The 144179-nt window shown below is 37.2% G+C and overlaps 1 long non-coding RNA gene across 1 annotated transcript; it reads right to left on the bottom strand.

The window, feature by feature from the left end:
* Window positions 1–95634: 95634 nt before the first annotated feature.
* On the bottom strand, window positions 95635–137543 carry LOC119866828. The gene is made up of 6 exons (XR_005381343.1): window positions 137427–137543; window positions 136090–136307; window positions 132759–132937; window positions 113543–113610; window positions 112776–112980; window positions 95635–95736 (listed from the first exon to the last, which is right to left on the bottom strand). It is a non-coding gene; the product is annotated as an uncharacterized LOC119866828 (long non-coding RNA).
* Between the last annotated feature and the right edge of the window lie 6636 nt (window positions 137544–144179).

The raw sequence follows: 144179 nt of genomic DNA, 5'->3' as shown, positions 1-144179 counted from the left end.
GTTTTATCAATTTTGTTAATCTTTCAAAAGAACCACCTTTGGTTTCATTGATCTGTTGTAGTTTTGTTTTTTTTTTTCTGGTCTCTATTTCATTAATTTCTGGTCCAATTTTTATTATGTCCTTCCTTCTACTGGACTTAGCCTATTTTTTTCTAGCTCCTTAAGGCATAAGATTAAGATGTTTATTTGAGATTTTTCTTGTTTTTTGAGGTAGGCCTGCATTGCTATAATCTTCCCTCTTGTAACGGCTCTTACTGCATTCCAAAGATTTTGGACCATTGAGTTGTTATTTTCATGTATTTTTTAAAATTTTCCTCTTTGATTTCTTTGGTGACTCATTCATTGTTTTGTACCTTGCAATTTATCCTGCATGTATTTGTTCTTTCCAGATTTTTTCTTGTGATTTATTTCCAGTTTCATACCATTGTGGTTGGAGATGTATGGTATGGTTTAAACATTTTTGGATTTGGTGAGACTTGCTTGTGGTCTAATATGTGATCAGTTCTAGAGAATGTCCATGTGCACTTGAAAAGAATGTGTATTATGTTTGGAGATAGAATTTTCTTTTTTTTTTTTTAATTTTATTTATTTATGATAGAGAGAGAGAGGCAGAGACACAGGCAGAGGGAGAAGCAGGCTCCATGCACCGGAAGCCCAACGTGGGACTCGATCCCGAGTCTCCAGGATCGCGCCCTGGGCCAAAGGCAGGCACCAAACCGCTGCACCACCCAGGGATCCCAGAATTTTCTTAATATATCTGTTAATATTTCTTGCAGGGCAGGTCTACTGGCAGTGAATTTGCTCAATATTTATTTGATAAAATCTTTCTCCTTCACTTTCAAAAGATAATTTTGATGGATATAAAAATATAGATTGGTCTACTTCTCTCTCAGCACTTTAAATATTTTTCTCTTTTTGTATTATTTCTGAGAAGTCTGACTTAATGCTCATCCTTGTTCTTCTATACTTAAGGTGGATCCCCTGGATGCTTTCAAGATTTTTTTTTCTTTATTTTTCTGCTATTTGAAGATAATATGCCAAGGGGAAGAATTTTCAGTTTTTATCCTGCTTGGTGTTTTCTGTGCTAAAGTTTCTACTGCCGTACCTTCAAGCTCACTGATTCTTTTTTTTTTTCTTTTCTTTCTTTTCTTTCTTTTCTTTTCTTTCTTTTCTTTCTTTTCTTTTCTTTCTTTTCTTTTTTCTTTCTTTTCTTTCTCTTTCTTTTTTTTGTTGTTGTTGCCATGTCCAGTCTACTGATGATCCTATTGAAAGCACAATTAATTAGTGTTTTTTAAATTATTTCTAGCATTACTCTTTGATTCTTTCTTAGTATTTTCATTTCTATGCTTATATTATCCGTTTCTTGCATGCTGTCTATTTTATCCACTGAGGTTCTTAACATTTATAGTTATTTTAAATGTCTGATACTTCTAAATTCTGTGCAATACCTGAGCTAATGATACTTGTCTTCCCACACTGTTTTTGCTTGCCTTTTTACACACCCTGTTAATTTTTTGTTAAAACTCACATACTGGGATGCCTGAATGGCTCAACAGTTGAGTGTCTGCCTTCGGCTCAGGTCCTGATCCAGGGATCTGGGATGGAGTCCCGCATTGGGCTCTTTGCAGGGAGCCTGCTTCTCCCTCTATGTCTCTGCCTCTCTCTCTCTCATAAATAATTTTTTTAAATTAATAAAACTCATATACTGTGTATCATGTAACAAGATCTGAAGTAAATAGGCATTTAGTGTTTTGTTTTGTTGACTGTTTCCTTCACTATGCAGAAACTTTTTATGGTGATGAAGTCCCAAAGTTTATTTTTGCTTTTGTTTCCCTTGCCTCAGGAGACAGATCTAGTAAGTACTTGTTATGGCCCATGTCAAAGAGGTTACCTATTATACTTTCATCTAGGATTTTGATGTTTTCCTATCTCATGCTTAGATCTTTCATCTACTCTGAATTTTTTTGTTTTGTTTATGGTATAAAAAATTGGTCCAGTTGCACTTGTTTTGCATGTTGCTGTCCAGTTTTCTCAGCACCATGTGCTGAAGAGACTTTTTTTTTTCCTTTGGATATTCTTTCCTGCTTTGTCAAAGATTAATAGACCATATTGTTGTGGGTCCACTTCTGGATTTTCTATTATGTTCCATTGATCTGTATGTCTGTTTTTGTGCCAGCACCATAGTGTCTTAATGACTACAGCTTTGTAATATAACATGAAATCCATAATTGTGATGCCCCCAGCTTTGCTTTGCTTTTTCAAGCTTGTTTTGGCTATTCGGGGTCTTTTGTGGTTCCATACAAATTTTAGGATTGTTTGCTGTAGTTCAGTGAAAAACATTGATGGTATTTTGATGGGGATTGCAATAAATGTAGATTGCTTTGGGCAATATAGATATTTTAACAATATTTGTTTTTCCAACCCATAAGCATGGACTATCTCTGTATTTCCTTATATCTTAAATTTCTTTTATTAGTGCTTTACAGTTTTAAGAGTTAAGGTTTTTCATATCTTTGGTTAGTTGGTTTCCTAGGTATTTTATGGTTTATGGTGCAATTTTAAATGGGATCAATTCTTTGATTTCTCTTGATTTTACTTTTGGTCTTTCTTTCTCCCTCAGAGTTCCCTTTAATATTTCTTGCAGGCCTGGGTTAGTGTCATGAACTCCTTTAGTTTTTGTCTAAGAAACTCTTCATCTCTACTTCTATTCATCCAGCAAGGCTATCGTTTGGGAGTATTCTTGACTGTATACACTTTCCATTCAGCACGTTGAATATATCATGCCACTTTCTTCTGGCCTGCAAAGTTTCTGTGGATAGATCTATTGCTAACCTTATTTGCCTTCCCTTGTGTGTTAGGGACTTTCATTTTACCGATTTTAAGATTTTTTTTTTCTTTATCTCTATATTTTGCAAAATTAACTACAACATCTCTTTGTGTTGGTATGCTTTTGTTGATTTTGATGAGTTTTCTGTGCCTTCTGGATTTGGATTTGTTTCCTTCCCCAGGTTAGGGAACTTTTCAGCCATAATTTATTCAAATAAACCTGTTCCCTTTTCCCTCACTCCTTCTTCTGGGACTATGATGATACGAGTAATATGGAGTCACTGAGTATTCTAAGTCTACTTTTGTGATTGAGGATTTTTCTTTCCCTCTCCTGTGCAGCTATATTATTTTCATAATTCTTCTTCTGTATCACTTATTTATTCCTCTGCTTCTTCCATCCTTGTGTTCATTACACCCAGTCAATTTTGAATTTTGGTTATTGCATTTTTCATTTCAGCCTGAGTAGTTTTGAACTCTTTTATCTCTGTGGTAAGGGATTGCCTGTTGTCTTCCATGCTTTTCTCAAGCCCAGCTAGTATCCTTATGATTGTTGCTTTAAATTCTGAATCAGGTGTATTTTTCATAACCATTTTGATGAGACCCCTGGCCATGACCTTTTCTTGTTCTTTCTTTTGGGATGAATTCCTCCATATTAGCACTTTATTTAGGTCTCTGTCTTCTGTGTGTTAGGAAAGCTCCTGTTCCTGAGAAAAATGGCTTTATGAAGAAGAGATTATACATTGTCCAGAGCCAGGCATTTCAGAAATTATCTCTAGTGTTTGCTGCCTGAACTCTGCTGCTATGTTTTGCCTACTCTATCCCACAGGTCAGTCTTCTGTCGTTTCTCCTACAGAGAGGAGTGATTAGACCATGGCCAGTGTTGGTGAGTTTTAACTAGATGTACTCTGTTCTGCTTGTTAAGAGACCTGATGCTATTTCCACTAGAGCTTAAGCTTTGCAGAACTCTATGGTCAGTAGATATGGTATGTAGTGGGGGGAGAGTTTGTGCTGATCTTCTGGTAAGGGGGCCCACTACACTGGTTCTCAGGCACATGTGCCCTGCATGAGAAAAACAGTACCAGAAGAGTTAGAGGGAGCCACTTGATGTAAGCAGTTTAGATAGGCAGTGTTGGTGCTGTGCTATTTACTGAAATTACTTTATGCTGAAGGTTGGGGAAGGGAGATGGCACCAACCAACTCCTTTGTCCCCAGAGAGGGAAGTTCTTTCCTGCTGCTCTTAGAGGAATCCTCCCAGAAGAGCAAATAATTTCCCCCCATGCATTCTAGGCATTTTTGAGATCACTGCTTTCACATTGTTTCCAGCTTGCTTGCCTGCCTGGAGCAGTGCAGTGTACTTTAGGCTCTATCCCAGCCAGGCCTTGGACCGCTAAACCTCCAGTCTTTGGGCCCTGTTGATTGCAAAAACTCATGAAAACCAGACTCTCTCATTTTCCCAGTCAGTGCCTTTTGGGAAGTGTTTTTCTTGGAAGTGTTTTTCTTGTGCAACCCACTGTGCATTCCCCTCCCCTCTTTCTCTTTGTATCTCACATTTCCCTCCTTCACCTGTCTCTCTTTGTGACCAAGATTCCCTCTCCTCCACAGCATTGGCAATCTGTTTCTTCACTAAACCATGTCTCTACAACTCCTACCTTCCACGAAGTGGCCTCTTCTCTCTCTCTAGTTATGTAGTTTGTTCTTTTAGTTCTCAGATCAATCTCTTGTGTATTCAAAATGATTTGATATTTATCTAGGTGTATTCAAGGGGTGAGGTAAACCTAGGGTCCTTCTAATACTCTACCATTTTAGCTCTCCACAGAATCTAAATGGAATTGATAACTGCAGAGTAGCAGTACCCCTAGTCCCTACATTGCTCAAGGGTCAACTCTGCATATTTTTCATAAGGTATAACATGAAAACTCTCTCCAAGAGAGTTAGGGACAATTTTAGGACTTATGTTGTTTCTCTTCTCAATGATCACTATCCTGGGCTGCTTAAAGTCCAGTGTCCATTTTGACCCAGCATACTTCTCTTTATTCATAAAGTTAAGTAAGGGTCAGACTGTTATAACATTAATTCATCTATTTTTGTCTTATAAAAGCATTCAACAAAGGCACAGTAAAAATACCTCCTTTTTTTATTCCTGCCATATCAAATATTATCTCTCCAGCATGGTAATGATAATATCAGAACTAGGCTTAGGGAAGCATTTTCCCTTTCCACTTTCATTCTATAGACTCCTACCATCATTCTTTGATATGGACAATTAATCTATTCTTAACTTATTTATGGAGCTAAAAGTTAAATCTTATTCCTAGCACTGCCCTACTCTTACTTTTCTTCCTGCTTCAAACAAGAGGATTATTCATAAGATCATCTCAAATAATTCCAGTGCTTTCTCCACCATGTTTGGCAGAAAATTTCCTTTAATCCTGGACTAGCTACCTAGATAATCTGTGACTTACATTTAAAGATGTAAACCAGAGCAGCCTGGGTGGTTCAGTGGTTTAGTGCCGCCTTCAGCCCAGGGCCTGATCCTGGAGACCCAGGATCCAGTCCCACATAAGGCTCCCTGCATGGAACCTGCTTCTCCCTCTGCCTGTGTCTCTGCCTCTCTCTGTGTCTCTCATGAATAAATAAATAAAATCTTAAAAAAAAAAAAAATAAAGATGTAAACCAGTGCCAATAGGTTACCCATTGGTCTTGGATGGTGAATGGTGCTAAGGAGGATAATGGTTTAATTAACACCTCTCTTAGATGCTTTGGGACAACAGATTGAATGTGAGTTAATGTTTTATAGTAGTGTAAATATACGTGTTTAATGTAGTGCTGTGATTAAATGCGTTTGTTTTGAGAAGAGGTTACTTTGTTTTCCTTAGTATTCAGTAACAAAAAATTTAGAACCTACAGGCTGACAGTATTTTTCACTTTAAGGTGGACTTCCAAGCAAAGTATAATGACAGCTTTTACCCTGAAGTTTTATTTCATGTGATGTCATGAAAAAATTAACACAGATTTGAAGAAATGTTGGAAACCCAAGAACTACTGGGTTGTTGTTTTTTTTTTTTTTCTAATTTGTGAGGAGGATAAATGTGGGGGGAAGAAAGGACTAAGGATGAGCAAGATTATTCCACAGAAACCACAAGTCCTCCAAGTGGTGACCATGCACAGTTCGAGTTGACTTCGCATTTACTCTGAATGTACCACCATGACAACTTGACTTTCTAGGAGGGAAAGTGGAGCAGACTGTTCTTCATACCAAATTTTGTTGGGGATTTTAGTGAAATCCATAGAACTTGTTGAAGAACATTGCCTAACATTAAATATACTATGCAAAGACTTGAAGAAGATTAATCTACATTTTGTGCTTATACTTTGTACTTGTATACCCTGGAGATTTTTTCCATTATAAATCAAGTGAAAGTTTTTTTGTGTGACTTAGAGATCTTATAACAAGATTCATGGAAACTCGAAAGAGTATATATAATAACAAATAATAAAAATATTGAAGTCAAGAAAGATCATACAAACAATTAAAAACAAAACAAGAAAACCAGCCTAAGTTAATTCAAGGATTCTCTTCTATAAGGTAAATCAGAAATGGAAAAGGAGCAGGAGCAATCAGAAACAAGTTTCATGAAAATAGCAAAAAAGGAATAAGTGAGGGTTTTATGAATTGGCTGTGGTCCCTTAATCAGGAGTCTCTCATAAGGCAGGAAAAAGTATTGAAATAATTTGTATCCTCTTCCCAATTACTTAGTAACATTCTATACACATTAGGTGGCCAATAAATGTTTGTTAAAAGTAAAAACTGCTAAATTTTCCTGAGGTACAAGTGCTCAGTGCCTGGGAGGAGAATGAGCCATCCAGTGGCAATCTCTCTTGAGGAGTTCTGAGCCTCTGCCAGTTTTAGGTGACAATGTGTATTATTCAGATATAGATGGACCACAGAACCTAGTGAGTTTTTCAGTCTGCCAAGAACCAAGCAAACTAGTTCTGCATATTGAGGACTTGGATATCCCTCATTGCCTATCACTTAAAACTTCTTCTGTCATGCTGTAAAACCAGGAATAAACACACATTTTCCTCCAAAGTCTCCATTCCCAGTGGGCTGAGATCAAAGAGAAAAGTGAATAGCAGTGTGAAAGAATGATACTTATGACAGAAATCAGGATGTAATGGAAGAGGAGAAATCAGCTCATCCTGATTTAAAGATTTCTTTAACATGTAATTTCCTCTTCTTACCTGCAGGCAGTTTTCTGAAGGTGCACATTTAACTTCTAGGGTAAATATAAAGCTTGAAAATGCAGCTCTGTACTGAAGCTGTTGGTACTGTGGCAAAAATTAAATAAGAGGAAAATGTTAAGTGACTTGTTTATCCCCTGGATTAAGACCCCAGTACTCCTCCAAGGTTGTGTGAAAGGCTGAGGAATCTGTGGTACAAATATTTTAATTAGTTGACAGCGTGTGGGATGAATTACATTTGATCTCTGTTCAAGATGCTTGTATAATAAAGGTTTTAATTGCTTCATTTTTTAAGAATATAGTGGATGGATGGAAGAGTATGATATCTTAAGAATGTGTTCATTTAAAGGACTGATTGCAATATTGTTCTGAAAAGTGGAATACAAAATTAAGACTGTAGAGAAAGTGTGTAGGAGTGTTTAGTCTCTGGGTATTCTTTGTACCTTTGCCCTTCTAGCTAGCTGGTTGTGATGCTGACATCTCAGCTCTGTAACTTTTGGCTGTCTTCACCTTTTGCCAGCAAGAATGTAATAGCCTCTTAATTGGTCTCTTTGCTTTGGTTTTTATCTTCCCATATCCTTCTTCCATCTCCACTCTGCAGCCAGAGTGTTCCACCAATAATAATAATCTGACTGGCTTTTCCTTATAAAAAAATCCTTTTAATGCCAACCTACAATATAAACTACAAGATTTTTTACATGGACCTGAAATACCATGGCTGGCTCTCTAGCCCCAACTGCCTCCATTCTTTGTCTTGCACAGTATGCTTCAATAACCTTTAACTACTGGAAAGTCTCCAGTGAAATTGCACTGTTTTTTTCTCTGAATTTCTGCTTATGCTATCTCATCTCCAAGACATGGTTTCTTTTTTTTTTTCCTTTCTCTTCCCCCAAGCAATTTTTATATTCATCCTTTAAGAAAACTTGGTCATTACCTCTTGCACTTTCTCACCTTCCTCTTAATATGGATGAGCTGCCCTTCATTTGATGCCTCCAATATGATCCTAGAAGTGTTCTATGAAAGGATTTCTTTGACTTCATTAGATTTGTCAATTTATGTGTTCATTCCTGATTAAATGGTGAGTTCCTTGAAAACAAGTCTCATGGTTTGTTCACCTTTGTGTCTCTAGCCTCTAGTATAAGATGGAACAAGTGCTTATTAAATGCTTGTCCAATGGTGAATAAATGACAATATGTTCTATTGCTTCAACAATACTATAGTAAAAGTAATGTTTTACCAAATATTCCAGTGAGGTGAATGTAAATAAATCACATATTCACACATGGCTAACATTTGTGGATAATATGTCACAAAGAATTAAATTTCTGAGAAACACACTTGGATGCATGCATTATTTCATGTAATGGCATACATTTAACATTTCATTTAATGGTACCTATCACTGCCTCTTTGTCCTACCTATATTATGGTTTATGGAACCTGACCATTTATCTAGATGAGGAGGAAGGTGCCTTGCATGAACGGATCAGACTGTAGCTCTGAGCTTCTCAAATACTATTATGCATAGAAATAGCCTGGGGATCCTATTAAAATGGTGATACTGATTGAGCATTCAGGGAATGATATTTGAGACTTTGTGAATCTAGCAAACTCCCAGGTAATGCTAATGCTACTGGCCCTTGGCCATCACTTTGAGTGGCAAAGACAGAGAGCACCTCAACTCCATGTAGAGTAAGATATCTTGCAGAGAATGGAGTGTCAAAGTATTTTATTACTGTGCACACAATTGTACTGAAAGTTTCTACCACCTTATATTAATATCTAAGTGGGTTTCAGCTATTGTTGACCTATAGTTTCAGGATTGAATGTTTTTATGATGGAATTATTGTAAGTCATTTCCAAATAACTTCAAAATTTTTATTTTCTTATTTGTATTATTTTATGTCACCTTGCCCTAATTTTTTAGCACCAAGCCCAGATTTTTGACCTGTGAGTCATGGATAAAGCCTCTCTAGATTTACAAACAATATAAGTAAGTCAAACAGCAAAATTTTAAGAAAGGTCCTTGGGAGGAAATGACCAAAATATAATATTTGAGCTCATAAAGGAAAAGAGAATTCAACAAGATTAAAAATAAATGAACTTTAGGAAATCTAAATTAGATCCAGATTAGTCAAAAGGAAAAAATAAACTATTGGAAAAGAAGTCTAAGAACCAGATAAAATCTAAGTGTTTAGAAAGTTGGTGCTTCAAGATGAAAATACTGAAATATATGAGGAGAAAAGAGCCAAGGAAAAGAATATAAAACAAATTAGGCTAACCCTCAAATGTCAGTGTTTAAAACCAAGGAGACTTATATAAAATAGAAAAAAATAATAGTGGTTGTTCATGTTGTGCCATCACCATTGACACAGAAACCTTTATAAGTGCATCCTCTGTCTTATTTCACCTAATTCTCTCAACAACCCAACAGGGTAGGTTCTATTATTAAGTCCAGATGACTAAAAAGAAATAAAAGTAAAATGCTACTTAACAATCTGAAGAACTAAAAGGTACTATAATCTTTAAAATAGTCCTTTTCTGAGATGCTAATGAAAAAAATTATTCATTTTACTAACATTGAGCAAGGAACAAAGCACATTTGTTAAGGACATTGCATGTATTAGTTAATTTTAATAGTAAGCTTCTGAGTTAGGATCTAGTATTGTTTTCATTTTACTGATGAAAGAATTCAGGCTTAGTAAGGTTAAGTAGCTGTCCAATATCACCCAACTAGTAGGAAACCGAACCAAGACTCAAAGTTCCCCTGGCAAGAGTTGATTTATTTCTGGTTTTGTAGTAGTTCTTTTGAAGGCTATATCCTTGTGCATATACTGTTATGTGAAAGTTTCTTTAGGTATATATCTGTAAGTGATATTGCTAGATTGTAGGAAATACACATGTTCAATTCTCTGCTCTGAAATGCCAATTCACATTTCACAGAAATTACACAATTAGCGCTCCCATCAAAACTAATGAGAGTTCTATATTTTTGTCAGCACCTGGCCATTCTGACAGTTTTATTTTTGCTAATTTTGTGGCTTTAATTTTCTCTCCCCTGGTTAATAAAATCAAACATTTTCAGATGTTTCTAGATCATTTTGCTTCATCAATCTTTGAAATTCCTGATTATTGATTCCCCCTGCCCCCAAATTTTTCTTTTGGGTTTTCCTTTTCATTCTGGTTCACAGTATTTACATATACTATATATACTCTTTGTTTATATGTATGGAAAATATCTTTTCCAAGTTTGTAGCATTTTTAAATTTACTCTTTATAGTTTCAGTAGAGAAATTATTGAATATTTTTCTTCATGATTTGTGTTTTTTTGCATCTTTTTATAGAAAGCTTTACCAACTAGTTCTAACAAGCACAAAATTGTCTTCTAATAGTTTTATAGTTTTTTCTTTCACATTTAAGCCTTTATTCTTCTGGGTTTGACTTTTGTGTGAATGTGAGGATGGATCTGTGACAGATATAATCAGAACCCATCCTTATTTCTTCACCCAACTCAGAGCTCACTCAGACCTTCAGTGAAGAAGAATCCTACACTTGGTTTTGTACCTCAAGTATCTGCTTGTCAAGAGAGGCTTTGGAGGGCCAATTTCTTTGAGGCTCCAGTGGCTCTGGCTGCTGGAGCTGGTGGGCCCTATATAGTGCTTGTTGAAAGAGAGTCAATTCCTTAGGAATGATCTTCAACCAATGAGAGAAAAGAATGAGTAGAAAAATAACTTCTTCACCCCCACAAGTAACAAATGTGAAGTATACTTCACACAGTCTCAGGGAGTTCACAATAGATTTGAACCCTAGTTGCAAGCAGTGATGACCACTTATTAAAATATACTTCATTGGCTTTTTCCCCTTTCCTGTAAATTCTCCCATTCACTGACTTCCTGAGACCACCTCCCAAACAAATACTTTTTCCCAAATTATAGGTTCAGGTTTGGTTTTGGCTGTAACCCAAACTCTCCTATGAAGCAAATCCTCAGGATAAGATTCTAGAAGTAGATCATTTGCTAGTCAAAGGTAAAGTGTCTCCATTACTGGTATGCTGAAGCATCATATTTACTAAGACTTTCATCTACACTTAGTTGGGAGAAAGCACAAACAAAAGAAGAAATACATATATATATAGTTATAACATTTAAAATATATGAGGGTAGTGATAATCGGGAGAATGAAGTTGGCCGAGTTTTAACTGTGTTGGAAGGATGAGAAAAGAGAAACAGGTTCATGACACTTGAATATTAGGAATGTTGTGAAAGACAAAGCTATTTAAAGAGACCCTCATCTCCTACAGCCAGAAGGCAGAATGCACTAAAAATCAGATTTAATATTTGATTGTATAGATGGCAAGAGTTAAGAAGAAGCTGAAATAATAGTCATGGCATGTCTCTTATGCTAAAAATGGGGATTAGAAAGATAATAGGTCCAGAGTGGAGATATTTGAAAACCCTGAGCTCTTAGTTTAAACCCTGTGGGCCACCAAAAGTCCCCCACCTCTTTGTGGCTTACATGGCTTAGAGACCATGAAAACATGAAGATTCACAAGATGAATTTGTTCTCCATACAAAACAATTAAATAAAATCTAATATGATACAATAAGATCAATATCTCCATTGATTGTTAATGTGCTTGGAACCAATCCTGATATACTGCTAAGATAGTAGGCTGAAGCTTGGAAATCATACCTCCATAGCAGCAGCTCTCAAAGTTTGGTCTACAAACCCTTAGGGATCATAGAGACCATTTCACGGAGTCCACAATGTCAAATAATTTTCCTACTAATACTATGATTATTTTTGCATATTCTGTTTTGTTGACATTTCCACTGATCATGCCAAAACAATGATGTATCAAATTGCTGGTGTCTTAATAAAGTCAAGGTAGTAGCACTTAGCTGTACTAACATTCTCCACTGCCAATTTTTAAAGTCAGTTTTCCAAGAGATGCTCTTGATAAAGCAGTCAAAATTACTAATTTAAAAAAATCTTGATACTTGAGTACATGTCTTTTTAATATTCTATGTGACAAAATAGGAAGCATGAATAAAGCTTCTGCATACCAAAGTATGATCATTATATCAATGAAAAGCACTTATGCAATTATTTCACTTGAAAGCTGAGCAAGACTCTTCAAGAGAACTGCATTTTGCCTTGAAATAACAACTGACAGGCAAAAGATAGTTATCCAGACTTGGCTATTTGGCAGACATTTTCTTACAAATTAACAAAGCAAGACTGCCATTTCAAGGAAAAAAAAAACTGATAGTATTTGTTGCCAGTTATAAAGTTTGAAGTTTTATTTGAAAATCAGAATTGTAGGAAATTGTATATTACATCTTGAGTTTGACCATTTCCTAAAACCTGAAGACTTTGATTAGATCAGTGATTTTATTACAGATTGTGACTTTTTTTTTTCCTAGTATAGTTGACACACAATGTTACATTAGTTTCAGGTATACAACTTAGTCATTTGACAAATTTACACATTATACTACAGGTATAGCTGCCATATGTCCCATTACATCATCATTACAGTATCACTGACTAAATTTCTTATGCTCTTCTTTGTATTCCCATGACTTATTCTGTAACTGGAGGCCTATATTTCCCCCTCCACTCATTTTGCTTAACCTTCCACCCTTCTTCCTTCTAGCAACCATTAATTTGTTCTATATTTATAGTTCTAAATCTTTTTTTCTAAATCTTTTTTGAGATTATATCTATGAATGGAATCATATGGTATTTGTCTTTTTCAGTCTGACTTCTGAAATGGCATGATCACATCCTTTTTTATGACTGTCTAGTATTTCATTGTGTATATATACACCACATTTTCCTTATCCATTCATCTATTGACAGATACTTAGATTGTCTCCATATTTTGGCCATTGTAAATAATGCTGCAATAAATATAGAGGTGCATATATCTTTTTGAATTAGTGTTTTCATTTTCTCTGGGTAAATATTCAATATTAAAACTATTGGATCATCTGGTTTTCCTGTTTTTAATTTTTTGAAGAACCTCCATACTGCCTTCCACAGTGGCTGTACCAGTTTGCATTCCCACCAATAGTGCATAAATGTTACATTTTCTCCATATCCTCACCAAATTTGTTGCTTCTTGTCTTCTTGATTTTAGTCATTCTGGGCATGATGTGATCTCATTGTGGTTTTGATTTGCACTTTCCTTATGATTAGTAATGTTGAGCATCTTTTTCTTATGTCTCTTGGTCATTTGTATGTCCTCTTTGGAAAATATCTATTTAGGTTATCTGCTCTTTTTAAAATTAGGTTGTTTTTTGGCATTGGGTTATATTAGTTCTTTATATATTTTGGACATCACCTCAATGGCAAAAAACTGAGAGTTTCCCTTCTAAGGAACAAGACAAGAATGTCCATTCTTGCCACTTTTTTTTTCAACATAGTACTAGAAGTCCTAGCCACAGTAACCAGACAAGAAAAAGAAATTAGAGGCATCTATATTGATAAATAATAAGTTAAACTGTCACTATTCAAAGGCATGATATTGTACATTGAAAAATCCTAAAGATTTCACCAAAAAACAAGTAATAAATGAATTCAGTAAAGTGACAGGGTACAAAATTAATACCCAGAAATTGATGGCATTTCTAAACACTAATGAAGTCTCACAGAGGAGAAGTCAAGAAATGTGACATTTTTAGTATTGTATAATGAAATCAACATTTGAAGATCTGCTTAACTCATTGAACTAATATTTTCCAATTAGTTAATGCATTATTCGAGATCAATGCATGGATAAAATATTTATTTAAAGTGCACAGTAACACAGTGGATTTTAATGTACCAAAGGAGGGAAAAGTTCACCAAAATTATTTCAGATTTCACGTCATAGCTTAAACTACTATAAGGTAGTTTAAGAAGCTACATATAAGTTTTAGTGAAGCATTAAGTGATATTCACAACTATCTGAAAAGGCTATTACTCCTTCCTTTTTTTTTTTTTTTTTTGTCTGTTTATTTATGATAGGCACACAGTGAGAGAGAGAGAGAGGCAGAGACATAGGCAGAGGGAGAAGCAGGCTCCACGCACTGGGAGCCCGACGTGGGATTCGATCCCGGATCTCCAGGATCGCGCCCTGGGCCAAAGGCAGGCGCCAAACCGCTGCGCCACCCAGGGATCCCCCTACTCCTTCCTTTTCAAACTGCATTTTGTGAGGCTGGATTTTCTGCACATGACTCAAATAGCCTAATACTACAGATTGAATCCAAAAACAGAAAGTCTAGCTATCTTGTATTGAATCAGATCTCAAAAAAACTTGAAAATATAAAATACCATTATTCTCACTACTTTTAAGCTATTTTTCATAAAAATATTGTGTATTTACCCATGTTCATTTTTATTTTTAAATATGTGCACATTTTAATATGCCTCAGTTAAACTTCTAATATGATAAAGGTAGAGAAAGCCCACATAAGCAAAAGTTCTTTATTTAAAAAAAAATTAAAATATAATTGATCTACAATATTGTTAGTTTCAATGTACAACATAATTTGACATTTTGTGTACATTACAAAATGATCACAATAAGTCTAGTTATCATTTCTCACCATACACAATTTCAATTTATTTTTCTTATAGTAATAACTTTCAAAATTCATTTATTACTATTTCTCAAATTTACAATACAATATTATTGACTATAGCCACTGTGCTATATATTACATCCTCATGATTTATTTACTTTACAACTGGAAGTTTGTATCTTTTGATCCCTTTCACTCATTTCACTCCTTTCATACCATCAACCCCTTCTAACCCTTCCCCTGGACAACAATAAATATTTTGTCTGAGTTTTGTTTTGTCTTGTAGATTCCACATATAAATGAAATCAAACAATATTTGTCTTTTTCTGTGTGACTTATTTCACTTAGTATTAATACCCTCAAGGTCCACTCATGATGTTTTGCTGCAAATGGCAAGATTTCATTCTCTTTTATGGCTCTATAGTATTATATTGTACATATATTCCAAATTGTCTTTATTCATTCATCAGTGAATGCTTAGGTTGTTTTCACATCTTGGTTATTGTAAATAATGTTACAATGAAAACAGGGTGCATATATCTTTTCGAATTAGTATTTTTGCTTTCTTCAGATAAATACTCAGAAGTGAAATTTCTGCATCATGTAGTAGTTCTGTTTTTAATTTTTGGGAATATCCATACTGTTTTCCTTAGTGGTTGCTCTAGTTTACATTCCCATGAACAGTGTATGAGGGGTCTCTTTTTTTCTGCAACCTTGTCAACACTTATTTCTTGCTTCTTTTGATACTAGCCATTCTTTTAGGTGTGAGGGGATATCTCACTGTAGTTTTGACTTCTATTTGTGATATTGAACATCTTTTCACATGCCTTTTGGCCGTATGAATGTCCTTTATGGAGAAACATCAATTCAGATATTTTGGCTATTTTTTTCTTTGTTTCAAGTTTTCATTTAAATTCTAGTTAGTTAATAATTTATAGTATAATATTGGTTTCACAAGTAGAATACAGTTATTCATCACTTAAATATAATACCCAGTGCTCATCATATAAAGTACCCTCCTTAATACCTGTTACCCATTTAACCCATACCCCTGCCCACCTTTTCTCTAGCAACCCTCAGTTTGTTTTCTATAGTTAAGAATCTCTTATGGTTCGCCTCCCTTCTTTCTTGCCCCTATGTTCATCTGTTTTGTTTCTTAAATTCCACAGATGACTGAAATCATATAGTTTTTGTCTATGACTTATTTTGCTTATAATATCTCTAGCACCATCCACATCATTTTGAATGGTAAAATTTCATTTTTTATGGATGAGTAATATTCCTGTGTGTGTGTACCACTTCTTCTTTATCCATTCATCAATTGGTGGGCATTTGGGCACTTCCATAACTTGGCTATTGTTGATAATGCTGCTATAAACATTGAAGTGCATGTGCCCCTTTGAATCAGTATTTTTGTATCTTTTGGCTGAATACCTAGCAGTGCAATTGCTGGGTCATAGGGTAGTACTATTTTTAACTTTTCGAGGAACCTCCATACTGTTTTCCAGAGTGCACCATTTGGTATTTCCTCCAACAGTGCATGAGGATTCCTTTTTATCCACATCCTCACCTGTTATTTCTTGTGTTGTTGATTTTAGCCATTCTGACGGGTGTGAGGTGGTATCTCATTGTAGTTTTTATTTGTATTTACCTGAGGGATGAGTGATATTGGGCATCTTTTCATATGTCTATTAGCCATTTGGATGTCTCTTCTTTGGAAAAATGTCTATAGTAGTTTTTATTTGTATTTACCTGAGGGATGAGTGATATTGGGCATCTTTTCATATGTCTATTAGCCATTTGGATGTCTCTTCTTTGGAAAAATGTCTATTCATGTATTCTACCCATTTCTTAACCGGATTATTTGTTTTTTGGATGTTGAGTTTGGTAAGTTCTTTATAGATTTTGGATATTAATCCCTTATCAGGTATGTCATTTGAAAATATCTTCTCCCATTTTTTTTTTTATGATAGTTACACAGGCAGAGGGAGAAGCAGGCTCCATGCATCGGGAGCCCGACGTGGGATTCGATCCCCGGTCTCCAGGATTGCGCCCTGGGCCAAAGGCAGGCCCTAAACCGCTGCGCCACCCAGGGACCCCTCTTCTCCCATTTTTTAATTGGACTGTATGTTATAGAGCTGTATAAGTTCTTTATATATTGTGGATATTAACCCCTTATCAGATATAAGATTTAAAAATATCTTCTCCCATTCAGTTGACTGCCTTTATTTTGTGGATGGTTTCCTTTGTGGATGCAGGACCTTTTCAGTTTGGAATACTAGACAAGTAGTCCCACTTGTTTATTTTTGCATTTGTTGACATTGCTATCAGAGTCAGATCTAAAACATCCCCAAGACTAATGTCAAGAAGCTCACCACCTATGTTTTCTTCTAGGAGTTTTATGGTTTCTAGTCTTACATTCAAGTTTTTCATATAATTCAATTTTTGTGTATGTTATAGTAGTCTAGTTTTATTCTCTTCCATATGGCTTTCCAGTTTTCTCAACATCATTTATTGAAGAGACTATCCTTTCCCCCCTGTATATTCTTGGCTCCTTTGCCATAAATTGAACACATATGTATGGATTTATTTCTTTGTATTCTGTTCCATCGGGGTGTGTGTGTGTGTGTGTTTATGCCAAATACTACTGATTTCATTACTATAGCTTTGCAATATAGTTTGAAATCAGGGAGTATGATACCTCCTGCTTTGTTCTCAAGATTGCATTGCTATCCAGGATATTTTTTGGTCCCATGCAAATTTTAATATTCTAATTATGTGAAACTGCCATTAGAATTTTTTTAAAAGATTTTATTTATTTATTCATGAGAGACACACAGAGGCAGAGACACAGGCAGAGGGAGAAGCAGGTGCCATGTAGGGAGCCTGATGTGGGACTCAACGCTGGGACTACAGGATCACGCCCCGGACTGAAGGCAGGCGCTTAACCACTGAGCAACCCAGGCATCCCTGCCATTAGAATTTTGATAGGGATGGCATAGAATATGTAGATTGCTTTGGGTAATTTAGACATCTTAACTATATTCTTCCAATTCACAAGTACAGAGTATCTTTCCTTTTTTTTTTTTTTTTTTTTTAAAGATTTTATTTATTTGTTCATGATAGACGGGGAGAGAGAGAGAGAGAGAGAGGGAGAGGGAGAGAGGGAGGGAGAGAGACAGGGAGACAGGGAGGGGGGAAGCAGGCTTCATGACCGGAGCCCGACGCGGGACTGGATTCCGGGACTCCAGGATCACGCCTTGGGCCAAAGGCAGGCGCTGAACCACTGAGCCACCCAGGGATCCCCCAGAGTATCTCTCCATTTATTTTTGTCTTCTTTAATTTATTTCACCAATATCTTATAGTATCAATATACAAGTTTTTAATTACTTGGTAAAATTTATTCCTATGTATTTTATTATGTTTTATGCAATTGTAAATAGGACTGTTTTCTTATTTTCTCTTTCTGATAGTTTATTGCAACAGATTTTTTATGTTGATTTTGTATCCTGCAACTTTAATGAATTTATTAGTTCTAACAGATTTTTGGTAAAATCTTTAGAATTTTCTGCATATACAATCCTGTCATGCAATAGTGGCAATCTTACTTCTACCTTTCCAATTTATATGTTTTTCTTCTTCCTGTCCAATTTCTCTATCTAGGATTTCCAATGCTATGTTGAATAAAAGTAAGCAACAGTGGTCATCTTTGTCTTTTTCTTGATCTTAAAAGCTTTTAGCTTTTTGCGATTGAGTATGATTGCTGTGGGTTTGTCAGATAAGGCCTTTATATATTAAAGTACATTCCCTCTATACTCACTTGTTGAGAATTTTTTATCATAAAAGAAGGTTGAGTTTTGTCAAATCATTTTATTAATAATTTATTTTTTATTGGTGTTCAATTTGCCAACATACAGGATAACACCCAGTGCTCATTCCGTCAAGTGCCCCCCTCAGTGTCCGCCACCCAGTCACCCCCATGCCCCACCCTCCTCCCCGTCCACCACCCCTAGTTCATTTCCCAGAGTTAGGAGTCTCTCATATTCTGTCTCCCTTTCTGATATTTCCCACCCATTTCTTCTCCCTTCCCCTCTATTCCCTTTCACTATTATTTATATTCCCCAAATGAATGAGACCATATAATGTTTGTCCTTCTCTGATTGACTTACTTCACTCAGCATAATACCCTCCAGGTCCATCCACGTTGAAGCAAATGGTGGGTATTTGTTGTTTCTAATGGCTCAGTAATAGTCCATTGTATACATAAACCACATCTTCTTTATCCATTCATCTTTCGATGGACACCGGGGCTCCTTCCACAGTTTGGCTATTGTGGCCATTGCTGCTATAAACATCGGGGTGCAGGTGTCCCGGCGTTTCATTGCATCTGTATCTTTGGGGTAAATCCCCAACAGTGCAATTGCTGGGTCATAGGGCAGGTCTATTTTTAACTCTTTGAGGAACCTCCACACAGTTTTCCAGAGTGGCTGCACCAGTTCACATTCCCACCAACAGTGTAAGAGGGTTCCCTTTTCTCTGCATCCTCTCCAACATTTGTGGTTTCCTGCCTTCTTAATTTTCTCCATTCTCACAGGTGTGAGGTGGTATCTCATTGTGGTTTTGACTTGTATTTCTCTGATGGCAAGTGATGCAGAGCATTTTCTCATGTGCTTGTTGGCCGTGTCTATGTCTTCCTCTGTGAGATTTCTGTTCATGTCTTTTGCCCATTTCATGATTGGATTGTTTCTTGGCTGTTGAGATTAATAAGTTCTTTGTAGATCTTGGAAACTAGCCTTTTATCTGATACGTCATTTGCAAATATCTTCTCCCATTCTGTAGGTTGTCTTTGAGTTTTGTTGACTGTATCCTTTGCTGTGCAAAAGCTTCTTATCTTGATGAAGTCCCGATAGTTCATTTTTGCTTTTGTTTCTTTTGCCTTCGTGGATATATCTTGCAAGAAGTTACTGTGGCCGAGTTCAAAAAGGGTGTTGCCTGTGTTCTCCTCTAGGATTTTGATGGAATCTTGTCTCACATTTAGATCTTTCATCCATTTTGAGTTTATCTTTGTGTATGGTGAAAGAGAGTGGTCTAGTTTCATTCTTCTGCATGTGGATGTCCAATTTTCCCAGCACCATTTATTGAAGAGACTGTCTTTCTTCCAGTGGATAGTCTTTCCTCCTTTATCGAATATTAGTTGACCATAAAGTTGAGGGTCTGCTTCTGGGTTCTCTATTCTGTTCCATTGATCTATGTGTCTGTTTTTGTGCCAGTACCACACTGTCTTGATGACCACGGCTTTGTCAAATCATTTTTCTGTTTTCTTTTTTTTTTTTTAACATTTTATTTATTCATGAGAGACAGAGAGAGAGAGAGGCAGAGACACAGGCAGAGGGAGAAGCAGGCTCCATGCAGGGAGCCTGACGTGGGACTCGATCCTGGGTCTCCAGGATCACACCCCAGGCTGTAGGCGGCACTAAACCGCTCTGCCACCAGGGCTGCCCGTCAAATCATTTTTCTGTGTCTATTGAGATGATAGGATTTTTATCTTTCATTTTTTTAAATCTTTTTTATCTTTCATTTTTTTTAATGTGGTGTATCATGTTGATTAGTTTGTGGATGTTGAACCATCTTTACATTTCTGGAACAAAACCCAGTTGATTATGCTGTTATTATCTTTTTAATGTATTGTTGAATTAAGTTTGCTAATATTCTGTTGAAGATTTTTGTATCTATATCAAAGATAGTGGGTTTTTTTTTTTTTTTTTTTGTTCGTTTTTTGTGGTATCCTTGTCTAGTTTGGGCATCCGAATAATTCTGCCCTTATAAAATGAGCTTGGGGGCATTCCCTCCCTTTCAGTTTTTTTGAAAGAGTTTGAGAAAGACATGTATTAAATCTTCTCTGAATGTTTGGTAGAATTCACCAGTGAAACTGTCTGGTCCTGGAACTTTGGCAACTTTTAAATTATGATTCAATCTCCTTACTACTAATTCATCTATTTAGATGTCTATTTATTTATGATTTAGTCTTGGAAGCGTATATGTTTCTAGGAATTTATTCATTTCCAGGTGTCCCATCTGTTGGTGAAGATTGCTCATAGTAATCTCTTATGATTCTTTGTATTTTTTTGGTATCAGTTGTAACTTCCTTTTTATTTCTGATTTTATTTATTTGAGCCTTCTCATTTTTTCTTAATTTTGTCAATTTTGTTCTTTTCAAGGAACAAGTTCTTAATTCTACTGATCTTTTCTACTGTTTTTAAGTCTCTAGTTCATTTATTTCCACATCTTTATTATTTCCTTTTTCTCCTAACTTTGGGCTTAATTTGTACTTCTTTTTCAAGCTTCTTTAAATGCAGTTATATCGTTTTGTTGAGATTTTTCTTTTATTAAGATAGGCCTATGTCACCATAAACTTCCCTCTTGGAACTGCTTTTGCTGCATCCCATAGATTGTGTATGTTGTATTTCCATTTTCATTTGCTTTAGTGTTTTTTTTTTTTAAATTTCTGCTTTGATTTCTTCATTGAAGAAATCCCCATTAAGTAGCATGTTTGTATCTGCATAATTGCATTTTTTTTTTCAGTTTTCTTTCTGTAATTGATTTCTAGTTCCATACCATTGTGGTCAGAAAAGATGCTTCCTATGATTTCAGTTTTATTAAATTTATTGAGGCTTGCTTTGTTGTTTAACATGATTGATCTATCCTGGAGAATATTATGTATGCCTTTGCACAAATGTATATCTTGCTGTTTTTTGATGAAATGTTCTGTATTTATCTATTAAGTCCATTCCATCTAGTGTGTCACTTAAGGCCGTTGTTCCCTTATTTTCTGTCTGACTTTTCCATTGATATAAATGGCATATTATATTCCCCATATTATTGTATTGATATAAATTTCTACCTTTAGATTTGTAAATATTTGCTTTATATACTTTCATGCTCCTATGTTGAACGGATACATATTTATAAATGTTATATCTTCTTGATGGATTAGCCCCTTTATCATTACATAACATCCATCTTTGTCTTTTATTACAGTGTTTGCTTTAAAGTCTATTTTGTCCAGTATGAGTATAGATAACCTTTCTTTTGATTTCCATTTTATGAAACCTCTATTTCCATTCCTTCACCTCCAGTTTCTTTTTTTTTTTTTTTTTAAATACAATGTTTATTTTTAAGATAGTCACACAGAGAGAGAGAGGCAGAGACACAGGCAGAGGGAGGAGCAGGCTCCATGCACCGGGAGCCCGATGTGGGATTCGATCCCGGGTCTCCAGGATCGCGCCCTGGGCCAAAGACAGGCGCTAAACCGCGGCGCCACCCAGGGATCCCACCTCCAGTTTCTTTGTGTGTCCTTTCATCTGAATGGAGTCTCTTGTAGGCATACAGATGAATCGTCTTGTTTTATCTGCTGGTCCATTTACATTTAAAGTAACTATTGACATGTGTATACTTATTGCCATTTTGTTAATTGTTTTCTAGTTTTTTCTATAGTTCTTGGTTTCCTTTTTTCTTCTCATGCTCTTTTCCCCACTGGTCTAATGGCTTTCTTTTAGTGTTATGTTTGGATTTCTTTCTCTATTTTTTGTATATCTATTATTGGTTTTGTCTTGTGATTACCATGGGATTCATATATAACATCCTATGTATAAAAAAAAATGTGTATAGCAGGCATTGTCAAGTTGATGGTTGCCAAAGACATAACACATTATAAAATCTTTACATTTTTACTCTTTCCTCCATATTTTATGTATATGATGTCATACTTTACACCTTTTTATTTTTTGACTAATTTTTGTAGATATAATTGATTTTGCTCCCTTTGTATTTTAACTTCCTTACTAGGTGTGTAAGTGATTGATCTACTACCTTTCCTATATGGTTACTTTTACCAGTAAATTTTTTTTTTCATTATTTTTGTACTTCTGATTATCGCATTTCTTTCCACATAAAGACTTCCCTTTAATATGTCTTGTAAGGTTGGTTCAGTGGTGATGAATTCCTTTAACTTTTGTTTGCCTGCAAACTATCTGTTCTTCAAATCTAAATGATAATCTTGGGTAGTATACTCTTGGTTATAGGCTCTTCTCTTTCAGCACTTTGAATATACATGTCACTTTCTTCAGAGTTTTTGCTGAAAAATCAGCTGATAGCCTTTTGGGGTTTCCTCTGTATGTAATGGTTTCCTTTCCTCCATCTGTTTTTGAAATTCTCTTTATCTTTAATATTTGTCATTTTTATGAAATGTGTCTTGATGTGGACTTCTTTGGGCTCATATTGTTAGTTTTTCTGTGCTTCCTGAACCTGGACATCTGTTTCCCCAAGTTGGGAAGTTTTCAGCTATTATGTCTTCAAATAAGCTTTCTGGTCTTTTGTCTCTTCTCATACTAAGACTCCTATAATATGAGTGTTATTACACTTGATGATGATATAAACGTCCCTATCTTCATATTTTAATTCGTTTTTTCTTTTGCTGTTCAACGTGGTTGCTTTTCACTCCCTGTTGTCTAGATGGCTAATCTATTCTGCATCTTCTAATATGCTATTGATTCTCTTTAGTGTATTTTTCGCTTCAGTTATTGTATTCTTCAGCTCTAATTGGTTCTTTTAAATATTTCCTATCTCTCTGTTGAAGTTCTCATTAAATTCGTCCATGCTTTTCTCAAGTCTAATGAGTATCTTTATGACCAGTACCTTATACCCTTTATTGGGCATATTGCTTATCTCCATTATCTTTAGGTCTTTTTCTGTAATTTTGTCATTCTTTTATTTGAAATATATTCTTCTGTCTACTCACTTTGTCTAACTTTTTGTTTGTTTCTTATTAGGTATACATCTTTTGGTCTTCAAAAGAAGACCTTGTGTAATAGGGGTGCTGCAGTGCCCTGTAATGAAATCCACCCTGATCACTAGAATGAGGTGCTCCCTTATGTGGGCTGCATGTGCTTTTCTGTTGTAGCTGAGCCATGAATGCTGCAGGCTTGCTTTCTGTGCAACTAGTTATGAGATCTGGTTACAGGTACTGTGCACAGGCAGGTGGGGTTTGCTCCACATGCTTTTAACAGAAAGGCCTAGCTGCAGCCCCCATGTGCTCACTGCTGAATGTGACTGGAACTCAGACCAGCTGTCTGCAGTGAACCACTGTAACTGCTACAGGTGTTTGGGTAGTTATGGTTTGCTTCCCATCCTTAGGAAAGGAGTCACATTAGAAGGGAGCCAGTCCTAACTGGGACTGCCCCCTAGCTGTGGCAGTATAAGATTCCCTTTGGAGGGGCACCTGCTAGTGCAGGCAGTTTGGATAGGGTGGGTCCACAGGGGAACACTGGTGCAGGGCTCCCAGTGCTAAAAGGTAGATATAGAGTGTGAACTGGCTTTAGAAAGCCTCTGGCTATCTGTGGGGGAGGGCAGAAAAATGGCACTCACCAGTGCTTCTGTTCCCAGAGAGCTCTTGCAGATCTCTGCCCATCCAACACACATCTTAAAATTATTCATTAAATCTCTTTCATCTATATCCCAGATGCTTTTCAAACTGCTACTTCTATGCTGTGTTATTTAGCATTATGGTTCTTTAAGGACACTCAGTTTCCAATAGCCCTCTAGCTCTCCTGAAGTTAAACCCCAATGATTTTCAGAGCTAGATGTGGTGGGAATTCACCCTCTCAGTGCAGATCCATAGAGCCGAAGTTTGCCCAGTGTGCAGTCTGATTCCCTTACTCCTCTGTGCTTATAATGTTTCATTTGTGGGTAGTTGTACCAGAGGTTTGAATCCTGATCATGTCTCTTTTCCTCATACCCCTTTTTGTTATGGGTTTCTTTCTATGACTACCTGTGGAAGATCTGTAATTCCAGTCTTCAGGTCATTTTCAGGGTGAGTTACATGAAGTTGTTCCCTTGGTATCTATAGAAAAAGGTGAGGTCAGGATCCTCCTATTTTGTCATCTTCCACCCTCCTTATTCTCATACTAGCTTTTTAAGTGGTTAATTCACTACCTTTACTATATATTTACATTTGCTAGTGAGATTTTCATTCTCATATGCTTTTTCTTTTCTGCTGAAAGGAGTCCCTTTAATATTTCTTGTAGAGCCAGTTTGGTGGTGATGAATTCCTTTAGCTTGTTTGCTAAAAAGTGCTTTACCTCTCTTTTAATTCTGAATGATAATTTTGCTGGATAGATTATTCCTGGTTGGAAGTTTATCCCCTCAGCACTTTGCAGGTCATATGAGAGTGGCATGATATATTCAGTGTTTCTGCTGAGAAATCTAATAATCTTATAGATAGGGTTCCTGTGTATGTGACAAGTTTTTTTTCTCTCACTGCTTTTAAGATTCTCTCTTTATCTCTTGGTATTTCAAATATATGTCTTGGTATGGGGCTCTTTCAATTCATCATATTGAAATTCTCTAGGCTTTTTGAATTTAGATACTTATTTCCCTGGTTAGTAAAGTTTACAGCTCTTATTTCTTCAAATAAGTTTTCTGCCTCTTTCTTCACCTTCTGGGACCCCTACAATGTGAATGTTATTGAGGTTGTCATGTAGATCCATTAAGATACTTTTACTTCTTAAAATTCTTCTTTAATTTTTTTTTTTCCCCGTGCTGCTCCACTTGGGTGTGAGTTCTATTGCCTTATCTTTAAGATAACTGATTCTTTCTTCATCATCCAGTCTACTGTGAAACACATCTAGTGTATTTTTTCAGTTCAGTTACTGGATTCTTCAGTTCTGTGACTTCAGTTTGGTCATTTCTTACATTTTCCTTCTCTTTGTTAAAATTCTCACTGTATTCATCCATTCTTCTCTCAGGTTCAGTTAGCTTCTTTTTGACCATCACTTTGGATTTTTTTATCAGATAAATTATCTCCATTTAATTAGGAGATTATTCTGGGATTTTTACCTTGTTCTTTCTTTTGCAACATATTCCTCTGTTTCCTCATCTTGCTTGACTCTCTTTGTTTTTATGTATTAAGTGAAAGAGCTATCTTTCAAATCTTGAAGAAGTATCCTTGTATAGGAAATGAAACTTATCATTCAACCTTCCCTAGTTCTTGCTTATCTTTCAAGCCTTCGGAATTGCCTGAGCAGCCTGTAATATTCTTGATGGATTTCAGTTGAGGGCATACCAAGTTCTGTGTGTCTCGGAGAGATCTCAGCCCCAAGTTTCAGGCTGATTAGAAGCTAGACGCTTAGGCGGTGACTTTTAAGGTATGCAAACATATATAGTCCTGTAGGACCACGATCATAAAACTTGTTGGCCTCTAGAGGTGTCCCTTTGGGAACAGTTACAAAAGTAGGGCTCCAGATGAGTATATGAGCTCCTTTTTGGGAGATACCAGCAGGCTGTTGAGTCGAGGAAGAGAACAATGATGACCTTCCCGAGCCTATGTGCCCTGAGAGAAATTTCATAGCCTCTAGATGTGTGGTAATCCTAAAATACATCCCTCAGGCTAAAGCTCCAAGGCAAGTAAACAGACCTTTTTTCATAGAAAGACTAGGGGTGTGTTTGGTCTGTTACCTGTGTAGTATGCTAGGGGTAGTAGACTTCCAAGAATTGTTTCAAACCTGAAGGGCCCAGAAACACATTCCTCGGGACTTCTAGGTGGCTCAGCGGTTGAGCATCTGCCTTTGGCTCAGGATGTGATCTTGGTATCTGGGATCGAATCCCACATTGGGCTCCCTGTGGGGAGCCTGCTTCTTCCTCTGCCTATATCTATGCCTCCCTCTCTCTGTGTGTTTCTCATGAATAAATAAATAAATCTGTAAAAGAAAAAAAGAACCACATTCCTCCATGGCCATCAGAGCCAGGCACTAAAGGGTTCTGTGTAGGCTACAGGCACTTACCACCTTTGACAGGACTGCAGGGGGTGGCACAGGGCTGGGGCAGTTGACTGCCCGGCTCTTGCTGGTCTGTGGAATCCAGTTGCTCAGTCGCCCAATCTGATGGGTCCACATGGGCAGCACAGAAATAGGTCACTTCTGCCAGTGTTGTTAGCACGTTAGTGGGAGAGTACCAAAATGGCGCCTGCCAGTGCCAATGCTAGCAAGATAGAGGTAGAATGCAAAAATGGCACCCACCAGTGCCTCCCTCCCAGAACAAATCCTAACAGGCTCCTTCCCTCTAACAAGGCACTTTAAGATTAGCAAATGTATCTACTTCATAGATGGTCTAGGCACTTTTTTTAAAAAAAGATTTTATTTATTCATAAGAGACACAGGCAGAGGGAGAAGCAGGCTCCATGCAGGGAACCCGATGTGGGACTCAATCCTGGGTCTCCAGGATCATGCCCTGGGCCAAAGGCACACTCTCAACCACTGAGCCACCCAGGCATCCCCGTCTAGGTACTTTTAAAACCACTGCTTTTGTATTGGGTCCCCAGGTAAGTGGGTCTGCATTCAAATCCTTTAAGTGTGAGTTTCTATCTGCTACGGTTCTATAGTCCTTCTGGACATAAACCCCATTGGTTTCCAGAGTGGGATGTTTAGGGGCTTATCTCTCTGGCACAAGTCCCAAGAATTGAAGTGCCTGATGTGGGGTCCAAATTCCTCACTCCTCTGGGAGACATTCTGTATTTGTGATGTCTTTCTCAGTTGTGGGTCACCACACCAGGGGTGGAGTTTTTGGTGAGATAGCATCTCTGTCTCTCCTACCCATCTTGATTGACCTGGCCATTTTATCCTTCATTGTGAAGGAGCTATTCAGCAGTTTTCTGGTTTTGTGTTTTGTTGTTGGGTTTTTGTTGTTGTTGTTGTTTTAGAGAGAATTATTTAATATGTAGCTGTAGATTTGTTGTGTCCATAAGAGGTGAGTTCAGGATCTTTCTAAGCTGCCATCTTGAAGCAGCTCCAGCAAAAGGTCTTTAGGGTTCTCACAGGCTGTCCAAAGTATAAGCGGGTCTTGAGGGCAAAAGGGTGAGAAATTTTCACCTATAGTAAATGAATTGTGGATGCTTTGTATTGCCTTGTCAGAGACAGGAGGAAGGAGTTAGAAAAGTCAGAGAAATATGCCTATTAAAATGTATTTGTTATAGAAAAACCAGAAAATCACTTTATGTGTCCAGAGAATGTACAGAGGACACTTTAATTACTAAAGCAATGACGAATGCATAAGTGAAGGAGAACAGTCTATCCTCTGTAGCCAAGAATAGATGACAGAAGACACCATTATTGAACTGGGCTCCCTACTGTCAGTTGGGATAACAGAATCCCACAGTAGCAGAGTCCAAATAATTGTACTTAATAATCAAAGGAAAAGTAGAGATAATTACATAATCGTCAGCATGAACAAAACAGCAACCAGTGGCCTTGATTCACTGGGATCTTCATTGTGGCTAAGAGACCATGGTATTCACAAACAGAAAGCATATAGGAAGCCAGTGAAAGTATTTCTTAGGTAAAATTTATGTTAAAAAGATTTAAAGATCAGCAGGCCACTGTCAATCATTGCAATGTAAACTTACAAACCCTCACTCAGTTTCCAGACTTGAGCCAGTTCTGAGTCCATCAGTTGAAAGATAGGCCAGATACTTGGGTCAAAATTGAAGCAATGGTAACTTCATCCCCTTAGGCAAGATGCTAAATTGTAAGCAGTATTTTAAACAAAACCCAGTTTGAATTACAGAAAATTGAAGATTTAAAGGCTATAAGGATGATAGTTTTCAACATTTCTCTGTTTAATTCACTAGCATGGCCCTGCAAAAAAAAAAAAAAAAAAAACAAAAACAAAACAAAACAAAAAACAGATGGATTTGGCAGATGGTGATAGACTATAGTTAGTATCTTTACTAGAGCAGATAAACCTCTGGTTTATCATAGCTATTGATTTGCTTAAGGTGTTCTTCATTTAAAAAACTTAATTCCAATATAGTTAACATACAGTGTTAGTTTCTGCTGTACAATATGGTGATTCAAGAATTCTATATACTACTCAGTGCTTATGAAGAGAAGTGTACTCTTAATCCCCTTCACCTATTTCACCCATCCCCTAACCTACCTCCCCTCTTGTAACTGCCCATTTGTTCTCTATAGTTAAGAGTATGTTTTTTGGTTTATCCCTTTTCTTCCCTTTGTTCATTTGCTTTGTTTCTTAAATTCCACATGAGTGAAATCATATGGTATTTGTCTTTCTCTGACTGATTTATTTCGCTCACCATTATATTCTCTAGATCTATCCATGTCACACAAGGCAAGCTTTCAGGGGCACCTAGGTGGTTCAGTTGGTTAAGCGTCTGATTTGGTTTTAACTCAGCTCACTGTCACAGCTCGGGTCACAGTCTCAGTATGACTACTCTCAGTGGAGAGTCTGCTTAAGATTCTCTCCCTCTGCCCTACCTCCCTAATAAATAAATAAAATATGTTTTTAAATGGCAAGATTTCATTTTTGTTATGGCTAAATATTCCTAAAGTTTTTTTGTTGTTTAAATATATTTGATATACAATGTTACACTAGTTTCAGGTATAGAACATAGTGATGCAGCTTCTCTGTGTTATTCTATGCTCACTACAAGTGTAGTTACCATCTGTCATCATACAACACTATTCAATATCATTGACTGCATTCCCAAAGCTGTGACTTTTATTCTCATGAATTGTTCTATAACTGGAAGCCTGTATCTCCCAGTACCCTTTACCCCTTTTGTATATCTCACCATTTCCCTCTCCTATGGCAACCACCAATTCTCTATATTTATAGGTCTGATTCTGCTTTTTGTTTTGTTTTGTTTTATAGATTCCATATATAAGTGGAATCATATGGTATTTGTCTTTCTCTGACATTTCACTTAGCATAATATTGTCTAGGTCTATCTATGATGTAGCAAATGACACAATCTAATCCAGTCTTAAGGCTGTTTGTGTATACATACACACTAAATCTTATCCATTTATCTATCAAAGGATGCTTAGGTTGCTTCTGTATATTGGCTGTTGCAAACAATGCTACAATAAACATAGGGGTGCATATGTCTTTTCAAATTAGTATTCTTGGGACACCTGGGTGGCTCAGCAGTTGAGCACTTGCCTTTGGCTCAGGGTGTGATCCTGTGGTCCCAGGACTGAGTCCCACATGGCTCCCTGCATGGAGCCTGCTTCTCCCTCTGCCTATGTCTCTGCATCTTTCTGTGTGTCTCTCATGAATAAATAAATAAAATCTTAAAAAAATTAGTATTCTTATTTTCTTCAGGGAAAATACCCAGTAGTGGAATTACTGGATCATATGGTATTTCCATTTTTAGTTTTTTGAGGAACCTCTCTACTGTTTTCCATAGTGGCCATAAAAGTTTGGTTTGCCATCAACAGTATAAAAAGATTCCTTTTTCTCCACAATCTCACCAACACTTATTATTCTGTTTTTAACTTTAGCCATTCTGACAGGTGTAAGGTAATACTTCATTGTGGTTTTGATTTGCATTTCCCTGATTATTAGTAGTATTGAGTATCTTTTAATGTATCTATCTGTTGGCCATCTGTATATCTTCTTTGAAAAAGTGTCTATTCAGATGCTCTGTCCATTTTTTTGGTTGGATTATTTGTTTGCTATTGTTATAGAAGTTCTCATATATTTTGGAAATTAACCCCTTATCAGGTATATCATTTGCAAATATCCTCCTTTGTACATTGCCTTTTTGTTCTATTGACTTCCTTTGCTCTACAAAACTTTATTTTGATGTAGTCTTAATAGATTTTTGCTTTAATGTTTCCCTTGCCTTAGGAGACACAGATTTTAAAAATGGAAATGTTCTATGCCCAATATCAGAGAAATTACACCTTGTGTTTTCTTCTAAAACTTTTGTGGTTTCAGTGCTTATTTTAGATCTTCAATCCATTTTTAGTTTATTTTTGTGTATGGTGTTAGGAAGTGGTCTAGCTTCATTCTCGCTAGTATTGCTGCCCAGTTGCTGCCCAGTATTCCCGGCACCATTTGTTGAAGAGACAGTCTTTTTCCCAACGTATGTTCTTGCTTCCTTTGTCATAGATTAACTGATCATACAAGTGGCTTTATTTCTGGGCTCTCTAGTCTATTGATCTATGTGTTCGTCTTTATGCCAGTATCATACTGTTTTGATTCATTGAACTTTGTAGTACATCTTGAAACCTGGGATCATGACACCTCTAGCTTTGTTTTTCCTTATCAATATTGCTTTGTCTATCTTTTGTGGTTCCATGCAAATTTTAGGATTATTTGTTTTGGTTATGTGAACAATTTTAGTTGGCATTTTGATAGGGATTGCATTAAATCTGTACATTGGTTTGGGTAGTATGGGCATTTTAACCATATTGGTCCTCCAATCCATGAGGATGGAATATTTTCCCATTTGTTTATGCCATCTTCAGTTTCTTTCATTAATATTTTATAGTTTTAAGAGTACAGGTCTTTCATTGTCCTTGGTTATATTTATTCCTAGGTTTTATTCTTTTTGTGCAATTGTAACTGGAATTCTTAATTTCTCTTTCTGTACCTCATTATTAGTGTATAGAAATGCTACTGATTTCTGGGTATTAATTTTGTATCCTGTGACTTTACTGAATTCATTTATTACTTCTAATTGCTTTTTGGTGGAGTCTTCAAGATGTTTTATGTATGCACCATGTCTTCTGCAATAGTGACTTTTTTTTTTTTTTTTTTTTAGATTTTTATTTATTAGAGAGAGAGAGTATACAAGCTGGGGTGAGTAGCAGAGGGAGAGGGAGAAGCAGACTCTCCACTGAGCAGGGAGCCTGATGCTGGGCTGGATCCCAGGACCCTAAGATCATGACCCAAGCTGAAAGCAGACATTTAACCCATAAGCCACCCATGTGCCCCAAAGGTGACATTTTAACTTATTTCTTTTTTGATTGCTGAAGCTAGAAGTTTCAGTATGATGTGAATAGAAGTGGCAAGAGGGGATATCCTTGTGGTGTTCTCAATCTTAAAGGAAAAACTCAAGTTTTCACTTTTAAGTATGATGTTAGCTTCAGATTTTTCATGTATGGTCTTTATTATATTGAGGTATGTTCCCTCTAAACCCACTGTATTGAGACTTTTTATTGAGAATGGATGCCAAATTTTGTCAAATGCTTTTTCTGTATCAAGAAATAACCTAATTTTTATCCTTTGTTTTGTGGTGTACATGATGACTGGTTGGTGAATATTGAAACTTCCTTACAACCCTGGAATAAAATCCACTTGATTGTGATGAATGATATTTGTAATGTGTTATTGCATGTGGTTTGCTAACCTCTTATTGAGGATTTTTGTATCTATGTTCATCAGAGATTAGTCTGTAGTTTTCTTTTTTTGTAGTGTCTTTGTCTGGTGTTGGTATCAGAGTAATGCTGGCCTCACTGGATATATTTGACAGCTTTGTTCCTGTTCCATTATTTGGAATAGTTTGAGGAGAATAAGTATTGGCTCTTCTTTAAATGTTTGGTGAAATTCACTTATGAATCCATCTGGTCCTGGACTTTTCTCCTTTGGTATTTTGTGATTACCAGTTTAATTTTATTACTAGTGATGAGTCTGTTCAGATTTTGTTTATCCTGATTTAGTTTTGGAATATTATATGTTTTTAGACATTTATCTATTTCTTTTAGGTTGTTCACTTTGTTTGCATATAATTTTTCATAGAATTTTCTTATAATTCTTTGTACTTCTGTATCAGTTGTTTCTCTATCATGTCTAATTTCATTTTATTTGGCTTCTTATTTTTTCTTAAAGAGTTATCATTTTTTTCTTTTCAAAGATCCTACTCCTGGTTTCATTGATCCTTCCTTCCTTCCTTCCTTCCTTCCTTCCTTCCTTCCTTCCTTCCTTCCTTCCTTCCTTCCTATGTCATTTATTTCTGCTCTGATCTCTATTATTTCCTTCTATCTGCTCACCATGGGCTTTATTCTTTTTCTAGTCCCTTTAGGTGTTTGAGCTTTTGTTTCTTGAGGCAGACTGGTATTGCTATTTATTTCCCTTTTAGAACAGATTTCACTGCATCCCAAAGATTTTGGACCATTGTGTTTACATTTTCATTTGTCTCCATGTATTTTTTAAATTTCTTCTTTGATTGCTCCATTGACTTATTTGTTGTGTGGTATCATGTTTAGTTTCCACATGTTTGTTTGTTTTTTTTCTAGTTTTTACCTTGTGATCAATTCTAGTTTCATACTGTTGAGGTCATGAAAGATTCATGGTATTTCAGTTTCTTAGATTTATGGAGGCTTATTTTATGATCTAAAATGTGACCTATTTTGGAGAATGTTTCATGTACACTTGAAAAGAATGTGTATTGTGTTTTGGATGTAATGTTCTGTATATATCTGTCCATGAGGTCTAATGTGCTATTCAAAGACAGTGTTTCATTATTGATTTTTATTTTGCCTGGATGATCTATCCATTATGTAAATGGGGTATTAAAGTCCCCTACTATTATTGCATTCCATTTCATTAATATTTGCTTTACGTATTTAGGTTCTCCAATGTTGAGGTGTAGATATTTACAATTGTTATATCCTTTGTTGGACTGTTCTCTTTATCGTTATATAATCCCCTACTTTGGCTCTTATTATAGTCTTTGCTTTAAAGTCTATTTTGTCTTATAGAAGTATTGCTACCCTGGCTTTTTGTTTTCACTTCTATTTGCATGATAAATGTTTTCCCATCCCCTTACTTTTAGCCTATATGTGTCCTCACATATAGGTCTGAGGTGAGTCACTTGTAGGCAATATATAGATGTTTTTGTTGTTATTTTTAATCCATTCCACCATCTTTGTCTTTTCATTTGAGTATGTAGGCCATTTACATTTAAAGTATGATAGGCATATTATTGTTTACATCTTATTTCTTTTATAGTTCTGTTTTCTTGTGTTACTCTCTTTTATGTGATTTTCTATAATATCATGTTTGACTTTCTTTTATTGTGTATCCATTATAGGTTTTGGGTTTGTGGTTAACATGAGGTTCATATATAACATCCTACATACATAACAGTCTATATTAAGTTAATGGTCATTTAAGTTCAAAGGCATTCATTCATTCATTTGCTCATTCATTTTTGTATATTTTTTTCTTGGAGTTCGATTTGCCAACATATAGCTTAATAACCAAGGCTCATTCCATCAAGTGCCCCCCTTGGTGCCCATCACCCAGTCACCCCATTCCCTTACCCACCTCTCTTTCCACTACTCCTTGTTCATTTCCCAGAGTTAGGTGTCTCTCATGTTCTGTCACCCTCACTAATATTTCCCCACTCATTTTCTCTCCTTTCCCCTTTATTCCCTTTCACTATTTTTTATATTCCCCAAATGAATGAGACCATAGTGTTTGTCCTTCTCTGATTGACTTATTTCACTCAGCATAATACCCTCCAGGTCCATCCACATTTGAAGCAAACGGTGGGTATTCGTCATTTCTAATGGCTGAGTAAAACTCCATTATATATATAGACCACATCTTCTTTATTCATTCATCTTTCGATGGACACTGAGGCTCATTCCACAGTTTGGCTATTGTGAACATTGCTGCTATAAACATTGGGGTGCAGGTGTCCGCTGTTTCACTGCATCTGTATCTTTGGGAAAATCCCCAGCAGTGCAATTGCTGGGTCATAGGGTAGTTCTATTTTTAACTTTTTGAGGAACCTCCACAGTTTTCCAGAGTGGCTATACCAGTACATATTCCCACCAATAGTGTAAGAGGGTTCCCCTTTCTCCACATCCTCTCCAACATTTGTTTCCTGTCTTTTTCATTTTCACCATTCTCACTGATGTGAGGTGATTTCTCATTGTGGTTTTGATTTGTATTTCCCTGATGGGAAGTGATACAGAGCATTTTCTCATGTGCTTGTTGGCCATGTCTATGTCTTCTTTGGTGAAATTTCTGTTCATGTCTTTTGCCCATTTCATGATTGGATTGTTTGTTTCTTTGGTGTTGAGTTTAATAAGTTCTTTATAGATCTTGGATACTAGCACTTTATCTGATAGGTCATTTGCAAGTGTCTTCTCCCATTTTGTAGGCTTTTAGTTTTGTTGACGGTTTCTTCTGTGCAGAAGCTTTTTATCCTGATTAAGTCCCAATTGTTCATTTTTGCTTTTGTTTTGCTTGCTTTCATAGATGTATCTTGCAAGAAGTTGCTGTGGCCAAGTTCAAAAAGGGTGCTGCCTGTGTTCTTCTCTAGGATTTTGATGGATTCTTGTCTCACATTTAGATCTTTCATCCATTCTGAGTTTATCTTTGTGTCTGCGGTAAGAGAATGGCCTAGTTTTATTCTTCTGCATGTGGCTGTCCAATTTTCCCAACACCATTTATTGAAGAGACTGTCCTTTTTCCAGTGGATAGTCTTCCCTGCTTTGTCGAATATTAGTTGACCATAGAGTTGAGGGCCCATTTCTGTGTTCTCTATTGTGTTCCATTAACCTATGGGTCTGTTTTTGTGCCAGTACCACACTGTCTTGATGATCACAGCTTTCTAATACAGCTTGACATCTGGCATTGTGATGCCCCCAGCTCCTGTCTGCTTTTTAAATATTCCCCTGGCTATTTGGGGCCTTTTCTGATTCCACACAAATCGTAAGATGATTTGTTCCAACTCTCTGAAGAAAGTCTATGGTATTTTGATAGGGATTGCATTAAACGTGTAAATTGCCCTGGGTAACATTGACATTTTCACAATATTAATTCTGCCAATCCATGAACATGGAATATTTTTCCATCTCTTTGTGTCTTCCTCAATTTCTTTCAGAAGTGTTCTATAGTTTTTAGGGTATAGATCCTTTACCTCTTTGGTTAGGTTTATTCCTAGGTATCTTATATTTTGGGGTGCAATTGTAAATGGGATTGACTCCTTAATTTCTTTCTTCAGTTTCATTGTTAGTGTATAGAAATGCCACTGATTTCTGTGCATTGATTTTTTGTATCCTGCCACATTGTTTAATTGCTGTATGAGTTCTAGCAATCTTGGGGTGGAGTCTTTTGGGTTTTCTGTATGCAGTATCATGTCATCTGTGAAAAGGGATAGTTTGACTTCTTCTTTGCCAATTTGAATGCCTTTAATGTCTTTTTGTTGTCTGATTGCTGAGGCTAGGACTTCTAGTACTATGTTGAATAGCAGTGGTGAGAGTGGACATCCCTGTTGTGTTCCTGATCTTAGGGGGAAAGGCTCCCAGTGTTTCCCCATTGGGAATTATATTTGCTGTGGGCTTTTGTAGATGGCTTTTAAGATGCTGAGGAATGTTCCCTAGCCTGGCTCCTGGAGGGGCCCCTCCCCCACTAGATTCTTTTTTATTTTTTTCCCTTCCTACCTTGTTAGAAGTGCAAGCTCTTCTCTCTATAGCGTTCCAGCTGTTCTCTTTAAATCTCAGGTAAAATTCATAGGTTTTCAGGATGATTTGAAAGTTATCTAGGAAAGTTGGTGGGGACAGGTGACTTGGGGACCCTACTCCTCTGCCACCTTGCCCCCCACCCTCAAATACATTCTTAGAGATTTTTTTTTTACTCTCTCCTCCATGTTTTATATATGCTATCATATTTTACATCTTACTATTCATAATATTCTTACGTCTATTTATGGCCATCTTTCACAAAGAAGTTTCTTTAACATTTCCTGCAAGTCTGGTTTAATGATGATAAAGTCCTTCAACTTTTGTTTTTCTGGAAACTCTTTAAGTGTCTTTCAAATCTGAATAATAACCTTAATGAGTATTCTTGGTTATAGGGTAGTTTTTTGTTCATTTGTTTTCCTTTCAGCACTTTGAATATATCATGTCACTCTCTTTTGGCCTGCAAGGTTTCTGCTGAAAAACCAGCTGATAGCATAATAAGGCTTTCACTGTAGGTAACAGTTTGAGTCTCTCTGGCTGCTGTTATAATTCTCTTTAACCTGTGATATTTTAATTATTATGTGTTGTGTTGTGGACTTCCTTAGGTTTATCTTACTTGGAACTCTGTGCTTCTTGAACCTGGATATCTATTTTCTTCCCTAGATTTGGGAAATTTTCAGTTACTATGTGTTCAACTAAGTTTTTTGCCCCTTTCTTCTTCTGGGGCCCCTATTCAAATGTTTGTTCACTTGATGTTCTACACAAGATCCCTTAACCCATGTTCATTTTTATTTTTTTTTTTTAGTTTTTTTTTTTTTCTCTTTTTGCTGTTCAGCTTGGATGCTTTCCTTTCTCTGTCTTCCAGATCACTGATACATTCCTCTGCATCTGCTAATCTCCTGTTGATTCCATCTAGTGTGTTTTTAAGTTATCGTATCCTTCAACTCTGATTGGTTCTTTTGAATATTTCCTTTCTCTTAATTGAAGGTCACACTGAGTTATTCCACTCATCTTTCCAGCCCAGTGAGCATCTTTACAATCCTTACTTTAAATTCTTTATAAGGCATATTGCTTATCTCCATTTCATTTAGTTCTTCCGAGGTTTTTGTTTTATTCTTTCTTTTGAAGTACATTCTTCTGTCTCTCCATTTTGCTTGGTTTTGGTATTCCTATAGATTAGGTGGAAGAGCTACTTCTTTTAACCTTGAAGGTATGGTGTTATGTATGGTCTTTCCTTATGTAGACTGTGTGGGTTTGGTGACTTTTGCGGGCTGGCTGGAGCTGTGACTGATGTGATCTTAGGGCCTTATGCACAGCAGATATCCTGGCATGACAACTAAATCTGAAGTTGGTGCAGTCTGAGGTGTATTGAGGTTTTGTGCCAAGGGCACCCTAGCAGGACTGCTAAATCTGAAGTGCCCTGAAAAGACAACTGAAGTTGAAGTGGTTGCAAGCTGGATTATCCTATGGCTTTCCACATGCACGGTGACCTGATGGGACAGCTAAAGCTGAACTGGGTGTCAACAAAGATGTCCCATGGTTCTCAGTCCAGGGAGTACCCCGGCCAGGTTACTGGAGCAGAGGCTCATGTGGACAAGTATGTTCTAGTGTGCTCCATGCAGAGGGTGCTTTGGGGTAGCTGGAACTGATGCAGGAATAGGCTGACATTCCTGTGGCACTCTTCTGGAGCACTCTGTGCTGGCTGTGCCCTAGCCAGTCATCTGAATCTGAAGTGATGTGGGCCTGGGGTGTTCTAGGGTGTTTTGCACCTGTATCACCTTTGCACAAAGGCTGGAGCTGTCACGTACCCTAGCAGGTATGTCTCAGTGTGCATTACCCTATGGCCACCTTGGTGGGATGGGTGGGGCTAGTGTGGACTAAGTGCCTGGGGTCACTGAGGCAGCAGACTAGATAGGGCCTAGACTATACACTGGCCTATGATTTGATTTCATAATGTAGAAGGAGTACAAACTATGTCCATAAGCCCCTCACACACATACACACCTAGAGAGAGTTTCAGCAAATCCCCCACTGTTAGCAGGGTTCTAGGGCTGCCTCTTGTATACACTAGCTGCTCTTTTAAACTGTAGCTCCTTGTCAATACCCAAGGACAGAGGAATCTGTTCCTGGTCCTTCAGTACTATCCCTCTTCACTGTAGTTCACAGCATCGGTTGGGGGGGGGGGGTTCCTTTTGTTACCATGTCCCCACATCTCCTGTTCTCTTTTGCCTCTCTTTCTATCTTTTGTCATGCAGAAGCTGTTCAGTTGACCCTCAGTCCTCTTTCAGGAGGAATTGTTCTACATCATCAGGATTAACTAAACAAGTGTAACTGTGCCTGGTCTTACTAGACTCCTGTATTGGGATTGGGTTTGTTTGTTTAAGATCATGACAGGCCTTTAGGAAACCATGTACTCTGAGTGGGCACAAGAAGAGCTGAGTGATACAGATGATGGACTAGAATGTTATTGGGGCCCTTCTCATACCAATTGTTTTTGATAGTCCTCACATCAAGAGGTGGAGTTTTCCTCCCTTGTAACTGGTCTGATTTTGGCAACTTGCTTGAAATAGAACTGATGCCACATGACTTCTGAGGCTAGGCTAGAATTTGCAATGGAGATTCTACCTTTCTTCTCAGCTTGGAGTTTAAGTTACAGTATAGGAAACCCAGCTCCCTTTAGACTCTCAGGATATGAGGAAGCTGAAGCCATTCAGTGAGACCTCAAGTAGTGTTCTAGATGCTAGCATCAGCTGATGCCAGCCTTTGATTCATCCCAGACCAAGTGCCAAATATGATGCAAGAAGCTTCCAGATGATTCTGGCACCTTATGTGTGAAACACTTCTAGTAATTTGAGTCATCTTAGTTAGGTCTCCAGGTATCATGGCTTCAAACTTGTTTTGTGAATATTCTGCACACAGAACTCATGACCGTCATAAAGTGTTTTTTTTTTTTTTTCCAGTGACATTAATTGTTAGGGTCGTTTATTTCAAGTAATCAACAACCAGAACCTGGCCCTAGGATTAACATTCAACCAATGAGAGGAGTTGGTCAATAAATACTACATACTACATCTTCTTTGTTCTTGAAATTCCAAGGTATCTTCTACAGAGTGTCTCTGTGATTTCCCAGCAAGATTGAATCCTCCTTGTCTATAGAGGTGATTGATTCATAAACACAGACTTATTCACTTTCATCTATTCCCTGCCTTACTTTCCCAATCTCTGACTCTACTTCATGGGATTCATCTCTCAAATTCCTTGTACCCAAATCCTGTCTCAGTCTCTGCTTTTACAGAAACTCAACCAAGAGTAGATTCAATTTTGTTTTTCTGTTTTATGGTTTTGTTTCTATATGGACGGTAACCAGCCCCCTTGCCATTTATTGCAAACACACTCTCCTTTGACCAGTAGTACCACCTCTGTTGTAGATCAGTATTTACTTAAAATTATTTTTCTGGGATAATTATTCCATTGATCTATTTTTCTATCCCTATGCCAATATTAAGCATTTCTATCATTTAGGGCCATTCTCCTCATTTCTGTTATCCTATTTAGGAGAAAAAGTGAATATTTAGTAGCTTAAAATAGTAACCATGATTATATATTATTTCACATAAGTTCTGAAGGTCAGTAATTTATTTGGAAGCAGATTAGCTGAGTGGTTCTAGCATAAGGCTACTCATGAGCTTTCAATCCAGGTGTCATCCAGGACGCCAGCCCTCTGAAGACTTGCTGCAGCTGAAGGATATGCTTCTAAGATGACACACTCCCATAGATATTGATCAGAGGCCTCTGTTTCTCACTTTGTAGGCCCCTGCATAGGGTAGCTTCAGTGCTTTCATGACATGACTGCTGATTTCCTTCAGAATAATCAAGAGAAAGAGTAAGGAGAAAGCTGCAATGCACCTTTCATGACCTAGTGATACACTATCACTTTTATCACTTTTTATGTCTTAAAAGCAAGTCACTGAGTCCAGCCCACACTCAAGGAGAGGGAAATTAGTTTCTATCTTTTGAAGGGAGAAGTATCAAAAAATTTATAGACACACTTTAAAACCATCACGTTGTGTCCAGCCAATCCATGAATGTAATATATCTCTACATATTTAGACTTTTCTAAAATGTTAATTTTTTTCCATTAAGTTTTGGAAAAACTTAGATTCATTCTGAGTTACATTAAATTTATATATTTTTGCTAATTACCTCTTTTAAACACTTTCATTTTCTATTTCTCACTTTGGTGTATAAATACAACTTATTTTTTTTTGCATAGCAAACATATGACAACCTTACTCAGTTCTGTCTCAGTGGATTTTCTAAGTATATGAACATGTCATTTGACATTAATCAAAGTCCCCATGGTAAGTAGATGGCATCTTAACACTGGATAATTGAGGAGGACTTAACAAAATGGTCACTTTTACAAAATGAGTAGTATTTAGGGAAAGCAATAATTCATGATGTAAACACCAATGTTTTTGTGTGAAAACAAAAGTGATTACCTAAACCTCAAGAAATAACTGTATGGGGAAGACAATTAGGCAGGATTCACAGCCTTTGTTAAAAGGACAAAGAGAGGGAGCCAGGGAAATACATACCTCAATCTTTCTCCTCTCAATATTCTACTAGTGTCTATTATTGGCCAAATTCAAATGCCAGAAAATAAAGCCATTGATGCTTTTCATTCAGGTAAGTCTCCTGGAGCACAAAGAACAGAGGAAGTGGAATGAAGATCCAAAAAGAAAATAGAAGGTATCTAGCACAATCTGTTAAAGAAAAATTTTATTTCTTCATTCCTAATTGTTATTCCCTCAGAAATGAATTGTTAGTTAATATACCTAAGTTTTGGTGGGAGGAAAAAAAAAGAGAGAGAGAGAGAGAGAGAGAGACTGACTTCCCAAACAACAGTCAACAGTATCTGATACCATGTAACCTCAGGTACTAAGAGAACTAGCAAGTAAACCTGCAGGCCCCCTAGAAATCATAGGTGAATTTCTATGGAAGTTAACTCAGGAAGTTAAGAACTGGTTGATTTAATATTAAAAATTGAAAGATACTACTACAACTTCTCACACAGTGTCCTAACCCTGAGAAGATTGAAAGATCATAGGTGGCAGTAATTTGGCTGTGTGATAATTAAATCATGCCACTAACAATTGAGTTTCCCTTTTTTAGATATTTGTAGACCACATTAAAGATGTACAAGTTTTAGTTTTGTGTGTGTGAAATTTCAACCCTCTATGACATCATTACAGGAGGATTTGATATATACAGTCCTCATTCCAGTACTAGTGGGTAGGAAAATAGTTGCTCTCAGGGTACCTAAAAACTTAAGATTGATGTTAGAGGTCACACCACAAGGTAGTCTACTTAGGATCAGGATGAATCAGTGTCTTTGTCAGTGACTTGGAAAGGACTTTCAATAATATGTCCTTCAAATTTGAAAATATTCTTAAGAGACATTCAATATATTGCTATTAATCTTGAGGAAAGCATTTTTGGAAAAACCTGTAATAACTACTCTATATGTCATGCTATGTTCACCACAAGTATCGCTCCCATCTGTCACCATACAACTCTATTCCAGTGTCATTGCAGAGTGAGGAATCTTAACTCCATGGATATTAGAGACAGGGAGTTACAAATCTGTGGCTCTAGGGGGCCTTCTAAGTATGCCTAACAAGAAGTAGATTAAGACAGTTTAATCAAAAAGATATAGTCAATTCATAGTTAGCACTAATAATGTCCCTAATAGATCTCTACATATCCTTGGAAGAAACAATTTGATAAATTTCTTAGGCTGAGGAGCAGAGGTAAAAACTTCATCCCACCCACATACAGAGCATGCCCAAGGAATTATAGGTAATGGAGGGCCACCTACCTGCTATCAAAAGAATGGGACTAGCAGGTCTGCTAATCCATAAAACTGCTATTTCACTGAACAGGTTATGCCTACTTAGAGCAAAATTGCTCAAGATAATAGGAGAAAGAGACCCATGAGGGGCATCATCCTTTTCCCCCATTTCTTCACGTGCTTGGCTTCTTCTCTCAATAAGTGCTGTTTAAAGTGGCAATGAATATTTATTTGATAAAATTCCAAATTATTATATTTTCCAGAAATAGAAGTGCTCCTATGTCTGGATTTGGCCCTAACCATATAGTAAATTTTCCTAAGGCTGGTTATCACCCCTATGTATTATCTAGATCTTTTGCTACTTCCATGCTTATTTATTCTTTATAAACTGGAGGAAGTTCCAGGGAGAGGAAAGGTAGGAATGAAAACACAGAAAACAAGAATACTTAAAAATGTGTATCCATTAAAAGAAATTTAGTGAAAGAGGAGAATTCATTCAAGTCCTTGAAAACCCTTGTCTGTAACTGGCATGTCCAGCCTTTTTAATTTCCTAGCAATAGAATCCTATGGTATACTTGTTCTCTGAAGAGTCAAGATGCAGAGACTGGAAGAGTGTCTTGATAGTTAAATTTTCATTTTTCAGCAAAGTCACAGAACAGCATCGACTATAGAGAAAGTAGTGTTTCTTTCTTTCTGGATTCATTGTTCAGAATCCAAAAGTAGGATGAAATCCTTTAGGAATATGTAGCTGCTTCACCAAGGTGACACGACAGGAGGGAGGGAAGGCCTCTTGGGACTGCTTTGTGAACAAAGGTTCAAAGATCCTTTGCATATGAGCTTTATTTATATTCCCTGATATTAGTCTATATTTCATTTTTTTGGTAAATGGGAATAAAATCTATGTGCTTATCAATTGCTCAATAAGGGAAGACTATTTATTTATTTATTTATTTATTTATTTATTTATTTATTTAAGAGGAGAGAAGGAGGTATGCGGTGAAGGGGGAGAGGGAGAGAAAGAATCTTAAGCAGGTTCCATGCACAGTGCAGAGACCAGCACAGGGCTTGATGTTACAACCCCAAGATCATGCCCTGAGCAGAAATCAAGAGTCAGACACTTAACTGACCGAGTCACTCAGGTGCCCCAAGACTGTTGTTAAGTCAAATTCAAACACAAAGCTCCCAGTGTTTACGTTAAGCATTTTTTATATTACATTGTTAAGCATTTTTATCTAATAGCACTACTCCAGAGTAGTATGTCTATTACTAGAAAATGCACTAGAAACTCTGAACTTTGATTTCCTTATCCGTAAAGTTGAATGAAATGTTGGGCCACAAAAAAAATAAAAAATAAAAACAAAAAAATAAAAAAAATTAAGTCTCCTTTTGCAAAGTACCAAAGTTCCTTTCAGGCACCTAATGAGTTACCACTGCATGGAGAGTTTCCCAGAACATTACACCTGAAGCAGCTCTGCTTGTCTCAATTTTCATATATTAAAATTAAGGATGCATTTAATAATCCCATTGCTTAAAAATAAAGTTTGAAAATATTAGACTGGAGGATTCCTAAGGTTTCTTCCAGTTTGTATATTCTTTAATTCTATTAATTAATGGGGACTATTTGACCAGAGAACAGAAGGCTAAGGTATGACTTGATTCATGTCCTCAGTAGCATGAGGAATTTTATAAAGGAAAAACTTATTGGCCTTTTTATGTCCACAGGGGGGCAACATAAAAGCAGCAGGCTTAGATTAAAAGAGGGATGTTTCTATTTGAATGTAAGGCATGGGCTTTTGTCCATCACAATGATGAACAAAGAAGATGGAGTAAGTAATCATCAGCCTGGAGAATTGGGAACATTTTCTTCAGTTGTAGAGTCAATTACCTTGAGAAGTACATCCTGGCCACATGATGAGAGAAGTCAATAACTTTTAAGAAACTGGTAGGGGACAGAGATATCTCATATTTGATGCAAGGATCAATCTAAAACCTCACTGCAGAGGCAACTCATCATAGTCTGATCTTCCTGTGTAGTTCGTTAAGGTTGTCTGGATGCAAAGAACTTGAGCACAGTTAGCCCACGTGTAAAACAGGTACAGGTAGTGGTTCTTGAGCTTGGCTATCAATCACAATCCCCTGGGGGAGCTGTAAAAATTATGTATCCCAGACCCCTCAAATGTGAATCTTTAAGGAGGGAGTGACTTACCTGTGGGAGGAAGGTCACATGACTACAAAGGATGTATGTTTAGGATTACAGAACCAAGGAGAGAAAGCAGAGGGGATGGCTTTAGAGGGTTTGGTTTGGTTTGGTTTTTTTTTTAGGGAAGAGCAAGAAAACCAACTAGGATACTACCTGCCGAGAGTGAGGCTGAAAGCAGTACGAGGCTGAAATCCTGAAGATCTATATGCTGGGAGGAAGAAAATGTGACTAGTGTGGATTTAGCTGATAGTCCGGGGGGAGGTTATGGGGGAAATAATAGGCAGTTACAGGAAAGAACATCAAGAAAGAGCAGAGTTCTGGGGAGATCATAAAGGTCTGCTGTGAAGAAGATACTTTGCTAGAGGGTGGCAAAGGAAAGAAAGCAAGAACTTCAGGAGAGGAGGTGGGGAGCAGTTTCACCCTGGAAGGAGCCAGGCATCAGATGTTAAATAAGAAGGTAGCTGGAGTAGAGACTGAAGTCTAGCCTTGCCCAGGCCTGAAGCCAGTGAAGGGAGTAAACTCTGTTAAAGACTCTTTACAGTAAAAGGTAGGAGGGGGATTTGCCCAAGTCCAAAGCAGATGCAGCATTCTGAAGCTTCTAACTTAGGTCAAAGATAAATGTCTTCCCTGGTGGTTCTTTAAGAAGTACAAGCTTTTCCTAATAAGCTGGGCTTTATGAAGATAGAAAACTTGGCAGGGAGCTAATGATTCATTGGCTGCTTTTTTTCTAGGGAAGATCCTTACCCCAAGCCTGCTGAAACTGTTTACCAAGAAAGAGCTTTTATTATTCCTTCCGGAATTCTTTTATGAAATTGGAATTTCATAGGTAGCTTGAAGTGGTAGAGAGCTATACTGAAGTGAGAAATGACCAATTTAAAGCCCTTGTTAGCTTTGTTTTTTGTTTGTTTGGTGGTTGTTTTAAGGGAATTCCCTGAGTCTGTCTTTAATACTCAGAAACAGAAACAGTTTGAGTAGGGCCTTAGTCTTGTCTCCTCCTGGCCTTGGCCACCATTTCATTTGCCCCAGCGTATACCTGCTATCACCAACAGGTCAAAAGCCAGTGGTTCCTCATATTGGTGATATCTGCCTCTTATCACACGACTTGGGATTGAGGTCTTGAGGAAACAGATTCTTTTCCTGATCTCAAATAGACAAGCTTCAGATTATCTTATAGATCATAGAAAATGTATGTAGATTAATACACACTCAGGTATGTATGCTTTCTCCTGGGAAAAGGGCTCACAGCTTTTAAAACTCCCAAATAGCTTTGAAGGTGTTGTTTCAGAGAGTAAGAATATCTGCAGTTGGCCTAAGTGTCGTTCCAGCCACTCTATTATGAGAATTAGTATTAGTTTCTTGGTATTAATGAACCACTTAATACCAAGAAAATAGGAACTAAAAGACATTAAGAATGGGACACCTTAACTCTTCTACTGTTCAAGAATAAAGGATCCTAGTCTCTGACTAACGTGGTATAGGCTCTTATGGGATTTTTATGGTTGGGTCCTCCTGTGATTTCCCTTTCAGAGAAAAAGTTCTTGCTGACTGAACTGATCAGGTGACTATCAATAACATGTTCTCTTTTTCCCTGAAGCTTGAGCATGAAACATAGTTTGTCTCTATTTAGGAGTTCTGATACTATAGATAAGGGACTGGCTGACAGAACTCTTGAGCTAAGTATAATATGTGGAGGAGAATAAGTGGAAGGATTAACCAGAAACTTTAAAAGCACTGTTAATCAATGGGGGAAGAGTGTTCTTTGTCTTAGTCTCTCAGGGCTATCGGTAGGTAATGTTTAGTACAATTTTGTTTCCTGTAACAAACTTCTAGATTTAAAGCAGATACGCTGTGCCTCACAAGCATTTTATCCTCCTCTTTCCATGAAAGGACAGAGGGGACTGAGGCAATAGTGCTGAAAGCAGATGGAGTGGAGCCACCCAGGAGTGTGGTTCTGTCTCCAATCCCAGTTTTTGTAATGTAATTTTTTGTGTCATTCTCAGTCCTCACTCTTCTTAGGATTCCCCCTTTAGCATAAGGGGGAAGGCACTAAGCCTTCTTTTGAGTGCTCAAGATTAGGTTTTAGGAAGCAGTCACTGGAGTTAATTTCCTTGCCTTTTGCTACTCTTGCTGTGGGGGAAGGTCAAGTTGAAACACGAAGTGTGTGAAGCGTGTTGCTCACTAAATGGTTTTGCCTAAGTCTCCTCAATAAAATGTTTTTCACCGGGCAGCCCGGGTGACTCAGCAGTTTAGAGCTGCCTTTGGCCCAGGGCCTGATCCTGAAGATCCGGGATCGAGTCCCACGTCGGACTCCCTGCATGGAGCCTGCTTCTGACTGTGTGTGTGTGTGTGTGTGTGTGTGTGTGTGTGTGTGTGATGAATAAATAAAATCTTTAAAAAATAAAATGTTTTTCACCATGGTAATTATTTGAATTCTCAACTGTCATCTAAGCTGGACAAAGGGGCAAAACTCCTGTGTAGATGTGTCCATGTGAACTTGTCACTGTCTCCCGGTGTTGTCCATGACTGTACATTCCTGTTTTAACATCTATTCCTGCCCCAACTACCGACAGTCAGACACTGTTCTGATGCTGTTAGAATATTGTATTTAGTAGAGAATCAACTGCTTTCCCCAGTTTGTGCAGAGCACTGCAATTCCCAGTGTAGACCACTGCTTGAATATTAATGGTTGTTCTCAGCAGGGCCCTCCATTCACTGAAAGAAAAGCAGACTCTGCTTACCTGGGTGGTGAACCTCTTCTCTCTGACTGCCTTATGCAATTAGGAGATTTTCCACTGGGTTTTTCTCAGTCCTGTCTTCATCTGAAAGAGCAGTAACTAACTCGGCTTAACTGAGGCTTAACTTTTGCTGTGGACCTATGCCCTTCAATTCTGCTCTGCCAAGGCACAGCAGAATTCTCATTCATCAAATGAATCAAAAAAACATGCTATAGATAAAGAGCTCTGCTCCTCCAGAATCTCAGCAAAGAAATTATGGTCCAGGTAAATTACACTTTGCAAATAATGTAATTCCATAAAGTCTTATTCCATTAGTCACTAGAAGGTTCTCTTGACGTGCACTTTTCTTTTTGAAGAAAATTCTCCGGAACAGATGAATGCTGTATTGTCCTTGCCAGTCATGGACATGATATAATAACCATTCCTTAATCTTAATGTAGAGCCACGGAGTCCTCCCTGAACACTTTCAGTACCCATTTAGACACTATTGATGGACATATCACTCTTAACCTGGAAGTTTTGCTATTTCAGCAAGAGAGATGGTGGTGAATAGAGTTTTGAATCATTCCTTGGTCACATGAAGCTCTATATTTTCTTACAGTATTTGAATACTGCTTTTATATATGCTAAATGTCAGTTACTTTTTAAAATAAAGTATTAAAATCTTAGTGATAAAGCAACTTTTACCCACAACTCAGCCACAGAGAAAACTTTGATCTCATGAAATTAATATCATGTTTTTGACCATGATATAGTAAACTTGGGCTTCTCGGATGATTATCACTGAGAATTCACTTCATTTTTTCTAATTAGAATTGTGAATTAATGTTTATCGTATCTCATTTCTAAAAAAATTTGACTACATTGAGTAGCTTTTCCCTTGCACAGTGTGCAAAATAGGTTGACAATCTGGTTCTTACCATATGATTTATTACACATCATATTTTAAGGCATACTCCATAGATGAGTTTCCAACTTTTTTCATTTAATACTGAATCAAGATTAGGAGACATTACTGGCAAACGACTGTCCTCTGTGAATGAGACAGTAAGGATTGGCAGGCAAATGTAAACCTTTTGCTCATGAAGCAACACTGTAGCATGCTAAGACCCGGCTAAAGCTCATTACTGATTTTTATATACCCTATATACTCCATCCCTATTCAAATCTATGTTGTGGTTAATAGTGACATAACTTCTAAGGAAAGAAAGTTACAACTCTCTTCAGATCATGGGTTTTCAATAATAAACAGAAGTTTCTACTGATATATATCCTCCACAAAGATAATGTTGCCCACTAATCTGTACTATGAACTTCAGTGATTTTTGTCACACTATAAAGATATCCTTGACAAGTGTTACTTATTCACCTAATTTTCCATTGATAATTTTTCACCAGTAACCCATTTTGATTTGTGTCTGAGCATAAATGCTTGACATTAACTTGCTACTAATATTAGAAGGTTCTCAGCAATATGAATCCACATTTGTATTTCCTATAGAGGGGAAAATATAAGGGCCTATGGGTTCAGATTTTTTTCTTCTTCTTAGGACAGAATTTGGTATTAAGTATTTTGCCTAGAAAGAGTCAAGTGGCCTACCAAAAATCTCGCACCTTAATTAAAAATGGTGCAGAAGCTTCTTTATGCAAACTTTTTTTGACAAATGAGAAACTGTGGGCAAACTGCCAATCCAACAGAATTCATTTTTTTATTCCATGCTATTTTTTTGGCTGCTTGAACAAAATAATTATTCTCTTGCTTCAGCACATAAAACTGACATCCTATACTTGCATTAAGGCATGTTAAAAAAATGTCTTAATGTTGTTCTAACATTCAGGATTTCCTTTTTGTTATTAAGTGTCATCAAATATCCATTGATTTAATTGACAATAATAATAACAAGCTCACATTAACCGTAGCTGTGTGCTTGCATGTAAGGATGATGACCACCTCCAAAATGTCTTTATTACCATCCCCTAAGCAAGTGGGAGGCCAACCTCACGCTTTCTGGATTCCAGTGGCTAATCAGATACTTCATAAGAGGGGAAACCTGTCACTCCAGAAATAGTCATATTCTCCCATCTTTTTTCCTTAACACCCCCCACCCACCTTCAGGCAGTTTAGTGATCTAAGTAGGATTTAAAAACAAAACAAAATACTTTGTAGTTGTGTTTGCACAATCTTCCAGGTGCTAGATGATAAACTAAGATCAGAATCCAGTTCTATCACATTCCTAAGCCGAATATTCTATAAAGTCATGAATTTTAATAGAGGCATTTTGAAATTCAAAGGGGCCATTTTACTTATACCCAGCTCCATTTAACCTGGAACATTTCTTTGTAAAAAGGCATAACTGGGCTTTTCCTTAGGTGAAAAAAATCATATCATTAATCCCTTAAAAGTGTGGATATTCCTTTTACATTTTCAGCTAAGCAGTTCTGAGGCCCTGCTAGGAGTTTTAGATTAGTTTTTGGACATGGTGGTAATAGCACTGCAGAAGCTAAAGCTCGACTCTTATTGATTTCTCAGCAGTTTTACTCTTATATAACCAAGAGTGTCTAGGGTTTGTAATGTGTGAGATCCCCGTGCCCTCAAACTGGAAAAGTGCTAAAATTAGGAAAAGATATTTATTAGTTAGTTATTGCCTTAAGATCACAGATGTGGCAAATCATGACAACTGCTTCCCAAACAAGATTGGGAAGTAGATGTTGACAATCAGCCTTTGTTTGAGCCCTATGAATGACTTTTTTTTTATTTTTTTTATTTTTTTTAAGGAATGCACACAATTGGTGCTTGCTTCAGCAGCACATATTCTAAAATTGGAAGGAACTCAGACAATTGTATGGTCCTTTTCTATTAAAAGAAAGTACACCAAACCCAAGTCTGGTGTTATATACCTCTTTTTTATCAATTTGATTGTGAAATCAATGGACAGTTTTTAAACACCTCCCTCAGTTCTCTGAGGCCTGAACAACTAATCACTCTTCCAAAGGTAAAAACATCAAACGCTTTGTTGATAGATCTGACAGGATGCAAAGCATGGCCTTGGGTTACAAAGGGCTCTTGAGGCCTGGTGCTGCTATACCCACTGTATGGAAGTGATCATCACAAGCTGTGGAGAATTCCGCAGAGTCGATCTGGTGGTCTTATCTGTTCTGTCTCTTTTACGCTGGAAGTCAAGGATTTTATTTTTTGCCCAAGATTATTTGAAACTTTTAAACTTATTTTTTATTTTTATTATGTAAGTTTTAGATAAAAGACAGAAAGGAGCTGAGGCCCATGCCTGCACACCTATGTGGGAGTACAGCAGATGGGGCCCATCCAGCGTGTGTGCTGAACCAGGAAAGGCATGACAGCCTTTGTGAGATCACTGCTGCTGCCAGTTCCAAATTCAACCCCGGAGAATGCCCCATCACTCAGCATGGTAGAGTCCAATAAACGTGGGGCAAATTTGCAGCTTATACCTTTGGAAATCAATGCCCTCAACCAGTAGCCAGGTGCCATGAAAGGGCCAGTTACAGCCTACATCTTCTGTTTCATGGCCTTATGGCAACTGGGAGAAACTGGCACCTGCCAATGAAAAATGCCTGCTGAACCCCCGAAACTGGGGAAGAAAAAGACACTGGAGAAATCCTCTTGATGGACTGAGCCAAGCCAGCAGCTTCAGATGTACTCAGCAGAGAAACGGCCAATTTACTGGAGGAGATGGATCAAGAATTTGGTGTTGGCAGTCTGGTGGAGAACAGGGTTTGGCAGAAGCAGCATGATCTATCTATACAGTCCTTGGAGTCACCTACACAGCCTTTCCAGGAAGCACATCCTCAATCCCTTTCAAAAAAGATATGCCTGGTCAGGACAAAGATGTTCTATAGGGGGAAGACTGTATGTTGGTGAATGTGAACCTGGTGGAAATTGGGCAGGTACACCATGGAGCAGCAGAAGAGGAAGCCTGGATATCTGCCCCCTGTAGAAGAAGAGAATTTATAGGATTTCAGAGCAATCCTGTTCAAATGCACTGAGGAGTGCACACTCTTGCCCTTTAAACCAGGGCAAATTTGCTTATAGCCATAGGTAATGGGAACTGCTAGGGATCCAGTGAAACCCTAGTTTTAGGCTTAGGCTTATTTACTGAGCAAAGTAAAGTCCCAACTCATCTCTGAGCACCTCCCTCCCATTGAGGTAGTTACCTTTAGTCAGATAAAGTGGAGAGAAGAAAATTGTAAGGAGAGGTAGGAGGTGGCTTTTCAGAGTAATGACTTGCTGTTCTGTAGGAATCAGATTCCAGAGAGAGACTTTTGTTCTGGATTGCAAGGCCAGGGTGTACATTGGTTGGCCAAGGATGAATAGGTATCCCCAAGGGGAGGAGGAAAAGTAGCCAATGCCTCAACTCCACACTGTTATGACTCCCAAGCGTAGAACATAGAGATCGTTGATAAAGAGGACAGAGTGTGGAGCTCTGTGATTGGGGTCCTCATAGGTGCTAGAATACATCAAGAATAGATGGCACTGCAGAAGCAGCTGAAGAAGGGTCCTAAGCTGAGGCAACTACACAAGTTGCAAGATAGTGACAACAAGGTAGTGGGGAGCATGTAGAAACTAGGGTTTTGCCAGTAGACTGACAGAACAATGAAGTCCTCGAGTGAGAGAATGCCATAATGTTTATCAATACTTTGAAATTCTGCTGAAACCTGTTGGGAAACCCCCAATGATGGGCTGACCGGGGGCAGCAAGAGGAGCTTGTGGACTTTGAACTGTAGGAGGAACACTAGGACAATCTCTACTCTGAGTTCAATGGGGAGGAGATTATCAGATGGAATATAGTCTATCTGGATGAACTGAAGCAGCAGCAGGATGCATTTACTTCCTACCGTCATCCTGGCTGAGGAGCTCATCATGAATAGAAAGCTGGCAACCTCCCTTCTTTTGTTTCAGAAGAAAGGTGAGACCCTGGTGCAGAGTGTAGCCAAGGAGAAGATGCAAAACGAGCTCATACCCTCAGCCTTGTACTGCTTCAAGGATAAGATGGTCATCAATGACAAGAATGGCCAATAAGAAGGGTACTGAAGCTTTACCCAGCTTGCATGTTAATATCAGGTTTGTGGACAAAGTGGACCAAAAGCAAAGAGATTTTCTAGCAGCTGTCCTATTACTTCATGGGAAGAGCCCAGGCTAAATTAAGATAGAGAAACAGATGGAGAAGCTACATGAGGAGTCACCCCTGAAGATGAGCTCCAGCAACACGCCCCTGGGCATGTGAGTTTTCTCCAGGAGAAGCCAAAGACTAAGAAGACACCATACATCCTGCTCTGGGACAGCAGCCAATAGCATCAATGTCAGCACCCATCACCAAGTGAAAAAACCTCTCACATCTGCTCCTTTCCCCAAATTTAATTAAAGATCCCTTCTGGTATTGTCTTCCTGGTCATGGTGCACATTCCAGAGTAAGACTTAAAGGAAGAGCAGGACATTCTTGTGGGATCTCCAGCTATACCACCATCAGATAGGCTTGGCTATGCAACTCACCTTCAGCTGTGTGACCTCACACATGTCCTGAACCTCTCTGAGCTTCATTGTTGTCATTTGAAAAATCAAAACACCCATTCTTTGTGTAACGGTTTTGTGAATATCAAATAACCTTATTCATTTACTCAGTAAATCATTTGCCTAGAATTCTGATGTGAGCAAGCCTGTGGCTCCCTAACATTTGGCTTAGGGTCTGTCTTGTAGTTGCTAGGTGAGAGTTGGTCATCAAATTACACAGACTGTAAAAGAAGTTGTTTTAAAAATGTATTTAGGCTCTGTTTTAATCAAGTATGGTGAGTCGCAGACAAAGAAATGACTGTCATGAAAAAGGAAATTTTTATACAGATCTCTAGAAATAGGAAGCTCAGCACAGGAGGCACAGCGTAGCATGTCAGGGGAAGACAACAGGGTTGGTCAGGAGACAGAGCAAGGAGAAATGTTAGAGCTTTTAAATTTGGACAAAATTTTCTTTATTGAAGTATAATTGGCATATAATATCCTATTAGTTTCAGGCATACATCATAATGATTTGATATTTTTATACATTATGAGCTGACTCTTACAATAAGTCTAGTTACTACCTGTCACCATACAGATCTATTACAATATTATTGACAATATTTCCTATGCTTTACATTACATCCCCAAGGCTTATTTATTTTAAAATTTTAAGTTTGTACCTCTTAACTCATTTTACCTATTTTGCCCACCAATCCCAACCACTTCCCTTCTGATAACCAGTAGTTTGTTTTCTGTATCTATGAGTTTGTTTCTATTTTGGTTTTATTTTTGTTTTTTAATAGATTTTATTTATTCATGAGAGACACAGAGAGAGGCAGAGACATAGGCAGAGGGAGAAGCAGGCTCCCTGCAGGGAGCCCAATGCAGGGCGTGATCCCCAAACCAAGATCACACCCTGAACCGGAGGCAGATGCCCAACCACTGAGCCACCCAGGCGTCGTTTATTTTGATTTTTAGATCCCACATATATATGAAATCATATGGTACTTGTCTTTCTCTGTATGACCTTTTTAACTTCATAATACCCTCTAGGTACACCTATGCCAGTACAAATGGTAAGATTTCATTTTTTTATGGCTGAGTAATATTTAATTATACATATAAACACACATCCATACCACATCTTTTTGTCCATTCATCGATTGATGGACATTTTGGTTGCACCAAATTACATTTCCACCAATGGTGTATAGAGGTTTCCTCTTTTCCACATCCTCACTAACATGTGTTATTTTTTATCTTTTTGATAATAGCCATTCTGACAGGTGTGAAAGGATATTTCATTGTGGTTTTAGTTTGTGTTTCACTGATGTTTAGCAATGTTGAACATCTTTTCAGATGCCTGTTCATCTTTATGTCTTTGGAAAAGAAATATTCAGGCCTTTCCATTTTTTAATTTTTTTAATATTGTGTAACTTCTTTATATATTTTGCACATTAACCTCCTACGGGCTACATAATTTGCAAATACTTCTTTCCCATTCTGTAAGTCACCTTTTCATTTTATTGATGGTTTCTTTCACCGTACAAAAGCCTTTGTTTGATATAATCCTCTGCTTATTTTTGCTCTTATTGACTTTTGAGCCTTTATTAAAGTTAACATGGGAAAGAAAAACAAGGCAGGGTAAACAGGCTGGATTGGCTAGTTTGAATAATTTCAGTGGATTCTGGGGTAAAGGGCTGTCAGTAGTTGTGGTACCTGGTCCTGTTGGGTTTTAGGGCAGAGGAATAGGCGACCCAGTATGAGACCCCAATAAAGGATATTAACCCCTTATAAAACACATGATTTACAACTATTTTATCCCATTCCAAATGTCATCTTTTCATTTGTTAATTGTTTCTTTTGCTGTGTAGAAGCTTATATTTTTTTATTTATTTGAGAGAGGCACAGAACACAAATGGGGGACAGGGCAGAAGGAGAGGAAAAGCAGACTCCCTACTGAACATGGAGTCTGACCTGGGGCTCAATCCCAGGACCGCAAGATCATGACCTGAACCAAAGTCAGATGCTGAACCAACTGAGCTACCCAGAGGATTTTTATTTATTTATTTTTTCCCAGAGGCTTTTTAATTTGATGTAATCCCACTTATTTTTGCTTTTGTTGCCTGGGTTTGGGGGTTTGCATCCAAAAATTCACTACTAAGAGCAATGTCAATGCACATTTTTCCTATGTTTCTCCAGGATTTAATCTGAGTTGATTTTTGTGTATGATGTAAGATAAGGGTCCACTTTCATTCTGTGCATGTGGAGATCCAGTTTTCCTAAAATCAATTGAATAGGCCATCCTTTCCCCAATATATATATTCTTAGTACCTTTGTTAAAGATTAGTTGACCATATGCTTATGGTTTACGTCAGAGCTCTCTATTCTATTCCATTGCTCTATATATCTGTTGTTATTCCAGTACCATACTGTTTTGATTACTATAGCTTTGTAATAAAATTTGAAATCAGGAAGTATCCCTCCAGATTTGTTGTTCTCCTCAAAATTATTTTATCAAGGTCTTTTACAACCGCATATGAATTTTAGGATTATTTCCTATTTCTGTGAAAACTGACATTGGAATTTTGATGGGGATTACATTGAATCTGTAGTAGTATGGACATTTTAACTATATTCTTCCAATCCATAAACATAAGATATCTTTCAATTTGTATCATCTTCAATTTCTTTCATCATTTTTTGATTATAGTTGGCACATAATGATGCATTAGTATAATGTGTACACATAGTGGTTTGATGATTTTATACATTATGCTATGCTCACCTCAAGGTTAGCTGCCATCTGTCACCATGCATCACTATTATGATATCATTGACTATATTCCTTAAGCTCTGCCTTTTATTCCTGTGACATTCATTCCACAATGAGAAAACTGTATCTCCCACTCCCTTTTACCCATTTTGCCCAACCCACCTCCCCTCTGGCAATCATCAGTTCTTTGTATTTATAAGTCTGATTCTGCCTTTGTTTTTGTTTACTTTTATTTTCTTAGATTCTACTTATGAGTGAAATCATGGTATTTGTCTTTCTCAGACTGACTTATTTCACTTAACATAATACCCTCTAAATCCATGTCATCTCAGATGGCACAATCTCATCCTTTTATGTCTGTGTAATATTCCGTTCTTTATATATGCCACAACGTTCTTATCCATTTGTCTATTAATAGACACTTAAGTAGCTTAAATATTTTAGCTGTAATAAATATAGGGATGCACATATCATTTTGAATTAGTGTTTTCATTTACTTTGGGTAAATACCCAATAGTGGGATTATTGGATCATATGGTATTTCTATTTTTAAGTTTTTGAAGAACCTCCATACTGTTTTCCACCAATTTACGTTCCTACCAACAGTGTGTGAGGATTCCTTTTTCTCCATGTCTTTGCCAACGTTGTTATTACTTCTCTTTTTTAAAAAGATTTATTTATTTATTCATGAGAGACACAGAGAGGCAGAGGGAGAAGCAGGCTCCTTGCAGGAACCCAGAAGTGGGACTTGATCTGGGATCCCAGGATCATGCCCTGAGCCGAAGGCAGACACTCAACTACTGAGCCACCCAGGAGTCCCAACTTTTTTTTTTCTTTTAAAGACATTCTAACAGGTCTAAGGTGATCTCTAATTGTGGTTTTGATTTGCATATCCCAGATGATTAGTGATGTTGAACATCTTTTCATGTGCTATTTGCCCTCTGTCTTTGGAAAATGCCTATTTTAGGTCTTCCCATTTTTTAATTATATTTTTTGTATTGAGTTGTATATTAACCCCTTATCAGATGTAGCATTTGGTAGCCTTCTCATTTTGTTGATCATTTCCTTTGCTGTTAAGAAGCTTTTTATTTTGATATAGTCTCAATAGTTTATTTTTGCTTTTGTTTCCCTTGCCTGAGGAGACATATCTAAAAAAAGTATTGCTAAGGCTGATGTCAGAGAAATTAATTAATGTGTTTTCTCCTAGGATTTTTTTTATGGTTTCAGGTCTCACATTTAGACCTTTAATCCATTTTGAGTTGTTTTTTGTGTATAGTATTAAAAGATGGTCCAATTTTATCAATGTTTTATAGTTTAGTGTTCAGATCTTTAACCTCCTTGGTTAAATTTAGTCCTAAGTATTTATTCTATTTGATGCTATTATAAAAGAGGTTGTCTTCCTAATTTGTTTTCCAGATAGTTATTGTATAGAAATGCAACAGATTTTTCATGTTGATTTTTGTATCCCACAACTTTACTGAATTTATATATTCCAACAGTTTTTTGTATTTTGGAGTCTTTAGACTTCTCTATATAAGAACATGTCATGTTAAAATAGAGCTCACTTTTTCCTTTTGGATTTTGGATGCCTTTTATACCTTTTTGGTACTCAAATGCTCTGGCTAGGACTTCCAGTGCTATGTTGAATTGGAATGGTGAAAGTGGGCACCTTTGTCTTGTTCTTGATCTTAGAGGAAAAGCTTTCAACCTTTCACCATGAGCATAATGTTAGCAGTCATATATGGACATTATGGCATTGAAGTAAGTCTTTCTATACATAACTTTTTGAGAATTATTTTTATTAGGACACAATGTTGAATTTTGTAAAATGGTTTTTGTACATCTACTGAGTTGGTCATATGATTTTTATCCTTCATTTTGTTAAAGTAGTTATTCATATTTATTGATAATTGTACATTAAATGATTCATTGCATCCCAGGGATAAATTCCACTTGGTCATGCTATATGATACTTTTAATGTGCACTTGAATTTGGCTTGGTAGTATTTTGTTGATGGCTTTTGCATCTATGTTCACCAAGGATATTGGTTTGTAATTTTCTTTTCTAGTAATGTCCATCTAGTTTTTGTATCAAGGTAATGACAGTCTTGTAAACAGACTTTAGGAGTATTCCTTTCCTTTCAATATTTTAAGAGTTTGAGAAAGACTGATGTAAAACATCATTTATCTATTTGCTAGAAGTCACCAATAAAACCTTCTGGTTTGAGGTTTTACTTTTGGGGAAGTTTCAAATACTTATTCAATCCCCATATTCATTATTGGTCCATTCAGGTTTTCTTTCTCTTTACAATTCAGTCTTGATAGTCTCTCTGTTTCTAGGAATTTGTCCATTTGTTCTACGTTATCAAAGTTGTTGGCATATAATCGTTCATAGTAGTTTCTCATGATTTTTAGTATTGCTGTTATCAGATGTAATGTCTTCTCTTTCACTTCTTTAGTCTTTCTGGTTTTTTGTTGTAGTGTAGCTAAAGATTTATCAGTGTTTATCTTTTCTAAAACCAACCATTAGTCGTACTGATCTTTTCTATGTCTTTTTAGTCTCAATTTCATTTATTTCTGTCCTGATCTTTTTTTCTTCCTTCCATGACTTTGGGCTTAGTTTGTTCTTTCTGTTTGTTTCTAGTTTCTTGAGTGTAAAGTTGTGTTGTTTGAGAGCTTTCTTTTTTCTTAATATAAGCATTTATCACTATAAACTTCGTGGAACTGTTTTTACTGTATCCCATAAGTTTTCATATATTGCACTTCAATTTTCATTTGCTTCAAGATATTTCTTGATTTCTTTTTTGAAATCATCTTTGACATATTGGTTCTTTATTACGGAGTTGACTAATCTCCACAGATTAGTGAATTTTCCAGTTTTCCTCTTGTAATTGACTTCTAGTTTCATACCATTGGTTGGAAAAGATGCTTGATACAATATCAATCTTCTTAATTTGTTAAGTCCTGTTTTGTGGTATAACATATGATCTGTCCTGGAGAATGTTCCATGTGCACCTGAAAAGAATGTGTTTTCTGCTGCTGTGAATGGAATGTTCTAAAAATATCTATTAGTTCCATTTGGTCTAAGTCCACTGTTTCCTTATTGATTTTCTGTCTAGATAACTTATCCACTGTTGAAAGTAGGGTATTAAAGCCCCCTGCTCTTACTGTATTGTTTCTATAAGTTCTGTTAATATTTTCTTTATATATTTAGGTGTTCCAATGTTCAATACATATATATTTCAATAGTTAAATTGTTTTGTTTCCTAAATTCCATGTATAAGTGAAATCAAATGGTATTTGTCTTTCTTTGTCTGACTTATTTCAATTAGGATTATACTCTCTAGGTCCATCTATGTTATTGCAAATGACCAAATCTCATTTTTTATGGCCAAATATTCCATTATGTATACTACCACATCTTCTTTATCCATTCGTCTATTGGTAGACCCTTAAATTGCTTCCATATCTTGGCTATCTCAAATAATGTTGTAATAAACATAGGGGTGCATATATCTTTTCAAATTAGTGTTTTAATTTTCCTTGGGTAAATTCTCAGTAGTAGAATTATTGGATTGTATATTTCTATTTTTAATTTTTTGAGGAAATTTCATACTGTTTTCCACTATGGCTGCATCAATTACCATTCCTACCAACAGTGCTTAATAGTCCCTTTTTCTCCACATCCTCACCAACACATGTTATTTCATGTCTTTTTGGTAGTAATCATTCTGGTGCTTGCCACAAAAGAGAGTGGGGGGGATAGGTGAAATAGATAAAGGATATTAAGAGGTATAAAGTTTCAGTTACAGAATAAATAAGTCACAGAAAAAGCACAGCATAGAGAATATAGTCAGTAAGAATGTAATAATGTTATTTGGTGACAGATGGTGACTGCACTTATGGTGAGCAGAGTATAGAATTGTTGAATCATGTTGTATACCTGAAGCCGATATAACACTATACATTAATGATACTTCACTAAAAAAAAAAAAAAAAAGAAAGAAAGAAAAAAAGTCTTATAGTGTATGGTTACATCATGTTTTTTCTTATCCATTCAGCCTCTCTGTCTTTTGACTGGAAAATTTTAGCCATTTCTATTTAAAGTAGTTATAGGTAGGTCCTATTATTGCCAGGAGGCCTGAATGGCTCAGCGTTGAGCATCTGCCTTTGGCTCAGGGCATGATCCCGGGGTCTGGGATTGAGTCCCACATCAGGCTCCTTGCAGGAGAGCTTGCTTCTTCCTCTGCCTATGTCTGCATCTCTCTCTCTCTCTCTCTCTCTCTGTGTCTCTTATGAATAAATAAATAAAATCTTTATTAAAAAGTTCTATTATTGCCATTTTCTTTATTATCATACTGTTTTGTAGTTCCTTGTTCCTTCTTCTCTTGATGTCTTCCTTTGTGATTTTATTGTTTTTGTAGTAGTGGTATGCTTTGATTCATTTTATCTTTTTTGTATATCTTCTATAGGTTTTACTTTATGATTACATGAGGCATACACAGAATATCTCAGTCATAACAGTAAATTTTACTGAAAACTACTTTAATTGAATACAAAACTGTTTTTGCCCCATACATACACATTTTGTTATTGATGTCACAGTTTGTACCTTTTTATATTGTGTATATTTTTAACTATTGTAGCTATATTTACTTTTAATACTATTTCAACTGTAGTTTTTTTTAATAAATTTATTTTTATTGGTGTTCAATTTACCAACATACAGAATAACACCCAGTGCTCATCCCGTCAAATGCCCCCCTCAGTGCCCGTCACCCATTCACCACCACCCCCCACCCTCCTCCCCTTCCACCACTGCTAGTTCGTTTCCCAGAGTTAGGAGTCTTTATGTTCTGTCTCCCTTTCTGATATTTCCCACACATTTCTTCTCCCTTCTCTTATATTCCCTTTCACTATTATTTATATTCCCCAAATGAATGAGAACATATAATGTTTGTCCTTCTCCGATTGACTTACTTCACTCAGCATAATACCCTCCAGTTCCATCCACATATTTCAACTGTAGTTAAACTTGATTTATGTGCCACCATTACAATATTCAGAGTATTTTGAATTTGATTATATGAGTTTTATACTTTCATATGTTATTATATTCCTAATTATCATCATTTCATTTCAACTTGAACAACTTTTAGCATTTTGTAGGGCATGTCTAGCAGTGATGAACTCCTTCCACTTTTGTTCAGGAATTTTTAAATCTCCATTTCTGAAACACAGCTATATTGGGTATAGTAATCTTGATTGGAATTTTTTTCTTTCAACACTTTTAATCTGTTCTCTCCCTCTTTCCCTCTCTCCCTCTTTCTCTCCCTTCCTCTCTCTCTCCCTTCCTCTCAGCTTCCAAAGTTTCTGCTGAGAAATCCATTGATAATTTCATGGGAGTTCCCTAGTATGTGACAAGTCACATTTCTCTTTTTGTTTTCAAAATTCTCCGAGTTGAGTTTTGTTTGATAAAACATGTCTCAGTGAAGACCTCTTTATGTTCACGAAGTCTTTGGGTTTTTTTTTGGGGGGGGAGGGGGCTTCATGTTAATTTTCCTACCCAGATTTAGAAAGTTTTCAGTCATTATTTCTTCAAATAAACTTCTTGCACCTTTTCTCCTCTACAGCTTCTGGGACTTCAGTAATACATATTGATTCATTTGTTAACTCCCTTTCGTACTTTTTTTTTCTTTCTGTTCCGCTGACTGAATAATTTCAAATGATCTGGCTTTGTGAAAGAAAAAACTTTCACCAGGCAGCCTGGCTAGAGAATGTGGGAGTGTCCCAGATCTTTCTGCTGCGCCACCCAGGGATCCCTTGTGTCCCAGATCTTTCCAATGGCTCTTCCCACTCCACTCTCTTATTCCCTTATGGAGAAATCTTAGGATGGTGTGCCTTCTCTTGATCACACAAATCCAAGCAAGGTGCTGAAAAGCCTCATTTATCTTACAAGGTACTGCTTTGAAGTACTTAAGATTGTATGCCTTCTCTCAATTCAGTATTTTTATGCTAGCTGCTGTATATCCATATGCTGTCTGCAGGGGCTTGCACATGCCATCTGTGAAGGCTCATAAGCACAATTTGCAGAGGCTTTACAGACACCATCCGCAGGAGAATGCAAGGTGCCAGCAACAGGAGAGACAGTGTGTGGAGTGCTCTGCATGACTACTAGTCAGGGTGGAGAAGTATCCATAGGTCAGGCATCCTATGGGATCATGAGTAGGGATCTGAGTGGAGTCCACAAGCTTGTTAGTAGGATCTTTGGCAAGTTGTTGAGATCCAGATGCTGGTTTCTGTGAGTCCCCAACCCTTTCACCCTGTTCTAGCTGTTCTCTGATTACTCAGCTGTGCCAATCCCCTCAGTGTTCTTGGGGCAAGATGGAAGTGTACTTCTTTTATAGCATCCCACAAGGCTGGAAAAGCCCAGTGCTCACTTCACAGGAGAAACCACAGGCAAAATGGGTCTCTCCTAGCACCGAGCTGAACCACCATGAAGTGAAACTTTCTTCTCATCCCCTTCAATGAGTTTTTGCTCCATTAGGGTGCTGGAATCTCTGAGGTAAATGTCTTGGCTCCTATAGAGATTGTCTATCCACGAGAGGTTGTTAAAATCAGTGTTTCTGTGTAGATAAGAGAATTGGAAGCTTCTATTCTGCCATCTTCCTGATGTCCAGAGCTTCTTGCATGCAGAAGATAACTATTTTTTGCAAGGATGAGGAGTTAAGTGCATGATGTACATAAATAATTCCTTGTTATACCTGACAGAGCAATACTTAATAATTACTTCTAAATAGAGAATTTGAAAATATTTTGTTGACAAATATTAAAAATATAATTTGCAGGCAGCCCGGGTGGTTCAGCGGTTTAGCACTGCCTTCGGCCCAGGGTGTGATCCTGGAGACCCGGGATCAAGTCCCATGTCAAGCTCCCAGCATGGAGCCTACTTATCCCTCTGCCTATGTCTCTGCCCCCCTCTCTCTCTCTGTCTCTCTCTCTGTGTCATGAATAAATAAATATAATCTTTAAAAAAAATTATATATATATATATATATATTTGCCATTATACATAAGCACCTTTGATTTTGTTTCCTCCATTTCCTCCTTTGATATTTTTTCCAGGATTTGGAACAAAGTAACTGCAACTATCATTCTACTTGCCTTAATCAAATGCTGAAAAGCCTCCCTTTCCTTTCCAAATGGCTGGATGATCCAAACTGATATCAAAATAGATTTAACCAGAATCACATTTGTTCATTGAGACAGTCCAATAATTGATTCATTTTTCTGTGTCCTCTCTCTCCCAAACAGAAGGGATAATTTCATAGTGTCATGCTCAGAAGAATGCCAACACTGAGCTAATCATGCTCCCCTCCTTCACTGCATGTTTTATACTCCCTCAATCCATCTTCACTTTTATCTACAGACTTCATTCTCTCCATTCAAATCCTCCTCTGTTGCACTGGAACAACTGACTAGGAGATGATAGATAGATAGATGATAGATAGATAGATAGATAGATAGATAGATAGATAGATAGATAGATAAAAAGCTTTGAAAGGTGCAAGTGACCTCTAGCAGTGCAGAAAGAAATAGGATTGCAGCCCTGCGAATGATAGGTTGCCCTCATAGCATAAGGCCTATGAGGCTTAAACATTACAACTCTGGGTTATAGACAATCACAAAATAATTTTTGCATGAGCTATAGAAGGAAGAACTAAACCAATAATTATTTTAATGTGGTGAAAGCCCTGTGGGAGTTTGTGCTGCTCATTATTGATCTGCTGGCTTATCTTTTGGGGAGCCTGAGGCTTTTCTGGTCCATGAGATTCCAACTCCTAGACCAGGCTCATGAGTAGCTCTGGAAAAAAAAAAGACTATAGATCATCCATTTCATTGTGGTTAAAAGTGGTGATAAAATGATATGGTTCATTCCTCCTCGCCATTTTCCACTTTGCATTTACTTTTTCATTCCAACTACCAGACCAACTGACCTAGAGTGCTTTCCGGCTCAACACCAGATGCATAGACAACATATTAGTGTAGAATTCTCCAAGAGCTACTACAGTTGTACAAATTCTAATCCTTAAATAGCTTCTTCTATATTACTTATAGCCATTCTGCTTCTCTGATCAAATCCTGACTGAGACAAGACACCATTTAGAAACTAAGGCATGAGGGGATCCATTGGGGTAGGAAGATCTGGCCCTTCTTCAGACTCCACAATATGCTACTTTAGTTCTTTAGTTGGCCTTACTACATTCTGCTAGTCTGAGTTGGCTTATATAAAATAGGTGTGGAACAAACTTCCTGCCTCCCCTGAAACCTCATGAGAAGAAAGTCCTTATCTCATCCCCAGGTCCTCTATGAGCTTCTTGATGAGTCCTTATCTCATAAGCTTATAAGGTATTTCTAGATGTATCCTTCTTAGATGACAGAGTTCAGGGCCAACCAGTCTACTCTGCCAAAGAATGAAAGCCAAGAGCTTCCTACAACCTATGTGAGTCAGATGGCATGATAGTTCTCCTCCAGCTCAATAAAAGCAATTTCCCACTCCAGCTCAGGTAAAGCTTACTAGATTAATATCAAATTTCATCAAACTATATGATTTTTACTAAGTCCCAAGTGATGCCTCCCTGTGCCTTTATTTTAACATCTCAAAAAACATTTCCCTGTGCCTTCTAGATTGGTTGAATGAAAACATATGGGATATAGTGAAGGTAGCTTAAGGAAATTAAGCAAATGGCCCAAGATCTGGGCTAGTTGCAGAACCAAGATACTTGGTTTGAAGATTTTACAATAAGAATATTTATATAAACATATTGAAAACTTTAAGATTAAAAAGATGACAAGGCAAAGATTATCTCTCCAAATATTTATAATATCAAATATAGGAAAGAATAATAGTCACTTCCTGCATACAGTACTCCAGACAAGCAAGAACCAAAAACAAAGCTTGGGGGATGATTTGTTATTACTGGAGCTCAACCACAGAAGTCAATCAGAAAGCTTCCTTCCTATTAACTAGTTAAAGGTAAGCTTATGTATGAGGCAATCTGCTCCAATCCCTAGCCCAGACTCATTATCCTGGAGGATTTTGACCTTTACCATAATTCATGAAGGGGCTTTTGTATAGATTTGAGCTGTTATTGCTAGGTGAGATAATGTAGTTAGAAATAACTGACAGCTTTAAAGACAAAGGTCATTAGAAAATGAACTTAACTATCATTTCTAGTTCTCACTCAGTGGACTGCTGTGAATTGATTTTTCTCAATCCTGCAACCACCGTATGAACAAAATAAATAGCATTTTCATTAAATGTTTACATTTAACAAATTAAAACCTATTTAAACACATTTCATTTATTCATCTTGATAGAATGGATCCTCTGTGTAATGCATGACATCCTTTATCCCCCAGCTTAAACCAAATCAACATTAAAAGATTCATCCATAGATTTAAAGACAGCATTGTTTTTTAAGAGGCCTTGGGAGGGGGGAAAGTCTGTCTCCCTTATGGATACTTGCATGATATTTCTGGCCTCTTAATAGACATCAGAAATTCTTCCATCACTTTAACATTCGTAATGGCTCAGTCTTCTCAGATATCTCTCTTTGCAGATAAGCCTGATGCCCCTTTGTCTTCTCACTTGATTTCACCTGTGGTGGATAGTCCATGGAAATTCACATTCCTGTCTTGCTGAGAGCATATTATGTCAGCATCCACTATGCATTTCCCTGGGCCATGTAATGTCAGGTAATCCTGTTGGATACCCACATAATTATAAAATAGACATGCACAGTTAACACCCTTGGGGGAAACCATTAACAACATAGTGATGAGAGCCAGTGGATCAATGTCATAGCCTTCAAAGTCAAACTGTACATGTGGGTATCCTGTGTGATTCTCAAAAGATCCTGCTTGAGTCAAATTCTTCATTGCTCATACTGATCATCTTAACATATTCTTACACTGGCTGTTTCTCAACATTTTCTGCTCCCTCAATCTTCCATTCTTGTGTCACCTCTCAAAATAATTGCACTTAAGTCCGTATTTTAGGCCACAGTTTTGAGGGTTACCCATACTAAAGCAATTGATATCAGAGGTTGTACTAGAAAACAGACCTTCAGAAATGGATTCAGGCACTAATCACTTTATGGTCTGAGTGTAATAAGAATCTCATTGCCTAGAGAAATGGGTTAATAAGAATCCTCATTAAGTTATGGCATTTTAATACTTAAATTCTCATTTGTAGTGGATAAGGGTGATATACAGATAATAGGAAACAACAAACCTATCACTTAGAAAACAGGTGATTGTCATAAGGATTGTGGACATTGCTGTTTATTGTTAACTTGAAAAATATGTTTTTGTTGTCCAACTATGTACTCAGGGTGTGTTGAGCTACACGGACTACATAGTGCTTTATCTTCTCCATACAGCAACCAGGCCAAAAGTAGTTTCAGAATTTACTAGTAAGCACAGTGGAGCTACATTCTTTTGTATATTCAGTTTCTTTACTGAATGCACAAGAGACAACTCTTTTATGTTAAAGGCCTAAAGTCCCTAAAGATGGAAACAACAGAAACTAAATGACTAATCATGTAGAGTGCCATTTCATATACCTGTTGGAGATTTGTATGTCTTCCTTGGAGAAATATCTATTGAGTTCTCCTGCCCATTTTAAAATCATATTTTCTTTCCTATTGAGTTGTGGGATTTCCTTATATATTTTTGGCATAAACCTTTATCAAATATATGGTCTATGAATATTTTTCTCCCATTCTATAGGTTGCCTTTTCATCTGTTGGTTGTTTCCTTTGCTGTTTATAAGATTTTTAGTGTAATGTAATACCACTTATTTTTGCTTTTGTTGCCTGGGTTTTGGTGTCCTATCCAAAAAATCATGGCAAAGGCCAATGCCATGAAGCTATTTTACAGTTTTCTCCTAAGAGTTCAATGGTTTCAGGTCTTACATTGAAGTTTTTAATCCATTTTCAGTTGATTTTGTGTATGGCATAAGGTAAGGGTCCACTTAAATTCTTTTGTATATCCAGTTATCCCAGAACCATTTATTGAAGAGATTATCCTTTCCCTAATTTATATTCTTGGCACCTCCTTTGGGTTTCTGGACCCAATTCCAATGTGTGTGTATAGGGGCAGGGGTGCATCTTACAGAACACCAACCAATTCTTAGACAGTAGGATATCCAATAATTCAACTCAATTTTGACACTATATACTCAGGGCATCAGATCTCATAGGTTAAGGGTTCAGTCCTATAAGACTGTCCCCCTCCCCACTTCAGACACAAGTTGCCAAGTATAGGTTGTTACTTATGCTTCTGAACAACTGACTATAAATCAGAAGCTCCCACTAACCTCCCCCTCCCCTTCAGGTTTGATTAGTTTGCTAGAGTGGCTCACAGAACCACTTACTAGATAGGCAATTTTTTTTTTTGTTTTTACTTACTTGATCACCAGTTTATTATAAAAGGATATAACTCAGGAACAGCCAGATAGAAGAGATGCCTAGGGCAAGGTATGAGGAAAGGGAGAAGAGCTTCCATGACTTATCCCAGCACACCACTCTCCTAGCACCTCTCTCCACTAACCTGGAAGCTCTCTAAACCCCATCCTTTTATATTTTTTATAAAGGCTTCGTTATGTAGCCAAAATTCATTAAATCCATTTATTGAACTCCATCTCCAGCCTATCTCAACTCTCTGGAGTTTGGCGCTGGTGGGGAAGGCTGAAAGTTCCAACCCTCTAAACACATGTTTGATACACCAGCATCCATCCTTAGGTGCTTTGCAAAAGTCACCTCACTAACACAACAAAGACACCTTTATCACTCTCAACACTTAAGAAATTTCAAGTTTGTTTTTTTTAAATATTTTATTTATTTATTCATGAGAGACAAAGGGGGGGGGGCGCAGAGACACAGGCAGAGGGAGAAGCAGGCTCCATGTCGGGCTCCCGAGATTCCAGGGTCACGCCTTGGGCTGAAGGTGGTGCTAAACCTCTGAGCCACCCGGGCTGCCCAAGAAATTTCAAGGTTTTGAGGGAACACTGTGCCAGAAACTGGGATGAAGACCAAATATATATTTCTTCCAAAGCACAGAATCACAGCATTCTTGTCAAAATCAATTGACAGTATGTGTGTGGGTTTATTTCTGGGCTCCCTTTCTGTTCTGTTGGTATGATGTATCCATTTTTATGCTAGTACCATATTGTTTTGATTATAGAAGCTTATAATAAAATTTAGAAGTTGGAAATGTAATGCCTGCAGCTTTGTTCTTGATCAAAATTACCTAGGCCATTCAGAGTCTTTTGTGGTTTCATATGAACTTTAGGATTGTTTTTGCTATTTCTATAAAAAAAAATGCAATTTTGATAGGGATTGCTTGGAATCTGTAGATTGATTGGCATAATTTGGACATCTTAATATTCTAATACATGAACATGATATTTATTTCCACTTATTTGTTTTCATTTCTTTTATCAGTATTTTATACTTTTCAGTGTACACAGTTTTCACAAGTTTAGTCCTAAGTTGTGTGTTTCTATTTATTTTTTATTTTATTATTTTTTTAAATATTTATTTATTTATTCATTCATTCAGAGAGAGAGAGAGAGAGAGAGAGAGAGGGGCAGAGACACAGGTAGAGGGAGAAGCAGGCTCCATGCAGGGAGCCCGACGTGGGACTCGATCTGGGGTCTCCAGGATCGCACCCTGGGCTGCAGGTGGCCTAAACCGCTGCGCCACCGGGGCTGCCCTAAGTGTGTGTTTCTAGTGATTGATTGATGCTGTTATGAATAGGATCTCATTTTTTTTTTAATTTTTTAAATTTGTATTTATTTATGATAGTCACAGAGAGAGAGAGAGAGAGAGAGAGGCAGAGACACAGGCAGAGGGAGAAGCAGGCTCCATGCACCGGGAGCCTGACGTGGGATTCGATCCCGGGTCTCCAGGATCGCGCCCTGGGCCAAAGGCAGGCGCCAAACCGCTGCGCCACCCAGGGGTCCCTAGGATCTCATTTTTAAATAGTTTATTGTTGATATATAGAAATACAACTATCATATGTTGGTTTTGTATTCTACAACTTTACTGAATTCATTTATTCTAGTAGGATTACTCATGGAGTCTTTAGGTTTTCTACATATAAGATTATGTTACCTACAAAGAGATAATTTCTTCCTCTACAATTTATATGCTTTAAAATTCCTTTCTCTTGGAACACCGGGGTGGCTCAGTCAGTTAAGTGTCTGACTCTTAATTTCACTTCTGATCATGATCTCAGGGCTGTGAGATGGAGTCCCAAGTAGGGCTCCCCTCTTAGTGGTGAGTCTGCTTGAGGTCCTCTCCCTTTCCCTTTGCTCCTCCTCCTATTCACATGCACACTGGGTCTCTCTTTATCTCTCTCTCAAATGAATAAACCTTTTTAAAAATTTTAAACATTTAAAAAATTTATGTTTCTTGCCTAACTTCTCCAACTAGGACTTCCAGTACTATGTCAAATAGAAGTAGTGAAGTAGGCATCCTTGCTTTGTTTCATATCTTAAGTAAAAAGTTTGGGGGGATGGGTTAAATATGGGTAATAAGGATTAAGGAGTGCACTTGTGGGTTTTTTGTTTTTTTAATTTTAATTGTTTTTTTATTGGAGTTCAATTTGCCAACATATAGCATAACACCCAGTGCTCATCCCGTCAAGTGTCCCCCTCAGTGCCCCTCACCCAGTCACCCCAACCCCCCACCCACCTCCCTTTCCACTACCTCTTGTTCATTTCCCAGAGTTAGGACTCTCTCGTGTTCTGTCACCCTCACTGATATTTCCTACTCATTTTCTCAAGGAGTGCACTTGTAATGAGCAGCAGGTGTTGTATGTAAGTGTTAAATTTGAAAGTGTACAAAATTGTACACCTGAAACTAATATTACACTGGACTTTTAATTTTAAAAAGTTTTCAATTTTTCACCACAGAGTATAATGTTAGCTGTGCACTTGTTATACATGCAATTTATTGTGTTGAGGTTAGTTCTTCCTATACCTACCTTGTTGAGAATTTTTATCAAGAAAGGATATTGACTTTTTTTAAATGCTTTTCTACGTCTGTTGAGATGATCATAGGATTTTTACTTTTCATTTGTTAATGCAGTTTATCACATTGATCTGTGTATGTTGAACTATTCATGCATCCTAGGGATAAATCCCACTTCATTGTTGGGTATATTCCTTTTAATTTGCTGTTGAATTTAGCTTGTTAATATTTGGTTGAGGATTTTTACATCTAAATTTACGAAGGATATTGGCCTGTGGTTTTCTTGTGGTGTCTTTTGTTTGGGTACCATGGTGATACTGGCTACATAAAATGAGCTTGGAAGTGTTTCCTCTTCTATATTTGGAAGAGTTTAAGGAATATTAGTTTTAATTCTTTCTAACATATTTGGTAGAAATCACCAGTAAAGCCATCTGGTCCTGGGCTTTCCTTTTGGGACTTTTTTTTATTATTACTGATTCAATAACCTTGTTATTGGTATCTTCAGATTTTTCTATCATTTTTTATTCTTGGTGGGTTATGTATTTCTAGAAGTGCCAATTTGTCAATGTATAATTGTTCACAATAGTCTTTCATGACTTTAAGTTTCCATGGCATCAGTTGTAATGTCTCCCTTTCCAGTCCTGATTTTATTAATTTGACTCTTCTCTCTTTTTTTCTTAATCTAGCTAAGGGTTTATCAACTTGTTTAAAAAAAAAAAAAAACCTCCTAATTTCATATTTTTTTTCTATTTTTCTAATCTTTGATTTGTTTCTGCTGTACTCTATTAGTTTCTTTTAACATGAGATTTAGTTTGTTCTTATACTAATTTACTGAGGTGTAAATTTAGGTTGTTTGAGAGCTTTCATTTTAATGGTGGCACTTATTTCTATAAATTTCCCTTTTATTCATGCTTTTAGTGAATCCCATAAGTTTTGATATGTTGTATTTTCATTTTCATTGGTCTCAAGGTATTTTTTCATTTTTCCTTAGGATTTCTTCTTAGACCTGATAATTCTAACAGAATATGTTTAATTCCTATGTATTTAATTTTTCTGTTTTCCTTCTTTTGTTGATTTATCATGCTATTCCATGTGGTTGGATGAGGTACTTGGAATGATTTCAGTCTGCTGAAATTTATTGATTTGTTTGGTGATCTAGCATGTGATCGATCCTAGAGAATGTTCCATGTGCACTTGAGAAAAATATGTATTCTGCTGATGTTAGGTAGAATTTTCTATATATGCCTATTAGGTCCATTTGGTCTGTATTACTGTTCAAGGCTGCTGTTTTCTTTTTGATTGTTTGTCTGGGTTATTCAAAATAGGGTATTGAAGTCTTCTGCTATCATTGTATATCTCCCTTCAGACCCGTCAATGTTTGCCTTATGTGGTAGGTGCTTCAAGGCTAGGGGTGTGTGTGTGTGTGTGTGTGTGTGTGTGTGATCTATCTGGTGAATCGACACTTTTATCATTATGTAATGACCTTCTTTGTCTCTTATGGTAGTTTCTTATTTAAAGTCTATTTTGTCTGATATAGCTAGCTACTCCTGTTCTCTTTCAGTCACCATCTACATAAAATATCCTTTGCATCCCTTTCAGATTGTTCCGAAATATAAAGTGTATCTTTTGTAGATAGCATATATTTCTTTTAAATTCATTTATCTACTCTCTATCATTTGATTAGTGAGTTTAATCCGTTTACATGTAATTGCTGATAAGGATTTACGACTGCCATTTTTTAATTGTTTTGTCTGTTTTGCAGTTCATTTGTTCCTCTCTTCCACTCTTGCCATATTTTCTGTGTGATATGATTTTTATAGTAAAAAGTTTAATTCTCCTGTATTTATCTTCATATACCTAATAAGATTTTTCTTTGTGGTTATCATGACATTATAAAACTTCTTATAGTTATAAGAATCTATTTTAAACTAATTAACACTTAGCATCAATTACAAACAAAAACTTTATACTTTTATTCCTCCTACACATTCTTTGTCATTAATGTCAAGAATTTACTTCTTTTTATATTATATACCTTAGTAACACATTTTGTGGTTATAGCTATTCTAATCATTTAAAAAATCGTTTAGGGGATCCCTGGGTGGCGCAGCGGTTTGGCGCCTGCCTTCGGCCCAGGGCACGATCCTGGAGACCTGGGATCAAATCCCACATCGGGCTCCCGGTGCATGGAGCCTGCTTCTCCCTCTGCCTATGTCTCTGCCTCTCTCTCTCTCTCTCTCTCTCTGTGACTATCATAAATAAATAAAAAAAATAAAAAAAATAAAAAATTAAAAATTAAAAAATTGTTTAAACTAGGGTTAAAAGTGACTTATGCACTGTTATTACACCATTATATTAGTCTGTATTTGTCTCTATTTTTATCTTTACTGGTGACATTTATACTTACATATGCTTTTGTGTTGTTTAGCATCCTTTTGTTTGGACTTGAAAAACTCCCTCTAGCACTTTCTTAAGGCAAGGTCTAGTGATTAGGAACTCCCTCAGTCTTTGTCTTGGAAAATATTTCTTTCATTATAGTATTCTTTGTTGGCATTTTTTTTTCCTTTGAGCACTTCGAATATATAATTTTAATCTTTCTTGGCCCACAAGTTTTCTGTTGAGAAATCTGCTAATAGTGTAATGGGAGGGCTTATATGTGATAAGTTATGTTTTTCTTGATGTCCTAAAATTCTGTCTTTGCCTTTTGACAATTAAAATGTATCTTGATGAAGACCTCTTTATTCCACCTATTTTGATTTTTTTTAAGGCTTTATGAATCTATATGTCCATTTACCTCCCTAGATTTGGGAATATCTCAGTTATTATTTTTTTAAAATAAGATTTCTGCCCCTTTCTATTTCTCATCTCATTAGATTCTCATAATGTATATATTATTTTACTTAATGGTAATCCCTAAATTCTTCAGGCTTTCTTCACTCTCACTCAAAATCACGTTTTCCTAATTCTTCCTGATCCTGTAGCCTTCAACTGATATCTGCATGTTTGAATAAGAATTCACATCTTCCAGTCTCTACAGATTTGCTTTGTCAAGGAAAGGTCTTCCTAGTTAGCCTAGCCAGAAATTTTGTGGTTATAGTTTAAAAAAATAATAATAATCTTTTAAACGAGGGTTAAAAGTGGTAGAGTCCATAGGTGGGCTAGTTGGCAAGATCCACAGGGTGCCCATTGCCAGGGTTTGTGTGTGGGCAGGCCAACCAAGTGCCAGTCCTGGTACTAGTATCTGGACAGGTGATACCAGTGCCAAGGTCCATAGGCATGTGGATCTGCTGTCAGGGAATCAAATGTCAACTATTGAGATCCATGTGCTAATTGCTGAAAGGCTCTCCTCCTTCCTCCTTTTATGCCTGCCCTTGGGCGATCTAGTCATGCCAGTTTCCTGAGAGTTCTAAGTGAGGCATAACAGAAGTAGTCCTCTCAAGTAGCACCTTGAAAGGCTAAGGAAGGTCAGATATTCACTTTACTTTTTCCACCATGGGAGAACTTGCAGGCTGAGGGGAGTTCTCTGAGCAGTGTGCTATTCTGACTTGGGGAAGGGGTGATGTTAGGAAAGTGAGCGTTCTTCCTTTAAAATATTTTTGGAATGGGAAAGGGCATAGGGAGAGGGAGAGAGAGAATATTAAGCAGGGTCCATGTCCATCATGGAACTTAATGCAGGGCTCAATCTCACAACCCTGAGATCATGACTTGAGCCAAAATCAAGAGTCAGATGCTTAACCAACTAAGCCACCCAGGTGCCCTAAGAAAAGTGAATGTTCTTCTGTAAATTTTTCAATGGATCTTCTCTCATTTCTGTGCTCTACTCAAGTGCCATAACCTCTCACTTGGATTCCAGAGCTCTCATGAAGGTATTTTCACCTACAAATGTCTATTAAATTGATATTTTTCTGTGCGACAAAGGCTAGAATCTCTTATTCCACCATATTTCTGACATCACTCTCATTTTAAAATTCTTAAATAATACCAAGTATCTTTTTTTTTTTTACCTCAGTGAAATAAAACTAGAAACCTATAGCAGAAAGAAAACTGGAAATTTTACAAATATGTGGAAATTAAGCAACAGTCTTTTGAATAAAGGATTAGTGAAGATATCACACGCAAAATTAGAAAATGCTTTGAGACAAATGAAAAAGAAATACAACAGTGTAAGAAAATTTAAGAGATGCTACCAAAAAAGTGTTCAAAGGGAAATTTCTACTTGTCACTGGTGAATTCTGCCAAAGATTTAAAGAATTAACACCAATATTTTTCAAACTTTTCCAGAAATAAGAGAAGGTAATACTTATTCTATGAGGACAGCATAATCTGATATCAAAGTCAGAAAAGACATCCTAAAGAAAAAAAATATGAATATAAATGCAAAAATTCTCAACAAAATACTAGCAAGCCAAATCTAGTTGCATATTAAAAAGATTATACATCAGGACCAAATAGGATTAATCCTGGGAATACAAGAATGTCTTAATATATGAAAGCCAATCAGTGTAATATACCACATTAATAAAGCAAAGCAGTAGGGGAAACTGTATGTGATTATCTCAACTGATGCAGAAAAAGCATTTAACAAAATCGAACATCCCTTTGTGGTAAAATACTCAACAAACTAGAAATATAGGGAACTTACGCAACATTTATGAAGGGCATTTATGAAAATTACATAAATTTAATAACATACTCAGCTATGAGAGACTGAAAGCTTTCCCTATGCAATCAGGAATAAGACAAGGATGCCCAATTTTGTTACTTCTATTCATCAGTGTACTGGGAGTTCTGTCCAGAACAATTAGGCAAAAAATGGATATAAAAGGCATCCACATTAGAATTAAAGTTATCTTTATTCATAGAGGACATGATCCTATATGGAGACAGTCCTAAGGAATCTCAAAAAAAAAAAACAAAAAAAAAACAAAAAAAAAACCTAGTAGACTTAATAAACAAATTTAGTGAAATTGAAGACCTAAATATATAGAAAGATACCTCTGTTTATAGATTCCAAAACCTATTACTGTTACAATAGCAACACTACTCTAACTGATCTATAGATTTACTACAATTCACTTCAAAGTCTCAATGAGCAAATATTGCATATACATGAAAAAGCAAATATTGCATATATGGAAAAGCATATGCAATTTCATATGGAATTGCAAAAAATCTTAAGTAGACAATCTTGCAAAATTGAAAACAAGTTGTAGGACTCACACTTTTTTATTTCAAACCCTACCACTAAGCTAGAGTATTCAAACTGTGATATTTGCATAGACATATAGATTGTGGTGCCTGGTTAGCACAATTGAGTGAATGTCCAACTCTTGACTTCAGCTTAGGTAATGATCTTGGGGTCATGAGATAATGCCCCACATCAGGCTCTGCACTCAGTGTGGAGACTGCTTGAGATTCTCTTTCTCTCCCTCCTCCCCCACCCTCGTCCTCTCTCTCTAAAATAAACCTTAAAAAAAGGGTAGACCTATAGATAAATGGAATAAAACTTAGAGTCTAGAAATAAATTCATACATCTAAGATTGATTTTTGACAAATATGTCAAGACTAGTCAATGCAGAAAGAATGTCTTCAACAAAGGGTGCTGAGATAACTGATTCAAAAGAATGAAGTTGGGGGCAGCCCCAATGGCCCAGCGGTTTAGCACCACCTTCAGCCCAGAGCATGATCCTCGAGACCCAGGATCCAGTCCCACATCCGAGTCCCTGCATGGAGCCTGCTTCTCCCTCTGCTGGTGTCTCTACCCCTCTCTCTCTCTCCCCCAACCCCCCCCTGCCACTCATGAATAAATAAAATAAAATCTTAAAAAAAAAAAAGAAAGTTGGACCCTTACCTCACATTTTATACAAAAACCAATTCCAAATGGTTCAAAGATCTAAATATATGAAATAAAACTATAAAACTCAGAAGAAACATAGAAGTAAACCACTAAACCGCTGTGACATTAAATTTTTCAACAGCTTCTTAGATATAACACCAAAAAGCATAAGTAACAAAAGAAATGATAGATAAATTGGACTTCACAAAAATTTAAAACTTTCATGCATCAAAGTTCACCATCAAGAAAGTGAAAATATAATCTACAGAACAGGAAAAAATAATAAAAAATCATACATTTGATTAGAGTCTAGTATATATGATATATAAATATATATATATGAAGCACTCTTAGAACTCATCAACATAAGACAGCCCAATTAAAAAATGTACAAAGAACCTGAATGAACATTGCTCCAAAGAAGATATACAAATGGCTAACAAGCACATGAAAAAATATTCCCCATTATTAGTCATTTGGGAACTAATGACAAATGACAGAACTTCAATGAGATAGCAACTTCACACACACTAACATGGCTACTAAAAAAAAAAAAAAAACTATTGGCAAGTATATGAAGAAATTAAAAACCTTATACACAGATAGTAGTACTATGAAATGGTGAAACTCCTGGAAAAGTTTGGCACTTCCTCAGAAAATTAAACATAAAATTACCCTGGGAATCAGCAATTCCACTCCTAGGTATATACCAAAAAGATCAAGAAACGTTTTTTAAGAAATATTTGTACAAAATTTACATAGAAGCATTATTCACAATAGCCAAAGAGTAGAAACAACCTAAATGTCCAAAACCAGTAATGAATAAACAACATGGTATAAATACAGTGTAATGTTACTAAGCTATAAAAGAGAATGAAGTACTAATACGTGCTACAACTTACATGAACCTGGAAAACATTATGCTACATAAAAGAAACTAGATGCAAAAAGTCATACATTGCATAATTCCATTTATATGAAATATCTGGAATGTCCCTCACCCTCCTCAGCTCCTAAGCAGAGGGAATTAGAGACAGGACAGTTTACCTGGAACACCGCTCCAATGTACTTCAACCCTCTTTAGGCTCTGTAAAACAAATGTCTGTAGTAGAAAAGTGGATCCCTCAGGCAGCTGAACTCTGGACAGACTGGATTATGTGAAAAACTTCCTCTTTGGTACTTGAGTCTTATTTCCTTAATATAAATGCCTTCCTGTAATAAATATTCCTAAAAGGGCTTATTTCCAAAATGTATTCCTCCAGTCAGAGGCTGGATTAGCTTCCACTTTTAGTATTTATAATTTTCCCTTCCAATGCCTTTTTTTTCTCCTGGAAATGTTCATTTAGTTAACAGATGGGCACAATTTGCTATATGGTCTATCAGCAAAGGTCTGTAGATCTGGAGCAGGTTTGGCTCATGAACAGGGAGAGCTACAAAGCAAAATAGTATTGCAAATGGCTTCTTTATCCCATAGCTACAAAGGGTAGAAAGGCTATGAACTTCAGTATCCTAACAGCCACTTCTCTGAAAACAAGTTTTGTGATCCTATGGAAAGGGAGGAGAAAAGTGGTACCTTTGCCACCCTCCTTTCCGCCCCTAGCAGCATACAAGTTGGTACATGTGCGTGTTATGATTAGGAAAGGCGATCTAAAAGTACACAGCATTACACCATCAGTAGGGGCCTTTCAGTGTGGTAATGCACCAGAAGCACTGCAGTTGGTTTATTGTTAAAGAGTATTGGATAGCTTAATGGAAGACAATCTGAGAGTGAGATCATTCTTCCCTAACTTTCTCAACATAGTCTGCTACAAATTTCTGAATTGCTTTGAGACCATTGTAGTGTAACTCACTAGTATTTGGAGGGGTCATGCCATTGGCCCAACATGAAGGTTCTCTAATCTTGGCTGATGTGTAAGAAGCAGCTCCTGTTAGGATTAAGCTCCTATAACACAATGTCAAAGAAATAGATGAGGAACTGGAATAAACTGGTGGATGACCTCACAATTAGAATCCTTTTTGGGGTCATTAAGAGAACAGAGCAAATAGGCCATTCTAGCTGAAAAAAAACAAAAAAACAAAACCTCTAGCAAGATCCCATTGTCTCCCTGTTGCAAATCCAGAATTGCCAGTTTTCATCGAGACCTTCATAGAGGAATATCTTGTTGAATTCTATGCCACTGTAAATGATAGTCTTTGCTTTTAAATAGTCCACTTCCTGAACCATCAGACAAGTGATATTGAATACCTGGTACTTGATATCTTTTTTATATATAGATACTTACTGAAGCTTCTGCCTTCATATGTCTGTAATAAACTGGTCTCTCTGGAGAGAAGAATGTTCATGGCTGGATTTTACTTAGGACATCTGGAATGCCTCTGGCTTTGGGTCTTAGCCTTTAGAATTTTACTCTAGTATATCAACGCCACTCATACTTAAATGAGGTGCTGTGTATAATCTAATTGAATCTGTGTGGAGAGCATGATTAATTCTTCTCATAGTTTGAATCTGTTTTTATAGCCAAATTAATTTTTATCTTGATGTTTATCTTGTTTTATCTAGATGTTCTCTGTGCTTACAGAGACTAAGACAAACTTACTAGGCTCATACTTAGAGCTAATGGACAGGGTTGAAGATAATGCTGACTGATTCACTATGACTTCACATTGCAATCTCCTTAATCCCAGTGCTACCTACCATTTTCTGAATATTCAGTCAAAGAGGTGTTAACCAATGACCTCAGGAGTAGAGGTTAATCTTCACCCCTGGGAGAAGGAATCTCCTGGAAAGGCTTTTGAAGGTGTTGAACATGAAGGCATGGGCTCTGGAATATCCAAAAGGTACTTGCAAAATGAACACTCATCTGACACATTGTCAAAGAGAGTAGTGCCAGTAAACCCCTACTAACAATGATAGAAATTGGAAATGAGCTGTCACCTATACATACGATATTATAGACTAGTCTAGAAACACAGTATAGAAATCAAAGAACACCTTGTACTGTTTCTAAAGATCTCTTTTGCTTACTGGTTTATGATCCATTTGATTGTGTGCTCTAAGGAAGAGTTTATAACCAAAAGCTTGTCAGAAAACCCAAATAGCAAGAAGCATCTGACAATTGTGACAGAAAGATGTATTTTCTGAGGAAAGTTATGTATTCCAAAAGAAACATGATTCAAAAAAATCTACTTGAATCTTCTCAACCAGGAGATATCATTCAATATTGCAGTCTAAAAGAGCTTTTTTCCACTTAAGTTTGTAGAAAAGTTGGAAATTACATAGCACTCTGGTTGTAGGCCCTTTGCTTTGAGAACTTAACATAAGAAAATCATTCAAATGGATGTCATGCACCACAGGGACCACCATTTTCTTATCTGTCAAGGAAACTCGGGTCAGTGCTACCTACCATTTTCTGAATTGAAACTTCATTTTTTAAAAATATTTTATTTATTTATTCATGAGAGACAGAGAAAGGCAAAGACAGAGGCAGAGGGAGAAGCAGGCTCCCTGCAGGGAGCCCAAGGTGGGACTCAATCGATCCCGGGATTCCAGGATCACGCCCGGGGCTGAAGGCAGATGCTCAACCACTGAGCCCCCCAGGTGTCCCAAAACTTCATTTTTTAAAACCCTCCTGCCATTTTTACCTTTTGTGTCAAAAATAATGGTATTAAAACTTTCCCTTGCATAATCTTAACATTAAGATCAAGGGAGAATAATTTCAGGCTCTATTACCCTTTAATAGTCACACTGCGGGCAGCCCCAGGGGCGCAGTGGTTTGGCACCGCCTTCAGGCCAGGGCGTGATCCTAGAGACCGGGGATCGAGTCCCACGTCAGGCTCCCTGCGTGGAGCCTGCTTCTCCCTCTGCCTGTGTCTCTGCCTGCCTCTCTCTCTCTCTCTCTCACTCTCTCACTCTCTCTCTGAATAAATAAATAAATAAATACTTAAAAAATATAAAAGTCACACTGGAATGCTGCTGGAAATTCCTAATGTCTAGCCCAGTCAATTGTCCTAATCAATAGATGATAACTTATCAGTTTCTGGTGCTGCAGCTCCGTGGGTGCTGAGACTTTGAGGAGGACTTTCAAGCAGAATTAGGATTGGAAACTTTGGTTTAATTTTATGTGGCTTTTCAAAGTAGGACTATTCAAATCCAAGAAAAAACAAATTACTAAAGTTTAAGGCCTCTTCCTAATAAAAGTTGGACCATCCAGCATTCTGGGACTGGTTCACAACCTTTTTCCTGTTCTGTAATATTTCTATCATGTTCTGAAATCTATCAAACAGAGCAAGTATTGCAAGAATAGACTCAATGTGGATTAGGTAACACTACCGTGTTAGCAAAGGTGGAAACATCACGATTCCAGATGTCAAGTTCTATTACAAAGCTGTAGCGATCAAGACGGTATGGTACTGGCACAAAAACACATAGATAAATGGAACAGAATAGAAAACCCAGAAATGAACCCAAAACTATATGGGTAATTAATCTTGGACAAAGCAGGAAAGAATATCCAATGGAAAGAAGTCTTTTCAAAAAATGGCATTGAAATAACTGGACAACAATATGCAAAAGACTGAAACTGAATGACCTTCTTATGCCATGCACAAAAATAAATTCAAAATTGGATGAAAGCCCTAAATGTGCAACAGGAAAATATTAAAATCCTAGAGGATAAAGGCAGTAATCTCTTGACATCAGCTATAGAAACTTAGTAGATATGTCTCCTGAGATAAGGGAAACAAAAGCAAAAATAAACCACTGGGATTTGATCAAAATAAAAAGCTTCTGCACAACAGAGGACACAACAAAGCTAAAACACAACCTATGAAATAGAAGATCTTTGCAAATGACATCTGATAAAGGGCTAGTATCCAAAATCTATAAAGAACTTATAAAACACAATGCCCAAAAAACAAATAATCTAATTAAGAAATGGGCAGAAAACATGAATAGACATTTCTCCAAAGAAGACCCCTCTGGCCAACAAATTTATGAAAAGAGTTCAACACCACTCATCATCAGAGAAATACAATCAAAACTACAATGAGATATCCCCTCACACCTGTCAGAATGGCTAAAATTAACAAACAACAGGTGCTGGTGGAGATGCAGAGAAAGGGGAGCCCTGTTACACTGTTGGTGGGAATGCAAACTGGTGCAGCCACTCTGGAGAACAGTATGGAGTTTCCTCAAAAAGTTAAAAATAGAAGCACCCTACAGTAATTACACTACTAGATAGTTACTCAAAGGATACAAAATTTCTCATTTGAAGGGATACATACACTCTGATGTTTTTGTTTATTTATTTTTTAAAACCATTTTATTTATTTATTCATGAGAGAGAGACACACACAGAGGCAGAGACACAGGCAGAGGGAGAAGCAGGCTCCATGCATGGAGCCCAACATGGGACTCGATCCTGGGTCTCCAGGATCACACCCTGGGCTGAAGGCAGCGCTAAACCACTGAGCCACCCGGGCTGCCCTGTTTTTGTTTTTCAGATTTTATTTGAGAGAGAGTGTGGGCATATGGTGGAGGATAAGTGGGGGGGGGGAGTGGCAGAGGAAGAAAGGATCTCAAGCAGACTCCACATTGAGCATGGAGCCCAATGCAGGGCTCCATCCCATGACCCTGAGACCATGACCTGAGTTGAAATCAAGAATCAGACACTTAACTAACTGTGCCACCCAGACACCCCTGCACCCTGGTATTTATAGAATCATCATCAACAATAGCCAAATTATGGAAGGTATGATCATTACTTTAAATTCTCTGTTAGGCACATTATTTCCATTTCAATTAGTTCTCTTGCTGTAATTTTGTCTTGTTTTTTCATTTGGGACCTAGTCCACTGTCTCCTCATTTTGTCTGTGTGTGTGTGTTGTGTCAGCTATATCTACTGCTCTTGAAAGTAGTGGCCTCATGAAGAAGAGGTCTTGTAGTGCCTGCACGGCAGTGTGTCCCCTGTTCACTAGTCTGGGACTTCGGTGGTGTCTCCTGTGTGTTGTGTGTACCCGAATGTTGTGGTTGAGCCACTTTTCCCTTCAGGACAGTCATCGGCCTGTTGTGGGCACTGTTTGGTCCCTAAGGTCTTAATAGGTCAGTTTGGGGCTCCCTTGGGCTTGCATTGAGTCAGACTACATGTTTGAAAGATGGACTAGCACAAAACTGCAAGCATTTTCCCTGTGTTGTCTCCTGAGAAGCTCTCTTTGGTGAGTAGGGCCTGCAGTAAGACCAATTATCTACCCTGATCCCACTGCTAGAGCTACCGTCTAACTGGTGTGTATGGTTATCTTTCCCTCTTCCTGGGGCAGGGGTATATTTGGAGTGGTGCTGGCCCCTGTTGGAGCTGCTTACACTCTTCCACACTTGTGATACTGCTTTGGATGGACTCTGGACAAGACCATATTGGGGGTGTGTGGATTTGCAGTGTGTGTGTGTGTGGGGGGGGGGGATGTGCAGCATTTGCAAGGCTTTCACACTGATCTGCTGGGGGAGGGGAGCTGCTACCACTGAAACCAAGGCCAGTGTGACTGGAGGGGGCAGATTTGCAAAATGCAAGGGAGTTGAGGTAGTTGATATTGGTAGGGTTTGCCTGCTGCTGGTCCTTTATGGGAGGGAACCTGCAGAGCAGGGACTGAGGCAAGCCTGGCTGGAGGGGCTGGATCTGTTGAAGTATGGGGAGGCAGGGTAGTGGTGTAAGCAAGTCAGGTAGATGTCAGTGATGCTCTGGTTCTCACAGGTAGCTAGGGAGGGAAATGGCACCTGTCAGCAACTTTGTTCCTAGAGGAGTCCCCCAACAATCTCTATCCTTCCAGGACATGCCCGAGATGAGTAGACATCTACCTCCTGTTTGCCCCCTGGATTTTTCAAACTGCTGCTTATACGCTGTCTCTCTAAGGATGAGCGTTTCTTTTCCTCTCACTCTCCCAGACCTGAGTCCCCTGATTTTTAAAATTCTATATTTTAATTACAAATGATGGTAAGGACTAGGAAAATTCAGCCCCTGTGGTTTTCAATGTCAAATGTTATGGGGATTCGTCTTCCTGGTGTGGGCTCCCCAGTATGATAGTTTGTTTTTCTCCCCTCTCCAAACCATTGGGTACCTCCCACAGGTCTGTTTAGCTCCACACTGCATCTCTGCCCTTCCTACCCTCTTGGGTGTGGCCTCAGATCTACATTTAGTTATGGAGTTTGTTCTGTCAGTCTTTGGGTCATTTTCTGGGTAATTAACACTGATAAGAGTGTTATATAGTTGCATCCTTGGGATAAGGTGAGCTTAGGGTCCTCCTACTCTGCCATCTTCCCAGCATATTCCAGTTTTTTCTTTACTTGATTTCTAGTTCCAAGTGATTACATCAGAAGAGATGCTTGGAATGATTTCAATCTTCTTAAATTTATTGAGACTTGTTTTGTATTCTAATAGAAGATCTGTTCTGGAGAATGTTCTATGTGCACCTGAAAAGAATATTCATTCTACTGTTTTGTGAAAGAATTGCTCTGTATATATTTATTCCATCTGATCTAATGCATCATTGAAGGCTATTATTTCCTTGTTCAATTTCTGTCTGGATGACTTATCCATTAATGTAAGTAGATATTAAATCCTATCCTATTATTGTATTACTGTTGTTTTTTTTTCCTTTTATGTCTATAAATATTTGCTTAATATATTTAGGTGCTTCTAATGTTCGGTGAGTAGAAACTTAAAATTATTGTATCTTCTTGTTGGATTGATCCCTTTATCATTTCATAATTCCCTCTTTGTCTCTTGTTATAGTATGTTTTAAAGTCTATTGTGGGGGCACCTGGTGGCTCAGTTGGTTAAGCATCTTTCTGCCTTTGGTTCAGGTCATGATCTCAGGGTCCTTGGATCAAGTCCCACATTGGGATCCCTGCTCAGCGAGGAGCCTGCTTCTCCCTTTCCCACTCCCCCCAACTTGTGTTCATTCTCTCTCTCTCTCTCTCTCTGGCAAATAAGTAAATAAAATATATTTTTTTAAAGTCTATTGTGTTTGATCAAAGTATCACTATCTTGCTTTCTTTTCATTTCCATTTGTAAGGAATATCTTTTTCCATCTCTTTACTTTCACTCTGTATGTGTCTTTAGGTCTAAAGTGAGCCTCCTGGAGACAAGATATAGTTGAGTCTTGCTTTTATATCCATCATTAACTCATGTCCCTAATTGGAGCATATAATCCATTTACAGTTAAAGTAATTATTAATAACTATGAACTCATTGCCATTTTGTTATTTTTTCCCCTGTTTTTATAGTTCTTCTCCATGTCTTTGTTCTTTTGCTCTCTTCCCTTGCAATTTGAGGACTTTCTTTAGTGCTATGTTTGGATTCCTTTCTCTTTATTTTATTGTTCTTGTGTGTATCTACATAGGTTTTTGTTTGGTGGTTACCAAGACATTCACATATAAAACCATATAAATATGGTAGTCTATTTCAAGCATATTCTGAAATCACTGCATTCTTACCACATCCCCAGCTCCTCTTCAATTTCTGGGAAGAGTTTGAGAAGAATTGGTATTAATTCTTCTTTAAATATATGGTAAAATTCACCTTTGAAGCCATCTGGCCCTAGGCTTTTCTTTTAGGGAGATTTTGATTACTTCTTCAATCTCCTTACTAGTAAAAGTCTGTTGTTTCTATTTCTTTCTGATTCAGTATTGATAGGTTGTATATTTTAAGAATGTTTCCATTTCTCCACAGTTGTCCAGATTTTTGGTATACAGTTTTTCATAGTAGCCTCTTATCTTTTTTGTATTTCTTTTCTATAATTTGTAATTGCTCTTCAATTGCTACTGAGTATAATTTTATTGATTTGGATCCTCTTTTTTCCTTGATTAGTCTAACTAAGGACTTGTCAATTTTCTTTATCTTATCAATGAACTAACTCTAAAGTTTGTTAATTTTTCTGTTGTCTTATTTTCTATTTCATTTATTTCTGCTTTCATCCACATTATTTTCTTTCCTTCTAACTATGGGTTGTTTGTTTTTTTCTGGTTCCTTGGTACATAAAGTTACTTTGTTTGAGATCTTTCTTGTTTCCTGATAGTCATTTACTGCTATGAAATTTCCTCTTAGAACTGCTTTTGCTGCAATACATAAGGTTTTATACATTGTATGTCTATTTTTGTTTTAAGATCCTTTTTAAATTTTTATTTAAGATGAAGTTAAACCTGCTTAATCTCAGATTTTATAATATATAATGAAATAAATTTGTCTGAATTCCTTCTGGTTTGGAGATCATTGAATCAGGCACTTGTGACCCTGACTTTGTGTATGGTAGAGATCAGTGCCTGGGCTCCCTAGCTTAAGGAATGGACCTTGCCCCAACTGCTGAGTTTAGTGACTTGCTACATGGCTTAACAGCATCTCCACTAAGCCTTATTGTATTCCTGAAAGGACACACATTTGTTTTGGATGAAACTAAAACTGTGTCACTAAGTGATTTATTGAGACTCATTAAATGGTAATTTTAAAACTGATGTAAATACTTCCCAATGTATTGATTATTATGTTCAAGTATACAGTTGGCTTCCTGTTCATGTCATTGGAGGCTTTTCAGTAATTATAAGGCATACTGGCAACGCTGGAGGCCCAAAGGGTTTGACTGTGGTGCTCAAATTATCAAATGCTGGTCAGCAACATGTTCAAAGGAAACAATTGAAAGCCAGAGAAAGGTTCCCTAAAAACCTTGGTAGAAGAAGAATTGGACTATTTGCTGTTGGACTAAGAAAAGAGAAGTTAGATGTGGCCATTGTTGACAAATCATAAATACTGGTAGTTCTGGGATATCAGAGGGTTGACCTGTTTGGATGGTAGTGAACAAGCCCAAGATTCATCATCTTGAAAATATTGGATATTATTCTCATATACATAAATAACAAGCACACAATCCAATCCCCAAACTAGAGTATACCAATAAATTACATATACACATGTTCTTGCCAAATCCTGTTTTCCTTCCTTTCCCAATCAACATTATAATCTTCATCTGTCCTTTCTGTTATATAAGTACCTAAGCAATATTAGTCTTGATCATTTTAATATTATAAATAAGTATTGCTATATAATTGTTAGGGATTTGTTTCTATCCATTTCCAAGCTGTATATAGCTCTAGTTCAATTATTTTTAATTTTTCTATAATATCCCTCAGATTTTTATTAATTTAGTATGTTCTCCAGCCAAGTGTTTTCTGTTCCTACAAGGAATCTGAAAAGGAAAACTTGACATTTAGTCCTACAAAGAAGATCTTGTCAAATGATGTTCCCACTGAACCTTTCTAAATAGACCCTTTTATACCTGATGGGGCCACTGGAATTTTCTCAGAGTCTCTGGTTCAAAAATAGGCAGCTTATATGAGCTGTGGATTATTTGGAGCTCATAAAGTAGTTGCAGGCTCAGCAACTATTTTATGCCAAAGAGAAAAGTCAGCAGATCAGTAACAATATGTGTCAACTACATAATGGCCGCTGCCTCCTTTCTGCCCCAAGTATCCCACAACTCTCCTTTGTGGCTCACTCTAACCAGAAGCACACAAAGTGAATTGTGGAAAATGTACTTCAGCCTAGCCAAGTTGGCACATTACAAAGACATCAAAGAATTTGACTTTCTTTTTTTCCTCGATCCAGTGGCATTACCGTCTTTTTTAGTGATAGATTTTCCTCCTCCTTCAAGCAGGGGTCAAACCGTTCTGCTCCTGATTCATATAACCTGCCTGAAGGAGAAAACTACTTCTTGAATTCAGAGCAGACTTGTCCCTTCTGTTAGAAATCTCTAAAGATAATAGACTCAGCCTTCTCCCAGAGTCCTATTAAAGCACTGAAGATGTCCCTTATCACTTTGCCTTTCTTAGTATAAGGAAGCTAAATCAACCCCTTGACACACTAGTAGAACGTAAGACATAGTCCTCTATCCAGGACTGAATTGGCTCAATACCAGAGTCAAGAGAAGGATTCAGGACTTCCTATCCATTGGAGCTTGATCCTTGTGATTTGGTTTTTTAGTGATCTTAATAAAATAGATGTTCGGGACACCTGGGTGGCTCAGTGATTGAGTGTCTGCCTCTGATTCAGGGCATGATCCCAGAGTCCTGGGATCAAGTCCCACATTGGGCTCCCTGCATGGAGCAAAATTTCATTCTTTTTGCATGGAGCCTGCTTCTCCCTCTGCCTGTGTCTCTGCCTCTCTCTCTCTCTCTCTAATGAATAAATAAAATCTTAAATAAATTAAAATAAATGTTCCCTGCCCCATGAGTACATGCATTAAACTGCCCATTGGCTAGGTCTCACTGAAAAGTGCTGTGATCAGAGCGGTTTACCCATGAACCCAGCATCCATAGTTTACGTCTGCTCTGACATATGAATTTTGCAGTTCCACAGATATTGCAATGGTAGGTGTTACTGGGGCCCTAAAGGAATCCTAATGTCATCTATTTGGATGGTTTACCAATTTTTCCTTATGCTACTGAATGTCATCACCTGACTCTTCTCTGACTCTTCCTATTTTTTTTTTTTTCCTGGTCTGAGATTCTAATGCATTAGGTAGGGGATACAAATGCTTCAGTTTTGGGGCACCTGGTTGAGAATCAGACTTTTGGTTTCATTTTGGGCTGTGATCTCAGAGTTGTGAGATTGAGCCTCATATCAGGCTCTGTGCTCAGTGCGGAGTCTGCTTGAGACTCTCTCTCCCCCTATCCCTCCTGCTTGTACTTTCTTTCTCTCTAAAATAAATAAAAATTTTTAAAAGGCCTCAGATTTCTGGAATTTCGAAAACAGTTTTAGAGGCAAGGCAATGTTGAGTCCATTCAATATAGAGAAGGTACGTGATAGATAAACCAGCTGTTGCAGTATTTGAGAAGATGAATGTGAATTTTAAAATCTGGCTAGGGCAGAATTGTTACCTATCATTTGGAGTTATCTTGGCTTTGGTGGGAAAGAGTCCTGGAGAGTTTGGATATGTAATATGGAACTCCAGGTCTTAGTTGCCAGACTGTACAGGACAATTATGAAAAAATGCATGACCCAAGTATAATCTGGGATCTTTCAAGGAACCAAATAGAACATCATCAGAGGGATAGTCCCACCTATGGCAGATAGGGAGAAATATAAAAAGGCAAGGAAAATATGTACTTCTTATAGCAGAATAGCAGAACATTCTGCTTATTATTTTATTTATTTATTTTTTTTTAATTTTTATTTATTTATGATAGTCACAGAGAGAGAGAGAGAGAGGCACAGAGACATAGGCAGAGGGAGAAGCAGGCTCCACGCACCGGGAGCCTGATGTGGGATTCGATCCCGGGTCTCCAGGATCGCGCCCTGGGCCAAAGGCAGGCGCCAAACCGCTGCGCCACCCAGGGATCCCAGAACATTCTGCTTAAAACAGATCTCTATTTAGACTTCAATGCTAACTTCTGTGGTCTTTGCTCTCCACAGAAGTAGACTTTGAATTTACTTTTATAAAATAGGAGAGAAAACCTATTACTAGGTAGCTTAACTGAAATTATCTTCAGGGTTTTTTTTTTTTTACTGTTTTATATAATTTTTATTAACCCTTTTTTTACATTGCCAGTCAAAATATTGCTTTCCAGAGTTACTTAAGTTAGTTCCTTTCCTTTTTATTGAAGTATAATTAATGTACATTGTTATGTTAGTTTCAGGTGTAAAATATGATTTAACAATCCTATGCATTACTCAGTGCTCATCATGACAAGTGTACTTTTACTCCCCTTTAGCTATTTCACTTATCTCCCCACCTATCTCATCTGGCAACTACTAGTTTGTTCTCTGGATTTAAGAGGCCTTTTTGTCTGTTTTTTCTTTGTTCATTTGTTTTGTTTCTTAAATTCTACATATGAGTGAAATCTTATAGCTTTTGTCTTTCTCTGTCTGATATATTTTACTTAGTATTTTACCATCTAGGTCCATCCATGTTGTTACAAATGACAAAATTTCATTCTTTTTGATGGCTGAGTAATATTTCATTGCATATATATACAACATCTTTGTCCATTCATCTTTTAATGAACACTTGAGTTGCTTCTGCATCTTGCTATTGAAAATGCTGATACAATAAACATGGGGTACATATATCTTCTTTAGTCAGTCATTGTGCCAGGGAAATCCTGATGTTGAGCTTTGTCAAGAGTGGTCAACCTTTCTACATTATGTTGAGTACAAACATTGTGTAAATGAATAGGAAAAAATGACCTAGAGGATTGTGTTCCTTTGAGACTTGTAGCAGAAACTGCTTTCTCAAAGCTTAAGACTGTGTTACTTCTGGCTCCTCACTGCTCTAACCAGAGGGGCCCCAAATACTGAACAAGACAGAAATGAGACAACAACAGACACTTCTATTAACCTTTTATTTATGTTAACCTTCATAAAAGCAAGGTATTGACATACAAAAATGGAAATGGATATCAATCCCAATCCAGGTAAGTTCTTTCTATATTATTTCTATTACCCATACATTAAACATAGCAATACCCAAGTGGAGCAAACAGGTTCTGTTGCCTGCTGCCTTAGTTTAACCTTCCTTAGCAGTAGATAGTGCAACAAGGACACAAATACAAGTAGTTTATTTGGGAAGTGGTCTTCAGGAAATACAAATATAGTGAGATGAGATGGGGAAGGAAAGGAAGCTAATGGTGCACTGCCAAACTAGTTACTACCAGCAAACTCTGGAAGTGAAAGGAATCCTAGCTCAGGTCATATAGAGATTGCCCAGCTTAAGTAGCTCCACTGAGAGTGGCTGAGAGTAGCCCTTGTCATGAATGATACAGAGCATCCAAAATTATGCAGTGGGCTAATTAGCCAACTGGGTTGCCCCATCTCCAGCAAGTACTTTTTTAAAGATTTTATTTATTCATGATAGACAGAAATGCAGAGACATAGGCAGAGGGAGAAGCAGGCTTCCCACAGGGAGCCTGAAGTGGAACTCGATCCCAGGACCCCAGGATCATGACCTGAGCCAGAGGCAGATGCTCAACCAATGAGCCACCGAAGTGTCCCATCTCCAGCAAATATTGAAGGTACTCCAGCAAGTACTGAAAAGCACCTCCATGGCAGCTACATTCCTCATTTACTCATTGATAGGGCAGTTTATCATATAGCAAAAAATGTACTCAAAATCTGGGTTACATTCAAATACCAGCATTCCCTTAATTACTCTTGGATTTTGGAGTGCTAACTAAAATCTTTGCTTTTAGAAAATGTTTATCTCATGGTGGGTTGGCACGGTTGGTATATGTCTACTGTGAAAGAGGCTGAAGGACCAATAATTTTTCAGTTACAAGACCTTGTTCCCACCTCTTTTTCTCTACCCTCCTTACTAAACTCAAATTGACCAACCATTTGCTAAGCCAAAGCCCCAGTCTTGCATCGGTCTTATGATTAACTGAAGTTCAACTTCTTCATACCTTCTGAGAATCTAAACAGTGAAAAATTCTGAGAACAACAGTGAACTTAATACTTCCTCAATATATTCCATAAAAACCTTAAGCTAACCTGTTCCTTGAGGAATAGTCCTCTTCAGCTGATCTTAACTTTTAGTAAAGACCCGAGCTAACAGCTTTGGGTGGGTTTTTCTCCTCCAATAATTTTCTAACTCTCTTTATAGTCCTCTCAGATAAATATAAGATTGCATTTATTTTCAAAGACTACTTGTTTGACAAAATTTGAAGGGTCTTCTCTGGTAAATTTCAGAAAGCGTTGAGAAATCTGGAAGTTACTTTGTAGTATCTAAACCTCCATTCCCTTTCTCCTACCCTAAGCATATACCTTAGAGGTTTCTTGGACTTAAGAAACTTTCCCACTTGATGGTAAGAAACCAGGGTCCTGTGAAAGGTTCTTCCTAAAATTGTTCTTATTACAACAGGAATTATAAAAGCAGACTGAGTCTTGAATTAAAAAATTCACTTAGCACTTTTAAATATTAAGCCACCACTTTTTATACAGATGGGGCAACAAAAATATATATTTCTGTCCTTAAGAGGAAGGTACTTTATAGACTATTACTAGTTCATGCTAGACCAAATTATCAGTTAACAACATCATGAAAAGTTAATGGGTGGAGATCAACTATACATTAAATAATTGAGACCTAGGGTGTTGCAAATTGCTCTGGGAGGTGTAAAAGTAAACATTTGATGTACATTTTCGTTGAGTTTGGCTAGCATATTTTGGTAATTCCCTCGGCATAGTTTTATCTTGAGATCTAAGATAATATAGAATTAGAAAAGTGAAATCTTAATTTGGTCTCCTAACGGTTACACGTCAGGCCTCCAATGTGAAGTTGAAAACTTTCCATCATTTAGTCAACACTGAGAGACTTTTATTCAACTATTATCAATTGCTATTTTATAACTGGGTCATCCTGACCCAGAAGCAAATACATGAGTAGTGATCCAAGGCCCTTACCTTACCTTGATCAGTATTGACAAATAGGGCCTTTATTCTCTCTGCCAAACTATACCTATATTCTAACACGTGACTGAACAAATCAAGACCGAGACTAAATGGCAGATAGGAACATCTGGAAATCATCTCTTCCTCTTGCTTTAGGAATATTCACTCTATTCTAATTTAAACTGTAATTAATTCAAGACAGACTTATTGAAGACTTGGTCACAGGCAGAGTTCTAAAAACATTCTATAAATTTACTTTTAACCCCCATGGCAATCAAGACAAATTACATAATGTCTGAAACAAGGTCATCCATAGAGATTACAAGTATATTTTCTAGCTGGGTGGTTGGAAATCAAATATTATAACCTTATATAGTGCAGTATAGGAACATCTCATGTGTATAAAAGGAATGAATAAAACAGATGGGATGATCGTGGAAGTAGGAAATTAAAGTCAGTCTCCCTAGTATGGTAGACAGAAACACTGAAAACCTAAAAATTATTTCTCTCAGGAGGAAGACATCATTCCAAGAAGGGACTGAGGGATTAGTGCTGGAGGGAGGAGGCTCTCTTAATACTACTCCTCATAGAAATTTAATATATGAAAGTATGTTTTCTCTGAAAATACAGCTCCACGAAAAGCCACCTAGCCTCTCACTGCAAACCACGTTGCCATCTCAGATCCCCAATATCTTTGATGTAATTTAAAACATCTATACGTCTTAAAATAATGTCAGAATAGCTGTGGTCCAAAGAAGTCTCTCACTTCAGTGTTAAGACCTTTTTCAATACTCCAGAGGAGCTTTTACTTGAAGGTTCTTCTAGCTTGTCAACTTTGAGAATATTTCCTTATTGAACCTCAGTAACTATGGTGAGTTCAGAAATGGGAAGTTATCACTGAGGTCCGTGTGGTTGTATGGAAAATTTTTAGTATTTACTTTTGATCTTCAAATTTTTTTCTTAAACTGGAATGCTATCCTTTATGTAGAGCAACTTGAATAGAAACAGATTCCAGTACTTTAAGACTGTACTCTGATTTCTATGAGGTATATGCAAATAGAATGCTATCCTAGTGAATGGAGTGTAATGAAGGTCTGTGGAGCTTCACTGCTGTTCAAGGCATCCTAAGCTGTTGATATGAATCCGTGTATTAAGTCCTCTAGATATTCATGGGGAATGAGATCATTTCTCAAGAAATTTACCAAATTAAGGTAGCAGAACTTAGGAAAGACAATCAGGAATCAAAGAGGGCAAGATTAAAGATTCAACTTCTATTTCAGAACCAGGAAATCCCGAAGCAGAACTGGTAAATGTATATGGAGTTCATGTGTGATGGTGTTGGGACTCTCACTGGATATTAAAGTAAGTCCTAGGAATTTACCAGATTTTTTTATTGAGATATTCTTGACATAGAATATACGTATTGTGAAATGATTACTACAGTAAGTTAACATCCATCACCACATAGTTACATTTTTTTTCTTATAAGAACTCTTAATATCTATACCCTTAGCTAGTTTCAAATATACAATAAGGTATTCTTAAATACAATAACTGTGCTGTACATTATAGCCCAGGACTTATTTATCTTAAAACTGGAAGTGTGCATCTTTTGACCCCCTTCACTCACCACTGGCAACTATCAATCTATTCACTGTATCTGTGAAGTTTTATTTTTGTTTTCTAGATTTCACATATAAGTGTGACCCCTGCAGTATTTGTCTAACTAATTTCACCTCATATAATGCCTGCAAGTTCCATCAACTGTGTTGCAAATGGCAGAATTCTAGTCACATTCTCTTTATCCATTCATTCAAATGTTAGTTGCTGGCCACCTAGTGTTCTTTAAAATGGGAAAAAGAAGTAAATAGACCTTTTACCAATCTATTTGTGGTGTTTTTGCTATTGAGATGTAGGAGTTTTACATATAAATGTATAATATATTATTATAATAAAATTATAATTATAGTTATATAATTTTATATTATGTATTACAATTATATAATATAGTTATATTTAATATTTATGTTTAATGTATACTGTATAATATATAATTATGTAATTATATAATATATATTATATGTAATATATTATAATTTTATTATAAGATAATATAGTTATATTATTATATAATTTTATTATGTTATAATATATAATGTATTTTATATATATATATATATAATATTAACCCCTTATTTGGTACATGGTTACAGATATTTTCTCCCATATGGCAGGCTGCCTTTGCATTTTTTCTTGATGGTTTCTTTGCTGTGCAGAGGCTTTTTAGTTTGATGTTGTATCACTTCTTGATCTTTGCTTTTGGGGTCAAATCTAAAAAATCATCAAGATCAATGTCACAGTCTGTTTTGTCTGCTTATATTATCTTCTGGGGGTTATGGTTTCAAGTATCAAGTCTAATCCATTGTAAGCTGATTTTTGTGTATGTTCATCCAGTTTTTCTTTTGCCTGTGTCTACCTAGTTTTTCCACCATTTTTTAGAGACTATCCTTTCTCCATTGCATATTCTTGGCTCAATTGTCATAATTTAACCATATTTGTGTTTATTTCTGGGCTCTCTATTCTGTTCCACTGATCTATGTGTCTGTTTTTAATGCCCATACCACACTATTTTGATTACTATAACTTTCTAACCTAGTTTGAAATCAGAAAGTATGGTACCTCCAGTTTGTTCTTTTTCAAAGTTTCTTTTACTATTTGGGATCTTTTGTGGTTCAAATTTTAGGATTGTTTTATTTCTGTGAAAAATACCATTGGAATTTTGATAGGGATTGCACCGAATATTGCTTTGGGTAGAGTAGACGTTTTAACAATATCAATTCTTCCAACTCATTTACATGGAATGCTTTTCCATTTATTTGTGTCTTTAAATGTCAAATTCCTTAACCTTGATGAAATTTATTCCTAGTCATTTTATTCTATTTGATGTAATTATGAATGGGAGTGTTTTCTCATTTTTTCTGATAGTTTGTTATTAGTATAGAAATGTAGCTGATATTTGTATATTGATTTTATACTAAAACTTGATTGGATTAATTTATTCTAGATTTCAGGGGATCATTAGGGTTTTGTAATATGTCAGCAAATACAGACAGTTGTGCTCCCTTTTCAATTAAGATGATTTCCACCCTCCTCCCAGTTGATTTGACTAGGACATTTAGTACTGTGTTGCATAAAAATGAGAAGAATAAGCATCTTTGTCTTGTTCCTGATCTTTGAGGAAAAAGCTTTCAGCTTTTCACCATTGAGTATAATATTAACTGTGGGCATGCCATATACAGCCTTTTTATGTTGAGAGTTTTTATCATGGATGAATGCTGAATTTTGTAAAATGCTTTTTATGCATCTCTCAAGTTCATGTGATATTAATCCTTCATTTCGTTAATGTACTGTATTACATTAATTTGTGGAGGTTGCATCCTAGTTTCCTGGAATAAATCACACTATGATACCTTTAATATGCTATTGAAATCAGCTTGCTAATATTTTGTTGAGAATTTCTGCATCTATGTTCTTCAGAGGTATTGGCTTGAAGGTAGTTTTTTGTGTTTTGGTTTTTTTTTTTTTTTTCTGGCTGAGTCTTTGGCTAGGATATCAAGGCTATGCTGGCCAGCTTCCAAACTCATCTTAACTTTTGGAGAGTCTTAAGAAGAGTTGGTAGTAAATCTTCCTTTAATGTTAGCCAGAATTCACCAGTGAAGCCATCTGGCCCTGGGCTTTGTTCTTTGGAAGATTTTTTACTATGATTCATTCTGTCTCTTTAACGATAGTCTGTTCAGATTTTTTATTTCTTCATGACTCAGTCTTGGTAGGTTGTATGTTTCTAGGAATTTATTCATTTCTCTGGGGTGTTCAGTTTGTTGGTGTATAATTGTTCATATATTCTCTCATCCTTTGTTTTTGTGTGCCATTCTATCTTCTGTCTTCTCTCTCTCTCTGAATATAACTAAAATTCTGTCCATCTTTTTCAGAAATTATAAAAATAAGAGCAAGGTTTTGAAGTTGTCTTTTTAGTCTCTTTCATGTATCTCCACTCTAATTTTTGTTACTTCCTTCTTTTTACTAATTTTGAGCATAGTTTCTTCTTTTATAGTTCCTTGAGGTATAAACGTTTTGAGATCTTTGATATAGGTATTTATTGCTATGAACTTCTCTCTTAGAACAGCTTTTGCTTATCACAAGTGCCCTCTTTAATACCCATCACTTATTTAATCCATCACCCACCCACCTCTCCTCCAGTAACTCTGTTTGTTCTGTACAGTTAAGAGTCTGTTTCCTGGTCTGCCAATTTTTTTGTTTCCCCTATGTTTGTCTGTTGTTTCTAAAATTGCACAAATGAGTGAAATCATATGGTATTTGTCTTTATCTAGCTCCATTCACATAATTGTAAATAGCAAGATTTCATTCTTTTATATGGCTGAGTTTATATATACATATATATATAATATCACATATCATCTTTATTCATTAATTGATAGACATTGGGTATCTTTCTGTAATGCTGCTATAAACATCAGGATGGATGTATCCTTTCAAATGAGTATTTTTGTATCCTTTGGGTAAACACCTAGTATTGCAATTGCTGGGTCATTGGGTAGTTCTATTTTTAACTTTTTAAGAAACATCCATACTGTTTACCAGAGTGACTTGTAACAGTTTGCATTCCCACCAATAATGCAAGAGTGTTCCCTTTTCTTCACATCTTCACCAACACCTGTTGTTTCTTGTGTTGTTAATTTGAGCCATTCTGACAGATGTGAAGTGATATCTCATTGTAGCTTGGATTTGCATTGCCTTGACAATGAACTTTTTTGTCTATGTCCTCTGCCCATTTTTTAATTAGATTGCCTTTTGGGTGTTGAGTTATACAAGTTATTTTAAAATATACTTTGGATACTAGCTCTCTATCAGATATGTCATTTGCAAATATCTTCTCCCATTCCATAATGTTGCCTTTTAGTTTTGCTGATTCTTTCCTTTGCTGTCAAAAGCTTTTTTTTTTTTCTTGATGTAGTCCCAATAGTTTATTTTTGCTTTTGTCTCCCATGCCATAGGAGAAATATCTAGAAATAAGCTGCTAAAACTAGACTACTTTCTTACACTATACACAAAAATAAATTCAAAATGTATTAAAGAACTTTGATATTGGTGAGCATCTTTATGACTATTATTTTCAAGTTTTTATCAGATTTATTTATCTCCATTAAAGTCTTTTTTTTAATAAAAAAGATTCCATCATTTGGAACATATTCTTGTTTCTTCATTTTTCTTTTTTTTTATTTTTATTTTTATTTTTATTTTTATTTTTTTGTTTCTTCATTTTTCTTGACTCCTATCAAGGGATGTGTCCTCTGCATGGCAGCCTCTAAAGCTATGGTGCCAGATGTGTGCACAAGTTCTTTTCTGAGATTCCTGTGGAAAGCCAAAGAAAGAGTATGACTATGACACCTCTAGCCTTCCCCATCTCTGGAAAGCATTGTATTTATCCCCGAAGGTTGTGTTACAGGCTCCAACCTGAGGGGAAGTCTTCCAATTTGAGATAAGCAATATGCTTCTTTCATGGAAAGACTGGGCATTTCTATGTGCTACCTCTATGCTCTGCCCTGAAGTATAGCTAATTAAGGATAGTTTTTTGTTACAGTCCTATGAGACCTGTGAATGTAAACCTTAATGGTCACCACATCTAGGCTAACAAGGTATGTCCACTGGTGAAAGCCACAAAAACTGAGACAGCCAACAGATACACAGCACTTTTTTAGAAGATACTGTAGCAAGACAGAAGGAGAGGACAAGGTGGTGTCGGCTCTCCTCCCTGGTCTCTGCAAAGTATTACTGTTGGCCCCTAGTTGCTAGGAGCCTACTCTTCAGGCTGAAGATTTTAAGATAAGCAAATAGGAATCTTTTACAGAAAGACTAGGCACATATCAGTCTGCTGCCTTTGTGCTGGGTGATGGTGACATTAATTCTTAAAGGATTCGTTTGGTCTCACCATGACGGTCTTTTTGGTCACTTACATGAGCCATCAGAGCTTGATGTTTGGGGGACCCATCTCTTAAATAATATTTTTAAAAGTTGGAGCACCAAATGTGGGATCCAAACCCTTTACTCCTCAGGGTGAAGCTGGGAGTTGTGAATTCCCTCCTTATTATGTGTTGTCATGCCAGAAATGGGATTTGTGATAAGACTGTCTCAGCTTCTCCTACAAATTTTGATTTGTTTTGTTTTTCTTGTTCATCCAATGTGTAGGAGCTGCTCAGCTAGCTTCTGAATTTCTTTCAGAGGGAATTTTTCTGTATGTAGCTGTTGATGAGGTATGTTCAGGAGCCTTCTAAACCACTATCTTGAACAGGAACCTCAAAAATTATTAGATTTAATATTGTCTCTGAGCTGCCTAGCAGGAGAATTGCTAGTGTAAATCTGTGATCTATTGACCCATGTGACTTTGGAATCTACCCTAGTCATTGAATCTGTAATATATATTTCAGTATAAAACTTAACTTATGCCCCTTGGGTCCTGGGCCACAGTATATATTCAATTTCTCTCTCTAACTTCATCAAAGTATAGAAACATCATTTTCTAGAGAAAAACATTCATGATATACAGGTAATAGTTGGAGGTGATAAGACATTAACTATTGGTATGAGGCAACTGGTTTATGACCAGAGTATGAAACTTTAACCCTTCAGCATGAAAACCTGCCTTGCATAGGAGATCTGATCTAGAGGAATGCCAGTAATATCTTTTTTTTAATTAATTTATTTTTTAATTGAAGTTCGATTTGCCAACCTATAGTATAACACAAAGTGCCCATCCCATCAAGTGCCCTCCTCAGTACCTATCACGCAATTACCCCATCCCCCCCACCTCCCATTCTGCAACCCTTTGTTCATTTCCCAGAGTTTCGAGTCTCTCATCATTTGTCTCCCTAATTTTTCCCACTCAGTTCCCCTCCTTTCCCTTATGATCCCTTTCACTATTTCTTATATTCCCCATATGAGTGAAACCATAGGATGATTGTCCTTCTCTGACTGACTTACTTCACTCAGCATAATACCCTCCAGTTCCATCCAAGTCAAAGCAAATGATGGGTATTCACCTTTTCTGATGGCTGAGTAATATTCCATTGTATACATAGACCACATCTTCTTTATCCATTCCTCTGTTGAAGGACATTATGGCTCTTTCCACAGTTTGGCTATTGTGGACATTGCTGCTATGAACATTGGGGAGCAGGTGTTCCAGCATTTCACTGCATCTGTATCTTTGGGGTCAATCCCCAGCAGTGCAATTGCTAGGTCATAGGGTAGCTCTATTTTTAACTCTTTCAGGAACCTCCATACTGTTTTCCAGAGTGGCTGCACCAGTTCACATTCCCACCAACAGTGAAAGAGGGTTCCCCTTTCTCCGCATCCTCTCCAACATCTGTTGTTTCCTGTCTTGTTAATTTTTGCCATTCTCACTGGTGTGGGGTGGAATCTCATTGTGATTTTGAATTGTATTTCCCTGATGGCAAGTGATATGGAGCATTTTCTCTTGTGCCTGTTGGCCATGTGTATGTTTTCTTTGGAGAAATGTCTGTTCATATCTTCTGCCCATTTCATGACTGGATTCTTTGTTTCTTGGGTGTTGAGTTTGAGTTCCCAGCCCAGGCATAGGGTAAGGTTAGTAGCCTGGGTGAGGGGAGGAAGGGCCTCCCAAAGGGCTTTACTGTGAATGTGTCAGGATTCCAGCGCCAGGTGGGCTCAGATCCCACCTGCTTGATAGGGGGGCTGAATGCAAGACTGGCTCAGCTGGAGCAACCCCCTCCCTCTCAGCCTTTCATGCAGGGCCTTCACCAGCCTGTCGGGGTCGCTGTTGTGTACCTTGCCAGTGGCTTCCCAGGCTGGTTGTGCCAGGCCCTCGGAGCTGCTCTCCTGGGCAGGGTGGAAGGGGAGTAGCTAGAGGGAGCCAGGAGCACTGGCTTCTCTCTGAGGACTTTCGGCACAAGAGCACCGGCACCTCCCATCCCCAGCACTGTTCTTTGCACTTCTCTGGTGGCCCCAATATGAGTCATTGTACAAAGGGTTGCCTTTGTTATTTTGTAATGACTTTTCTGTGAACCAAATGCTAATGAAAATCTCTGCAACCAAAATAAAGTTCTATATTCTAAAAGAAAAAAAAAGTTCTTTATACATTTTAGATACTAGCCTTTTATCTGATAGGTCATTTACAAATATCTTCTCCCATTCTGTAGGTTGTCTTTTAGTTTTGTTGACTGTTTCTTTTGCTGTGCAGAAGCATTTTATCTTAAGTCCCAATAGTTCATTTTTGCTTTTGTTTCCTTTGCTTTCATGGTTGTATCTTGCAAGAAGTTGCTGTGGCCAAGTTCAAAAAGGGTAATGCCTGTGTTCTTCTCTGGGATTTTGATGGATTATTGTCTCACATTTAGATCATTCATCCATTTTGAGTTTATCTTTGTGTATGGTGTAAAAGAATGGTCTAGTTTCATTCTTCTGCACGTAGTTGTCCAATTTTCCCAGCACCAAATTTTCTCTTTATTGAAGAGACCGTCCTTTTTCCAGTGGATAGTCTTTCCTGCTTTGTCGAATATTAGTTGACCATAGAGTTGAGGGTCCACTTCTGGGTTCTCTATTCTGTTCCATTGATCTATGTGTCTGTTTTTGTGCCAGTACCACACTATCCTGATGATCATAGCTTTGTAATACAGCTTGACATCTGGCATTGTGATGCCCCCGGCACTGGTTTTCTTTTTCATTATTCCCCTGGCTATTCGGGGTTGTTTCTGATTCCATACAAATCTTTTTTTTTTTTTAAGATTGTATTTACTTATTCATGAAAGACACAGAGGAGAGAGAGAGTCAAAGACACAGGCAGAAGGAGAAGCAGACTCCATGCAGGGAGCCTGATGTGGGACTCGATCCCGGGACTCCAGGATCATGCCCTGGGCCAAAGACAGGCACTAAACCACTGAGCCACCCAGGGATTCCCTGATTCCATACAAATCTTAAGATTATTTATTCCAACTCTGTGAAGAAAGTCCATGGTATTTTGATAGGGATTGCATTAAACGTGTATATTGCCCTGGGTAGCATAGACATTTTCACAATATTAATTCTTCCAAACCATGAGCATGGAATATTTTTCCATCTCTTTGTGTCTTCCTCAATTTCTTTCAGAAGTGTTCTGTAGTTTTTAGGGTATAGATCCTTTACCTCTTTGGTTAGGTTTATTCCTAGGTACCTTAGGTTTTTGGGTGCAATTGTAAATGAGATTGACTCCTTGATTTCTCTTTCTTCAGTCTCATTGTTAGTGTATAGAAATGCCACTGATTTTTGCATTGATTTTGTATCCTGCCACATTGCTGAATTGCTGTATGAATTCTAGCAATCTTGGGGTGGAGTCTTTTGGGTTTTCTATGTACAGTATCATGTCATCTGTGAAGAGGGAGAGTTTGACTTCTTTGCCAATTTGAATGCCTTTTATTTCTTTTTGTTGTCTGATTGCTGAGGCTAGGACTTCTAGTACTATGCTTAATAACAGCGGTGAGAGTGGACATCCCTGTGGTGTTCCTGATCTGAGGGGAAAAGCTCTCAGTGTTTCCCCATTGAGAATGGTATTCACTGTGGGCTTTTCATATATGGCTTTTAAGATGCTGAGAAATGTTCCTTCTATCCATACACTCTGAAGAGCTTTGATCAGGAATGGATGTCAAATGCTTTCTCTGCATCTGTTGAGAGGATATTATGGTTCTTGGGGTTTTTTTGTTTGTTTTTGATGTGACCTATTATGTTGATTGTTTTACAAGTTTGAACCACCTTTGCATCCCAGGAATAAATCCCACTTGGTCACAGTGAATAATCTGCTTAATGTACTGTTCGATCCTGTTGGCTAGTATCTTGGTGAGAATTTTTGCATCCGTGTTCATCAGGGATATTGGTCTATAATTCTCCTTTTTGGTGGGGTCTTTGTCTGATTTTGGAATCAAAGTAATGTCTCATGAAATGAGTTTGGAAGTATTCCGTTATTTGTATCCTTCAGAACAACTTTGGTAAAATAGATATTATTTCTTCTTTAAACATTTGATAGAATTCCCCTGGGAAGCCACCTAGCCCTAGGCTTTTGTGTCTTTGGAGATTTTTGATGACTGCTTCAATTTCCTCACTGGTTATTGGCCTGTTCAGGTTTTTTATTTCTTCCTGTTCCAGTTTTGGTAATTTGTGGTTCTCCAGAAATGCATCCATTTCTTCTAGATTGCCTAGTTTATTGCCGTATAGCTGCTCATAATACATTTTAAAAATCATTTGTATTTCCTTGGTGTTGGTTGTAATCTCTCCTTTTTCATTTGTGATTTTATTAATTTGAGTCTTTTTTCTTTTTAATTAGGATGACTAGGGGTTTATCTTATTCATTCTTTCAAAGAACCAACTCCTGGTTCTGTTGATATGTTCTACAGTTCTTCTGGTCTTTCATTGAGTTCTGCTCGAATTTTTATTAATTTCTGCTTGGTGTAGGTTTTACTTGCTGTTCTTTGTCCAATTCCTTTAGGTGTGAGGTTAGCTGTGTATTTGAGGGTTGTTTTTTTTTTTTTTTTTTTTCAATTTTTTGAGGAGGCTTGTATTGTGATGTATTTCCCTCTTAGGACTGCTTTTGCTGTATCCCAAAGATTTTGAATGGTTATATCTTCATTTTCATTAGTTTCCATGAATCTTTTTAAGTCTTTTCTAATTACCTGGTTGGCCCTTTCATCTTTTAGCAGGATGCTCTTTAACCTCCACGTGTTTGAGTTTCTTCCAAATTTCTTTTTGTGATTGAATTCTAGTTTCAAAGCTTTGTGGTCTGAAAATAAGCAGGGGACGATCCCAATCTTTTGGTATTGGTTGAGACCTGATTTGTGGCCCAGTATGTGGTCTATTCTGGAGAAAGTTCCATGTGCACTTGAGAAGAAAGTGTATTCAGTTGCATTCAGATGGAAAGTTCTGTATATATCTCTGAAATCCATCTGGTCCAGGGTATCATTTAAGGCCCTTGTTTCTTTGGTGATATTCTGATTAGAATATCTGTCATTTGCAGAAAGTGTCATGTTGAAATCTCCTATTATTACTGTATTTTATCTAAGTATCTCTTTACTTCAGTTATTAAATGATTGATATACTTGGCAGCTCCCATATTAGGGGCATAAATATTCATGATTGTTAGGTCTTCTTGTTGGATACACCCTTTAAGTATGATATAGTGTCCCTCTTCATCTCTTACTACAGTCTTTGAGATAACTTTAATTTATCTGATATGAGGATTGCTACCCCAACTTTCTTTTGAGGACCATTTTTTTAAATTTATTTTTCATTGGTGTTCAATTTACTAACATACAGAATAACCCCCAGTGCCCATCACCCATTCACTCCCACCCCCTGCCCTCCTCCCCTTCTACCACCCCTAGTTCGTTTCCCAGAGTTAGCAGTCTTCACGTTCTGTCTTCCTTTCTGATATTTCCCACACATTTCTTCCCCCTTCCCTTATATTCCCTTTCACTATTATTTATATTCCCCAAATGAATGAGACCATATAATGTTTGTCCTTCTCCGATTGACTTATTTCACTCAGCATAATACTCTCCAGTTCCATCCACGTTGAAGCAAATGGTGGGTATTTGTCATTTCTAATGGCTGAGTAATATTCCATTGTGTACATAAACCACATCTTCTTTATCCATTCATCTTTCGATGGACACTGAGGCTCCTTCTACAGTTTGGCTATCGTGGCCATTGCTGCTCTAAACATCGGGGTGCAGGTGTCCCGGCATTTCATTGCATATGTATCTTTGGGGTAAATCCCCAACAGTGCAATTGCTGGGTCGTAGGGCAGGTCTATTTTTAACTGTTTGAGGAACCTCCACACAGTTTTCCAGAGTGGCTGCACCAGGTCACATTCCCACCAACAGTGTAAGAGGGTTCCCTTTTCTCCACATCCTCTCCAACATTTGTGGTTTCCTGCCTTGTTAATTTTCCCCATTCTCACTGGTGTGAGGTGGTATCTCATTGTGGTTTGGATTTGTATTTCCCTGATGGCAAGTGATGCAGAGCATTTTCTCATGTGCATGTTGGCCATGTCTATGTCTTCCTCTGTGAGATTTCTGTCATGTCTTTTGCCCATTTCATGATTGGATTGTTTGTTTCTTTGGTGTTGAGTTTAATAAGTTCTTTATAGATCTTGGAAACTAGCCCTTTATCTGATACGTCATTTGCAAATATCTTCTCCCATTCTGTAGGTTGTCTTTGAGTTTTGTTGACTGTATCCTTTGCTGTGCAAAAGCTTCTTATCTTGATGAAGTCCCAATAGTTCATTTTTGCTTTTGTTTCTTTTGCCTTCGTGGATGTATCTTGCAAGAAGTTACTGTGGCCGAGTTCAAAAAGGGTGTTGCCTGTGTTCTTCTCTAGGATTTTGATGGAATCTTGTCTCACATTTAGATCTTTCATCCATTTTGAGTTTATCTTTGTGTATGGTGCAAGAGAGTGGTCTAGTTTCATTCTTCTGCATGTGGATGTCCAATTTTCCCAGCACCATTTATTGAAGAGACTGTCTTTCTTCCAATGGATAGTCTTTCCTCCTTTATTGAATATTAGTTGCCCATAAAGTTCAGGGTCCACTTCTGGGTTCTCTATTCTGTTCCATTGATCTATGTGTCTGTTTTTGTGCCAGTACCACACTGTCTTGATGACCACAGCTTTGTAGTACAACCTGAAATCTGGCATTGTGATGCCCCCAGATATGGTTTTCTTTTTTAAATTCCCCTGGCTATTCAGGGTCTTTTCTGGTTCCACACAAATCTTAAAACAATTTGTTCTAAGTCTCTGAAGAAAGTCCATGGTATTTTGATAGGGACTGCATTAAGCGTGTAAATTGCCCTGGGTAACATTGACATTTTCACAATATTAATTCTGCCAATCCATGAGCATGGAATATTTTTCCATCTCTTTGTGTCTTCCTCAATTTCTTTCAGAAGTGTTCTATAGTTTTGAGGGTATAGATCCTTTACCTCTTTGGTTAGGTTTATTCCTAGGTATCTTATTCTTTTGGGTGCAATTGTAAATGGGATTGACTCCTTAATTTCTCTTTCTTCAGTCTCATTGTTAGTGTATAGAAATGCCACTGACTTCTGGGCATTGATTTTGTATCCTGCCACGCTACCGAATTGCTGTATGAGTTCTAGCAATCTTGGGGTGGAGACTTTTGGGTTTTCTATGTAGAGTATCATGTCATCGGCGAAGCGGGAGAGTTTGACTTCTTCTTTGCCAATTTGAATGCCTTTAATGTCTTTTTGTTGTCTGATTGCTGAGGCTAGGACTTCCAGTACTATGTTGAACAGCAGTGGTGAGAGTGGACATCCCTGTCTTGTTCCTGATCTTAGGGGAAAGGCTCCCAGTGCTTCCCCATTGAGAATGATATTTGCTGTGGGCTTTTCATAGATGGCTTTTAAGATGTCGAGGAATGTTCCCTCTATCCCTACACTCTGAAGAGTTTTGATCAGGAATGGATGCTGTATTTTGTCAAATGCTTTCTCTGCATCCAATGAGAGGATCATATGGTTCTTGGTTTTTCTCTTGCTGATATGATGAATCACATTGATTGTTTTACGGGTGTTGAACCAGCCTTGTGTTCCAGGGATAAATCCTACTTGGTCATGGTGAATAATTTTCTTAATGTACTGTTGGATCCTATTGGCCAGTATCTTGTTGAGAATTTTTGCATCCATGTTCATCAGGGATATTGGTCTGTAATTCTCCTTTTTGGTGGGGTCTTTGTCTGGTTTTGGAATTAAGGTGATGCTGGCCTCATAGAACGAATTTGGAAGTACTCCATGTCTTTCTATCTTTCCAAACAGCTTTAGGAGAATAGGTATGGTTTCTTCTTTAAACGTTTGATAAAATTCCCCTGGGAAGCCATCTGGCCCTGGACTCTTGTGTCTTGGGAGGTTTTTGATGACTGCTTCAATTTCCTCCCTGGTTATTGGCCTGTTCAGTTTTTCTATTTCTTCCTGTTCCAGTTTTGGTAGTTTGTGGCTTTCCAGGAATGCGTCCATTTCTTCTAGATTGCCTAATTTATTGCGTATAGCTGTTCACAATATGTTTTTAAAATCGTTTGTATTTCCTTGGTGTTGGTCGTGATCTCTCCTTTCTCATTCATGATTTTATTAATTTGAGTCTTCTCTCTCTTCTTTTTAATAAGGCTGGCTAATGGTTTATCTATCTTGTTAATTCTTTCAAAGAACCAACTCCTGGTTTTGTTGATCTGTTCCACAGTTCTTCTGGTCTCGATTTTGTTGAGTTCTGCTCAAATCTTTATTTACTCCCTTCTTCTCTTGGGTGTAGGATCTATTTGCTGTTTTTTCTCTAGCTCCTTTATGTGTAAGGTTAGCTTTTGTATTTGAGTTCTTTCCAGTTTTTGAATGGATGCTTGTATTGCGATGTATTTCCCCCTTAGGACTGCTTTTGCTGCATCCCAAAGATTTTGAACGGTTGTATCTTCATTCTCATTAGTTTCCATGAATCTTTTTAATTCTTCCTTAATTTCCTGGTTGACCCTTTTATCTTTTAGCAGGATGGTCCTTAACCTCCACATGTTTGAGGTCCTTCCAAACTTCTTGTTGTGATTTAGTTCTAATTTCAAGGCATTATGGTCTGAGAATATGCAGGGGACAATCCCAATCTTTTGGTATCGGTTCAGACCCGATTTGTGACCCAATATGTGGTCTATTCTGGAGAAAGTTCCATGTGCGCTTGAGAAGAATGTGTATTCAGTTGAGTTTGGATGTAAAGTTCTGTAGATATCTGTGAAATCCATCTGGTGCAGTGTATCATTTAAAGCTCTCGTTTCTTTGGAGATGTTGTGCTTAGAAGACCTATCGAGTATAGAAAGAGCTAGATTGAAGTCACCAAGTATAAGTGTATTATTATCTAAGTATTTCTTCACTTTGGTTAATAATTGATATATTTGGCAGCTCCCACATTCGGGGCATATATATTGAGGATTGTTAAGTCCTCTTGTTGAATAGATCCTTTAATTATGATATAGTGTCCCTCTTCATCTCTCACTACAGTCTTTGGGGTAAATTTTAGTTTATCTGATATAAGGATGGCTACCCCTGCTTTCTTTTGAGGACCATTTGAATGGTAAATGGTTCTCCAACCTTTTATTTTCAGGCTGTAGGTGTCCTTCTGTCTAAAATGAGTCTCTTGTAGACAGCAAATAGATGGGTCCTGCTTTTTTATCCAGTCTGAAACCCTGCCCCTTTTGATGGGGTCATTAAGCCCGTTCACATTCAGAGTTACTATTGAGAGATATGAGTTTAGTGTCATCATGATATCTATTCAGTCCTTGTTTTTGTGGACTGTTCCACTGAACTTCTTCTTAAAGGGGAATTTTAAGAGTCCCCCTTAAAATTTCTTGCAGAGCTGGTTTGGAGGTCACATATTCTTTTAGTTGCTGCCTGTCTTGGAAACTCTTTATCTCTCCTTCCATTTTGAATGAGAGCCTTGCTGGATAAAGTATTCTTGGTTGCATGTTCTTCTCCTTTAGGACCCTGAATATATCCTGCCAGCCCTTTCTGGCCTGCCAGGTCTCTGTGGAGAGGTGTGCTGTTACCCTAATACTCCTCCCCATAAAAGTCAGGGATTTCTTGTCTCTTGCTGCTTTAAGGATCTTCTCTTTATCTTTGGAATTTGCAAGCTTCACTATTAAATGTCGAGGTGTTGAACGGTTTTTATTGATTTTAGGGGGGGGATCTATTTCCTGGATCTGAATGCCTGTTTTCCTTCCCAGATTCGGAAAGTTTTCAGCTAGAATTTGTTCAAATACATATTCTGGCCCTCTGTCCCTTTCGGCGCCCTCGGGAACCCCAATTAAACGTAGGTTTTTCTTTCTCAGGCTGTCGTTTATTTCCCTTAATCTATCTTCATGGTCTTTTAATTGTTTGTCTCTTTTTTCCTCAGTTTCCCTCTTTGCTATCAACTTGTCTTCTCTGTCACTCACTCGTTCTTCCACCTCGTTAACCCTCGTCATTAGGACTTCTAGTTTGGATTGCATCTCATTCAATTGATTTTTAATTTCTGCCTGATTAGCTCTAAATTCTGCAGTCATGAAGTCTCTTGAGTCCTTTATACTTTTTCTAGAGCCACCAGTAGCTGTATAATAGTGCTTCTGAATTGGCTTTCTGACATTGAATTGTAATCCAGATTTTGTAACTCTGTGGGAGAGAGGACTGTTTCTGATTCTTTCTTTTGAGGTGAGGTTTTCCTTCTAGTCATTTTGCTCAGTGCAGAGTGGCCAAAAGCAAGTTGTATTGGGAAAAAGAGAAAAAGAGAGGAGAGAAAGAAGGAAAGAAAAGAGAAAGAGAAAAAAAAGGGAAGAAAAAAAAACGGAAAAAAAAAAGAAAAAGAAAGAAAAAAAGGGGGTGGGGGAAGGAAACAAATCAAAAAGCAAAACAAAACAAAAAAACAAAAAAACAAAACAAAAAAAAAAAGAACCACCGGGGAGTATCTTCTGATTCTGTGTACTTTAAGTCCCTTGGCTTCTGGAAGTTGTCCGTCTAGCTGGTGTTCTGGGGGAGGGGTCTGTTGTGCTGATTTTCAGGTGTTAGCAGTTGGGGGAGCTGCTGTGCCCCCTCCTGGTGCAGGGCTCAGAGGGGGTTGTTTACCCCGTGAGGCCGCAGGAGGAACAGCCCCAGTGGCGGGGCCAGGTCTGGAAACCTGGATTCAGCCCCCGCAGGAACTCTTGAGCTCTGGGTCTGCAGGGCCTGGAGGCTCCGGGGCGGGGCCACTGATCTGCTCAGCTGGGGCAGGAGCGTCCTCGCTGTCCTGGGCCCTCCCGGCCTCTGCCTGTCCCGGGGGAGGCGGGATCCTGGGCTGTGTCCTGGCGCCCTGTGCTCCGGGGCCTGCGCTGTTGGATTCGCGCTCCCGGGCCACGCAGCCCCCTCCGCGGAGCCGCCGCCCGAGCCCCTCCGAGTTGCTCCGGGTCCCGCCGTGCGCGCTGCAGCCCTTAGGGAGCTCGGCGCAGTTGCTCTGTTACTGTCTCAGGGAACCCGAGGGCATCCCCGCCCTCCTGGGTCCTGCTCCACCTCCCTGCGAGCCCCTTTCCGCCCGGGAAGGTCGGTGCAGCTCCTGCTCCTCCGGGACGGGGCTCTCCTGCCCTGGGGACACTCGCCCCGGCCTCAGCCCGGCTCCTCGCGGGGCCCCTCCCCCTTGGTGGCCTTTGTTTCTTTACTTCTTTTTCCCCGTCTTCCTACCTTGATAGAAGCGTGAACTCTTCTCACTGTTGCATACCAGGTGTTCTCTCTTTAATTCTCAGGCCGAATTCATAGATTTTCAGAATGATTGGAAGGTTTTCTAGGTAATTTGGTGGAGACAGGTGATTTGGAGACCCTACTCTTCCGCCGTCTTGCCTAAGGACCATTTGAATGGTAAATTGTTCTCCACCCTTTCATTTTCAGGCTGTAGGTGGCTTTAGGTCTAAAATGAGTCTCCTAGACAGAAAATAGATGGATTTTGCTTTTTTTAACCAGTCCAACGCTCTCTTTTGATGGATCATTTAGCCCATTCCTGTTCAGAATGACTATTGAAAGATATGAATTTAGTGTCATCGTAATACCTATTCAGTCCCTGTTTTTGTGGATTGTTTCTTGGGCTTCCTCTTTCTTTTACAGGGTCCCCCTTAATATTTTTTGTACAGCTGGTTCAATGGTCACATATTCTTTCAGTTTCTGCCTATGCTGGAAGCTCTTTATCTCTCCTTCTATTCTGAATGAAATCCTTGCTGGATAGAGTATTCTTGGCTGAATGTTCTAGAAGACCTGGCCAGAGAACCCAAACAATCAAGTAACCTGACTTAGAGCCTCGCTTGGACAGAAAACAAAGCCAGCAGTCCAACCCAAGTGTTTGCAGACTTTGATAGCAAGCCTCACCTGCCCAAGGATGTTACCAACTGACACATTTAGAACTCCAAACTAGGAGGATGGGTAAAGGACTGTCTCTGCCAAACTGAGTGTGTAAATTGTGGAAAAGGAGACTGCTTATTCGAATGTGCAGATTCCTATGTTGGGAATAAAGGATCACAAAGGAATCAGGTAAACATGACACCACCAAAGAAAACATAATAAAGCTCCAAAAACTGGTCCTGAATAAATAGAGAACTATAAACTGTCAAAATATTCAGCATAAACCTCTTAGGTTTAGTGAGCTACAAAAACACAGCTAACTGAAGGAAATTGGGAAAACAATACATGAGCACAATAAGAGCAATAAATAAATAAACAAATAAAATAAAACCCAGAAATCTTAGAGCTGAAAAATACAATTACTAAGCTGAAGAATTAGAGTTTCAACAACAGACTTAAGTATGCAGAAGAAAGAATCTGTGAACTAGAATATAGGTTGTTTGAAATGAGCTAGTCAGAACAAGAAAAAAAAAGAGTGATGAAAGCTGACAAGACTATGGGACACAATAAAAACAAAACAAAAATCCACCTCATGAGAATTCCAGAAATAGAAAAGACAAAAGGTAGAAAGTAAATTTAAAACAATAATGGCTGAATTCTTGCCAAAACCAGAGAGAGAAATTAATATCCACATCTACAAGCCTTCAAAGACTCCAAACTTTCCAGACCAGAAGAGAAATTAGACTGACCTATTCAAAATACTGAGAGGAAAAAACTGTCAACCAAGAATTCTATGACTGAAAAAACTTTTCTTTCAGAAATAAAGAAGCAATAATGAGTTTCCTGAAAAAACTCAGGAACAAGTTTTTGCCTTTGGCCCAGGGCGCAATCCTGAAGTCCCGGGATCGAGTCCCACATCAGACTCCGGCATGGAGCCTGCTTCTCCCTCCTCCTGTGTCTCTGCCTCTCTCTCTCTGTCTATCATTCATAAATAAATAAATAAATAAATAAATAAATAAATAAATAAATAAATAAATAAATAAAATCAGTACAGTAATAATTGGGGTTTTTAATACTCCACTTTCAAAAATGGATAGATCATCAGACACAGAATCAATATGGAAATAATGGCTTTGAACAGCCCTCTATGTCTAATGAATCTAATAGATGTATACAGAACATCCAGAACACAGGAGAATACACATTCTCTCAAGTACATATCAAAAATTTTTCTAGAATAGACAATATGTTAGATCACAAAACAAGTCTTAACAAACTCAAGAGATTGAAATCATATCAAGTATCTTTTCTGATCACAATGCTATGAAACAAGAAACAACTAGAGGAAAACTGGAAAATTCACAAATATATGGAACCCTTTCCTTAACAACCAATGAATCAAAGACGATGTTAAAAAATAGTTTGACACAAACCAAAATAGAAACAAAATATACTAAAACTTATGGAATGCAGTCAATTTAACATAAGGAACTAGGAAAAAAGATTAGAACAAAGTTAGCAAAATGGGAGAAATAAAGATTAAAGAAGAAATAAACTAAGAGTTCATTCTTTGGAAAAATAAAATTAAATCTTTAGTTAAATGAACCAAAGAAAAAGGACAGAGAACCCAAATCAACAAAACTATACGTGACATATGATGCATTACAACTGATAATACAGCTACAAACATCAAGGTGCATGTATCCCTTCGAATAAATATTTTTGTATTTGGGTAAATACCTACTAGTACAATTGTTGGTTCATAGGGTACTTCTATTTTTAACTTTTGGAGGAAACTCCATATTGTTCTTCAGAGTGGCTGCACCAGTTTGCATTCCCACCAACACTGTAGGAGGGTTCTCTTTTCCCCACATACTCACCAATACCTATGGTTTGTTTTGTTTTTTTATTTTAGCCATTCTGACAAATATGATATCTCATTGTGGTTTTGATTTGTATTTCACTGATGATGAGTGGATGTTGAGCATCTTTTCGCGTGTCTGTTGACCACGTGGATATCTGCTTTGGAAAAATGTCTATTCATGTCTTCTGCCCATTGTTAATTCATTTGGTTTTGGGGTGTTGTGTTTGGGTGATGAGTTCTTTATATATTTTGGATACTAACCCTTCATCAGTTATGTCATTTGCAAACATCTTCTCCCATTCTGTAGGTTGCCTTTTAGTTTGTTGATTCTTCCCTTTGCTGTGCAGAAGCTTTTTATTTGCTCAAGCCCCAAGTTTTATTTTTGCTTTTGTTTCCCTTGCTTCAGGAGACATTTCTAGTAAGAATCTGCAACAGCCAGCCAATATCACAAAGTTGCTGTCTATATTCTCTAGAATTTTGAGTTTCCTATCTCATCTTTAAGTCTTTAATCCATTCAGAACTTTTTTTGTGTATGATGTAGGAAAGTGGTTCAGGTTTATCTTTTTTCATGCTGCCATTCAGGTGTCCCAACACCATTTGTTAAAAAGACTGTCTTTTTCCCATTGGATATTCCTTCCTGCTTTGTCAAAAATTAATTGCCCATATAGTTGTAGGTACATTTCTGGGTTTCTTATTCTCTTCTAGTGACCTATATTTGTACTGGTACCATACTGTTTTGATCACTACAGCTTTGTAATATAACTTGAAGTCCAGAATTGTGATGCCTCCAGCTTTGCTTCCCTCCCACCCCCCACGTTGTTTTGGCTATTCAGGGTCTTTTTGTGGTTCCATACAAATTTTAGGATTGTTTGTTCTAGCTCTATGAAAAATGATGATGGTATTTTGATAGGTATGGCATTAAATGTGTAGATTGCTTTGATAGTATAGACATTTTAACAATATTTGTTCTTCCAATTCATGAGCATGGATGTCTTTCCATTTCTTTGTGTTGTCTTCAATTTCTTTCATCAGTGTTTTATAGTCTTCAGAGTAGAAGTTTTTTTACATCTCTGGTTAGGTTTATTCCTAGGTATTTCATGGTTTTTGGTGCAATTATAAATGGGATTGATTCCTTATTTTCCCTTTCCACTACTATATTATTGGTGTATAGAAACTGCAAAAGTTATTTTTTAAGGCAGTGTGGTCCATTTGACAAAAATGTTTAAAGTTACCTTAAAGAAGTTTTTCTTCTCACTACTGGTAAATGTATCATAATGATGTAAAACCATGTGGAAATATTGTCTAAATTTTGGAGGTTCATGTATGGTAAAGAAATGAAAACAATACCTGCTGTGCATGAAAGGACATAAATAAAGGGTGGTTATCTGGGCAACCAGAGCTCTCCCTCCCTGAGAAACTTCACTGTTAAGAGCAGTAGAGGACCACTGATCAATCTAGTTTTGAAGAAGAAAAAAATTTCAAGTGCCAGGAAAGCTTATTACAATCAACCATGGTATAATGAGTACCCTATTAGCCAGAAGTCAATTCACCATGGTTAAATGTTGCTCAGTGCCTCCTGCAATTGCCTTTTAAGTCAAAGTGCATCCTGTTTTGAGATTGAGTAGGTCTGAATTTACTTATCTGTTTCTATTTTCTAACTGCTACCTTAATGTTCATTTGCATACAGAAATAACAAGCTTCCTCTTGTGTGTAATATCATTGACTTAATCTCTACACACAAAATGAATGCAGTATTTTGCAAAATGGCAGATATGTAACCTATTTAGATCAGAAAGGTACAGTTTCAGTTGTGCTCAGCTATTTGCCACCCAAAACTCGTACTTTCAGGTGGTGACTTTAAGCAGCTGTTACTCAGAATCTAAAAGCATCTGAAAAATCTCCCTAAAATGAACATAATTCTACCAGTGAATTCTCACAATTTTTCCCCAGGTCTTACTATATTTTTTTTTTTGCCAAGTCCCATTATCTTTCTTTCCTTCAAAAGCTGAAATCTTTAATGTCTACCTATTAATGGGTAGAAACTTTTAGAGAGTGAAGTACTATGTAGAGTATGGACTACCACTAGACCATTGTTGCCCTACCCCTAATCCCTATATTATTATCTACCTGCCTCCTTGTCCAGCCATAATCATAGTTCTCACTGGCTATTCAGTCTATTATCCTCACATGGGGCAGTACCCAGGAGTTCATGGCCTCTCCTCAGTTACACATACTGTCAGATAAGGTTCTTTAAAGCTTTCACCTCCTAAAACAGGTTCACAGATGCCCCCTCTGAAGAAGAGGAGATGGGCATTTATGTACTCACTCCTATCCTTCATTGGTATAAGTTATCCTTTGTGGATTTAACACTCACTTTTCATTTAGGCTGCTACTGTCTATGAGCTGAGTGATATTTCAAAGCTCCAAGGAAAGAAAAGCTGAGAAATGAGATAGTCACTTGAGTCAGAAGCCATAGTCACAGTTACAATTGCTATCGTTGATAGAAAAAGGGGATATTTCTCAGAGTTCCAATAGAATCAGCTGTTGATGTGCCCTCTTTTACTACTCAAACTAAACTAATACTGCTAAACTGTTGAAATCTCTACTGTGTCCAGGGTTTTGAGATTTACCTGAGGAACAAAGGATAAAGTCTCAGCTACCTGGATTGGCTTCTCCTTGCTACACTCCTGGTGGACACATGGGCCTTTCTTCAGCTCATCCAATCCAGTTGCCTCAGATTATCTATGCTAGTGAGTCTGTTGTCTCCACAAGCTGTACTGAAACACAAAGGGCTGCGTGAAGATTGACTTCCAGGATGGTAGAATGAGAACTTTGGTGAATTCTTCCACAAAAACCATGAAAAAACTGGCAAAGCAAGGAAAAACAGTCATTTCAGAACTCTAGTAATTAATTGAAATAAGCGGTTGAATTGAAAATCCTATCCCAGAGGAAATAGTGAACCTCACTAAAATGGTGAGTTTCTTCTTTAATTTTATCTTTTTAAATTTTTAACTTGGGGTTATTCTCATTCCCCTCTCTAACCATCTTGGTTGTGCAGTAGCTATAAAATCCAATAGCCTCAAAGTTAATGATCTCTTTTGCAGCTGCTTTAAATGTACCATCCCCAGAGCACAGCCAATAATTTGTCCCAACTTTAAGCATTCTGGATAATCTCTATTTCAAGTGTATTTTGTCGGTTTGATTTCATCTCAGGGGGGAATATCTCTAACCCTAGAACATTACCCAAACAATATAATCTGCTGGCAATATCACACCTGCCTAAGATTGTGATTTTAGTTGCAGAAAACAAGAGCTTAGTCAGGAATTTAAGAGGGAATTCTGGAAAATTAGAAAGCCACAGGAAGCCTATAAAAGCCTGATCTTATTCCTTAGGATCTGTATGGTTCATGGTAAAGAAGTTTCTCACCTTTCATCTTGAGATTGTGTTCAAGGAAGAAATAAAAGGTTGAAGACTGGCCTTATCACATAGATCCCCTGTAAAATGTTGGAAGACATACAGGTAAGGAACTTAAGATAATAATTTGACCAGTTATTAGCAGATGACTAAATTATACTGACTCAGGGGTGACTACTCAGAAGCCATATTTTAAAAAAATAGATTTTATTTATTTATTTGACAGAGAAAGGCAGAGAGCACAAACAGGGGGAGCAGCAGGCAGAGGAAGAGGGAGAAGCAGGCTCCTTGCTGAGCAGGGAGCCTGATGTGGGGCTCAATCCCAGGACCCTGGGATCATGACCTAAGCTGAAGGCAGACACTTAGCTGACTGGCCAACCCAGGTGCTCCTAGAAGCTAAATTTAAAAGTAGGAACTAAGTTCTGTTCAAGATAGCAATATACAAGGATCTTGAACTCACCTCCACCCATGGACACACTAAATCTATAGCTACATTCAGAATAATTCTTTCCAAAAACTGGGTGAGTGACTTACATGTCAGGTGAACAAGAAAAACCCACATCAATACAGGTAGGAAAGGCTGAGACACAGTCTCACCATAAACCTTACTCCATGTGTGGCAACCTACAATTTGAAGGAAACTTTCAACTCCCAAATCCTTCCAGAGGAGTTAAGCATTTGAACTCCATATCTGGCATCCTAAAATTTAATATCTACAACTGAAATATGGGTTCCCAAAATATCTAGCTTTGAAAGCCTTTGAGGTTTGCCATGAGAAGGAGCCAATAGTAAACTGAGAAGCAGTTCTTAAAGAGCTCTCATAGATTCATCATGGCTAACCCACTATGGTACAGCACATAGGCAGCAGACTGAAATGCACCCAGTCTTTCCATGAAATAGGCCTATTTGCTTATCTTAAAATCTTCAGTCTGACAGGCAAGCTTCTAATTAAATGTACATATGAGGACAACTGCAATACTCTGCAGTGGAGGCTAGCAGGCACAGTCTTCATGCTCTCTGCCTTCAGTTTAGTGGCATTTTTCAGAAAGGAGCTATGCACAAATCTTGTGCTGCCATTTTTGTGGCTGCCAACCAATGGATGCCCTTTGATTGCCTGGCTCAGATGGCCAGTGGAGTTTATGTTCAAGAGTTCCCGGGAACTGTAACAAACAGGTAAATAGTTAACTGGCTACACACCCAGGCACAGTACAGAGGCCGCAGACAGAAATATCATCTTTCTATGAAAGAGGTTTATTACCTTATTTTTTATACCTATAACCTAAGAATCAGGGTTCTAATTAAACACACATCTCAGGACTGACTGCAGTCCTCTAAGAGAATAGGGAGGCTAACAGGTGTCATCTTTGTGCTTATACTCTGTTCATCCCAGGTCATCAGTGTCTCCAAAAAGGAGCTTTTGCACACACTGGGCATACTGACTTTTGTGGTTATAAACCAGAGGACATATTCATTGATAGCTTGGTTCTGGTGGCCAGTAGGGCTTATATTCATGGGTTAAACAAGATGTCAGCAAATAAACATTTCTTAACTGGCTATCTACCCCAAGCAAAATGTAGAAGGAGCAGAAAAAAATACCCATCTTCCACTCAAACACTGAAAGAAGTACATTGGTACACTTTAAAAGCTGCTGCCTGAGGGTCTGGCTTCAAATCAGTATGGATCTACGTACTTACTAATATCTTACCTTCTGGGGCACTGATAGTGCCTCCCAATTATGAATATACATAAGACCTAAAAACAGAGTTATTTGAACAATAACAAAGTTTTGGGTGACAATAATAATCTAGGACAAGGATAAATGAAGTTTCACCTCCTATACAAGGCCATTCCTTCGTGACTAGGAGGGATCAGTAGTTTACCTAATGTAGCAAAGCAGCAAATAAAGAAAGGAAAATGATAATATCTCTAAGAAGTCATTAGTGAAATTTAAGTAAATGATTTATCTGATAAAAAGTTACATATTATAGTCCTAAAAATGTCACTGAGGTCAGGAAAACAATGCATGAACAAACAGAACTTCAACATGAGATAGAAAATATAAGAATATCAAAGAGAAATCAGAGTTGAAATCACAAATACAATAGAGGAAGTCACAGAAGATTAGATGAAGCAGAAAAAAGTATAAGTGAACTTGAAGACAAACCAATGGAACTGAGGGGTAAAAAGGAATTAAAAAATGAAGTTATTTTCGCCTCCCTTTCCCTATGGTCCTCTGTTTTGTTTCTTAAATTCCTATGTGGAGTGAAACCATATGATAAGTGTCTTTTGATTAACTTATTTCACTTAGCAAGATACCCTCTAGTTCTATCCACATCACTGAAAATGTTAAGATTTCAATTTTTTGATGGCTGAGTAATATTCTACTGTATATAGATACCACATCTTCTTTATCCACTCATCTGTCAGTGTACATCTGGGCTCTTACCATAATTTGGCTATTGTGGACATCACTGCTATAAACATCGGGGTGCAAGTGACCCCTTGGATCACTTTGTATCTTTGGGGTAAATACCCAGGAGTGTAATTGCTGGGTCATAAGGTAGCTGTATTTTTAACTTTTTGAGGAACCTCCATACTGTTTTCCAGAGTGGTGTACCAGCTTGCATTCCCACCAGCAGGGTAAGAGAATTCCCTGTTCTCATCCTTATCAACATTTATTGCTTCCTGACTTAATTTTAGCCATTCTGACTCTAACATGTAGTGTACTATTAGTTTCAGAGGCAATTAATTAAATTTAAATAAAATATAAAAAAGAAAAAGAGTGAAGATAACTTAAAGGACTTATAGGATAACACAAAAGGGACCAGTACTTGCATTATTGGGGTTCTAGAAAGTGGAGAGAGAAGAAAAATGGCAGAAAGCTTACTTGAAAAAATAATGGCTAAAGAAAAAAAGAATCACCCTGATTCAGAGAGAAATCCAAAGAAATTCACACCAAACCACATTTTAATTGTCAAAAGTTAAAACCAAGATGAGAATCTTAAAAAACAGCAAAAGAAAGCAACCTGTTACATACAAGGAAAACACCTATAAAGTTATCAGATTTTTTGCAGAAACTTTGCAGTGAAGAAGCAAGTAGCATGACATATTCAAAGTACTGGAAGAAAAAAAACTGCCAACAAGAACAACAGAAAATTGTCCTTCAGAATTGAAGGAAATATAGCTTTTCAGACAAGCAAAATCTGAAGGAGTTCATCACCAATAGGCAGGATTTCTGATAAATAATAAAACTCTTTAATATTTTCCTATTACTAATGAGAACCCTTTTATTTGAGCTTAAAGTATAAATTTCACTGGTAGCTTTTGTGTGGCATAAAGTCAGGTAATCTAATGGGTGGGATCCAGTCAAACACAAATCTATGAAAGCTAAAGGCAAAAGTGATAAAAATACCTATAATGTGTTAATGGATACACAAGTTAAATAGTACATCAAAAAAACATGGGGTGGGGATAAAAATATAGAGCTTGATAATGCACTTGAACTTAAATAAGTTATTAATTTTAGAGGAAAAGAGAATCTCAAGCAGACTCCATGCTGAGCACAGAGCTCAACATCAGGCTCCATCTCACAACCCTGAGATCGTGATCTGAGCCAAAACCAAGAACTGGATGCTTAACTGACTGAGCCACCCAGGTGGCTAGGTTGTGGTGTTGTTTTTTAACATACAAGCTTCATGTAACCACGTGGCAAAACCTAGAGAAGATTTTAAAAAGATTAAGTGATCTAAGCATACCATACAGATAATCTTCAAATCACCATGATCATAGCAAGGGAAGAAAGACAAAGTAGGAAATGATTAACAAAATGGTAAATAAGTCTACTTATTAGTAATTTCTTTAACTATAGGGACTAAATTCTCCAATCAAAAGATCGAGTGGCTAAATGGATTTAAAAAAAAAAAAAAAAAAGAGGAAGATCAGTCTATGTGCTTCTGGAGTGGGGAAAAAAAAAAACCTCAAAGTAGGAGCTTGGATGGCAGAGTAAGAGGACCCTGAGCTCTCCCTATCCCACCTTTACAACAGATATCATCCCCTTCCAAGTCGAGAAACTGGAGAGTGGCCTGAAAAATTCTCTGTACTAGAAGAAACTGTATCTATAGGGTTAGGAAGGTCAGAAAGGCAAAGGGAGGCTGCCTACAGGAGGGACAGAGCCATATACAGGGAGGGCTGAGAAACAGACCTCACATGGGAAGGATTAATCCCCATAATGTTTGACTTTAAAAACCAGAGAGGCTGAATTTTGTGTTTTTAAAACCAGTAGGACAATAGCTGGGCTGCAGCAGACAGGCAACATAAAAAGGGCTGTTTACACAATATCAGGGGCAAGTGGGAGACAGAACTGTTCATACTGATTTCTGAGTGTTTTGGGGACTTCTCTAAAAACCTAGGGAGGGAAGGTGCCATTTTCTTCCCTGTCCCCCAGCATAAACAGAGCTACCTGTGGGAGGCAGGGCTACACAAACATTTGCTAACTAACCTCCTAGCCATGCCACGGGCCCATGAAGTCTTCTGCAGAATTGCCCACTCCGGGCCTACTAGCTTTGGCCCTGTGCTCAGGGTAAATTTTGTTAGCACCCTGCCCAGTTACCAGGTACACAGACAGCTGCTACCATTCACTGCATCCAAGCCATAGCCTTGTGCCCATCCACCACTGAGCCCAACCCTTGTGTGCGCTGCAGCCACCACATGCCATGTCCATTTGTGCAACCCCAACTGGACTCCCAAGTTCCCCAGCCTGAGTTCCCACTCAGAGCTATCCTGCCTGGGTCCCATTAACACCATAGAGAGCAAGCAACCCGCAACAGGCAGAGAGTCAGTACAGATGACTTCAATGAAAGGAAAAATAACTCAGACACAATAGGAATACTGTCCTATAGTACCAGGTTCTGGTGAACAGGGACTCTCCAGAACCTCTTTTTCGGGAAATCACTACTTTCTTAACACAAAGAAACAGAGAAACAAACAAAATGAGGAGACAGAGAAATTTATCCCAAATTGAAGAACAAGACAAGGCCACAGCCAGAGATCTAAGTGAAACAGATATAAGTAACACACCTGATGGAGAATTTAAAGCAATGATCATAAGGATACTCACTGGTCTTGAGAAAAGAGTAGAAGACATGAATGAGACCCTTATTGCAGATATAAAGGGCTCAATAAACAAAATGAGAAAACCCTTAACAGAATGAACAGTAGGATGGAAGAAGGAAAGGAATGATTTAGTTGACCTAGAAGACAGAGTAATGGAAAATAACCAAGCTTAACAAAAGAGACATAAAAGAATTCTGCAAAACAAGAAGAGACTTAAGTAACTCAGCGACTCAATCAAACATAGTAACATTTGTATTATAGGAGTCCCAGAGAAGAAGAGAGAGAAAAGGAAGCAGAAAATTTTACTGAAGACATAATAGCTGAAAACTAGAAATTAGAAAATACAGTGACAAAGAAAATGTTTTCAAAGCAGCAAGACAAAAGAAACCCATAAGTTACAAGGGAAATCCCATAAAGCTAGCCAGAGATTTTCTCAACAAAAATTTTGCAAGCCAGAAGGAAGTGGCAGGATATATTTTCAAAGTGCTGATTGGGAAAGATCTGCAGCCAAGAATACTCTATCCAGCAAGGCTATCACTGAGAATAGAAGTAGAGCTAAGAATTTCCTAGATAGGGATCCCTGGGTGGCGCAGCGGTTTAGTGCCTGCCTTTGGCCCAGGGCGTGATCCTGGAGACCCGGGATCGAATCCCACGTCGGGCTCCCGGTGCATGGAGCCTGCTTCTCCCTCTGCCTGTGTCTCTGCCTCTCTCTCTGCCTCTCTCTCTCTCACTATGTGCCTATCATAAATAAATAAAAAATTAAAGAATTTCCTAGATAAAAACTAAAGGGGATTGTGACTAAACCAGTCCTGCAGGAAATATTAAGGGGAATATTTTCAATGGGCAGGAGGGACCACAAGTGAAATACAAAAGCATTAAAAATGAATACTTGTTTAAAAAAATCAGTCAAGGAACTCACACAAAAAGGATAAAATAACATACCTAAAACATAGGAGAAAAGAATGGCTTCAAATTTAAAGGACCATCAACTTAATATAGACTATTAAATGCAGAAGAGGTTATATACAAACCTCATGGTAACCATATATCAAAAATCACTAAAAATATGCAAAGAATAAAGAGAAGGAAATTCAAATAAACTACTAAAGAAAGGTCAGCAGAACATGAAAGACAATAAAGGATTAGGGAAAATCTTCAGAAAACAACCACAAACAAATAATAAAATGGTAATAAATACATACCTATCAATAATTACTTTGAATATAAATGGACTAAAATCTCCAATCAAAAGACATACGGTAATAGAATGAGTAAAGAAATCCTTCTATGTACTACCTAAGAGAGACTCAGGCCTTATACTTATAGATTGAAAGTGAGGTGATGGAGAAACATCTATTACACAAATGGTTGTCAAAAGAAAGCTGGGGTAGCCATACTTATAATGTACAATCTAGATTTTAAAACAAAAGAGTAACAAGAGATGAAGGACATTAGATAATAATAAAAGGGACTATCCAACAAGAAGATATAACAATTGTTAAATGTTTATGCACACACATAGGTGCATGCAAACACATATAACAACATAATAACATAATAATAACATAAAAACATAAGGGAATAAACCAATGATAATATGATAGTAGGGGAATTTAACACCCCATTCACATCAAGTGACAGATTATCTAAACAGAAAATCTGTAAGGAAACAGTGACTTTGAATAGCACAATGGACCAGATAGATTTAACAGAGATATTCAGAATATCCCATCCTAAAACAGCAGAATACACGTTCTTTTTAAGCGCCACATGGAATTTTCTCCAGAATAGGTTACATATTAGGCCACAAAACAGGCCCTTAACAAATTCAAGAAGATAGAAGTCATACCATTCATCTTTTCTGAACACAACAGTATGCAACTAGAAGTCAACCACAAGAAAAAATCTGGCAAGACCATGAATACATGAAGGCTAAAAAGCATGCTACTAAATAGTACATGGAAACAAAAATGAAAAAGCAATGGACCAAAATCTTTGGGATGCAGCAGACACAGTTCTAAGAGGGAAGTTTACAGCCATAGAAGCCCCCAAGATACAAAAAAGTCTCAAATAACCTGACCTTAAGCTTAAAGGAACCAGAAAAAGAACAATAAATGAAGCCTAAAGCCAGCAGGAGGAAGGAAATAATAAAGGTTAGAACAGGAAAAAAATGATATCAAGACTTTAAAAAATAGAATCAATCAATGAAATCAGGAGCTCTTTGAAAAAAAAATAAAATTGATAAACCTCTAGCCAGACTTATCAGAAAAAAAGAGAAAGTACATAAAATCACAAATGAGAGAGGAGATTATAACAACACAGAATTGCAAACAGTTATAAGAGACCATTATGAAAAACTATATGCCCACAAATTGGACAATCTAGAAGAAATGGATATATTCCTAGAAACATATAACCTACCAAAATTGAAACAGAAAGAAATATTAAATGTGAATAGCCTGATAAGCAGCAAAGAAATTGAATCAATAATCAAAAAACTTTAGATTTAGTCTTCTAAACAAACAAGTCTAGAACAAGATGGCTTCACAGGGGAATTCTGCCAATCATTTAACGAATGGTTAATACTTATTCTTCCCAAGCTATTCCAAGACATAGAAAAAGAAGGCAAACTTCCAAATTCATTCTATGAGGTCAGCATTACCCTGATACCAAAACCAAATAAAGGTACTACTAAAAAAGAGAACCACAACCCATTATCCCTGATGAACTTAGAGACAAAAATCCTCAACAAAATGCTAGCAAAAGAAATCCAAAAATACATGAACAAAAAATCATTTTCCATGATCAAGTGGAGTTTACCCCTGGGCTACAAGGATGGTTCAATATCTGAAAATAAATCAACATGATACATCACTTCAATAAGAGAATGGATAAGAACCATATGATTATGTCAACAGACTCAGAAACAGCATTTGACAAAGTATAACATCTATTCATGATTAAATACCCTCAACAAATTAAGTTTAGAGGGAACATACCTCAATTTTTATTACATTAAATACATTTATTACATTACATACATTTTATATGAAAGACCCACAGAAAACATCATCCTAAATGGGGAAAAACTTAGTCCATTTCCTCTATGATTGGAACAAGACAAGGATGTCCACTCTCGCCACCTCCTAGCCACACCAATAAGAAAACAAAGAAATTAAAAGCATAGAAACTGGTAAGGAAGAAATAAAACTTCCAGTATTTGTAGATTACATGATACTATATAGAGAAAACCCAAAAGATTCCACCAAAGAAACTGCTAGAACTGATAAATTTAGCAAAGTTGCAGGATACAAAATCAATGTACCAAAATCTGTTGCATTTCTACACACCAATAATGAAGCATCAGAAGAAATTAAGAATCCCATTTACAAATTCACCAAAAATAATAAGATATGTAGGAATAAACCTAATTAATGAGATGAAAGACCTATACTCTGAAAACTGTAAAATACTGAAAGAAAATGAAGAGGACACAAAGAAATGAAAAGACATTCTATGCTCATGGATCGGAAGAACAATTATTTTTAAAATGTCCATACTACCCAAAGCAATCTACAGAGTTAATGCAATACCTATCAAAATGCCAACATTTTTCACGGATCTAGAACAAGTAATACTAAAACTTATGTGGAACCACAAAAGCCCCATAATAGCTGAAGCAATCTTGAAAAAGAATAAAACTTCAGGTATCACAACCCTAGATCTCAGGATATACTACAAAGCTATCAAAACAGTAATACTGACACAAAAATATACACATATATTGATGGAACAGAATAAAGAATCAAGAAATAAACCCATGATTATATGGCCACTTAATCAACATAGGAAGCAAGAATACACAGTGGGAAGAAGATAGTCTCTTCAACAAATGGTGTTTGGAAAACAGAACAGCTACATGCCAAAGAATAAACCTGGATCACTTCTTATGCCATACACAAAAATAAACTCAAAATGGATTAAAAACATAAATGTGAGACCTGAAACCATAAAATTCTTAAACTAGAGACCGTAATCTCTTTATCATCAGCAGTAAAAACATTTTTTCTATATGTCCTGTGGCAAGGGAAACAAGCAAAATAAAATGATTGGACACACAACACAATAAAAAGTTTTTGCACAGCGAAGGGAACCATCAACAAGACAAAAAGACAACCTACTAAGTAGGAGAAGATATTTGTAAGTGATTTATCTGATAAGGGGTCAATATCCAAAATATATAAAGAACTTATTAAAATTGTACACACAGGGCAGCCTCGGTAGCTCAGCAGTTTAGCCCCACCTGCAGCCCTGGGCATGACCCTGGAGACCTGGGATCGAGTCCCACATCAGGCTCCCTGCATGGAGCCTGCTTCTCTCTCTGCCTGTGTCTCTGCCTCTCTCTCTCGCTGTGTGTCTCATGAATAAATAAATTTTTAAAATCTTTTTAAAAATTGTACACACACACACACAGAACTTGTGCACATCAACACCCTCCCCCTTATCCAAATGAAAAATGGGCAGAGGGCCTGAATAGACCTTTTTCCAAAGATGGCATACAGATGGCCGACAGACACATGAAAAGATGCTCAACATCACTCACCATCAGGGAAATGAAAATCAAAACCAGAATGATTTTTCCCACTTTTTCTCTCTCCTTTGGGCGGGGGGATGGGGTGACTGGGTGACGGGCACTAAGGGGAGCATTTGATGGGATGAGCACTGGGTGTTATATGTTGGCAACTCGAACTCCAATAAAAAATATACAAAAAATAAGATGCTTAATATTGGGGAAAAAACACAATGAGATATCACCTAGTACCTATCAGAGTGGCTAAAATCAAAAACAAAGAAATAACAAATGAGGATGTGGGGGAAAAAGAAACCCTTGTAGATAGTTAGTGGGATAATAAACTGGTATACTCAACTATGAAAAATTGTATGGAGGTTTTTAAAAAAATGAAAAATAGAATCACCATACATCCAGTAATTCCACTTCTGAGTATTTACTCAAAGAAAATGAAACCATAATTGGAAAAGGTAATATGTGTGCCCCTATGTTTACTGCAGCATTGTTTACAATATTTACAATAGCCAAGATATGGAATCAATCCAAGTGTCATAAAAAGATGAATGGATAAAGATGTGGTATGTATATGTGTGTGTATATACATGTATATATACACATAACAATATTACACAGCCATAAAAAATGAAATCTTGTCATTTGCAACAACATGGATAAACTAGAGGATATAATGCTAAGTGAAATGTCACAGAAAAAAAACCATATGATTTAACTCATGTAGAATTTAAGAAAGAAAAAAAGAGAAAAGAGAAAAATTTAAAAACAGGCTCTCTAATGTAGAGAACAAACTGGTTGTTGCCAGAAGAAATGTGAGTGTGGAGAAGGGAGAAATAGGTCAGGGGAATAAAGAGTCCACTCATGGTGATGAGCACTGAGTGATGTATAGAATCTTTGAATCATTATATTGTATACTTGAAACTAATGTAATACTGTACTTAATTATACTTGAATAGAAAGAGGTAAATTTCCAGAACAACAACAACAACTTTCCTAAAGAAAAGTTTAGACCCAGATGACTTCACTGGTGAATTTTACCAAATATTTAAAAACAAATTAATGTGAAACTCTGAAAAAAACAAATATAGCAAATTCATTGTATTAGTCCAGTATTACACTGATACTAAACCAGAATTAAAAATCACAAGAAAAGCAAACTACATACTGATACTCATGAATATAAACACAAAATCCTTAATAAAATGACTAGCACACTGAATGTAGAAATGTATAAAAGGAATTATACACCATGACCAAATGGGATATATCCCAGGAATGCAAGGTTCATTTAGCATATGAGAAATGGATAAATTGCAATCCATGGCATTTAATAGATTAAGGACAAAAGCTACATTAACATCTCAATAGATACAGAAAAAATTATTTAGCAAAATGCAATACCCTATCATGATTAAAAAAAAAACATTCAACATTCTTAGAAGGGCACTTGCTCAACCTGGAAAAGGGCATCTATGAAAAACTCACAGCTAATATCACACTTCGTAGTGAAATACTGAATGCTTTCTCCCTAAGATCAGGAACAAGCCAAGGAACTCTGCTGTTACTACTTTTATTCAACATCATAATGGAGGTTATAGCGAAGGCAAATTGGACAAGAAAACAAATATCCTCCAGATTGGAAAGAAAAGATGTAAAACTATATTTGTAGATGACAGTATCTTGTATATAAAAAATCCTAAGGATTCCACTAATAAGTCCAGCACATTTCCAAAATACAAGATCAACATGACCATTAATTCCACTTTTTTTAATTTTTTTTTTTATGAGAGAGAGAGAGAGAGGCAGAGACATAGGCAGAGGGAGAAGCAGGCTCCATGCACCAGGAACCCGACATGGGATTGGATCCAGGATCGCGCCCTGGGCCAAAGGCAGGCGCCAAACCGCTACGCCACCCAGGAATCCCTAATTCCACTCTTATGTATATATCCAAGAGAAATAAGAACATAAGTCCACAACACAAAAACTTGCACATTAATGGTTATAGCTTCATTCTTTATAATAACCCCAAAATGAAACAACCCAATATCCATCCAGTGAAGGATGGATAAATGTATTATATTCATGCATTGAGATATTACACAGCAATAAAAAATAAAATACTACCTGAAACCAATATAATGCTATATGTCAATTCTACATCAATAAAAAAAAAAAAAAGCTCAGTTTAAAGGGAAGTCTTAGAAAGGTGCAGTAAATTGCCCAAATAACTCGTGGTCTGTGGCAAAACCAGAACTCTCATCCAGGTAAACTCCCACACAGACTAAGCATCATGCACACTGCCCCTGTTTAGTTGGGTAGATCATTCTCTTTCATACTTAGAACTTACTTCCTTATGTGAATAGACTAGTACATGATAACATTAGACTATATATGGAGATTTACCATTCTGTGACAGAGACTTCACCTAAAAAAAAAAAGTGAATTTCATGTTATTGTGAATTATAACTAATACTATTTTAAATCACTACAATATAAATCAGTGTTTCTTAATCCTTTTTTATCATTATCTTTCCCCAAGGAATATTTTTGGGCACATATTTTAAATGTGACATATATACTGTGTAATTGTTAATGAATTATATATGTATGTGTATATAGGTGTGTGTGTACACGTATGTGTGCTTTATAACTAAAAATAACAGGATTTTTTTTTTTTTTTTGCTCCTAACAACAAATTTTTACCCCCGCAGCAGTGATATCATTCCTGTTGATAATGAACTGGATGTAAGATGGAATGTGCCAGAATATCTTTTCTTCCTCACGGCTTGCTGCTTGGCCTACTGATGTTTCTGACAAAGATACCACTAGACACTGAAGGCATGATTGAATTGGATTATAAGTCTTCAGAAATGCTTTCTGAAGCCGCTATACCTCCCAATTCACATGATTCTCTAGCCTCTTGCACTTGACATTGTAGAATGGCCTATATCATTTATCCACGATTGGTTATGAGACAGGCTGTGAGATATAGAAGGAAAACTAGCCAGAGGTCTACTAGTTGGACTTGCTTATAATCTAGAGTCTATCCTATTTCCTAAATGAGACCAGTTCTAATGTTCTTATCATATCTTCTAACCAAAGACCACCTCATCATTGGCTAAAGATTGTGACCTTGTTTTCCTTGACCTTATGGAAAAAGCTTACAGTGTTTCCTACATCACTCATACACATAGTGGCCATCAACCATGAAGGGTTCTTGATAAAAATGATTCAGACATCTTTGAAAATCTTCCTGAGGGCAAGAGAGGAGAATCTAATAGGAGATAGCAAACTCTCTGGGGTCCTCTCTATGTGCATGATCAACTTACTATGTCTTAAGATGGAGGGTACAAGTACTACTAATACTAGAAGTGCTTGTAGAAGCAACTTGAGAGAATTAAAATTTTGCCTAAAGATAAGGCAGTCCTATAGATGGGATAATCATACTCCTCTGTGATTTGGAGTACAGGGGAATTTTAAATACAAGAAACTCTTGTGAATTAAATCTCAATACCAGAACTGCTGACAATCTGGTCTTGTCTCTGCATGTTCTAATGCTTACTTCATATTTGCATGGCCTTAGGATTTTTTTTCCTTGAAGAATTAGTATAATTTTGGAGCACCTGGGTGTTTCAGTTGGCTAAGCATCTCGCTTCAGCTCAGGTCCTGGGATCAAGTCCTGCATCAGACTTAGTAAGGAGCCTGCTTCTCTCTCTCCTTCCCCTCCTCTTGTGCTCTAGCTCTCTCAAATAAATTTTTTAAATCTTAAAAAAAAAATTAGTCTCATTTGAGGTCAGCCATGTTATTATGAATTTATTTCATTGTCTCTACTATTCCCCCTGAATGAGTTTACAGACAGATGGTATCTCTGTTTTAGTTTGATCAAGTCACTTTAAGAATAGGCATATTAATTCAGTGACTGAAAATGAATTGTGAATTCAAAGTAGATGCAAGTTTGGCTCTGTATGCTTCCTACTTTATCTTAATGCCAATATCACCCAAATTTTTCATATGATGTAGACATAAGGTGATAACATGAGCGGAGAACAGATGATCATATTATCCAAGTCTGGTCTAGAATGAGGATTTCACCTCATTTGTGTCTATGAAAGCTAAAGATAAGGATCCTCTGACTTTGGTTCAAGAGACACAATACATTACACATTAGTTAATCTTCAACTGGAAGCTGCTTTACATATATATATATATATATGTGTGTGTGTGTGTGTGTATATATATATATATCCATATTCATGGTAGAAACCTTAGTCATGGGAAGGGTGAAAGGACATCAAAATAGAGTAAAAGAAAAAGCAATTGCAGGTGGTATTATTGAGCCACTTAGATTTTGTTTAAACTGGGTAAACATTTCTCCCATTAATTCTGCGATGTTGGCTACTTTCTCCCAGTTTGAAGTCAAGCTAGAAGTAATTAATTAGATATTAGAACACAGTGATGGCCCTGTAAATGCCATTATAAATGTATTCAAATTTTCACCATATGAGTGAATGAGCTTCTTCAACTTAAAATTTGAATCTCCCAAATTCACAAATGATTAGGGATTAAACAACAGGCTACTGAGCAACCAATGAGTCAAAGAAAATATCAAATGAAAAATTTTAAAAATATCTTGAAACAAAAATGGAAATACAACATACCAAAACTTATGGTATGCAGCAAAAGGAGTTCTAAGAGGGAAGTTCATAATAGAAAATGGCTACATCAAGAAAGATCTCAAATAACCAACTAAATTTACACCTCAAGGAACTAGAAAAAGAACAAACTAAGTCTAAAGTTAGTAGAAGGAAGGAAATAAACATTAAAGCTGAAATAAATATCAAATAGACTAACAAATAATAGAAAAGAACAATAAAATTAAGAGCTTGTTTTTTGAAAAAACAATATTGGCAAACTTTTAGCTACATTTACCAAGAAAAAGAAGACACAAATACAATCAGAAATAAAAGATGATACAACTGATAACTGAGGAGATATTAACAAATTATTATGAACAATTATAATGGCTACCCTAGAAGAAATGAATAAATCCCTAGAAAAATACAACCTATCAGGACTGAATCAAGGAAATACAAAATCTGAACAGACCAATTACTACTAAAAAGATAAAATCAGTAACTGAAATCCTCCAATCAACAAAAGCCTAGGACTAGATGGCTTCACTAGTAAATTCTACCAAACATTTCAAGAAGAATTAACACAAAATCTTCTCAAACTCTTCCATAAAAAGAGGAAAAAACACTTCCAAACTCATATTAGAGGCCAGCATTACCCTAATATCAAAACCAGATACAGATGCCACAAAAAAAATTAGTCTAATATCCCTGATAAACATAGAGGCAAAAATTCTCGAAAAAATTAAATTCACTATTAAAAGGATCATACACTATGATCAAGTGGAATCCCAAGGATACAAGGATGGTCCAACATTTGTAAATCAACCAGCGTGATACACTACATTGACAAAATAATTAACATCACATGAAAATCTCAATTGACCAAAAAAAAAAAAAAAAAAAAAAAAAAAGCATTTGACAAAAACCTAAACTGGATGTGGAGGAAATATACCTTAACATAATAAAGAACATATGTGACAAGCCCACAGCTAACATCATACTCAATGGTGAGAAGCTAACCGTTTTTCCCCTATGATCAGGAACAAGAAAATGATGCCCACTTTCACCATTCTTATTCAAAATAGTATTACAAATCCCAACCAGAGCAGTTAAGCAGGAAAAAAAGTAACAGAAAAGATCCAAATTAGAAAGAAAGAAGTGCCAGTGTCCTTACTGACAGATCACATTATATACAGAAAATCCTAGACTCCACTCTAACAGTGTTAGAATAAATTTCCTACTATTTTAGGACAGAAAAATTCAATAGTCCATTCCATTTCTATACACTAGCAATGAACCCTCAAAAAGAATTAAGAAATTCAAAAATTAAGAAAATCTCATTCACAATTGCATCAAAAAGAAGAAAATATTTAGGAATAAATTTAATGAGGAGATGAAAGACCTATACACTAAAAACCATAAAACACTGATGAAAGATACTGAAGAAACAAATAGGGGCATCTGGATAGCTCAATGGTTGAGCATCTGCCTTTGTCTCAAGTTGTGATCCTGAGGTCCTGGGATTGAGTCACACATCAGGCTCCCCAAAGGGAGCCTGCTTCTCCTTCTGCCTATGTCTCTCCCTCTCTCCCTCTGTGTCTCTCACGAATAAATAAAAATCTTAAGAAGAAACAAATAAATGGAAAGATATCTCATGGTCATGCATTAGAATTAAAATTATTAAAATGTTTATATTACTCAAAGCTATCTATAGATTCAAAGCAATTCCTATCAAAATTCCAATCTCATTTTATCAGAAGTAGAGCCTCAATAAAGCCTGAATAACCAAATCAATCTTTAGAAAGAAGAACAAATCTAGAGACGTCACGTTTACTGATTTCAAACTATATTACAAAGCCATAGTTATAAAACAGTATGGTACTGGCATAAAAACACCACATATATCAATGGAACAGAATAGAGCCCAAAGATAAACCCATACATATAAGGTCAATTAGTTTATGATAAAGGAGGCAAGAAAATACAATGGGAAAAAGACAGTCCTTTCAATAAATTGTGCTAGGAAAACTGGACAGCCATATATAAACAAATGAATGGAACCACTATCCCGCAGTATACATAAAAGTCAACTCCAAATGATTAGATTTGACCTTGAGACCTGAAACCTAACACTTCTAGAAGGAAACATAGGCAGTAATCTCCTTAACATCAGGATGGGCAATGAGTCTTTGGAGGTAACACCAAAGGCAAAAGCGACAAAACTAAAAACAAGTAGAACTACATCAAACTATAAAGCCTCTATATAACAAAGGAAACCATTAACTGAACTAAAGTAAATAAAATCTAAGTGGAAGATTACATTTGCAAATCATGTATCTGATAAGGGGTTAATATTCAAAATACATAAGGAACTCATACAACTGAATAGCAAAAAATAATCAATTAAAAAGATAGATGATCTAAATAATATTTTTCCAGAGAAGACATGTAGATAGCCAACAGACACGTGAAAAGGTGCTCAACATCAGCAAAACCCAGGGAAAAACAATTGAAACCAGAATGATATATCATCTCACCTGTGTTAGAATGGGTATTATCAGAAAGACAGAAATAACAAGTGTTGCCAAGCATTGGGGAGTAAAGTGCTCTGTTGGTAGGAATGTAAATTGGTACAGTCACTATGAAAACCAGTATGGAATTTCCTCAAAAAATTATAAATATAATTATTACCATATGGTCCAATAATTCCACTTCACTATATTTATTGAAGAAAATGAAAATACTAGCCCAAAAAGATATCTGCACCCCAGTTTTCATCACAGTTTTATTTATAATAACTAAGATATAGAAACAAAATGTGCCCATAAGTGGATGAACAAATAAAAAAAAAATGTGATCTATAGCTAAATCTATATAAAACACAATGGAATATCATTCAGTCATGAAAAAGGAGATCTTTCCATTTATAACAACATAGATTAACCTTGAGGACACTATGCTAAGTGAAATAAATCAGAGAAAACAAATATCAATGATCTCACCTTATAAATGGAATAAAAAAAGAGTTCAACCTTCTAAAACTGATATAGTAAGTCAAATGTGAGGCAGTAGAGACAGCACATGGCTTCTATGTTGCAGTCACTGTTCTCAGATTATTTCAACTACACGATTAAGGCCAAGACTCAAACACAGCTGGAGAACTACCTCCCAGGGATGAATGAGTAGATTATCTCTCAATAGCTGATAACCTAAAAGTGACAAGGAAATAATTTTACTAGACTATCTCCTAACTTTGTGTATGATCAAGAATATGAGATATCACCTCACACTTGTCAGAATGGCTAAAATTAACAAGTCAGGAAACACTAGATGTTGGTGAGGATGAGAAAGAGGAACCCTCTTACACTGTTGGTGGGAATGCAAACTGGTGCAGCCACTATGGAAACAGTATGGAGGGTCCTCAAAAAGTTAAAAATAGACCTACCCTATGACCCATTTACATGGGTCATTTACACTACTGGGTATTTACCCAAAGGATAAAAAAATACTGATCTGAAGGAATACATGCACCACAATGTTTATAGCAGCATGATCAACAATAGCCAAATTATGGAAAGAGTCCATCCATCAACTGATGAATGGAAAAGGAGATGTGGTATACATATACGATGGAATATTCCTCAGCCATAAAAAAAAAATGACATCTTGCCAACAACATGGATGGAGCTAGAGAATATTATACTAAGTGAAATAAGTCAGAGAAAGAAAAATACCATATGATTTCACTAATATGTGCCATTTAAGAAGAAAAATTGGGGGCGGGGGGAGGGACAAACCAAGAAACAGACTAAACTACAGAGAACATACTGAGGGTTACCAGAGGGCCCCCCTGCCACAAGTGGAGGCAGGTTAAACAGGTGATGGGAGAACACTTGTGATGAGCACGAGGTATTGTATATACGTGTTGAGTCACTTAATTGTACACCTGAAACTAATACACTGTATGTAAACTAACTGGAATTTAAATAAAAACTTTTAAAAAGTTATTTTAAAAGTTTAATTATGAGAAGCAGTCTTCAGATAATAATACTGTTATCATTTTAGTTTCTATGTCCTTACAGTATTTTAGATCTGTCCAGTTATGAGATATAACAGTCTTCTACTATAAATATATTTGTGTTAAGCTCTTCCATTTCTAATAATGCTTTGCTTTATATACATTCCATAATGTGTTCTATAATATGAGTTTATGACTTCATAATCATACTATATCATTAATTTATTCTAGGCATTGATAATATTGCCACTACTGCTTTTTTATTTGCATGTCAGCAATATCTTTGACCAAGCCTTTTTTTAAAATTTGCTGACTTAAGACTATTGCCTATAGAAAGCATATAGCTGGGTTTGTCTTAAGTCAGTCTGACAGTCTTCTAGAAAGAGAATTCTATTCAGTATTTAATATAATGAATACTTAACTCATTTCTTTCATCTTTATATCATTTTTCCAATATTTTTCTGATTTTATCAATTTGCTATTAACTATACACTTTTCCAGTTCATTAATGCTTACCTTTCTTTCTTTCTTCTCAAGTCAAAGATATGACTATAAGAATAACCTAGTAGAATAGTTGCTACTTTGGTACTGGTAAGACCCAAGAATACTTTTCTTTCCCTCACCACTGCTTCTCACTGCCTCTAGCCACAAGAATTTAGAATGCTTTTATACTTTACTTTTCATTGTAGGCATCTCTTTCCACCCCATTGAAAACTTCTAGATTTGCTGAAATAGTTTAGTAATTTTAATAATAGTCCATAGGAATTATCCTTATAGTTTATCCTCATTTGGCATTTACGTATGCCAAATGTGTGACTTAATATGCATTTAGCCCAATATTCATTTAGATTCAATTATACTTCAAGGTTTATTATTTACCATTGTTTCCTTTCTGTATTTTCCTTTATGTTGGTCTCCCTTCTTGCTCGGTGGTTTGAAGACTTTTTCAAATATTTTCTTCAAATGTGGTAATGTATGCTATCAGTAGATATGCCTAAATTCTCAGATTATATCTTCATTTTTTGTCTCCAAGATAAAATGACTGGAATCCAACAGTCCTATATGAAGCAAGGATATTGTTCAGTCAGTCTAGAAGGTAAACAAAAGTGATATCCCATCTACAATATTGCTACTCATTTATTTTTTCTTTGTTCATTGTTTTTCTATTTGGAAACTTTCAAACTCTTGTTTTGGAATTCAGAAAAGATTTATTAAGATACACCTAACTATATCTCTTCTCATTAATCCATCCTGGAAATTATTAAGTACTTTCAAATTTCAAACTCCTTTTAGTCTTGGTTTCATGGAAAATTTGTTCTATTTAAATTGCCTTTCTTCCATATCAGTGGTACATATCTACCTGACCCCACCTGGAACTTCTCTTAATGTGTCCTAGATCTATCTTCCAATTCTCTTTTTTCTGTCTCTTTTACTATGTGCTTTTAAATTTTTCTTTAGTGAGCCAGAAAATCAGTAACTATCTCATTCATTCATCTACTTAAGAGTGTAAATAGAAAATCGTCTCTATAAGTTCTAGAGAGAGACCTTGTTGCTCTTTTCTGGATTAAAAATAATAACACTTAAATTGTCTTCTGTCTCCTGTGATAGCATTAGCTCACTAGGATTTGGTACTGTCTGGTACTTCAGGCCATATGGCAGCATGGATGTTCATTCTAACTTCCCTTTAAGTAAGAATTTGTATTAGTTGTAAGGAGTTCCTTTAGGATCCCCTGGAGTATTCCTATTTCTCCTGAACAGCTCCTAGCAATGACTGAGCATGGCAGTGGTACCAAACCCAAGACATTTCTGCCCAATAAGGACTTTTTCTTAAACGTGGATTGTTTTATTTTGTGTGTATGCTAATTTTTTTATTGAAGTAGTATAATTAACATAAAATGTTATATCAGTTTCAGGTGTACAACATATTCAACAATTCTACATATTACTCAGTGCTCACCATAATAAGTGTAGTCACTGTCACCATACAACGTTATTACAATAATCCTAATGCTGTAGCTTTCATCTCTATGACTTATTTATAACTGGACTTTTGTACATCTTAATCTCCTTTATTTATACCACACATCTCTCTCAACCCGCCTCTCCTCTGGTAACCACTAGTTGTTCTCTGCATTTAAGAGTTTCTTCATTTGTTTTGTTTTTTTTAGATTCTACATATAAGTGAAATGATATGGTATTTGTCTTTCTCTGCCTGACATATTTCACTTAGCCTAGTACTCTTTAGGTCCATCCATGTTGTTACAAATAGCAAGGGAACTTTTCTATAAGCAATCACAGTCTTTGCCAGCCCAGACAGGAACTCCAGAGCATTCTCAGAACTGCAACATAGTTTGAAGTTATTGCTTTCCCAATCTTTTTTATTTGTCTTTTCCTTTCACAGGCATGAGAGCATAATCATGATATGAAGTCTTTCTCTGATTACTCCTCCTCTTTTCCCCTTCATCTTTCACAATAATTTTATTGTACTTCTAACCTCTTAGCATATGCTTCCCAAAGGACCAAAACCAATACAGTTGGTAACAGGAGTTATCTGAGAAAGCAGGAAAAAAGATAGGATTTTGAGAATAGGGCACTCATTACCAGACTGGTAAGGATGACTCCATATTGAGTGGAATGTGGGGCATGAATAATCCATGACATAAGGTGGCAGCCCCACTAATAAAGATTTCACCAATCATCATGTGAGAAAATATCATGGTTGGTGGAACATCCTTGTTGTGCTGTGACTCAGGCTTCTGCCCATGTATGCATTGTTCTCTCACACTTTTAGAATTGGCTATATAAATCTTCAGAGATGACTTGATACCCTCAGAAAAATAACAGTGATTAACAAGTAGTTAAAGGCTAAATATGAGTGCAAAAAGGTCCCTCTTATAGTTTTCAAAGAGGCTCTTATCTCCTGCAGTGACAGAGTGGACACAGCCAAGGAATAGACCAAATTAAAGTTGCTGAGCTTCAAAGATAGTTGCACCCTCAGTCAAGGCAGGTCTTTTGACTATGGCCCTGGTCAGGAAAACCTAGTAATCTGATATGGATTAGGCATAGCTAGCTGGATACTACTACAGATTGTGGTTTACAGACTTCCCTATACCATTAGAGCCTCCCGAGCTACTGTTTAACACTCCTTCTTATAACTAATCCCACCCCCATCCTCGGGAAGATATGGTATAGTCTTCTCCAACACCAGCTGGCAGCAGCTTTCAGCAAAAACTTCCTTCAGGCATATAATTAGGGTTGTCCCATTATAACAAGATGAGGGATATATGGGCAACAGGGAAGAAAGAGATTATAACTATAGAAAACTGTAAGTAGTAGTTAGCAGGTGCTGACCAGGGCTGTATATGTAGTATTGGATTTTGAGGGTTCTTGATCAAAAGGAATGAAATATACTGCTAAATAAGCAATAATTTATTGACTTGGATACATAAGATTTAACATCCTTCCCTGCTCTCCATCCTAGAGGATAGAGCAAACTCATTGCTAAAGTAAGCACTTTGAAGCCTAGGGAAAATGGTGACCCATGCAGAACAATGTAGAAATGCCTGAGTTACCAAGGCAGATTATGGGATGACTCATTATGTTATGGTAAAGGTGAATCCAAAAAATGACTCTCTATAGTACTGCAAACTCAGCCAAGTAGAAACCATAATTGTGGCTGCTGTGGTGGAGGTAGTATCATTGTGAAAGCACATTAATGAATAAGTTGTATACAGCCATTGATTAGGTAGATGTATTTTTTTTGTCTATATAATTTAGGAAAGAATAACAAAAATATCCCTGGGGAAATTTTAATTCATATGGAAAGGACAAGTAAACCATGTATGTCTTCCTTGCCTGTCATAATATAATTAGAAGAAATCTGGACTATGTCCATCTTGGAATACGGAAAGAATATCATATTGATCCATATATGCATGAAAACATGCTGATGAGGCAGGATGTGTGTGAGTTGGGTACTATATGGAAAGTTTTCATAAGAACCGTATTCTCTGGAAGGCAAGAGAGGAACCCCTCCAAGATTCAAAAATCTATAACTTTAATAAAGCTTCTAGAGATCTAGTAAACAGCAATGTGCCTGGATACCTCCAAAGTAGAATACAGATTTCTGTATCTTGCATGCCTTGCCACAAAGAAGGAAGCACAAGGTCTGGTCAGCCTTCTTGTGTTCTGAGGATAGCAAATCCCTCACCTGAGATTCTGATCTGGACTATAGGTGACACAAAAGGTTGCCAGTTTTAAGTGGAGCCTAGAGCAGAAAGGTACTCTTTGGCAGGTCCAGACTATGATGCAAGCAGTTTTACTTCTTCAGTCAGATGATTTAGCAGACCTGATGGTGTCAATGGTGAGAAATATTTCATTGTAGATTTTCTGGAAAGCCCCTGGGGTTCTGAAGAAAGGCCATATCATCTGCAAAGGAGAATTATATGCCTTTGAGAAACAGCTTTTGGTGTTACTATAGCCTGATAGAAATAGAATGGCCATTAAGTCACAGTGATTGTCACTTTGCTTGTCCAACCTTCTAAGATGGGAATGGTACATTTAGAATTTAGTGCAAGCAGGAGGGGTACTCATGCAGTTTACTTTTGCCCTCTTAGTTCTGACTCATATCAAGTGTTGAGTAAATGGAACAAATTTCTCTCTCATATACTGCCCATGGGAAGATAAAATTGAACAACCACATCTTAAGAGAGTTTGGCAGTTTCATAAATAAGTTAAACACACATTTACTACGTAATGTAGCTATTCCATACCCAGATATTCATGCAAGATAAATGGAAGTGACTATCCAATCACTTCTCAGCCTTTTGGGTAAGATCAAGTGAAAGTGTATACCCAAACAAAAATCTGCTAACAAATGTTCATATCAGCTTTAGTTGTAATAGCCAAACCCTGGAAACAAACCAAGTATACATCAAGAGATGAGTTTGTAGACAAACTGTGGTATATCCATGCAGTGGAACTATTCAGCAATATAAAGGAACAAATTATAGATTCAACAAGATGGCTGAATTTCAATAGGATAGTGCTAAATGACATAGGCCATAATTTTTTAGAGTACATCCTCTAAGATTCCATTCTAAAAAATGCCAAGTAATATATAGAGACAAAGTCAGTTGGAAGGAGGGGTTAGAAGGTGGCAGGAGAAAACTGTTGGCAGTGATAGATATATTCATTCCTGTCATAATAATGCTTTGATAGTTTCACAGGTATATACATGTTTCAAAATGTACTAAGTTACATATATTAAATGTTTATTGTACACCAACTATACTTCAATAAAGCTGTTAATTTTTAATAAGGCAGAAACCCAGAAAGTGGTGGTAACATCCCAGGAAACATCCCACATAAAAACTCATTTGTTTGTGCTCTAGTGATACCACACTGACTAGATTTGAAGGTGATAGCCATGCTTGGATACCACTCTTCTGAGGCTCATGAAGAACTGGATGAATCATAGTAATCAAACATAGGAAATGAGGTTGTCCTATTCATTCTGGCATTCCATGCCGGACTATGTGAATATACCTCTCCTTAGCATGCTAAAGCCTCCTATAGTTCTTCACAAATCACTCAGTGGTGCTCCAGTGAGATCATGCAGAGAAGCTAAGAAAGCAATGGAATAAGTTATGGCCCAGCTTGTTTCCCTACTACAAGTTCCATGGGGTTGCCAGGCACCCAGAAAGATAACCAAACACCAGTGACCACATACAACTAGCTCTTTCTGTTAAGGACAGAGGGTCCAGGCCTCACTCTTGCCATACTGGATTTTCTTTGCCAAGTCAGAAAGCAATATAATAGAAAGGTAAGGTACATTTTGAGATAGCAGATGCCAAGCCCTCTACAGAGATTAAGGTTTTAGACATCTTGAAGTAAATGTCCTGTCCTTAATCATCTTCCAATGTGCCAATAGTACATATAGCCCTTTTTAACTAGGGGAAGTATGTAATAGAGAAGTACATTTAATATCTTGAGTGGCATTTATGAGTAACAAAAATTGATCTGAGTTAATGTAATCCTGTCAACTATGTTATGGTTATATAGGATCTTGAGGTAGCAGCTTACTGACAAAAACATACCAAGTACTTGTTTGTACTAGGTTTAGATAACTGGACATTGGCCAGTGAATTGGGAGTCAATGGGAGGTACTTCCTGAGCCCCTTGAATGACAATCTGAACTGGAGAATCACAAGATATGGGCTAAGAAAGGAGAATCACTGGCTTAGCACTACTACTAATACATGGTAATTCTTAAGTACTTTATATCCCCATTGCCTTTATTTTTTGGCATCTCTATTTTTTTTAGTGAAGATCCTAAAACTCACTTCTTTCATCAGGGTGGGCCTGGATTGACTCAAAAGCCTATGAGATTATGCTATAGTAGGCTGCCTAGTGTTTGAGGAAAAACTGCCTTCAAAGCCATGTTAGAGAAGTCAATTCATTAAGTATTATAACATTCTAGCAGCACTGAAGAAGTCAGTCTCCAGGAAAATACTGAAATACACAAAGAGCATGACTTAATATTTAAAGTTCCAAATGAATAGGGATTTTGCTGAAAATTCAACTTCTTACAAAACCTGGACCCCTCAAAACTGACTGCAGGCAGGTTGAAAGGGAATAGGGCCAAATCTCAGACTGGTCCTTACTTGATAATAGCAATAATAAAAGAGTCATGGATTCCTGACTTGACTAACCCAATTGAATGAGAGAAGTTGTCATGGGGCAAATGAACCATGTTTTCATTCCAATGCTGGCCCAGAGGAGAGAAAATTGTTTATCCAAGACTACTAGCATAAAGCCAACAGTCCAGTTTGATCCTTTTATCCTTTCCAAAGACTATATACAACATGAATGACCCATGTATAAAGCCATAAACTCTATGGCCACCTGGAGAGACCCACTGTCCATATACAACAGATCTATCAGTGATGCCCATAGAGTGTCTTTGCAAACTATAAGGCCTAGGAATTAAGTTCCTAGAATCTACCATGGCTCAATTCTGCAGGAGTCCAGAGAGCTTTCTCGTGGCAGGTTCTGAAGCAAGATAAAGTCACCCTATGACATGATCCTTTCCCTCAGCTCAGATGCATTGAGTCTTTGTTAGGTACATAAGTATAGACATATAGATTTTTCTTTTCAGCTTAGCCAAATTGCCTGCTTAGGCATCCATAACAGCTCTTTAAAGGTCCCAATCATTCTCTGCTGGAACTGGATATAAAAGCTGCTGCATTCCATGCCTAGCTGCAAGCCATGTGCCAATGCTATAGAAATCCAGGAGAGAGCACCATGGGGGTAAGAGGATTGAAAGGATTTATAGACTGACAGGATATCTTTGCCTAATTCTTAACTACCTACTTCCTAGATACATGACAAATAAATGATCAGAGAGGATATTATGGGTGAAATATAGATATGGGAGCTAGAACAGATGTTCAGGAAGATACCATAACAATGGAACAGAAGTAATAAGTAAACAGACCTACTTTAATCTATGACAATATAAAAATTAACAGCCTGGGAGTAAGACTTCTTTCTTCCAACCTATAAGAAGAACCCTATAAATGTTCTTGCCTAAAGGAAAGACAGTGGAAAGTTTACAGAAAGGTTTAGTATTTCTTTATAGGGAGAAAATGAGCTTTTTCTCCAAGAAGAAAGGATCAAAGACCAAAGGACAGGAGGAAGAGATGGAAAAATATTCCATGCTCATGGATTGGAAGAATTAATATTGTGAAAATGTCAATGTTACCCAGGGCAATTTACACGTTTAATGCAATCCCTATCAAAATACCTTGGACTTTCTTCAGAGAGTTAGAACAAATTATTTTAAGATTTGTGTGGAATCAGAAAAGACCCCGAATAGTCAGGGGAATTTTAAAAAAGAAAACCATAGCTGGGGGCATCACAATGCCAGATTTCAGGTTGTACTACAAAGCTGTGGTCATCAAGACAGTGTGGTACTGGCACAAAAACAGACACATAGATCAGTGGAACAGCATAGAGAATCCAGAGTGGACTCTCAACTTTATGGTCAACTAATATTCGATAAAGGAGGAAAGACTATCCACTGGAAGAAACACAGTCTCTTCAATAAATGGTGCCGGGAAAATTGGACATCCACATGCAGAAGAATGAAACTAGACCACTCTCTTTCACCATACACATGACTCCCAATGCAAGCTTACTTAACAGAACATAGACTAACTCTGGGAAATGAACTAGGGGTGGTGGAAGGGGAGGAGGGTGGGGGGTGGGGGTGAATGGGTGACGGGCACTGAGGGGGGCACTTGACGGGATGAGCACTGGGTGTTATTCTGTATGTTGGCAAATTGAACACCAATAAAAAATAAATTTATTATTAAAAAATAAAAAGGCCAGGAGGAGGGGAAAAAAAGCCATTGGCAGTGAATAGAAAAGTTTATACATTGTGGAAGGATGGAAAGGCATCAAAAAGATGGGCAGCATATTTCAGCAACTGTTTCTGTGGGCCACTCTTTCCATTTAAGGTCTTTCATGAGACGAGTAATTGTAAAGAATGGAATTGCTTCTCATTACTTTTGCATTGAGAAGTCTGGCTTTGTAAGATGACACTGTCTTAAGATTTGAGCCACATTAATTTCCAACTTAAGATAGGTTCTCTTCATCTGCACTATAAGCAAGCTTCTTAAGAATGGCCTTCAGTGTTCATTCTATTATTACATCAAATGATATTTTATTTTTGTTTAAATAATAAATTTATTTTTTACTGGTGTTCAATTTTCCAACATACAGAATAACACCCAGTGCTCATATCGTCAAGTGCCCCCCTCAGTGCCCATCACCCATCCACCCCCACCCCCCGCCCTCCTCCCCTTCCACTACCCCTAGTTCGTTTCCCAGAGTTAGGAGTCTTCATGTTCTGTCTCCCTTTCTGATATTTCCTACCCATTTCTTCTCCCTTCCCTTCTATTCCCTTTCACTATTATTTATATTCCCCAAATGAATGAGACCATATAATGTTTGTCCTTCTCCGACTGACTTACTTCACTCGGCATAATATCCTCCAGTTCCATCCACGTTGAAGCAAATGGTGGGTATTTGTCATTTCTAATGGCTGAGGAATATTCCATTGTATACATACACCACATCTTCTTTATCCACTCATCTTTCGATGGACACCGAGGCTCCTTCCACAGCTTGGCTATTGTGGACATTGCTGCTAGAAACATCCGGGTGCGGGTGTCCCGGCGTTTCACTGCATCTGTATCTTTGGGGTAAATCCCCAGCAGTGCAATTGCTGGGTCGTAGGGCAGATCTATTTTTAACTCTTTGAGGAACCTCCACACAGTTTTCCAGAGTGGCTGCACCAGGTCACATTCCCACCAACAGTGTAAGACGGTTCCCTTTTCTCTGCATCCTCTCCAACATTTGTGGTTTCCTGCCTTGTTAATTTTCCCCATTCTCACTGGTGTGAGGTGGGATCTCATTGTGGTTTTGATTTGTATTTCCCTGATGGCAAGTGATGCAGAGCATTTTCTCATATGCGTGTTGGCCATGTCTATGTTTTCCTCTGTGAGATTTCTGTTCATGTCTTTTGCCCATTTCATGATTGGATTGTTTGTTTCTTTGGTGTTGAGTTTAATAAGTTCTTTATAGATCTTGGAAACTAGCCCTTTATCTGATATGTCATTTGCAAATGGAACACAGGCAACACCCTTTTTGAACTCGGCCACTGTAACTTCTTGCAAGATACATCCACTAAGGCAAAAGAATCAAATGATATTTTAAACTTACAGCTTCATTTCCTTCTTTCTTAAGTGTAGCCATTTTATATATATCCTCTTCTTTCTCCTTTCTGACTATTCCATAAAGTTCATATTCTCTCAAAAGTCTAAACTTGAATGATAAGAATCATAGGAAAAATGTTTAAAAGTGTCACATGGTGTATGTCATCTATGTTCTAGACTCTAGAGACACATTATATACTCCCTGACTTAATGGTTTGTAATGCCTAGCAGGAAAAAATAAGACACAATTACGAATTACAAGAATGAGAGATTAGAGTGATATGAGGGGATGTTTGGAGCACAATGGGAGTAAAACAGAGGGGATTTAATCTAGTCTAGGGAGTCGTACTTCACCACCATGGGTAGTCCTTCACTGAATCATTCTGAATGAGTGAGGTAGGATGCCTTACTGTGAAACGAGTACATTATTTTCTTTTTTTAAAAAAAATCATTCAACATTTAATAATTTAGATAAGAAACAGGCTTTCTTCATAAATATATAAATTCTTCACTCAAAATAGTCTGTAACCTTTAGTTACTGTTAGTAACCTAAATATTTGAGCTATATGGGTCTCATAATTCTAATTTGTCACTTAGACAAAACAGTCAAATTGATTTTTGTATGCATTTTAGAGAAATCCTTCTTTCCATATGTCCTTACCTTCACTGAACCGGATATTTAACTTCTCTCTGCTAGCTAAATCTTTAATCAGTGAGAAATGGTAAACTATTTGATGACAATAGCTCTTATAGAAAGAGTCTAAAGGCTAAGGGAGGTATAAGACTTTTCCTTGAAAAGTCTACTTTGCATAATAGGTCACCTGAGTCTTGAGTCTTCTTGGATGAAATAGAACTAAGCTCTTACATGTTCCAGGGTTTTAGATCTTCTCAACATTTTTTTTTTTCTGTTGACATTTCCAGGTTGAGTGAAGTGAGTATATAAACTGACTTAGACTGTGTGACTTTCACTGTTTGAAGTTGCCATGCCAGAAGTGACTGACTTTCTTAATCCAGTTTTATTGAACTCTAAGGTGGCAACCATAGTTTGCCTCCTTCCTAGTACCTATCCATCAGGAAGAAGCATCACTGGTTTAGACTTAAAAGACTGAGCTCCCCTTGCTGTAAGTAGCCATTGCTATTAACCCACAGTAGCAAGTCAGTGGCCACTCTTGACTTCTATCTCACCACGTTGGTTACACACTTCAACAACTTCAAGAAATGCACTAGATGTTGTAGTAGCCTTCTTTACCTTCTAGTACTAATGCAAGCTTTTATTTATTTTCAACTCTGATCACCTAAGCGAGATTTCATTAAGGGTAGGGAGAGAGTTTCACCCCTGAGCTCATCTTACCCCAGAGCCTCGGAAGGCTAGTTTGGGATCAATGTACAAGTCAGGTTCAGTTTGACATGTTCCTTTTCTGTTTTGTACATGCCTGCTGGGACCTTTTAAAGAGCTTTGAACAAATTCAACCATTCATCCATACAAAAGTACAAAGGATCAGTTCTTCTCTTTACCACCCACAATGGTACAGTTAGGGAAGTAGAGAATGCACTTAACCCCATCTAAACTCATGGCCCCCACTCTGTGGGCATGCTTTCAAATATTACTAAACTGCCCTTACTCTCCAAACACATAACCTGCTGGTGCAATCAATTTCTAGGAGCATGATTGACCTATTTTTCTCTGCCATTTAGACTTTCTCTAAGCAGGCATATCTCTAACTCTTGGCAGATAAATTCTCTCTAAAAAAAAAAAAAAAATCCAGATACTTTATAAGTGGCTAAGCTCAATGTAAAATGGGGATAGTTCTTCTTTAAGAATTATTAAATAGGGGAGGTGGGAAAAACATGGGTATTACTACTATTATACCAGATACATAATGACCACTAATGTTCTATTTGGATCTTGCAGGCTCTAGTCTAGTGGCCTCAGGTTATACTGCATTTCAAGGTTCTGATTCAGCTTAGGCTGCTCTATTATCCTACTGTGTCCTGCTCCATAGGACAAAAGGGTTTATTTTTTGTAAGAGAAGGCAAAAACTTCATCAAAATGGAGACATCACAGTGTTCATTGTGTTTCCTGCTTTCTGAAAACTCAATGTGAAATAGGCAGACTCAGAGATGAAGATTATTTGCAGACAGACAGTTTTTTTTTTTTAAAGAGCATTCTCAGGATTCTCAACTGCAAAAAAGAAAGGAATCAAGCAGAACTGAGCAGAGGGAGAAGTCAAGCTTCAGTGCTGTCTGAATAGAATACCTCAGCTAACCCTGGAGGAAGATCTAAAGATAAAATTATTCCTCAGAGCTGCCCCAGCTGGAAAAAAGAAGGCTAGACTTTTATACTCCCAGGACAATTATTTATTGGACACAGACCATCCAAGAAAGAGGCATGGCTTTGGACAAGGTTGTTCTCTTCCACTAGGGAAGCCATAAAGAAGGCTGACAGCTGAAAGGTATATGCACACAGCACTCTCAACAAACCTGGGCAATCAGTCCTTTATTTCTGAACAAGGATCTT

This window comes from Canis lupus, chromosome 30 (genome assembly GCF_011100685.1).
Source record: "Canis lupus familiaris isolate Mischka breed German Shepherd chromosome 30, alternate assembly UU_Cfam_GSD_1.0, whole genome shotgun sequence".
NCBI lineage: Eukaryota > Metazoa > Chordata > Mammalia > Carnivora > Canidae > Canis > Canis lupus.
The sequence above is the reverse complement of the archived record's forward strand: the minus strand, read 5'-3'. Positions and strand labels throughout refer to the sequence as shown.